Source organism: Primulina eburnea, chromosome 6, assembly GCF_022965805.1.
Source record: "Primulina eburnea isolate SZY01 chromosome 6, ASM2296580v1, whole genome shotgun sequence".
NCBI classification, from domain to species: domain Eukaryota; kingdom Viridiplantae; phylum Streptophyta; class Magnoliopsida; order Lamiales; family Gesneriaceae; genus Primulina; species Primulina eburnea.
The window spans coordinates 14483097-14627275 of record NC_133106.1 but is presented as its reverse complement, the minus strand read 5'-3'; the positions used below and the strand labels follow the sequence as shown (position 1 = coordinate 14627275).

Genomic DNA, 144179 nt, shown 5'->3' with positions numbered 1-144179 from the left:
GGTTGTTCAGTGCACTCTACAAGGAGCACCTATCTGCATGCTCGAACATCACAATGTCCCCTACCAATGAAACATGGTACTCACATCGCAGTACTAGACTCGAACTCGAGCGGCCTATATCCTTCTTAGCGGTGGCTAAATCGACTAGGAACTGTTTAGAATATACAGTATTCCAAATATGAGTTTCATGATACTCATCATATGAGCATCTCATATTCTTTCTACTATTTGTATATTCAAGGGTTTTATCTATGCAACTAGCATGAGCATACAGATAAAGATGTGCCAAAACAATAATTTCAAATATTATTAAAATAAAGATTGCTTATACATATAATTTCATTGTGAACACTCGGCCAACACTTGGCTCGACGTGCACCTACTCTAACAATCTCCCACTTGCACTAGATCCAACTACTCAAATGCTACAAACCCATTGATTCGCGATGCATCTTGAATATTGGTCTAGGTAAAGGCTTAGCTAGTGGATCAGCAACATTATCTGCGGAGCCGACTATGACAATCGTGACATCTCCTCTTTCCACGATCTCTCTGAGGATGTGGTAGTTTCTCAATATATGTTTGGACTTCTGATGAGACCTGGGCTCCTTTTCTTGAGCTATAGCTCCCGTGTTGTCGCACAACACCGGGACAGGAGCAACCCCATTAGGAATGACGCCCAACTCTTGGACGAAATTCCTTATCCAAACAGCCTCCTTTGCTGCATCTGATGCAGCAATGTATTCGACCTCTGTGCTGGAATCCGAAGTATTGTCTTGCTTGGAACTCTTCCAAGAGACAGCAGCACCATTGAGCATGAATACAAACCCAGAGGTTGACTTCGAGTCATCGATATTGCTTTGGAACCTAGAGTCGGTATAGCCTTCCAATTTCAGTTCTCCACCCCATAGACCAAGAACAATTTATTGGTCCTTCTCAACTACTTGAGGATGTATTTCACAACTTTCCAGTGTGGAAGACCAGGGTTCGATTGATATCTACTCACTACACTTAGTGCGAAAGCCACGTCAGGACGTGTAGATATCATCCCATACATGATGCTACCAACTGCATGTGCATAAGGAATGCTTGTCATCGCCTCTATCTATGCATCAGTCTTGGGAGACATAGACTTGGATAGGGATACGCCATGACACATTGGAAGATGTCCTCTCTTGGACTCATCCATCGAGTACCGCTTCACGATGGTATCAATGTATGTGGACTAGGTGAGACCAAGCAATATTCTCGATCTATCTCTATAGATCTGTATTCCCAATACAAAAGATGCCATCAATTGCGCCTTGAAGGTCAATACCTTCCCATCCGCCCCAAGTTTCCTCTTGTAAATCCATTTACACCCTATGGGAACAATTCCCTCAGGTGGATCCACGAGATTCCACAATTGGTTCGAATGCATGGAATTCATCTCAGATTCCATCGCTTCAAGCCACTTGGATGAATCGGCATCAGATAATGCTTCCTTGAAGGTCCTTGGATCACATCCATGGTTAGGCTCATCATGGCCCTCTTCAAGAAGCAGACCATACCTCATAGGTGGTCTCTAAACTTTTTCGGATCTTCTAGGAGCTTGTATCTCCTCTCTTGGCTCTTTGGGTGTGGGTTCTTCAATTGTGGGTGTCTCTCGAACCTCTTCGAGTTCTATCATCTCCCCTTTTCTATCCAATAGAAATTCTTTTTTCAAAAAGGTTGCATTCCTAGAAACAAACACCTTTGTTTCTTGGGGATGATAGAAATGATATCCAACTGAATTCCTTGGATATCCCACAAACATAAAATGGATCGACAATCCAATTTATCTCCCACTACCTGCTTCACATAAGCAGGGCACCCCCATATTCTAAGACAAGAATATTTGTGAGGCTTACCCATCCATATCTCATATGGTGTCTTATCAACTGCCTTTGATTGGACATTTAGCGGAATATCTTTCAATTTTAAGTTGTTTAGATCGTTTTCAAGTTCTCCAGTACCAATTAAACATTCATTCTTGTAAATGTTGCAAACACCTTGTTAAATAAACAAGAATATCCATCTTTATCAACATAGAAATGGAAACAATGTTTTTTCACCAAATCCGGTACAAACAAAACATCTCTTAAATTAACTAAAAATCATTGTTCATAAGCAAGTAAACATCTCCAATACCTTTGGCCGCAACTCTTGCCCCATTGCCCATCCTCAAGAAGGTCTCACCTTCTCATACTTCTTCCCATCACATGTAACTCATTGCAGAGATGTGAGCCACAACCGGTATCCAATACCCAAGAAGTAGAGGTAATTGAAATTTTTAATTCAATGTAGAACATACCGTTTCCAGAACCCTTCTGGGCAGGATATTCTCTGCAGTTACGCCTCCAATGTCCAGGCTTCTTGCAGTGATGACAAACATCACTAGTCTTGTCAGGCTTAACTAGTGTGGCTGCCACAACGGGATTCGGAGATTGCCTCAACAAGGGCACGTTCTTCTTAGGACGTTGGAAAGAACGCTTCTTTCCTTTCCCATGTGAATCAATCTTCTTACCAAATGAAGAACCAACATAGAGAACCAACTTCTCTTTCTTGATGGTTGATTCAAACGTAACAAGCATATTCACCAACTCCTCAAGGGTCGGCTCCATCTTGTTCATGTTGAAGTTCACCACAAAAGGATCAAATGAGCTAGGCAATGACAAGAGCAACACGTCGGTTGTCAACTCCGAAGGCAACAAATGTTCCATGCCAAAGAGCTTGTCCACGAGCCCAATCACCTTTAGGCCATGCTCATGGACCGAGGTCCCATCTTGCATGCGCAAAGTGATCAGCTCCTTGACGGTAGCATGCCTAAGAGGACGTGTTTGCTCTCCAAAGAGCTACTTGAGATGCAAATGAATGTCAGCAGCCTTTGCACCCTCAAAACGCCTCTGCAGCTCATCATTCATAGCCAGCATATAACACCTGGCTATCAAGTCATGGTCACACCATTCCTTGTAAGTCTGCAATTCCTCAGGAGTGCAGTCAGTCGGAGCCTCAACAGGGGGCGACTCAGTTAGTGTATATGCTACCCTTTTCGAATTCAAGACGATTTTCAGGTTTCTTAGCCAATTGAGGTAGTTAGGTCCAGTTAATACGTGTTTGTCGAGTATCGCAGATAGCGGGTTGCGAATCGAAGACATTGTCAATTTGTACTGAAAAAGTAAGAACAGACAAATGTTAATGACTATTTTAAAATATTTAGTAAGATATAATGTATGGACTTTAACTTTATAAATTTTCGCTCCCACTGTTTTGACATCTTTCACTACCCTCTAGTGAAAACAGGAAACTCCTTTCCTCAGTAAGTACTTAAGGTCCAATTAGCAAATTATGATCCCGAATAATATCAGCCAATCACAATTCCTATAAGGTAGTTTACAATTGCATCTCAATGCAACCCTCTAACTAAACTTTTGTCTCACGTTTGATTAGGACCCAATAATATGACGTCGTTCATCTTCACGTGTCAAGCCTTACCCATCAATGTTGAACCTTAATGGACGGTCGCCATGAGTTCCCCCAATAATATGAGCCGAAATTATGGAAGTTCCACGTAGTTCACATCACCATGTCAATAGATGTCACAGCTTTCTGGCACCCAGGGCCCCCCCAATAATATGAGCCGAGCCCCGAGTACGGGAAGCGTTCATCATGCACCCATTGTCGATGGAAGACATGGAAATTATAAAAAAATTTATAATTCTCCTTTTCGGGCATGATATTAATTATGGATCTTATTCAAAATGAGATTTTTTTAATTTTGAAAGGTCTCATCATTAATTTTATTTAAAAGCTCGCCTTGTTTGATCGTATGTTTGTTGGATTCATGCAACTTTGTTATTATCATAATAATAACACACATACTCATTATTTATAACATATCATGCATATATTATAAAAAGTAAACAAAACAAGGATGATCAATCGCCCCAATACTAATGTCCCGTGTGAGCTAAACACGGTCCTAGGTCCAATCCTAGCGAAATGGATGGGATGCAAATGCATCTATTACATTAGCTTCTAATAGTTACATGTCTTCAATCTTCATAATCATCATGGCCACCATCTTCCAATCTTGATCATCTACTATACTAACATTTACAAGTAAATATCCATGGCAAATAGGGATACATCTCATGGGGGTGGAAACGGGCCATAAACCAAGCTCACTTTATAAATTGATAATTATTATAATCATTCAACACAAAATATCCTAGTATACACCTAGCAAATTGGGCTTGGGCTTTTGATCATCCTTAATGCATAATATCACATATCATACATCATCAATTAATTATCACAATCATTAATTGATCCAATATTATAAATCTTGAACCAATCACTAACCGCCACGATTATAAACTAAATTAACAAAGTATACAAACACCTTTGTCTACTTTCCAATTAGTTTATTTATAACAGAAATTCTTGTAAATCACAATTTATTATAAATAATTAAAGTCCAACTTCAATTATTTATTTAATGAGAAAATATTTGCAACTTTTGTAATTTTAAACTTAAGGGCCCAAAAAATCATTTTTCACAAAAAACATTTTGGCCCATTTAAAATTCACAAATATGTTAGCCATCAAATGGCCCAACAACTCAATGCCCATGACACTTTGATATTTCAAAAGACCTTTTGAAAACCCTATTCGTCATCGCCGTCGCCGGACTCCGGCAAAATTTTTTTTTTAATTTTTCAAAGGGGGGCCGTTCGGGCAGCCCCTTGGGCTGCCCTTGCTGCCCGAAATGGGCAGCCTCTCGGGCAGCCCAAGCATTTCAAAACCGAGCCCAACAAGCCTTGGTTTTTTTGCAAAATTTTATTCTCATGAAGTTAGAAATCGATCTCAATATAATATCATGTATATGCTACACAAACTAGTACCCTTAGCTCTTCATACCATTTGAAAGAGATCGATTTTAGGTGCCCGGAAGCGCAACGGAAGTTCAAAATTTTCGATTTTCAAAGGAAAATTTCAGCCACCTCAATACTAGTGTGTATAGAAATGTAGCTATCAATCTCAAAGATTGATGTAATGGCTCCAACCAAGTTGTAAACAACTTGGCTCTTCAAAGGCAAGACAATCTACAAGCTTCCTTCCTTCAAAATTAGGCCCACCACCAACTAGGTAGATCCCCTCATATTTTGCACTAGAAAAATAGGAGGCTTTTTCAAGGAGAAGTGATTTTTTTCCTCAACCATTGAAGAAGAAAATTGAAAGAAAAATGAGGGAGAAAAGCTTGCCAAATTTCGGCCATTATGCATCAAAGAAAGGGAAAGGGAGACTTGTCTTGGTTGTGGGAAAAGCTAAAACACTTTTAGCATCCCAAGCCTTGATAATAGAAAAAATTGTCTCCCAACCTTTCACATCCCATGCATGCATTTTTATTTGATTTTTAAACAATTAAAAATCCATCGACTAAATTTAATTATCTCAAACAAATTTGAGACTAATTAAACATTACTTGAATTTACTCAAGTCACTAGTTGAATAATTATTTTACTATTGGGATCTACAAGACCCAATATGATTTAATTAATTCAACACTTGAATTAATTTAATTATTTGGACTCTACTAGGCCCACTAGTGTTTAATTAATTCAACACTTGAATCAATTTAATTTAGTCCATAATAATTTTTATTAAAATCACAATTTTCAAATACATTATTTATTTGGCCAACATTTAATTTAGGAACACTTCCTCAAATTAAAAGTTACATTCTCCTTATAGAAGTCATACTTCTATTTTTCCTTATGCTTATAAACTCCTTTATAAGCCGTTCAACATTTTGAACAATGTTAACTTCTCAATGGGATCTAGAAAGCTAGTACTTGTGTGGCCCTCAATGGTTCATTGATACAACTAGCCGTGGGTTCACATCTCCATGTGATTCGGACTAAACATGTCCTTATATGAGCATACCCCAATTGCTCCATTCTTAATTATCAACTCCTTGGCAACAAGAACGTCAGAACTCAAGTCTGATAGTACCCAACCAATCATGTTAAATGCCTATCAGCATCGCTTACATGATTCCTTAGGTATCAAATGATAGTGCCTACAAGAACCATTCAATTATGGTTAGCGTACAGTACGGTCCCTTCAACTCATATATCTCGACCGATTCGACAACCATTGGTTTATCGAGAGTTGTCAATGAATCAATACTATGTGTCATGTTGTAGTTGCATCGTTGGTGTAATCTATGAAACCCCTTTCCTAATTACCACCATACTCTGATTAGAGATTTCAACCTACATACACATGAGAACACATAGGATATCCATACCTGAAGGTAAGCGGTTAATCCCCGACTACAATGCATCTACTCCTATATGTTTCAACAGAATACCCAACCTTGCCACCTGATGACCCCATGAGAGTCGGTAAACAAGTCAAAGTGTAATTCTAGCACATAGAGTCTCAATGTTGTCTCGGGTCATAAGAACTAATGTGTACAATCATAAACTAGGACTTTTCCACTCGATAAATGAGAACCACTTGGAAAGTCCTTTATGGAGGGTTGTTCAGTGCATTCTACCAGGAGCACCTATCTGCATGCTCGGACATCACAATTTCCCCTACCAATGAAACATGGTACTCACATCACAGATACTAATCTCTAACTCGAGCGGCCTATATCCTTCTTAGCGGCGGCTTAATCGACTAGGAACTGTTTAGAATATACAGTATTCCAAATATGAGTTTCATGATACTTATCATATGAGCATCTCATATTCTTTCTACTATTTGTATATTCAAGGACTTTATCTATGCAACTAGCAGTGGTATACAGATAAAGAAGTGCCAAAATAATAATTTTAAATATTATTAAAATAAAGATCGTTTATACATAGAGTTTCATTGTGAACACTCGGCCAACACTTGTCTCGACGGGCACATACTCTAACAAGAACAAGGTTCTTGTTGGTTCTAGAATCTAAGGTAAGCTTGTGGCTTTGATTATTTCTTGGTTTTGGTGTTGAGGGAAGTATTGGGTTTGTGGATTGTATTGGTTTTATGGATTTAATGGTATGGGTTTGTGATTATGGAGATGTTAATGGTGCAATACTTGGATTATTGTTGTAGGTTGCGTACCAAGAGTATAGAATAAAGTTTCTATTGGTTGTAAGTGGAATTTCATTCCTTGTGCTCACATGATATTATATGCATGGTGTTTCAATGGTTTTAATGTGCTATTCCCTTCATTTGATTCATGTTATGTATTGGTACACTTTGTTGTATATTATGGAGGTATTTTATGTCTCAATTGTGAACAAGGGAATACTAGAGAAAAGAGTCTTTAAAGTGTTTGATTTAATGCCAAAGAGAGAGTTTAAATGATTTATTGGATTGATAGATACATAGTCAGATATTGCATGCAATTAGTTGATCAACCACCATAGGATTATATCCCTCAGAGTTGTTGATTTATATCGATGGGATATAGGTACAGAGACAGAGATACTATATAGATATAAATCAAACAGAGAAAAGGAAATACCATCTTATTGTTATATTATGCTTTGTTATTCATGTTTCAAGAGTTGATGGTATTTAATGATTTCAAAGCCATGTTTTACAGAGTATGATATATATCCATTGCTATGTAAGAGTTCCACTTGCTGAGTTTTATACTCATTTATTTCATGTGATGCAGATAAGAGCGACGAGCCGGGACGCTGATTGTGGGCCGGAGTCATATGCATATAGAGAAGGAAGGAAGATGATATTTTGATAACATTTTGGACATGATCACAAGAATGATATTTTGCATTTTGTTGTATCATTTTATTGATCATGTGCATAATTTTGACATATTGAAATGTATTTTGAATCCTTCTTCTCTTTTAAAGAAAATTTTAAATTCCGTTGTTATTATATTAAAATTGGTCAGAGGTGTCACACGTATGTTGAGCCAATTGGTATAAGGCAAATTGGGGTGGTTAGATAAGTTATAGATGTGCAACTTTCTTGTTGAGGGTGTTGCCGAATTATGAGTAGAAGTGACGTTGCGGTTTGATTTTTAGTTGCAAAGAGTATTGTTGGTTCAGTGGAGAGTGCCCCCGCACTCCTTTGTGCAGGGCACCCGCGGTATGGTCAGTGCACCCGCACTGGAAAGTCCTTTATGGAGGGTTGTTCAGTGCTCTCTACAAGGAGCACCTATCTGCATGTTCGGACATCACAATGTCCCCTACCAATGAAACATGGTACTCACATCGCAAATACTAGTCTCGAACTCGAGCGGCCTATATCCTTCTTAGCGGCGGCTGAATCGACTAGGAACTGTTTAGAATATACAGTATTCGAAATATGAGTTTCATGATACTCATCATAAGAGCATCTCATATTCTTTCTAATATTTGTATATTCAAGGGATTTATCTATGCAACTAGCATGAGTATACAGATAAAGATGTGCCAAAACAATAATTTCAAATATTATTAAAATAAATACTGCTTATACATAATGTTTCATTGTGAACACTCGGCCAACACTTGGCTCGACGTGCACCTACTCTAACAAGTACAACGGAGATCTGCACTTCTTGCCATACAAAGCTTCAAACGGTGTCATCTCGATACTCGTCTGATAGCTGTTGTTGTACGAAAATTCACAAAGTGGCAGTGAATCTTGCCAACTAGTGCTGAAATCTAGCACTACAGCTCTCAACATGTTCTCTAAAGTCTGGATAGTCCGCTCTGACTGTCCATCTGTCTGAGGATGATAGGCGGTGCTCAGGTGCAATGTCGTACCTAAAGCCTGCTGTAGACTTTGCCAGAAGTGTGAAGTGAATTGTGGATCACGATCTGATACGATAGACTTCGGCACACCATGCAATCTGACAACCATTCTAACATATATCTCAGCCATCTGGTCATGTCGGTATGTCATTCTGTATGGAATAAAACACGCTGATTTGGTTAATCTGTCAATAATGACCCAAATCGCATCACAACCCCGGGATGATCGAGGTAACTTCGTCACGAAATCCATGGAAATGTGATCCTATTTCCATTCAGGAATAGAGAAACTCTGAAGTAGACCTCCAGGTTTCTTTCTCTCGGCCTTCACCTCTTGGCAATTCAAGCACTTAGACACAAATTTGGCAATGTCTGACTTTTTCTGTTTCCACCAGAACTGTGTCTTCAAGTCATTATACATCTTTCTGCCACCAGGATGAATACTAAACCGACTACAGTGCGCTTCTGACATAATCTGTTGTTTCAATTCTGGAACATCTGGCACTACAATACGGTTATTCACATACAGAACATAATCATGTACCTGATACTCTGACTAATGCCCTGATCTGAACATATCAATCGACTTCTGCACATTCTGATCAGTTCTTTGGGCTTCCTTGATTCTTATAATTAAATCTTGCTCAACTTGAATCAAAGCAAGTCGTAGCGGTCTACTATCTGTATCAAATGTCAATCCAGATAAACAGCAATCTTCAACTAAATTCGAAACACCTATCGTCGATAAGGATAGAGCACACACATTTCAACTCAAGGCATCCGCTGCTGCATTTGACTTCCCTGGAGAGTATTTGATCTCGCAATCAAAATCTTTCAAAAAATCGAGCTATCTACGATGTCTCATGTTCAACTCTGGCTTAGAAAACAGGTACTTCAGGCTCTTGTGATCAGAGTAAATCTGAAATTTCTCGCCATGCAGATAATGACGCCAAATCTTCAATGCAAGAACAATGGACGCCAATTCAAGATCATGAATTGGGTACCGGGTCTCGTGAGTCTTCAACTGTCTCGAGGCGTATGCGATCACATGTCCTCGCTGCATAAGAACACATCCTAGCCCTCTGTGAGATACATCACAATATACAACGAAATCACCAGTACCTGAAGGAATCATCAAGACAGTTGCACTGGTAAGCCTCTTCTTCAACTCTCGGAAGCTAGACTCACAATCCTCAGACCATACAAACGGAGCATTCTTCTGTGTCAACTGGGTAATCGGCTTCGCAAAACTGGAAAAATCTTTAATGAATCGTCGATAGTACCCTGCCAGACCCATGAAACTGCGTATCTCTGGCACAGAAGTCAGTCTCAGCCAACTGATCACAGCTTCAACTTTACTCGGATCTACAGAAATACCGTCTCCAGATATGATATGACCTAAGAAGACAACCTGTTTCAACCAGAACTCACACTTGGATAGTTTAGCATATAATTGCTCATTTCTCAATGTCTGCAATACAATTCTCAAATGATCGGCATGCTCACTCATACTCTTGGAATACACCAAAATATCATCGATAAAAACGATCACAAACTCTCTAAATACCTCTGAAAGACACGGTTCATCAACCCCATAAACACTGATGGAGCATTCGTTAAACCAAAAGGCATGACAACAAATTCGTAATGTCCATACCTGGTTTGGAATGCTGTCTTCGGTATATCAACATCTCTAAGTCTCAGCTGGTGATATCCAGATCGATCTTGGAATAAACAGAGGATCCCTGGAAGTGATCAAATAAATCATCGATACAAGGCAATGGATATTTGTTCTCTACCGTCGCCTTGTTCAGTTGCCGGTAGTCGATACACAATCTATCGAACAGTCTTTCTTTCGTACAAAAGTAATGGAGCGCCCCAAGGAGACATACTCGGTCAAATGCATCCCTTGGTCAGAATATCTTCTATCTGTGCTTTCAATTCTTTCAACTCTATTGGCGCCATCCTATACGGAGCTCGAGATATGGGAACATTACCTGGCACAAGATCTATGCTGAAATCTACCTCTCGAACTGGAGGTAACCCTGGAATCTCGTCAAGAAATACATCTGCAAACTCATGTACTACTGGAAAATCTGCCAATGTCGGGCTCGATTTCTGTAGATCTACAGAATAGACAAGGAACCCCTCTGCTCCTTTCTGCAACAATCTACTCATAGTCAGAGCAGACACTAAGAGAATCCGAGATCTGGAACCCTTACCGTAGAATTTCCATTCTTCTGTAATTTCAGGTCTAAATCTGACAATCTTGTGAAAACAATATACAGTAGCTCTGTACTTAGTTAACATGTCAATCCCGACAATACAATCAAAATCAGATAAGCCAAGTACAACACAGTCTAAATCAATCTCATGCCCCTCAAACTGTAGTATACAATGTCTAACTGAAGTCACAGATATCAGACCACTTCCCAACGGAGAAGAAATAGACACTACAGTAGACAATGACTCGACAGGCAATGCATGTGTCAATGCAAAACACTCAGAAATAAATTTATGGGATGCACCTGTGTCGATCAACACATATGCAGGATAACCGCAAAGAAAACAGTTACCTGCAATCACATCGTCTGGAGCATCCTGGGACTGCTCCTCTGTCAGTGCGAACACTCGAGCCTGCTGTCTGGGAGGTTGGCTCACTATCTGGCTGCCTCTGGCTCGGGACTGAGTCTCTGTGGGTGGCAGCTGGAAGGAATGAACAGATGATGCTTGCCGCTCAGGCTGAGATACTGAACCAGATGCTCCTACACTCTGAGCTTGCTGTGCACCTCTCTGGGGACAGACTTTGGCAAAGTGTCCTGGCTATCTACAAATATTGCATCGGCCCATGACTCCCTGACACTGCTCAATGGCATGCCTGCCTCCACAAGTACTACAATAAACACCTGTATACTCTGAACTCTGGCCAGGACCTCTCTGTCGCGACCCACTGGAGCTTGACGACTGCTCACTGATCTCTTGAACTGCTTGCCTCTAACTTTCAGAAAATCTTTCTTGCCACTACTACTGCTTCCACTATCAAATCGAAAAGGAGGTGGTGTAAACTGGGAGGCGGGCTGTGGCGGTCTCTGACTCTGAACACTATAGGAAGCTCCTCTCTGTCTAATCAAGCCAGCCTCGGTTCCTTTCGCTCTGTTCAGTGCATCAGAAAAAGTGTTGGGTCGTCCCGTGTTCACCAAAGTAAAAATATCCGGGTTCAAACTGTTGATGAACTGGTCCGTGATCGCTTCGTCATTTCCTGCCACGTGTGGCGCAAATCGGAGCAAGGAAGAAAATTTGGCAACATACTTTTCTATGTTCCAGTGTCCCTGTCTCAATTTAGCAAATTCTGCCCCTTTGTTTTTTCGATAGGAGACTGGGAAGAAACACTGATAAAATTCATCTTTAAATACCTTCCAAGTAATATCGATCCCTCGATGCTCCAATGCTCTTTTCCTGGTAAGCCACCAACTCTTCGCCACTTCTTGTAATTGATGCCCAATCAGCTTCACTCTTCGTTCATCTGTATAGGCAAGAGCTTCAAACAACATCTCTATATCGTCTAGCCAGCTCTCACAATCCACTGCAGTGTCTGTGTTATTCAAAGTCGGGGGATGGAACGACTGAAACCTCTTCAATAACGTCTCCATACGTGTAGCAGTAACGTCCATCTGAGTACCTGACGTACTACCATGTTCTGGCACTTGACCTGCAGCTGGTTGTGGTATTCTTCTAGGCGGCATATCTGATTATCAACAAGATTAGTATACAATCTATACAAGCTGTCTCAGCCCTCCTATGATCATATACCTCTGATCCAGAATCGGTTCTGATTCAATCTTTACAAATACATGCTGCAATCAACTCAGATAACCATACAACATGTAATAGGAAAAGCAATAAATCATGCTAGCACATCAAAAGCAAGGAAGATGACTCGATCTACGCCGCTCATTCTATTCTATCTCAGTCTACAGAACATACTGCTCTGATACCACCTGTTGTGGGGACCCGGGCTCTAACTAAATTCTTTTGGGATTTATTGGATCTTTTCTAGAAAATGTGTGTAATGACCCGAATTCTTATTTTGAATGAAATATTAATTAAGAGATAATTAATGAGTTGTTAATTTAAGTATTATTAAGGATTAATAATTCGGGATCAAGTTGTTGGTATCCACCGACTTTTAAATGGATAACCCGACCTACTTCGGATTACATTATCTCGAGAAATCCAACTAGACCAATGAGATTCCGACACGTGGCAGATAAGATTGGTTCGGATTTTCTGAAATAGTCCGGATGCAGCCTATAAATGGAAGCCGATTCTTTTGTTTCCTTCACCGCATTCTTCAGAGAAAGTGCTAGTTTTACCATAGTTTCTAGTCAGTTTCTAGGGCACTTTGGTGTCGGGAAGTTTCGGAGCTAGTGTCGACTCGAGGAGGGTCGGTGAACTGAGATCGAGACATCATCAGCAGGCTGACGACGGACGCAGGTATAATCCTAAATCCTTAAATAGTGATTTAAGGATCATAGGGAGATCTTTGTAGCATGTTTGATCTGGTTTGTTAGTGATTTCATTATGTCGGTATTGTCTAGGTTCAGAGCTTTCTGTCAGATTGTTTTAGTGAGGTACGTGATGTACTGACTGAGATATCCAAGCGTAGTATACACACTTATATGCTGCATATTTATCTGTTGCATGATACATGTTTTACTGCTTTGGCATATTATGCATGACATATCATGTTGAGCCTGATATCTTTTGAGATATACCTCGTTTGTTGGGGCCGCTCAGCCCTATTCTGTATTGTGGACGATGGGGCATCAAGAGCTACAGTGTCTGACGGGACCCGCGGGCTCTGATGACCTGGACATTGCAGGTCCACGTCTTGATGATGAGTGTGGGAGCCAAGACATGCCTAGGGCAGATCAGAGACTACACACTCAGGCGCCTCTAGACTGAGCATGAGATTCTTGACTTGATCCTTGATATCCGAGCATATTGCATTTTGCATGCATCATATCAGTTTGTATACTCGTACATTCTCGTATTGGGCGATTGTCGCTCACGTCCTTGTTTTCATCTTGGGCACCCCATTCCACGGGGCAGGTCTTAGGTTGGACGGTTCGGACGACCAGGGCAGTGGCTAGAGCAGTTGGGTTTTCGGTGGTGATCCAGTGGAGGTTTTCTGTGGTTTATCGTTTTCTCGTTCAGGGTTATGTTTGTTATGGTTGTATTAATGTTTAAGACTGTCGTTATTGCTTTGTTTTCATTTGGGTTGTAAGATGATTAAGTATTTGGTTTCCGTTGTTTAATTGTTGGTATTAAGTTTAATGTTGTATGTTTATTAGTCTGTTTAGTAGTGGCTCGGGTAAGGGCGCTACAATGTGGGTCAAAATTTTTCTTTTAACATTAAATCAAATGTATATAAATCATACATAAGCAACAACTCTATTTCATTCAAACATAAATACATACAAGCCTTGTTCTATTTTTATAATAAAAACTAGTGTTCACTACCAACTACAATTCGTATATAGTACATGTCTAGTAAAACCACTAGTAATCTTCTGCGCCCGAAGTCACCATTCTATCAATCTATCATCCTCGTCGAGACCCAGATCATGTCCTACCTGTTTCCATGCACACATACAGACACAACAACAGCCGGAAACTCCGGTGAGAACGAATCCCAGTATAAAACATGTATACATGCATATACATAATCATAAATCATGAATATGCTATCATCATGAATAAAAGCAATAGCAATGGGTTTCATAATCTATGAAACCAAAGCAATGTAAGCATGCAACTCGAATCAATTCATATATTGACTCGACTCGAACTCTAACTCTAGGGATCTCGGTGTGAATAAGACGTCACTGTCTGTCACCTACCCTCCCAATCGAGGTAACGGTACGTCTTATTCCTAGATTTCGGTCCTGTCTGTATAGAATGTCTACAATCGGAGGAAGTCTGTGATAAAGATAAAAAATTGTACATTAATTAAATGTTTTATAATATAAATATATAGTTTTTGTTTTATTAAATGTTTAAATATTACATGTTTTATAATAAATTGTATAAAATATAAGTTGTGTGTAATTATAAGTTTTTACTATTTTTTACAGGTTCGATAAAACAAGAATAACCTTGGCGTTGCAAATGGGATTAAGATGATTCTTGGACCCGTAGAAAGTTGATTATAATATCTAAAATATTGTTGACAAGCATGAGATAAAAATCCTCTCACAATTGGGATCAAATTAAGCAACAAAGAATGTTACCAAAGGAGTGGCAGTTTTACCATGCTCTAGTATTTTGATCATATCTCTCAAATTACTCGGTCAAATATTCTGAAACAAATACCACAACTAGACAACTCAATTACCCACATGTTTCTTTTTATGTGAAGAAGCAAATTCGGAGAAGAAGATTTTCAAAAGTGATGTGTAATATAATATTAATTTCTTGGAACACCAATGAAGACTTATGTGTAAAAAATAATATTTTATTTGTGGTTGTCTCCCCAAATTTGGCTATAAATAGGGGTGCATTGTAATGTATTGAGATATCCCTCATTCTATGAACAAACCTTTGAGTTCATAATATTTCTCTCTATATTTTTCCTTTATTTCTTTATTTAAATATAATTAGCATGATAATTTCATATTCAAAGTTTTACACTTTGAATAATGAATAGCTAACTTCCTAAAGTTGAAATGAAAAGGTGAAACTCTTGGCATGATAATAAGGTTACTAAAAGGTAAGAATATATGTTTTATATTATTTAATCATTATTTATTGTTTATGTTATATTTATTTCTTTAAGTATTTTTATATCCTACTTATAAGTGGGAGTTTTGATTTATTGTTGCTATATGTTACACTAAATTCTTGTAACCATTTAAAGTGGATGCCTTGATTTATTATATATGAATATATTATAATATTAATTTCTTGGTACCATTTAAATGTTAGTTTGGTTTTACCAACCATTTAAAGTGGGAACCTTGATTTATTATATATAAATATATCATAATAATAATTTCTTGGTACCATTTAAATGTTAGTTTGGTTTTACCAACCATTTAAGTGGGAACCTTGATTTAGTGTTTACAAATATATATAGCACAATAAATACTTTACCACATTTATATGTTTTGGTATATATTATATGTAAGGCTCGAGAATTGTCAATTGGCATTGATGTGAGACTTGAAACCATGAGAATGCATGACATATAGAGTGGAATTTTTGAAGCATGGCCGAAGCCACACCGCACCCGCGGTGTTAGAGATACAGCACCCGCGGTGCATTGAGAGGAAATTAGTGAATTTGTGCGAACAGACACCGCACCCGCGGTGCTAGCAAGACCGCCCCCGCGGTGTGAGACCGCACCCGCGGTCTAGGTGCTACATTTTTGGATGAACTCGCCGTGAGCACAGCTCACCCGCGGTTTGCATGTGAAAATGCCACATTTGTTTCTCAACTTGACACATGGCATGATATATATATAGTTTGGAATGACACTTCACTCTTCATGTCTTCAGAGAGGGAAAACCGAGAGCATGCAAGAAGAACTACCATTTCCTTCAACCTAGAACTTGTGGTTTTGAATGATTTAGTGTTCCGATTTTAATTTTGAGGCTGGATTCATGATCCTTGCAACGAGGGCTATCAAAGGATGTAAGTATTGTTCAATTCCAGCCTATTTCGAAATTCATATGTTGGGGAAATTATGTTTTGAGTTGAGAAATGTGTTCTTAGTATATCAAGCATCGTAGATTCATTATCAGATTGATTTTCGGATATCGTATGCTATGGGTTCGATTTTCCAGCATGTGTGGATCGAGTAGATACAGATTTCAGTATGTATGTTGATGTTTAGATGAGATTATGAGTATTGAGGTTAATCGATTATTGTGATGTTGAGATTGAGGTATCGGTATCGAGAATTACGTCGTTACGCTGTCGAATTGTTTTGAAAACCGATTTCAGCTATGTTTATTGAGTTGTTTGAGATGTATATTGATAGAGTGCACCTTGACTATGCCATTTCAGATTTGTATTGGCTATTGTGAACTCGAGACTTCGACGACGACACCGACGATTCGGCAAGAAAGGTATAATTCATGTGGTCACGGGATTGCACAACTCGATTCAGATTTGATACGAGTTTCCTTAAATCACATACTAGATTGTTATTACATTTGATTATGTAATGCCTTGTTTATTGATTTATATTCGAGTCCTGAGATAGGAGAGATTGGCAGACTTGCCAAAACTAGACGTTTCGGTGTATCGACGCATAGGAGCAGATTTGCTATATGTGTAGACCCTCGATACAGAGTTGACCGAAGTCTAGGAATAAGACGTACCGTTGCCCCGAGTGGTTGGGTAGGTAACAGACCGTCTTATTCACACCGGGATCCCTAGATTAGAAAAGAGTCGAGTCAAGATTTAAATGTTGAATACAGATTTGTATTCTTCTACATGTTTAGATTTACATTCATGTTACTTGATTTATGCTATGCATTTGTACATGATTATGACATTGCATGCATCCATGTTTTATACTGGGATATGTTCTCACCGGAGTTATCCGGCGGTTGTCATGTCTGTATGTGTGCATGGCAACAGGTGGGGCAGGATCGGGGTCACGAGCTAGATGAGAGATGATGATAGCGTGGAGATCTCGGGCATTTCAGATTACTAGTGTTTTCTTATGAAACTTGTACTACTTATGTTTGTAGTTGTCATTTGAACACTAGTGTATGTTTGTACGAACAGACTTGTATGTACATTACGTTGTTTAATTTCTATCGAGATATGTTATGCTTTAGTAATACATTTGAATTAAAGTTAAAAGCAAAATTTTGACCCACATTTTCGAACAAAGATCCAATTAAATCCCAAAAGAATAGAGTTGGAGCCCGGGTCCCCACAACAGGTGGTATCAGAGCAGTAGGTTCTGTAGACTGAGATAGAGTAGAATGAGCGGGGTAGATCGAGTCATCTTCCTTGCTTTTGAGATGCTAACATGCTTTATTGCTTTCCCTATTATATGTTGTATCGTATCTGAATTGATTTACAGCATTTCAAGCCTGAATCAGAACCGATTCTCGATCAGAGGTTATGATCAGAGGAGGGCTGAGACAGATGATATTGATTATGTACTAATCAGTTTGATAATCAGATTTATGCCGCCTAGACGAGTGCCACAGCCAGAGCAGGGTAGCACATCAGGTGTACAGATGGATGTCACCGCTACACCGATGGAGACTTTATTGAAGAGATTCCAGTCTTTCCATCCGCCTACCCTGAAGGGCACATAGAGTGTAGTGGAGTGCGAAAGCTGGCTTGATGATATCGAGATGTTGTTTGAGTCTTTGGCATATACTGATGAGCAACGTGTGAAACTGATAGGGCATCAGATGCAGGAGGTTGCCAAGAGCTGGTGGTTGACTACGAAGAGAGCCTTGGAGCACCGAGGTATTGATATCACATGGAAAGTCTTCAAAGATGAATTCTATCAGCGCTTCTTCCCCGTCTTCTACCGAAAAGATAAAGGAGCTGAATTTGCAAATCTGAGGCAGGGACAGTGGAATATCGAGGAGTATGTTGCTAAATTTTCTGCATTGCTACGATTTGCACCGCATGTGGCCGGGAACGATGAGACAGTGGCCGATCAGTTCATCAACGGGCTGAATCCCGATGTCTTTACCTTGGTGAACACGGGCCGTCCTAGTACTTTTTCAGAGGCACTGAACCGAGCAAAGGGAGCAGAGGCTGGCTTGATCAGGCAGCGAGGGGCTTCCTACGGTGTTCAGGGGCAGAGACCGCCACAGCCTACTACCGTACAGTTTCCACCACCTTCTCCTCGTTTTGACAGCGGAGCTAGTGGTAGTGGTAAGAAGGAATTTCTGAAGGCTAAAGGCAAACAGTTTAAGAAATCTGGGAGTAGTTCATCGAGTTCGAGTGGATCTCGACAGAGAGGTCAGGGGTCAGAGTATAGTGGCGCATACTGTGGCTCGTGCGGAGGGCGACATGCGATGGAGCAGTGTCAAGGAGTTCTGGGACGCTGCAACATCTGTAGGCAACAGGGACATTTCGCCAGAGTTTGTCCCCAGAGAGGTGCACAACGATTCCAGAGCACCGGATCATCAGCACCAGCGCCACAGATGGAGAGACAGGCATCTTCTGTACACTCCTTCCATCCACCCTCTACACAGACCCAGCAGAGACCAGGAGGTAGTCAGACGGTGAGTCAGCCTCCCAGACAGCAGGCACGTGTTTTTGCCCTGACAGAGGAGCAGGCGCAGGAGGCGCCAGATGACGTCATTGCATGTAGCTGTTTTCTTTGCGGTTATCCTGCATATGTGTTGATTGACACAGGGGCATCTCATACATTCATATCTGAACATTTTGCATTGAGACATTCATTGCCTGTTGAGTCGTTGTCGACAGTAGTATCTATAACTTCTCCGTTGGGAAGTGGTTTGATATCTGTGACTACTGTTAGACACTGTATGCTTCAGTTTGAGGGGCATGAGATTGATCTTGATTGTGTAGTACTTGGTTTAGCTGATTTTGACTGTATAGTTGGTATAGACATGTTAACCAAGTACAGGGCCACTGTAGATTGTTTCCACAAGATTGTCAGATTCAGACCCGAGATGACAGACGAGTGGAAATTCTACGGCAAGGGTTCCAGATCTCGGATTCCCTTAGTATCTGCTCTGACTATGAGTAGATTGATTCAGAGAGGAGCAGAGGGCTTTCTCGTATATTCAGTAGACCTACTGAAGTCGAGCCCAGCATTGGCAGATCTGCCAGTGGTTTGCGAGTTTGCAGATGTTTTTCCTGATGAGATTCCAGGGTTGCCTCCAGTTCGAGAGGTTGATTTCAGCATTGATCTTGTGCCAGGCAGTGTTCCTATCTCGAGAGCTCCATATAGGATGGCACCGATAGAGCTGAAAGAGTTGAAAGCACAGTTGGAGGATCTTTTATCCAAGGGATATATCAGACCCAGTGTATCTCCTTGGGGTGCTCCGGTGCTTTTCGTTAGAAAGAAAGATGGTTCGATGCGACTGTGTATTGATTATAGGCAGCTGAATAAGGCAACAGTGAAGAACAAGTATCCTTTGCCTCGCATCGACGATCTGTTTGATCAGTTACAGGGATCTTCAGTATATTCGAAGATCGATTTGAGATCAGGGTATCATCAGCTCCGAGTTAGAGACGTTGATATACCGAAGACTGCATTCCGAACCAGGTATGGACATTACGAGTTTGTTGTTATGCCTTTCGGTTTGACGAATGCACCAGCGGTGTTTATGAGTTTGATGAACCGCATTTTTCAGAGATATTTAGATGATTTTGTGATTGTGTTTATTGACGACATTTTGGTGTATTGGAAAAGTTTGACTGAGCATGCAGATCATCTGAGAATTGTGCTGAAGACTTTGCGACAGGAGCGGTTGTATGCCAAACTGTCCAAGTGTGAATTCTGGCTGCGATAGGTTGTCTTCTTGGGGCATATTATATCTGGAGATGGTATTGCGGTAGATCCGAGTAAAGTTGAGGCTGTGATCAGTTGGCCGAGACCGACTTCTGTGCCTGAGATACGCAGTTTCATGGGTCTAGCCGGGTATTATCGTCGTTTTATCCGAGTTTTCTCCAGTATAGCGAAGCCTATCACCCAGTTGACACAGAAGAATATGCCATTTGTGTGGTCCGAAGATTGTGAAGCCAGTTTTGTAGAGCTGAAGAAGAGGCTGACTAGTGCGCCTGTCTTGACGATTCCTTCAGGTACAGGTGAGTTCGTGGTATATTGTGACGCATCTCACAGAGGACTAGGATGTGTTCTTATGCAGCGAGGGCACGTGATAGCGTACGCCTCTAGACAGCTGAAGCCGCACGAGACTCGTTACCCGATTCATGATCTTGAATTGGCGGCGATTGTCTTTGCACTTAAGATCTGGCGTCATTATCTGTATGGCGAGAAATTTGAGATCTATTCCGATCATAAGAGTCTGAAATATCTCTTTTCTCAGTCAGAGTTGAACATGAGGCAGCGACGATGGCTTGATCTGCTGAAAGATTTTGATTGCGAGATCAAATACCATCCAGGAAAGTCGAATGCAGCAGCAGACGCCTTGAGTCGAAAGGTATGTGCTCTTTCCTTGTCGACTGTAGGTGTATCGAATTTAGTGGAAGATTTTTGCTTGTCTGGATTGACATTTGATACAGAGAGTAGACCGTTGCAACTTGCTGCGATTCAGATTGAGCCAGATGTGATTTTGAGGATCAAAGAAGCACAAAGAACTGATCCAAGCGTGCAGAGATCGATTGATATGGTCAGAGCTGGACATATCTCAGAGTATCAGGTCAGAGATTCTGTTCTGTATGTGAATAACCGCTTAGTAGTGCCAGAGATTTCAGATTTGAGACGACAGATCATGTCGGAGGCACACTGTAGTCGGTTCAGCATTCATCCTGGTGGCAGGAAGATGTATAACGACTTGAAGACACAATTCTGGTGGAAGCAGATGAAGACAGACATTGCAGAATTTGTGTCTAAGTGCCTGAATTGCCAGCAGGTGAAGGCAGAGAGAAAGAAGCCCGGAGGTTTACTTCAGAGTTTGTCTGTTCCTGAATGGAAATGGGACCACATTTCCATGGACTTCGTGATGAAGTTACCTCGATCTTCGCGGGGCTGTGACGCAATTTGGGTAGTGATAGACAGACTGACCAAATCAGCTTGCTTTATTCCGTATAGAATGACCTATCGACACGATCAGATGGCAGAGTTGTATGTAAGAGAGGTCGTCAGATTGCACGGTGTGCCGAAGTCGATCGTATCAGATCGTGATCCACGATTCATTTCTCACTTTTGGCACAGTTTGCAGCAGGCTTTGGGTACGACTTTACACCTGAGCACTACTTATCATCCCCAGACAGACGGACAGTCCGAGCGGACTATCCAGACTCTAGAGGACATGCTGAGAGCTATAGTACTAGACTTTGGTACTAGTTGGCAGGATTCATTGCCGTTGTGTGAGTTTTCATACAACAACAGCTATCAGACGAGCATAGAGATGGCACCGTTCGAAGCTTTATATGAAAAGAAGTGCCGATCTCCGTTGTACTGGGATGATGTTTCTGAGGTACCAGAGTTGGGGCCTGATATGATTCGTGAGATAACAGAAAAAGTGAAGATCATTCAGAAACGAATGAAGACGGCACAGGATAGGCAAGCGAAGTACGCCAATATTAGACGTAGACCGTTAGTATTCGAACAGGGAGACAGAGTATTTCTGAAGATTTCACCTTTCAGAGGCGTTGTCAGATTTGGCAAGCGAGGAAAGTTGTCTCCTAGATACGTCGGTCCGTATGAGATTCTTGAGAAGATTGGCGACCGAGCTTACAGACTTGCTCTTCCTCCTTCATTATCTGGGATACATGACGTATTTCATGTATCGATGCTGCGTAGATATATGCCAGATAGTTCTCATATCATTCAGCCTGACGAAGCCGAGTTAGATCAGACTTTGAGCTATGTTGAGCGACCGATACAGATTCTTGATCGGAAAGAGAAACGGCTTAGAACCAAGACCATTCTGCTTGTGAAGGTTCAATGGAGTCGTCATGGCATCGAGGAAGCAACTTGGGAGTCGGAGTCTGAGATGAGACGGAGGCATCCCGAGCTATGCTTATGATGTGAGTCTTTCTTCCCGATTTTACTTTACAATTTTGTATATAACTGCATGAATAATTGCTTGTGAGTTCGAGGACGAACTCTTGTCTAAGAGGGGGAGAAATGTAAGGCTCGAGAATTGTCAATTGGCATTGATGTGAGACTTGAAACCATGAGAATGCATGACATATAGAGTGGAATTTTTGAAGCATGGCCGAAGCCACACCGCACCCGCGGTGTTAGAGATACAGCACCCGCGGTGCATTGAGAGGAAATTAGTGAATTTGTGCGAACAGACACCGCACCCGCGGTGCTAGCAAGACCGCCCCCGCGGTGTGAGACCGCACCCGCGGTCATGCAAGGACCGCACCCGCGGTCTAGGTGCTACATTTTTGGATGAACTCGCCGTGAGCACAGCGCACCCGCGCTCTTGAGTTGCCGCACCCGCGGTTTGCATGCGAAAATGCCACCTTTGTTTCTCAACTTGACACATGGCATGATATATATAGTTTGGAATGACACTTCACTCTTCATGTCTTCAGAGAGGGAAAACCGAGAGCATGCAAGAAGAACTACCATTTCCTTCAACCTAGAACTTGTGGTTTTGAATGATTTAGTGTTCCGATTTTAATTTTGAGGCTGGATTCATGATCCTTGCAACGAGGGCTATCAAAGGATGTAAGTATTGTTCAATTCCAGCCTATTTCGAAATTCATATGTTGGGGAAATTATGTTTTGAGTTGAGAAATGTGTTCTTAGTATATCAAGCATCGTAGATTCATTATCAGATTGATTTTCGGATATCGTATGCTATGGGTTCGATTTTCCAGCATGTGTGGATCGAGTAGATACAGATTTCAGTATGTATGTTGATGTTTAGATGAGATTATGAGTATTGAGGTTAATCGATTATTGTGATGTTGAGATTGAGGTATCGGTATCGAGAATTACGTCGTTACGCTGTCGAATTGTTTTGAAAACCGATTTCAGCTATGTTTATTGAGTTGTTTGAGATGTATATTGATAGAGTGCACCTTGACTATGCCATTTCAGATTTGTATTGGCTATTGTGAACTCGAGACTTCGACGACGACACCGACGATTCGGCAAGAAAGGTATAATTCATGTGGTCACGGGATTGCACAACTCGATTCAGATTTGATAAGAGTTTCCCTAAATCACATACTAGATTGTTATTACATTTGATTATGTAATGCCTTGTTTATTGATTTATATTCGAGTCCTGAGATAGGAGAGATTGGCAGACTTGCCAAAACTAGACGTTTCGGTGTATCGACGCATAGGAGCAGATTTGCTATATGTGTAGACCCTCGATACAGAGTTGACCGAAGTCTAGGAATAAGACGTACCGTTGCCCCGAGTGGTTGGGTAGGTAACAGACCGTCTTATTCACACCGGGATCCCTAGATTAGAAAAGAGTCGAGTCAAGATTTAAATGTTGAATACAGATTTGTATTCTTCTACATGTTTAGATTTACATTCATGTTACTTGATTTATACTATGCATTTGTACATGATTATGACATTGCATGCATCCATGTTTTATACTGGGATATGTTCTCACCGGAGTTATCCGGCTGTTGTCATGTCTGTATGTGTGCATGGCAACAGGTGGGGCAAGATCGGGGTCACGAGCTAGATGAGAGATGATGATAGCGTGGAGATCTCGGGCATTGCAGATTACTAGTGTTTTCTTATGAAACTTGTACTACTTATGTTTGTAGTTGTCATTTGAACACTAGTGTATGTTTGTACGAACAGACTTGTATGTACATTACGTTGTTTAATTTCTATCGAGATATGTTATGCTTTAGTAATACATTTGAATTAAAGTTAAAAGCAAAATTTTGACCCACATTTTCGAACAAAGATCCAATTAAATCCCAAAAGAATAGAGTTAGAGCCCGGGTCCCCACATTATATGCTTATAAGATAATAATTTATAACATAATGTAAATATGATTATTTAATATATTGGAACCATTTTATTAAGTGGATTTCAATATTGTTCGTTAATGTTAACTTTATTATAATACCAAGAGTGGATCCTTTAATCTCAACTACTTAAATTAAAATTTGAACAATTAAAATTTACCCATTAAATATTCAAACAATTAAATTAAAAAAGAAACAAAAACAAAAACAATAACAAAAAGACATTGTAGTGGACTTGTAATTACCTTAGCTTCCCTGTGGATACGATATTCAGACTCACCGAATTATACTACTTGTGTGGACAACCTGCTCTTGGGAGTGTAACAATCAAAGTCGCAACAAGTTTTTGGCGCCGTTGCCGAGGAAGTATAATTTAATTTCAAGTCTATTTAATATTGTTTATAGTTTATTTTTCTTTTTTTGAATTTTTATTGCTTTTGTGTGTTTTTTTTCCTTTTTCTTTTGCATTTACATGAGCATTTGGTCACGTACACTTAGTGGTCAACTCATTCGAAACAACCCTTTTGTTTTACAAAACATGGCGGAAGAACCCATCCAAGAAAATGAAGATGAAATTCAATCTCAACATGATCATGATAGACGAAGAACACTTAGAGATCACATGAATCCTACACGTACTAGTGCACCTTCATGTCTAGTTTTTCCCCCTGATGCATCTCATTTTAATTTTAAGCCTGTTATTATCCAACTTTTACCCAATTTTCATGGCTTAGATTCTGAAAATCCGTACATGCATTTACGAGAGTTTGAAAAAGTGTGCAACACATATAATGATCTAAATTGTAGTATGAACATCATTCGACTTAAGCTTTTTCCTTTTTTTTAAAAGATAAAGCTAAAACTTGGCTACAAAATCTTAGATCGGGATCCATTCGAACTTGGGATGAATTGCAACAACAATTTTTGAAAAAGTTTTTTCCATCTCATAGAACAAATTCTTTCAAAAGGCAAATCATCACTTTCACTAAAAAACAAGGAGAAACTTTTTATCAGTGTTGGGATAGATACAAAGAATTGCTTAATCTTTGTCCACATCATGGTTTTGAAATTTGGAGAGTTGTTTCTCAATTTTATGAGGCTTAACACCTAAAGATAGGCAAATGGTTGGATTTATGTGTAATGGAACATTTGAAGATAAAGATCCAAACGAGGCAATTGAGTATCTCGATTCATTAGCTAAAAATGCTCAAAATTGGGACACTATAGGTACAATCGAACCCTCAAACAAGATTCAATCTCCTACATCTGGTGGAGGTATGTACACTCTGAAAGATGAACATGATCTTCAAGCTAGATTTACCTCTTTGGCAAGAAAAGTTGAGGCACTTGAATTGAAAAAGAATGGTCAATTAAAATTTGTTCAAGAAATTGTGTGTCACATCTGTGATACAAGTGATCATTTTACAAAAGATTGTCCCACTTTGCCCTCTTTTAAAGAATGTCTCCATGAACAAGTCAATGTTTTGAACAATTTCAAAAGGCCAAATTTTGAACCATTTTCTCAAAATTACAATCCAGGTTGGCGAAATCATCCAAATTTTAGTTGGAGGAATGATAATGCTGCACAATTTTCACAACCACATTTTCAAAATCAACAAAATTTTCAAAATTATGCACCTTATGTTCCTCCACCTAAAAGAAATTTGGAAGATACATTGAATTCTTTCATTGCAAAGAAAGAGTCTATCAATACTCAAACTGCTCAAACCATGACAGATTTGAAAGATACTCTTGCGAAATTTGCATCTGCACTTAATGTTCATGAGAAAGGTAAATTTCCTTCACAACCTCTGCCTAATCCCAAGGATCATCATTCACAAATTGGAACTTCTGGAACTCAACCGATGGATCAGGTAAAATCTGTTATTACCCTTCGAAGTGGTAAGGTTGTGGAAAAATCCATTCTTGAACCTTGTGAAGATGATGATAAATCAACTTCAAAGGGTAAGGAAGTGGAAGCCATAACTTCCGAAGAGGAGGTTCAACAGCAGTGTCACCACCATTCCCTCATGCATTGAAAAATACAAAAAAATCAAATTTGAATTCTGATATATATGATATTTTTAAACAAGTAAAAGTTAATATTCCTTTATTAGATGCAATAAAACCGGTACCATCATATGCTAAATTTTTGAAAGACTTGTGCACTGTGAAAAGAAAATTGAATGTGAAAAAGAAAGCATTTTTATCCGAACAAGTAAATGCAATCATTCAAAATAATAATACTTTGAAATACAAAGACCCTGGTTGTCCTACTATTTCATGTATTATTGGAGAACGAAAGATTAAAAAAGCCTTGCTTGATCTTGGAGCTAGTGTTAATTTACTTCCATATTCAGTTTATCAAGAACTCAATCTAGGCGAGTTAAAATCTACTTCGGTAACACTTTTATTTGCTGATAGATCTGTTAAAGTGCCAAGAGGTATGGTAGAAGACGTGTTGGTCCAAGTTGATAACTTTGTATATCCTGTCGATTTCATAGTTTTATATACACAACCTATTGAAGCTTGTAATGCAATTCCTGTAATTCTGGGTCGTCCATTTTTAGCAACTTCTAATGCTCTTGTAAATTGCAGGAATGGAATAATGAAGTTGTCATTTGGTAACATGACCTTGGAGCTCAATGTTTTTAATCTTTGTAAGCAACCACATGACAAAGGAGATGAAAGTGAAGATGAAAATCTTATTGAAACTCTTGTGGAATAAAACATTCAAGAAGGGAGTACTCGTGATCAATTAGATATTTGTTCAATTGAAACTGTTAAAGAAAATATTGAAATTGATCTTGATGATTTTATCAGGTATCACTCGTTACCAGGATCAGAGAAAGAATTTGATGCAAAATATGAGAACAGAGACGAACCACCCATATTGGGGTTAAAACCATTGCCAGAAGAATAGAAGTATGCATTTCCTGGAGAAGATGAAACATATCCGGTGGTAATTTCTTCCAAAATAGAAAGTGATCAAGAAGGTAAATTAGTTGATATGCTTAAAAGACATAAAAATGCAATTGGTTGGACACTAAAAGATCTCAAGGGCATTAATCCACTAATTTGCACACACAAAATTCATTTAGAAGAAAATGGTAAAACATTTCAACAACCACAAAGGAGATTAAATCCACACATGAAATATGTTGTGAAAACTGAAGTTCTCAAACTACTTGATGTTGGGATTATCTACCCTATTTCTGATAGTAAGTGGGTAAGCCCAACACAAGTAGTTCCGAAAAATTCTGGCATCACAGTGATAAAAAATGAAAAAGGTGAATTGTTAACAAGTCGAGTCCCATCTAGTTGGCGGATGTGTATTGATTATAGAAAATTAAATGACGCCACTAGAAAAGATCATTTTCCATTACCATTTTTGGATCAAATTTTAGAAAGAGTAGCAGGTCATCCATACTACTGTTTTCTTGATGGATATTCAGGTTATTATCAAATTCCCATTGCACTCGAAGATCAAGATAAAACTACATTAACATGTCCTTTTGGAACATTTGCATTTAGAAGGATGCCATTTGGATTATGCAATGTCCCAGCAACATTTCAAAGATGTATGCTAAGCATTTTTTGCGACATGGTTGAAAATTGTTTGGAAATTTTCATGGATGATTTAACTGTCTTTGGGAATACATTTGATAATTGTCTTGAAAATTTGGAAAAAGTTTTAAAAAGATGCGAGGAAAAAGGTCTTATTTTAAATTGGGAAAAATGTCACTACATGATTACTTCTGGAATTGTTTTGGGACATGTCGTGTCATCTCATGGAATTGAAGTTGATAAAGCAAAAGTTGAGGTCATTGCCAATTTACCCCCTCCAAAAACCATTAAAGAAATTCGCTCATTTTCAGGACATGCTGGATTTTATAGGGGGTTTATAAAGGACTTTAGTTTAATCTCTAAACCCATTTGTAACCTCTTAACAAAAGACAGTGCATTTGAGTGGACTCAAGAATGTCAAAATGCTTTTGATAAAATCATTCGACATTTAACATCAGCTCCTATCATGCAACCTCCTGATTGGGTTTTACCATTTGAAATCATGTGCAACGCGAGTGATTATGCAGTCGGTGCAGTACTGGGTCAAAGAAGAAACGGTAAGCCATATGTGATATATTATGCAAGTAGAACTTTAAACAATGCTCAAATGAATTACTCCACAACTGAAAAAGAACTACTTGCTGTAATATTTGCATTAGATAAATTTCGTTCTTATTTGATTGGATCAACGACTATTGTGTTTACTGATCATTCTGCTATTAGATATTTGTTGACGAAACAGGATGCAAAGCCACGACTGATACGATGGATTTTGTTGCTCCAAGAATTTGACATTGTGATCAAAGATAAAAAAAGAACAGAGAATGTCGTAGCCGATCATTTATCGAGACTAGTAACAGGATCATCTTGTGAAATGACACCAATTAACGATAATTTTCCTGATGAACATCTATTTTCAGTTACTACTACACCTTGGTTTGCTAATATAGTAAATTTTCTTGTGACAGGAAAAATGCCACCGCAATGGAGTTCCCAAGATAAGAGAAAATTTTTTAATGAGGTAAAAAACTTTTATTGGGATGATCCGTATCTGTTCAAGTACTGTCCAGATCAAATTTTTCGACGTTGCATACCCGACAATGAGGTAAGTAGTGTCATTAAATTTTGTCATTCAGAAGCATGCGGAGGACATTTTTCTTCAAAGAAAACAGCTGCAAAAATCCTGCAGTGCAAATTTTATTGGCCTACTTTGTTTAAAGACACCCACGAAATCTGCAAGATCTGTGAAAATTGTCAAAAATTGGGTGAAATTTCAAAAAGAAACATGATGCCTTTAAATCCTATCATTGAAATTGAAATCTTTGACTGTTGGGGAATTGATTTTATGGGACCTTTTCCACCGTCGTTTGGATACTTGTATATTTTAGTTGCAGTTGATTATGTTTCCAAATGGATAGAGGCAATTCCATGTCGAAAAAATGATCATAAAATCGTCATCAAATTTTTGAAAGAAAATATTTTTAGTAGATTCGGAATTCCTCGAGCTATGATAAGTGATGGGGGAACTCACTTTGTTAATAAACCATTTGCTTCATTAATGAAAAAAATATGGTATTACTCACAAAGTAACTACTCCTTATCATCCTCAAACAAATGGACAAGTTGAATTAGCTAATAGGGAGATAAAGCAAATTTTGGAAAAAACTGTTAACTCAAATAGAAAATATTGGTCTCTACGACTTAATGATGCACTTTGGGCATATCGAACAGCTTTTAAAACATCATTGAATATGTCTCCCTATAGGTTGATTTATGGAAAACATTGTCATTTGCCTGTGGAATTGGAACATAAAGCTTATTGGGAGATCAAAACTTTAAATTCAAGCATGGATGATGCTAACAAATTGCGTAAATTGCAACTTAATGAACTTGATGAACTCAGAAATGACGCGTATGAGAATTCAAGGATTTATAAAGCAAAAATCAAAGCATTTCATGATAAAACAATTCTTAGAAAATCTTTTGAGATTGGTAAAAAAGTTTTGCTTTATAATTCTCGACTTCGCATATTCCCAGGAAAATTACGATCAAGATGGACAGGCCCATATGTTGTAAAGCATGTGTATCCTTATGGAGCTGTGGATATTGAAAATCCTAAAAATGGTGATGTTTTTTGTAGTAGCCCGAATTCCAAATTGGGTAATTAACGGATTAATGGTGATTAAGAAGGTTTAATGTGTAATTTTGACCGAGTCATGATCGGACGGACCGAAGATGGTTCGGAAGCACCGAAGAGTTCGGAAGGTCCGAGGTGGGTTCGGTGGATCCGATCATGAGGTGTCACGAGCAGCTGGACACGTGCATGTTCGGACGGTCCGAAGTGTATGATCGGAGGATCCGATCATGAGCTGTCAAGAGCCAATGGACACGTAGCGTTCGGACGTTCCGAAGTGGTGTTCGGAGGATCCGAACATGGCCTATAAATAGTGGTCGGATTTCCTCATTTTGACTCGCCAATTCAGAGAGTTCCGTAGCATTTCAGTCGTTTCTGACAGGTTCTAGTCTTGTTCCGAGATTTGGGCACTAGCGGGGAGCTGCTGGTCTTGTAGCAGAGCTGTGCTCTAGTTGGGAGCTAGCGGCATCAGCGGGCTAGCGACGGACGAAGGTTTGGAATTTTATCAGTATTTATCTCAGGATTATCTAGTTAAGTCTGGTAGATAAGTTTAGTGATGGTTTTCACTTGATGAATAGGCTTGGATTAGACCTGTTGTCTGGTGGTTCCAGTGGATTAGGATTGCTGTGATAGAGGTACGAAAGTACTATCCGAGATATCCTGGTTGAGTATACATTCATATATGTGTTGCATGATTATCTGTTGCATTGTTATATATCATATGATGCATGCTATTATGTCACGAGTTATGATGCATATTGCATTTCATGTTGAGCCGTATCTCCTTCGAGATAGCCTTTGCTGTTGAGCTGTATCTCTTTCGAGATAAGCTATATATCTTGGGGCCGCTCAGCCCTGTCTTGTGGACGCATGGACACCGAGAGTACACAGTGGCCGACGGGTCGGGAGGGCTTCGGTGGTCCGGGACATTTTAGGTCCACGTCTGTTCTTGTAGTGGATGCAGTGACCCAGAGGAGTACCGCGCGGCACTATCCACTTGGCGCCTCTAGACTGAGCATTTTGAGATCCTTTGTTACTCCTGTTTCTTGACTACCCTGGTATCATATCATAGCATGTGCATTTCATATAGGCTTGTATACTCATGCTTTTGTACTGGGCGTTCTTATCGCTCACGTCCTCGGTTTTGTTTATCTTGGACACCCCATTCCCATGGGGCAGGCCTCAGGTTGGATGGCTCAGGAAGAGCAGGAGGAGGACAGTGAGTAGCTGGTTGGTTTAGTTTTCAGTACTATTCTATTCGATATGATTGTACCGAATATATTTTGAGTTGTTCTGTTTTCGATTGGGTTGTATAACTACTGTCGTTGGCCATATTTCCGCTGTTATCTCTGATTATTATTAATTAAGTTAATTGCATGCTTAGTTCTTCATTAGTAGGTGATTCTGGAACGGGTCACTACATTTATGGTATCAGAGCATGCATGCGATTTTGGGATATAGATTCTGTTTTGGGATTTCCGTTGACCAATTTACTAGTTTCCCCATTCTATTGTTGTAGCAATGGCTGACCACTTTGGTGATAAGAGTAGTCAGGGAAGTGTAGGTCGTTGGGGTGACCAGGACGATCGTAGACGTCATTCTTTCCGTTTCTACTCCGATGGGTCATTCGGTGTTAGCTAAGCGTCTAGTGTTGGGTCATCTCAAGAAGAATTGTCCTCAGCTGCGAGGTGGAGCAGGATCTGGTTCTGGATCCCAGACGACTGTTCAGCAGAGGAGACAGGGTCAGGCAGTGGGTAGTTCGAATCTTCGACCTCGTGCCCAAGGTCAGGTTTTTGCGCTGAACCAGGATCAGCCTGGGATGTAATTGTTATACAGTTGTAATGAAGAATATTTGCAGTGTATTACAATGGTGTTTTATTCTCTAAGCTTGATTTCGAGGACGAAATCTTTTTAAGGGGGGGAGAATGTAGTAGCCCGAATTCCAAATTGGGTAATTAACGGATTAATGGTGATTAAGAAGGTTTAATGTGTAATTTTGACCGAGTCATGATCGGACGGACCGAAGATGGTTCGGAAGCACCGAAGAGTTCGGAAGGTCCGAGGTGGGTTCGGTGGATCCGATCATGAGGTGTCACGAGCAGCTGGACACGTGCATGTTCGGACGGTCCGAAGTGTATGATCGGAGGATCCGATCATGAGCTGTCAAGAGCCAATGGACACGTAGCGTTCGGACGTTCCGAAGTGGTGTTCGGAGGATCCGAACATGGCCTATAAATAGTGGTCGGATTTCCTCATTTTGACTCGCCAATTCAGAGAGTTCCGTAGCATTTCAGTCGTTTCTGACAGGTTCTAGTCTTGTTCCGAGATTTGGGCACTAGCGGGGAGCTGCTGGTCTTGTAGCAGAGCTGTGCTCTAGTTGGGAGCTAGCGGCATCAGCGGGCTAGCGACGGACGAAGGTTTGGAATTTTATCAGTATTTATCTCAGGATTATCTAGTTAAGTCTGGTAGATAAGTTTAGTGATGGTTTTCACTTGATGAATAGGCTTGGATTAGACCTGTTGTCTGGTGGTTCCAGTGGATTAGGATTGCTGTGATAGAGGTACGAAAGTACTATCCGAGATATCCTGGTTGAGTATACATTCATATATGTGTTGCATGATTATCTGTTGCATTGTTATATATCATATGATGCATGCTATTATGTCACGAGTTATGATGCATATTGCATTTCATGTTGAGCCGTATCTCCTTCGAGATAGCCTTTGCTGTTGAGCTGTATCTCTTTCGAGATAAGCTATATATCTTGGGGCCGCTCAGCCCTGTCTTGTGGACGCATGGACACCGAGAGTACACAGTGGCCGACGGGTCGGGAGGGCTTCGGTGGTCCGGGACATTTTAGGTCCACGTCTGTTCTTGTAGTGGATGCAGTGACCCAGAGGAGTACCGCGCGGCACTATCCACTTGGCGCCTCTAGACTGAGCATTTTGAGATCCTTTGTTACTCCTGTTTCTTGACTACCCTGGTATCATATCATAGCATGTGCATTTCATATAGGCTTGTATACTCATGCTTTTGTACTGGGCGTTCTTATCGCTCACGTCCTCGGTTTTGTTTATCTTGGACACCCCATTCCCATGGGGCAGGCCTCAGGTTGGATGGCTCAGGAAGAGCAGGAGGAGGACAGTGAGTAGCTGGTTGGTTTAGTTTTCAGTACTATTCTATTCGATATGATTGTACCGAATATATTTTGAGTTGTTCTGTTTTCGATTGGGTTGTATAACTACTGTCGTTGGCCATATTTCCGCTGTTATCTCTGATTATTATTAATTAAGTTAATTGCATGCTTAGTTCTTCATTAGTAGGTGATTCTGGAACGGGTCACTACATTTTTAAAGTGAATGGACAAAGGCTTAAACCATTTTTGGAAAATGAAATCTTTCAAGAAGAGTTTATTTCCCTTTCTGATCCTTAAATTTTTATGTTGCATTTAATTTTGTTTGTTTTTATTTCAGGTTTCCTTAATCTTTTTATTTTCCCGATTAAATGGCGGATAACGGTACTCCGTGACTCTCATAGTCGGTTAAATCAGTTTCCCACAATTGCTGATACAAAAATAAAAAAAAATCATTTCTTTTCTTTTCAAAATGGATGAAATTCTCTCAAAATTTGTAAATATTTTCCTTCTGTTTCTGAAAATGTTCTAAGAAAAATTTATGCAGGAAGGTGTGAAAGATTGAGATTGCTAATGCAAAAAGGAATTCCAGAAGATATTCGTCTTGTAATAGAAGCTAAGGTCCGATTAGGAGGAGAAGTTCCACAATCATTGCTCATTCGGTATTTGCCTGGATTAGGAAAAAGCACTTATGCGAAAAAACGAAGGGTCAAAAGTTTAGGGGTTTGTCATAAGTGTGCGAGATGGACTTGTGACAAACGATGCAGATCTTTGGGATGTGTTTCCAATAACAGAGAAGATAAAATTGATTTCATTAAGAATGGGCTGAGTAAGGAGTCTTTAGATAACATCTTATTGACTCTTGAGACGCATTCTAGTGGACATGTGCATATTGAACTTCTCCGTTTATGGAAACAATTTCAAGATGAGCGTCATAGTCTTGGGAATCTGAATAAAAAAATCATGTTTGCCAATTTATAAGAAAATTGGATGGGAAGCATATCCTCGACTCATAGAAGGCGTTGAAGCCGTTTCTGGACGTAAAACCAGAGGAAAATTGTGAGCCACAATCACACTACTGTTTATATGCATGTGTGTCATTATTGTTTTTACTATTTATTCTGTTTACAGCTGTGACCCGTAGTTTTGTCATGATAACATATTACCCCTATAAAATCTCTCATCTTTCTCTCTATATTCGCAGAAAAAAAAAAAGAAGGTAAAAACATGGCTGGATCCTCTGCACAAACATTGAAAAATATTTGTGTATTTTGTGGGTCAAGTCCTGGAAAAAATGAAGTGTTTGTAGAAGCAGCGAATAATCTTGGAAAGATATTGGCTGAGAGAAAAATTCACTTGGTATATGGGGGAGGTAATATTGGGTTAATGGGATCTGTTTCAACATCTGCTCATCTTGGAGGTAGTCAGGTTTTGGGTATTATTCCTACAGCTTTAGCTGAAGGAAATATTACAGGTGTTACGATTGGGGAAGAATTAAAAGTTTCTTCTATGTATGAAAGAATCACCAAAATGATTGAAAATTCTGATGCTTTTATCGCACTACCAGGTGGTTTTGGTACATTAGAAGAAATTTTACACACTGTTTCTTGGGCACAACTTAATATCCATAATAAACATGTGGGCTTGTTGAATATCAATAATTATTATGACTGTTTGTTGACATTTCTTGATAAAGCTGTGGAACAAAATTTCATTTATGAAAATTCACGACGGATGCTCATCTGTGCTTCGACAGCCGACCAATTAATTGATGATTTGGAAGCTTTTGTTCATAAGCCTGATCCGATGATAGAAAATATCAATTGGTCGCAATCAAGCAGTAAGAAAAAAAAGTTGGATCATTGATTCAAACGTCGTGGATTGGTTTGTGTTTGTTTCAGTTTGTTATCTTCAATAAAATTCCAGGTGATATCTCTTTCATTATGTACTCTTTATTAATAGCTATTTTGACATTAGGGACAATGTCCTATTCTGATTGGGGAGAGAACAAATTAAAAAAAAAAACAAATTTAAAAAAAAAATTTAATATTATTTTAAAATAAAACCATGTTTATTTTTTGTACCTTAGTAATTTTTGCAAAAATGTCATACTTTACATATTTGAAAGATTTAAATTAGAACATGTATTAATCTATTTAAGAATGTTTAAATTTTTATTTGAAAAAAGGTCCTTTTTAATATTCTAATCAATATAAAAATATGATTTATGAAATATTTTTGAATGATTAACCATTGTGATAAAATTAGGTATTAAAGTATAAGGCCCAAGATATACCTTATAAGAGTGCCTAAAATTTTAAACTCACACATATTTTGTGAGTGAGTGGAGAGGACTGAGAAAACAGCTTTCGAGCCTTTATTGATCATGAGAGAGACTATCTATTGTTTAGAGTTCTTATTTTGAAAAAAAAATGATATTTCCTGAAAAAAAAAAAGAGGAAAAAAAAAAGAAAGATATTGAAGATCTATGTAATTTTTAAGTTATATGCTACGACCCATATATCTCTCATAAAAAAAAAAGAGAGAGAAAATTATTGTACAAATTAAATAAATATGTGGTCAAGAAGTGTAACGTCTACTCGTTTTAAAATGCGGAAAATATATATATTTTTTTAAAAGCTCGCCATTACAAAATAACATTTAAAATAATCGTCTTTATTTTACAATAAAAATATCACAGTTTAAAATGACTGACATTAAACGTAAACGTAAAGGAGTAAAAATCGTAATAGAAAAATATAACATTTAAAAATGATCTTTTATTTGTCATTAAAAATAGTGCAGCTTAAAATAACCCAACTCGTCTAAAATCATACGTAAACATAAACGTATAAAATTCTTAAAATCATCAACTTATGAAAATATTCATCTCCTCTCAATCTCATAAATCGTAATGCGGAAAACATGTGGTCCTCGGGTCGTGTCACCTTACCAGGTCTGCCTACTCAGAGTTCGGCACCTCCAGTCTCCTCAACATTTAGCTCACCTGCATCACACACGCCTAGTGAGTCTAAAGACTCAACACGCCTGTACCAGGAATAACAAGTACATATACAGGCATATAACAGTGAAAAATATCATACTCAACATATCTTTCATGAACTTAATATATAAAAAGCTTAATGTAAACGTGTTGTGTAAAATCATAATGTCTCAAAACATGTCATCTCATGTCATCATATACATAAACATGTCGTGTAAAATCATATCGTATTAAAGAATGTCATCTCATGTCATCATATACGTAAACGTGTCATGTAAAATCATATCGTGTCAAAACATATCATCTCATGTCATCTTATATGTATACGTGTTTTTTTTAATTGAATTCAGTTCATTAGTTGTGACTTTCGTATCAGCTCTATCGTATCAGCTCTATCGATGGATCCATCTAAGTATAACCACGGTACCGGACGGCGAGGGACATCAGCGACAGCATTACCCGTCCACTGAGCCCGGGCCTCAGCTCATCATATCATGTCAATGGAAATACGATCATCGGGCTCCCTCTGGGGCCTTCTCCCGTAAACGGGCTCCCTCTGGGGCCTTTTCCCTCACGATATCTCCAATCATATCATCGTATACATATACATCGTCAGTCACAACCAACTCCCATCCTTCAAAAACATCATCATAATCACCACTTAATAAAAACATGCATATACGTAATTTTTCCTTTAAACCAAGCATGCAACGTATATTTTCATAAAATCTTAAAAATCGTGATCATGATACGTGAACATTTAAAATATCATGAATTTGTGCTCAGGGTGCTGCCAGGTCCAAAATCTCACCCCGGGTGCAAAATGACTATTTGCCCTTAGAAACCCAAAAATTATCGTTTAACCCTTAAACGTAAAATTCCACGTTTTTGACATTTTATTAATTCCATTGACCCTAACATGTCCCAAATAATTATTTAAGACTACATGAATTTTCCCATATGTTTATTTGGCCTAAATCGATAACTTTTAAATTAATCTTTAAATCTAACATCTTAATGCGCTTTATTCCTGAATTAAACCAAACCTTAGCATAAAATTCTCAAATTAAAAACTTAGACTTCTAATAATTATTTGAGCTTAAATATAATTTTCCATAATTTTATTAAGCTTAAGTCTAGTTGTTTTCAATTAATTCCTTAATTAACTTTTCGTGCGACGATTAAATCCCTGATAAATCCAAAACTCATTATTTTGATCCGAAACTTACCAAACTCCTAAAAATGTCCCAAAACATATTTATAAGCATTGCTAGATGTAAACTCGAGCTCATTTCATAACTTAACCGATTCGTTTTAAAACTTGGACCGAAGTCCCGGTTTTAACCTGAATCGACTTGAAACTTAACCAAAATTTCTCCAACTTTTTACCACACTTAATGAACATCTAAAAGTTCCTAAAACCCTCAAAACCAGACCTTTAGATGCTAAAATATTAGACCAGCAAGCTGCTGGAATTTCCAGCATGTGCTAACCCGAAAGCCTTAGTCATCATCTTTCCTTAATTCGACTCTCATGCTTAAACCGACTCGAACCGGACCCGAACCAGGACCTAGACCCAACCCTTAGACATAACTTAAGACCATGAAACACCCCTTTCAAACTCAGAACTAATGTCTGAGCCCCAAAGCAATCAAAAGCCATGACTTGCTCTACACGAACCCAAAGTGCATAGCCTCAGCTTTCTTTGTTCAGTTTCTTAGCTGCCGTTCCAGGCCATGAACTACCATAAAGAGACTCATCCTAGGAGCCTTAAACACGCACCAGAAGCCTCTAGACACTCAAGAACCGCAGCCCCTTGCCCAAGAATTCAGAAAAATCGTGAGTAACAATTATAGGATGCAAGAAAGCACATGAAAACCAAACAACTTTTATGCACAAGTTTAGATCTAAAAGTTACATGCATGAGCACAATTATCAGCGTATAAAACATGTATGATGCAGAAAAATTGATACAAAGCGTGCCTTAGATAGTTGATGAACGAAAATGAGACGGAGGAGACGCCGGATAGCCTTGGATGCAAGAACAAGCCAACAACCGTGGCCTTCAGCTGGTGTATTTATTTGAAACCGTGTACTAAAATATAAATGGGGTGTCGGCAGGTGGTGGTGGGTGATAATGGTTGTAAGGTAGCAATTATAATCTTTAATTAATTATTAATCAAATAACTAATGACCCTAAATGGTTTAATTAAAAGATTAAAAGAGTTTTAAGTCCAACGAGCTTAAAAGTTGTCTCATTAAATCCAAACACACTACCGAAAAATATTTCGTGTTGAAATTTTTTTGAAAATATTAGTCGAACCCTCAAAAGTCCCCCGATTTGATAAAATTTACGCACCATTAAAAATTAAAATCTTGCGTTTAAAAATACCCAATAAATCCCAATTTTTGAAAAATAACTTTAAAACATCTTATATTAATTAATAAAACTTAATCGTGTAATAAAAAATAATTTTCTTTAAAATTTCTCCGTCTCCGTTCTTCATTCCAGCGTGAATTGCAAATTTAAAAATCTTTAATACATGAACCTTTAAGATTTCATAAAATAAATCCTATCATGCAATAATAATACAGAAAATGCATAAAAATAATTAAACACAATTTAATAAAATAATCATGCATTTAATTCTTTAAAACAATTTAATAAAATACCTAAGAAATTTAATAACTTGCATGCATGTGGTTCACGTGGACTTTCCGATTTTCGGGACATTACAATACGTCCCGAAATTTGAAGGGGTCACGTAAACAACATGCATGCAAATTATTAAATTTCTTTGTTATTTTATTAAATTCTTTTAAAAGCATAAAATGCATATCTATTTTATTAATTTGTGTTTAATTATTTTTTATGTATTTTATGCATTACTATTGCATGATAGAATTTATTTCACGAAATTTTAAAGATATATGCATTAAAGATTTTTAAGTTTCATTTCGCGCTCGAACGAGGATCGAAGACGGGAGAATTTTCAGGAAAATTATTTTAATTACATGATTTGTTTTTAAATATTAATTTAAGATGTTTTAAAAGTAATTTTCAAGAATGGTATTTATTGGGTATTTTTACACGCACGAATGTAATTTTTAACGGTACATAAATTTTATCGAATCGGGAGACTTTTTGAAGGTTCGGCTAGTATTTTCAAAATCTTTCCAAAACGAAATATTTTTCAGGAGTGTGTTTGAATTTAATGAGCCTAATTTTAAGTTTATCGTGCTTAAAAAACCTTTTAATTTTTAATTTAAGCTCATTAGTGCATTTTAATTAACCTAAACTACCATTAAGTTAAACCTAAACCTACCCTACACCTATTACTCTCCCACCATCCGACAGCCCTTACTCCTTCATTATATAGATGGGTTCAGCTGCATTTCTTTGTTTGAAATACAGCTGGTTGTCTTGATTCCAATCCTTAGAGTATATTTCTCCAACCGACACCTCTTTATTCCAACTATCCCCACTCTCATTATTTTAATTCAGCAGCTAGCCTCCCTTCAGCAACCATCGGCCATAGCATTTTCAATTCAAGAAAATCTCGGCCATAGCAATTCCTTCAAACAAATTGTCTCCGGCGCTCGTTTTTCGATCTCCTCGCTTCTATAACATCTAAGGCACGCCATGTACTTTTATTTCTGCTTCATACATGCTATATATTTGCTGTTATGTGTGTTATGTTTATGATTTTTTTGGTATTGGCATGGCAAAGCTTTTATGCTCTTGGTTTGGCACGAAAACAGTATGTTGTTGCATACATCTCACGTTTTTGTTACTATGGTGCAAGGGGCTGTCGAATTAGGGTCATAAGGGGCTGAACATGTTGAGGATCGAGATGACTATAAGCTGGAGTCGAGACGTTGAGAGCTGGGTGTAGGCCGAGGGTTGCTTTACCCATGGTTCGGTTTTGGAGAGGCAGCGTGTGTAGGGCGAAGCCAGCGGTGCAAGGACCGATTCAAGCCACGTACCAGGCCCTGCTGTGTCTGAACCGTGGCTTAGAGGGGGGCCGTAAGCTGCTGGACACGCCTTTAGAACAGCTGGAGTCGCGATCTTCTTGGTGGTGAGGGAGCCGAGAGTTGAGGTTTGAGGCGTTGTGTTGGTTGTGTTAGAGTAGATGCCCTGCAAGCCAACGGTTGGCTAGGGAATTTATTGACTCAAGTGAAATAAACAATCTTTATTTGAATATAATTTAACTTTTAATGGTTTCGTAATACTTTATCTGTATACCAATGCAAGCAGCATAGATAAAGTCCTTGATTATGCTTTAATACAAATGAATCGTAATTCGATATTGAAACTCATTTGTAAACACTGCATATTCTAAATTCGTTCCTAGTCGATTCAGCCGCCTAAAACATGGATAAAGGTCGCTTGAGCTTGAGACTAGCATCTGTGATGTTGTGTACTACGTTTCTTGGTAAGGGCATAGAGATGTCCAAACATACAGATGGGTAGTCATATGATGATTATACCGAACAACCCTCCCTCGGACTTTCCAAGTGGTTATCATTCATCGAGAGGATAAGTCCGTGGTTATGATTGTACACCATTAGTCCTTACGACCCGGGACAACACTGAGGCTCTATATGCTAGGGCTGTGCTTTGAATCGTTTACCGGCTCCAGGAGAGTCATCAGGTGGCGAGGTTGGGTATAGTTGCGACACATATAGGAGCCAGTGCATTGTAGTCGGGGATTCACCGCTCACCTACGGGTGTGGATATCCTATGTGATCTAATGAAATAATAGTGCATGGAATCTCTGGCCAGAGTATGAGATGTACATTAGAGAAGAAGTTCTCAAATAGTACACGCGATGCCACTATTATAGTTATCACATAGTTATCGAATTAATATGCAACCCTCGATGAACCAATGGTTGCAGATTCGATCGCGATATATGAGATGAAGGGACCGTACTGTACGTTAATCATAATCGACTGGATCTTGCAGGCACTATCAGTGATACCTAGGGGATCATGGGGCGATGCTACTAGACGCTCTTACCATGATCCGATGGGTGCAATCAGAAATGAGTTCTGACATTCTTGATCAAGGTGTTGATGAAAAGAATGGGGCTAACTAGGGTAAGCCCGAATAAAGGATTATGTCCTGAATCACAAAGAGTTGTGAACCCACGGCTAGCTGTATCCCTGAACCATTGAGGGTCACACAAGCACTGGATCGTTTGTTCCCGTTGAGAGAATAAATTCAAGGAGTTGAATTTATATTATGATATAGTAAATTCAAGGAGTTGAATTTATGATAAATAAATTTTGAGAAAAATAAATTCAAGGAGTTGAATTTATGAGATAGTAAATTCAAGGAGTTGAATTTATGAATTTATAAAATTTGGAGAGAATAAATTCAAAGAGTTGAATTTATAAAATTTGATAATTTAATTTATTAAACTCAAATGTTGGGTTTATTAAATATTAAATTTTGGAGGTAATAAAATTCAAGGAGTTGAATTTACAATTTGTAATAGCCGAGCCCGGTGTACGGTACGATTTAAGTTTCGTTTGTTATTTGGGTTATGTTATTAGATGTTTAGAGTTGTGTTTTGGGCTATAGTATTATTGGTTTTTATTTTATTGAGGTGTTAGTTGGTGTTGATTGTTCGTTTCAGCGTTTCGGATCGATTTTAGTTGATTTAGTACTGTTCATTGCCGTGGCTTGAGTGCACCCGCGCTCTTAGAGGAGTGCCCCCGCGGTGTACTGTTCATCATTTTGGAATTTGAAGGCCGTGGCATCACCGCACCCGCGGCAGTGCAAGGACCGCACCCGCGGTGAGACCGCACCCGCTGTGAGACCGCACCCGCGGTATTAGCAGCACCGCACCTGCGGTGTTCGTGCATGGGATTTATTTTGGTTGGCCGAAGGCATAGCGCACCCGCGGTGCGTGTGTGACCGCACCCGCGGTGTAAGTATGGGCGAGTTATCTAGCTACTTTTTGGAGTTGTTGGCCATATCTTATCCTATCCTATCTACCTTTTTCGAGATTTCCTCTCATCTACCAAGGGTTTTCCTCCATTTCTTTTGCTTCCTACCTTTGATTCTTGGAGTTATTTGGATTTCCGACTTGAGATCGACGTTCTCCGTGGTATAAGGAAGCTTAGGTAAGTTTTTGGTGCGATTCTACCATTGTTTTTGGAGATGAGTTGTTATAGGGTGTTGTTATTGTTGGTTTAATGGGATATTTGACTTGTATTTTTGGATATAGAGTTGATTTTGGTGTTGTTTATGGATTATTGTTGTAGGTGGTGTACCAAGAGTATAGTTTGAAGGTGTTCTATTGGTTGTAAGTGGAATTTCATCCTTTTGCTCACATGATGTTATATGTATTGAGTTTTAAAGATTTTAAAGTGATATTCCCTTCAATTGATTCATTGTTACGTATTGATTTCATTGATTATCTATTGGAGGCATTGTATGTCTCACTATTGTTAAAAAGGGAATACAAAAGATAGAGATTGCGAAACGACGGCTTTAAATGCTATTCAGAGTTCAAATGTTTTATTGGATTGATTTATCATAGTCAGAGCATTGCATGCAATTAGATGATCATCGACCATAGGCTTTTATCCCTCACAGTTATCGATTTATATCGATGGGATATTTGCAACCACAGTCAGAGATACTATTGATATCAATCCAACCAGAGAAAAGAGAAATACCATCGTATTGCTAACTATTGCTATTGCTATTGCTACAGTTATTGCTATATTATTCATGTTTCAGAGTTGATGGTATTTATGATTTCAAAGTCATGTTTTACAGAGTATATTGTATCATTGCTATGTTAGAGTTCCACTTGCTGAGATTTATTCTCATTTCAGTTATTTTCATGTGATGCAGATAAGAGTGACCGACTAGGACAGTGATCGTGGATGGGAGTCATATGCATACACCGTTGGAAGGAAGATTGTTTTGCATCATTTTGGGACATGATCATAAGAATGATTGTTTTGTATTTTGTATGTCATTTGAATGATCATGTGATTATTTTGTAAACATTTTTATGAAATGTATTTTGAAACTCCTTCCATATTTTAAAAGAAAATTTTATTTCCGCTGTATTTTTAATGTTACGGGTCAGGGTGTCACATTTAGTGGTATCAGAGCGGTGTTCTTCGGACCAATGCATATGACTTCGTCTACTCTCATCTGTCCGGGTATGTTTTCTTGCATCTATCCATTGTTATATATTGATTGGTGTCTTGTGAGCAATTGTAGAGTATGCCTCCTAAGCGTAAGGCGACCGAGGGTGAGGATAGTTCTTCCTCGAGAGTTGTCGACGAGTTCGGCAAGTTGCTTAAGGAGAAGGCTAAGGTGCATAGCGAGCAGATTCAGCAGCTCATTCGTATGCAAGGTACTGGACAGGGTAGAGGCCAAGGTAGAGTTCCAGTAGCACAGGCTGTTGGCACTGATGCCGTCTTTTCTGCTTTCAAGAGAATGGATCCACCGGAATTCGCAGGTAGCACCGATCCTCTAGTTGCTGTCGAGTGGGTCAAGGATTTAGAGGCGATCTTCGATCATCTCCAGTACGAGGACAAAGACAGGATCAGCTGTGCCGTATTCATGTTGGTTAAGGCTGCTCGCATTTGGTGGAATGCGACCAAAGTTGGAGTTGATGTTGCGACATTGAAGTGGCCAGAGTTCACTGACCTGTTCTATGACAATTATTTCCCCGATGCACTTCGAGCGAGGAAGGTTACGAAGTTCTTGGAGCTTCGTCAGGGGAGCTTAGATGTTGGTGAGTACATTCTGAAGTTTGAGGAGGGTTACTTGTTTGCTCCGTACATTGCTTCCAATGACAAAGATAAAGGCGCTCATTTCATTCGAGGCCTTAGAGTTGAGATTCGTCGTGATATCAACATGTCCAAGGCCGTGACTTTCAAGGAGATTGTGTCCAAAGCTTTGTTGGCCGAGCAGGATGAGAAGGACATCACCAGAGAGAGGCAGGAGAGGCACCAAGCTGTTGTTCAGAGAGGCCAGGATTCTAATCAGAGGGGCAGGGATCGTTTCAAGGGCAAGGGCAAGATGGAGTCGAGTCCTAGAACACCACCAGTTCCAGTTGATCCCGAGAAGCCACTTTGTCCTAAGTGTGGCAAGCATCATCGAGGAGAGTGCAGACTTGGCACTCATACTTGTTATCGTTGTGGCATGGCAGGCCACGTTGCCAGAAATTGTCCACGAGGAGCTAGCCAAGGGAAGGTGCAGGGTCGTATCTTTTCGATGACCAAGGAAGGTATTAATCATGATTCTTCATTGATCTCTAGTACTATTTTGATTTCAGGCAGAGTAGCTACGACTTTGATAGATACTGGTGCTACTCATTCTATTATGTCTGATTTGTTTTTTAGATCGTTGGGTATAGTTCCTTCTGTTCTTCCCCTCCAGCTTAGTGTTGTTTTGCCTTCGGGGGACGTGTTGTGCCCGACGTCGATTGTGTTTGCGTGCCCTGTTCATATTGAGGAGCGAGTTGTCTTCGCTGATTTGATTGTTATTCCTATGGTTGCTTTCGATGTTATTCTTGGCATGGATTGGCTTTCGACTTACCGTGCAGTTATCGATTGTGTTGCTAAGAAGGTGACTTTTGCAGATGATGGCCAGGGAGGAGTTCTCGCCAGCTCAGGTACTTCGCTGGTCCTTCCTTTTATTTCTTGTCTTGAGGCTGAGAGATTGCTGGGTAGAGGTTGCGATGGGTTTCTTGCTTCTATTGTGGATATGGATAGACTGATTAAGTTGAATATAGATGATATTGATGTTGTGAGGGAGTTTGCTGATGTGTTTGAGGATGATGTTCCGGGTTTGCCGCCGGACAGAGATGTTGAGTTCGTTATCGATTTAGCTCCAGGTACGGTTCCTATCTCTAAGGCTCCGTACAGGATGGCCCCAATGAGATGAAGGAGTTGAAGACTCAGTTGCAGGATCTTTTAGACAAGGGTTTTATTCGTCCGAGTTCTTCGCCTTGGGGAGCTCCGGTTCTGTTTGTCAAGAAGAAGGATGGATCTTTGCGGCTGTGTATCGACTACAGGGAGCTTAACAAAGTGACTGTCAAGAACAAGTATCCGTTGCCACGGATAGATGATTTGTTTGATCAGCTCCATGGTGCCACTGTGTTCTCGAAGATTGATCTTCGGTCTGGCTACTATCAGTTGAAGGTTAGGGAGTCTGATGTCCCTAAGAAGGCTTTCAGGACCAGGTATGGTCACTTTGAGTTTCTGGTTATGTCTTTTGGTCTAACCAATGCCCCTTCAGTCTTCATGGACCTGATGAACCGTGTGTTCAAGCCTTATCTGGATAGCTTCGTTATTGTCTTTATCGACGATATTCTGATCTATTCCAAGACCAGAGAGCCTCATGCAGAGCATCTTAGAGTGGTTCTTCAATTGCTGAGAGAGAAGAGGCTGTTCGCCAAGTTGAAGAAGTGTGAGTTTTGGCTAGGCCATGTTGTTTCGAGGGATGGCATTGCTGTTGATCCGTTGAAGATAGAGGCGATTCAGAATTGGCCTATTCCTACCACTGTCTCTGAGGTACGCAGTTTCCTTGGTTTGGCAGGTTACTATCGTCGTTTCATTTCAGATTTCTCCAAGATTGCCCTGCCATTGTCCAATCTGACGAGGAAGACTGTGAAGTTCGAGTGGTCCATCGATTGCCAGAGTGCATTTCAGGAGTTGAAGGATAGATTGACGACAGCTCCTGTTCTTTCATTGCCCAGTGGTTCTGAGGATTTTGTTGTCTATACCGATGCGTCGAAGAGAGGCCTTGGTGCAGTGCTGATGCAGCGAGGTAAGGTCATTGCCTATGCTTCTCGCCAGTTGAAAGACTATGAGAGGAATTATCCGACGCACGATTTGGAGCTAGCAGCTGTGGTTTTCGCCCTGAAGATTTGGAGACATTACTTGTATGGCGAAAAGTGTGAGATCTTCACAGACCACAAGAGTTTGAAGTATCTGTTTTCTCAGAAAGAGCTCAATATGCGGCAGAGGAGGTGGTTAGAGCTCGTCAAGGATTATGATGTGTCGATCAGTTATCACCCAGGGAAGGCGAACGTTGTGGCTGATGCTTTGAGCCGTAAGTCGAGTGCTTCATTGAGTTCTTTGATTCAGAGACCATTGTTGATGGATTTGCAGAGAGAGGAGATTGATCTGGTGATTCCAGGTACCATTGCTCGTCTTTCAGCGTTGGTTATTCGATCTACTTTGACGGACAGGATCCGTAGAGAGCAGGCGACTGATGTGCAGTTGCTAGAGTTGAGAGCTAGAGCTGAAGAGAGGGGTAATTCAGAGTTTGGTTTGAATGGTGATGGTTTGGTGACTTTCAGAGGCCGTATTTGTGTTCCTGTTGGCGATGATATTCGGCGAGATGTCTTGACAGAGGCTCATACCGCACCTTATTCGATTCATCCAGGCAGTACGAAGATGTATCAGGATCTTCGTCGACTCTACTGGTGGCCAGGTATGAAGAAAGATATTGCTTTGTTCATTTCTCAGTGCCTTACTTGTCAGCAGGTGAAGATTGAGCACCAGAGACCTGCTGGGACATTGCTATCTTTGCCGATCCCTCAGTGGAAGTGGGAGCATATTACGATGGATTTCGTGACTGGTCTTCCCAGAGTGCAGAAAGGTTATAATTCCATTTGGGTCATTGTTGATAGGTTGACCAAGTCGGCGCACTTTCTCCCAGTCAAGACGACGTACTCCATGAAGCAGTATGCCGAGGATTACATTGCAGAGATTGTTAGACTTCATGGTGTGCCTGTGTCGATTGTGTCTGATCGTGACCCCAGGTTTACCTCCGAGTTTTGGAAGAGTTTGCACAGAGCTATGGGTTCGCGGTTAGCGTTCAGTACAGCTTATCACCCTCAGAGCGACGGTCAGTCAGAGAGGGTCATTCAGATTCTTGAGGATATGCTCAGAGCTTGTACTATTGATTATTCTGGTATCTGGGATTCTAAATTGCCTCTTGTGGAGTTCACGTACAACAATAGCTACCAGGCGTCGATTGGCATGGCACCGTATGAGGCACTTTATGGCAGGAAGTGCAGATCGCCTTTGTTTTGGGATGAATTTGGAGAGAGGAAGATGTTGGGACCAGAGTTGGTCCAGCAGACGGCTGATGTTGTTGCTGTGATACGAGAGAGGATGAAGACTGCTCAGTCCAGACAGAAGAACCATGCAGATGTTCGTCGTAGGCCTTTGCAGTTCGAGGTTGGCGATCACGTGTTCTTGAAGATTGCACCTCTCAAGGGTGTGATGAGATTTGGCAAGAAGGGCAAGTTAAGTCCGAGATTTATTGGTCCTTTTGAGATCTTGGACAAAGTTGGTGACAGAGCCTACAGATTAGCCCTACCGCCCGATCTTGACAGAGTCCACAATGTTTTTCATGTATCGATGCTCAAGAAGTATATTGCAGATCCTTCCCATGTTCTTCGCCACGAGCCATTGGACTTGACGCCGAGTTTGACGTACCAAGAGATTCCGATTCAGATTTTGGATCGCACAGTTAGAGTTCTGAGGAACAAAGAGATCGGCATCGTTAAAGTCCTTTGGAGGAACCATTTGATCGAAGAGGCTACGTGGGAACCAAAGGATGAGATGAGAGAGAAGTATCCTGAGTTGTTCGTGCAGTGACGTCAATTTCGCGGACGAAATTCCTCTAAGGAGGGGAGATTGTAATAGCCGAGCCCGGTGTACGGTACGATTTAAGTTTCGTTTGTTATTTGGGTTATGTGATTAGATGTTTAGAGTTGTGTTTTGGGCTATAGTATTATTGGTTATTATTTTATTGAGGTGTTAGTTGGTGTTGATTGTTCGTTTCAGCGTTTCGGATTGATTTTAGTTGATTTAGTACTGTTCATTGCCGTGGCTTGAGTGCACCCGCGCTCTTAGAGGAGTGCCCCCGCGGTGTACTGTTCATCATTTTGGAATTTGAAGGCCGTGGCATCACCGCACCCGCGGCAGTGCAAGGACCGCACCCGCGGTATTAGCAGCACCGCACCCGCGGTGTTCGTGCATGGGATTTATTTTGGTTGGCCGAAGGCATAGCGCACCCGCGGTGCTTGTGTGACCGCACCCGCGGTGTAAGTATGGGCGAGTTATCTAGCTACTTTTTGGAGTTGTTGGCCATATCTTACCCTATCCTATCTACCTTTTTCGAGATTTCCTCTCATCTACCAAGGGTTTTCCTCCATTTCTTTTGCTTCCTACCTTTGATTCTTGGAGTTATTTGGATTTCCGACTTGAGATCGACGTTCTCCGTGGTATAAGGAAGCTTAGGTAAGTTTTTGGTGCGATTCTAGCATGGTTTTTGGAGATGAGTTGTTATAGGGTGTTGTTATTGTTGGTTTAATGGGATATTTGACTTGTATTTTTGGATATAGAGTTGATTTTGGTGTTGTTTATGGATTATTGTTGTAGGTGGTGTACCAAGAGTATAGTTTGAAGGTGTTCTATTGGTTGTAAGTGGAATTTCATCCTTTTGCTCACATGATGTTATATGTATTGAGTTTTAAAGATTTTAAAGTGATATTCCCTTCAATTGATTCATTGTTACGTATTAATTTCATTGATTATCTATTGGAGGCATTGTATGTCTCACTATTGTTAAAAAGGGACTACAAAAGATAGAGATTGCGAAACGACGGCTTTAAATGCTATTCAGAGTTCAAATGTTTTATTGGATTGATTTATCATAGTCAGAGCATTGCATGCAATTAGATGATCATCGACCATAGGCTTTTATCCCTCACAGTTATCGATTTATATCGATGGGATATTTGCAACCACAGTCAGAGATACTATTGATATCAATCCAACCAGAGAAAAGAGAAATACCATCGTATTGCTAACTATTGCTATTGCTATTGCTACAGTTATTGCTATATTATTCATGTTTCAGAGTTGATGGTATTTATGATTTCAAAGTCATGTTTTACAGAGTATATTGTATCATTGCTATGTTAGAGTTCCACTTGCTGAGATTTATTCTCATTTCAGTTATTTTCATGTGATGCAGATAAGAGTGACCGACCAGGACAGTGATCGTGGATGGGAGTCATATGCATACACCGTTGGAAGGAAGATTGTTTTGCATAATTTTGGGACATGATCATAAGAATGATTGTTTTGTATTTTGTATGTCATTTGAATGATCATGTGATTATTTTGTAAACATTTTTATGAAATGTATTTTGAAACTCCTTCCATATTTTAAAAAGGAAAATTTTATTTCCGCTGCGTATTTTTAATGTTATGGGTCAGGGTGTCACACAATTTATATAATAAATTCAAATGTTGAATTTATAATTAATTTAATTTATTAAACTCAAAAGTTGAGTTTATTAATTATTAAATTAAATATAATGAGAATATGTTTAATGGGCTTGTAGGAGTACAAGTCCAACATATTAAATAATTAAAGTTATTAATGGACTTTGATTAATTAATTAAACTAGTTGGACTAGCCCAATTAATTAATCAAGCTCATTATGGTTAATTATTGAATTTAGGTCAAGATTATTGTTTTTAAGAGAAAAATAGAGATTGACCTAGCCTCCAAGTCTTCCACCTTTTTGGTGATTCACGTGAGTTTCAAGAAAACTCCTCCCAAAATTTTGGCCAACTTTTCAATAAAAGAGAGTTGAGCCGTCTCTCGATTTTAATCTCCAACGATGAAACTTCTTCCAAATATTCTAGTGCTATTTGGAAGAGGAACAAATCTTCTAGTCGTGGACCTAATTAGAAGAATCGAAGAAAGTTCGTAGGGATTCATCAAGAGCTAATCCGTTCATACCGGATTAGTTGGAGCCAAGTGATTTAATTCACAAAGGTATACTTTTAAATATCCTATGCATGTTTAAATTTGTTAAATCATACGAACGTCCAAAGCAAAATTATTTTGTTTTTCAAAATAAAATAAAAATTTTAAAACTTCCGCTGCGTTTGGGCGTATAGAAAACCAGATCCAACAGTGGTATCAGAGCCAGGTTTTCTGAATCGTATGGTTTTAAATCATATTGAATAATTTATTCTAACCACACAAGAAAATTTTTCAGAAAAAATTGATGCACCATAAAATTTTATTTTTTCCAGATTTTCGAAAAAAAAAAAAAATTTAAATCTGCCCGGAATTGTTCCAGGCAGTCCGTGCGCGCAGGGTCGCGCACGGCAGCGCGCGCAGGCGTCCGACGCCTGCGCGCACGGCGGCGCGCCTGTGCGCGTTCTGCGCGCACAGGGCAGTCGCCGCTACCCAAAACGTTCGGGCAGCGGGGCGGGCAGCGCGGGCGGCTGCCCGAGAGTGTCTCGAGAACCGCGCTGAATAATGGGCTTGAATTGTTTGGGCCTAGGGTGCGATTTTTTGATTTTTCAAATTTTGGGCAAAATTGATATTTTTGAAAATTGGTTCAATTTTTATTTTGGAAAATTAATTTTTGAAAAATTAATAATTTTCTTGTGAAATAAATAATTGGAATATGATTTTAATTATTTATGGTAAAAATAAGTTTTTACAAGAAATCAATTATTATTGATTTAATTGGAGTTTATTTAATTTATTAAATTCTTTAATAATTGTGGTGGTTAGTAATATAATTATTAGATATATGATTTATCAATTAATTACATTGTTTAATTAAATTGATGTTAATATTTGATATTAAATGCATGAAGGATGATCGAGAGCCTTGACCAATGTGTTAGGTGTATGTCAGGATATTTTACTCTTTTATTCGTTTTTTTTTAATATTTGATATTATTAAAGTGGGCCTGGTTTATGGCCCGTTCCCACCCCATGAGATGTATCCCTTATGTGCCATGGCTATTTAAATGTAATATTAGAAATAGTGGGAGATCAAGACTGGAAGATGGTGGGTCCGATGATCAAGACGAAGACATGTAAAATATTGGAAGCTCTTGTAATAGTTGCATTTGCATCCCTGCATTCACCTAGGTTGGACCTGGATCCATGTATGGCTCACATGGATCTAATAGTGTTGGCGATCGATCATCCTTATTTATTGTTGAATGTCATATTATGATATATATGCGATATATAGTAGTATGCATGTATGTATATTATTAGATAATATAGTTGCATGAATCCGGCAAACATACAAACTCGTGGCACGTGATTTTTAAATTAAATTGATGAGACAATTTTAAAATTAAAATCCCTCATTTTAAATATGATTCAAAATTTATATCAAACCGAATAAGTAAAAATTAAAAGAGTTTAATTTTTCCTTGCCTTCCATCAACCGTAGTTGCATGTTGATCGCTACCCGCGGACAGTGTCTGGCTCATATTATTGGGGAAGCCTGTACGCCGGAAAGCTGTGACTTCCACCGGACATGTGATGTGAATTGAGTGGAACTCCCATGACTTCGGCTCATATTATTGGTGTAATAGCCGAGCCCGGTGTACGGTACGATTTAAGTTTCGTATGTTATTTGGGTTATGTGATTAGATGTTTAGAGTTGTGTTTTGGACTATAGTATTATTGGTTATTATTTTATTGAGGTGTTAGTTGGTGTTGATTGTTCGTTTCAGCGTTTCGGATCGATTTTAGTTGATTTAGTACTGTTCATTGCCGTGGCTTGAGTGCACCCGCGCTCTTAGAGGAGTGCCCCCGCGGTGTACTATTCATCATTTTGGAATTTGAAGGCCGTGGCATCACCGCACCCGCGGCAATGCAAGGACCGCACCCGCGGTGTGCACCGCACCCGCGGTAATTGTAGCACCGCACCCGCGGTCATCGTGCATGGGAATTATTTTGGTTGGCCGAAGGCATAGCGCACCCGCGGTGCTTGTGTGACCGCACCTGCGGTGTAAGTATGGGCGAGTTATCTAGCTACTTTTTGGAGTTGTTGGCCATATCTTATCCTATCCTATCTACCTTTTTCGAGATTTACTCTCATCTACCAAGGGTTTTCCTCCATTTCTTTTGCTTCCTACCTTTGATTCTTGGAGTTATTTGGATTTCCGACTTGAGATCGACGTTCTCCGTGGTATAAGGAAGCTTAGGTAAGTTTTTGGTGCGATTCTATCATGGTTTTTGGAGATGAGTTGTTATAGGTTGATGTATTGGTTGGTTCTATGGATTATTTAACTTGTATTTTTGGATATAGAGTTGATTTTGGTGTTGTTTATGGATTATTGTTGTAGGTGGTGTACCAAGAGCTAAGTTTGAGGTGTTCTATTGGTTTGTAAGTGGAATTTCATCCCTTGTGCTCACATGATATTATATGTATTGTGTTTTAAAGGTTTCAAAGTGTTATTCCCTTCCATTGATCCATTGTTATGTATTGATTTCATTGATTATCTATTGGAGGCATTGTATGTCTCACTATTGTTAAAAAGGGAATACAAAAGATAGAGATTTCGAAACGACGGCTTTAAATGCTATTCAGAGTTCAAATGTTTTATTGGATTGATTTATCATAGTCAGAGCATTGCATGCAATTAGATGATCATCGACGTTAGGGTTTTATCCCTCACAGTTATCGATTTATATCAATGTGATATTTGCAACCACAGACAGAGATACTATTGATATCAATCCAACCAGAGAAAAGAGAATACCATCTTATTGCTATCTTATTGATATGCTATTGCTACAGTTATTGCTACAGTATTCATGTTTCAGAGTTGATGGTATTTATGATTTCAAAGTCATGATTTACAGAGTATATTGTATCATTGCTATGTTAGAGTTCCACTTGCTGAGATTTATTCTCATTTCAGTTATTTTCATGTGATGCAGATAAGAGTGACCGACCAGGACAGTGATCGTGGATGGGGGTCATATGCATACACCGTTGGAAGGAAGATTATTTTGTATCATTTTGGGACATGATCATAAGAATGATTATTTTGTATTTTGTATATCATTTGAATGATCATGTATTTATTTTGTAAACATTTTTATGAAATGTATTTTGAAACTCCTTCCATATTTTAAAAAGGAAAATTTTATTTCCGCTGCGTATTTTTAATGTTACGGGTCAGGGTGTCACATTTAGTGGTATCAGAGCGGTGTTCTTCGGACCAATGCATATGACTTCGTCTACTTTCAACTGTCCGGGTATGTTTTCTTGCATCTATCCATTGTTATATATTGATTGGTGTCTTGTGAGCAATTGTAGAGTATGCCTCCTAAGCGTAAGGCGGCAGAGGGTGAGGATAGTTTTTCCTCGAGAGTTGTCGACGAGTTCGACAAGTTGCTTAAGGAGCAGGCTAAAGTGCATAGCGATCAGATTCAGCAGTTGCTCTGATTGCAAGGAGCAGGACAGGGTCGAGGCCAAGTGAGAGGTCAGGTTGCACAGGCTGTTGGCACTGATGCCGTCTTTTCTGCTTTCAAGAGAATGGATCCACCGGAATTCGCAGGTAGCACCGATCCTCTAGTTGCTGTCGAGTGGGTCAAGGCTTTAGAGGCGATCTTCGATCATCTCCAGTACGAGGACAAAGACAGGATCAGCTGTGCCGTATTCATGTTGGTTAAGGCTGCTCGCATTTGGTGGAATGCGACCAAAGTTGGAGTTGATGTTGCGACATTGAAGTGGCCAGAGTTCACTGACCTGTTCTATGACAATTATTTCCCCGATGCACTTCGAGCGAGGAAGGTTACGAAGTTCTTGGAGCTTCGTCAGGGGAGCTTAGATGTTGGTGAGTACATTCTGAAGTTTGAGGAGGGTTACTTGTTTGCTCCGTACATTGCTTCCAATGACAAAGATAAAGGCGCTCATTTCATTCGAGGCCTTAGAGTTGAGATTCGTCGTGATATCAACATGTCCAAGGCCGTGACTTTCAAGGAGATTGTGTCCAAAGCTTTGTTGGCCGAGCAGGATGAGAATGACATCACCAGAGAGAGGCAGGAGAGGCACCAAGCTGTTGTTCAGAGAGGCCAGGGTTCTGATCAGAGAGGCAGGGATCGTTTCAAGGGCAAGGGCAAGATGGAGTCGAGTCCTAGACCACCACCAGTTCTAGTTGATCCCGAGAAGCCACTTTGTCCTAAGTGTGGCAAGCATCATCGAGGAGAGTGCAGACTTGGCACTCATACTCGTTATCGTTGTGGCACGGCAGGCCACGTTGCCAGAAATTGTCCACGAGGAGCTAGCCAAGGGAAGGTGCAGGGTCGTATCTTTTCGATGACCAAGGAAGATGATGGCCAGGGAGGAGTTCTCGCCAGCTCAGGTACTTCGCTGGTCCTTCCTTTTATTTCTTGTCTTGAGGCTGAGAGATTGCTGGGTAGAGGTTGCGATGGGTTTCTTGCTTCTATTGTGGATGTGGATAGACTGATTAAGTTTAATATTGATGATATTGATGTTGTGAGGGAGTTTACTGATGTGTTTGACGATGATGTTCCGGGTTTGCCGCCGGATAGTGATGTTGAGTTCGTTATCGATTTAGCTCCAGGTACGGTTCCTATCTCTAAGGCTCCGTACAGGATGGCCCCTACTGAGATGAAGGAGTTGAAGACTCAGTTGCAGGATCTTCTAGACAAGGGTTTTATTCGTCCGAGTTCTTCGCCTTGGGGAGCTCCGGTTCTTTTTGTTAAGAAGAAGGATGGTTCTTTGCGTCTGTGTATCGACTACAGGGAGCTTAATAAAGTGACTGTCAAGAACAAGTATCCGTTGCCACGGATAGATGATTTGTTTGATCAGCTCCATGGTGCCACTGTGTTCTCGAAGATTGATCTTCGGTCTGGCTACTATCAGTTGAAGGTTAGGGAGTCTGATGTCCCTAAGACGGCTTTCAGGACCAGGTATGGTCATTTTGAGTTTCTCGTAATGTCTTTTGGTCTGACGAATGCCCCTTCAGTCTTCATGGACCTGATGAACCATGTGTTCAAGCCCTATCTGGATAGCTTCGTCATTGTCTTCATTGATGATATCTTGATCTATTCCAAGACCAGAGAGCTTCATGCAGAGCATTTCAGAGTGGTTCTTCAGTTGTTGCGAGAGAAGAGGTTGTTTGCCAAGTTGAAGAAGTGTGAGTTTTGGCTGGATCAGATTTCTTTTCTAGGCCATGTTGTTTCGAGGGATGGCATTGCTGTTGATCCATTGAAGATAGAGGCGATTCAGAATTGGCCTATTCCTACTACTGTCTCTGAGGTACGCAGTTTCCTTGGTTTGGCGGGTTACTATCGTCGTTTCATTTCAGATTTCTCCAAGATTGCCCTGCCATTGTCCAATCTGACGAGGAAGACTGTGAAGTTCGAGTGGTCCATCGATTGCCAGAGTGCATTCCAGGAGTTGAAGGATAGATTGACGACAGCTCCGGTTCTTTCATTGCCCAGTGGTTCTGAGGATTTTGTTGTCTATACCGATGCGTCGAAGAGAGGCCTTGGTGCAGTTCTGATGCAGCGAGGTAAGGTCATTGCCTATGCTTCTCGCCAGTTGAAGGATTACGAGAGGAATTATCCGACGCACGATTTGGAGCTAGCAGCTGTGGTTTTCGCCCTGAAGATTTGGAGACATTATCTGTATGGCGAAAAGTGTGAGATCTTCACAGACCACAAGAGTTTGAAGTATCTGTTTTCTTAGAAAGAGCTCAATATGCGGCAGAGGAGGTGGTTAGAGCTTGTCAAGGATTATGATGTGTCGATCAGTTATCACCCAGGGAAGGCGAACGTTGTGGCTGATGCTTTGAGCCGCAAGTCGAGTGCTTCATTGAGTTCTTTGATTCAGAGGCCATTGTTGATGGATTTACAGAGAGAGGAGATTGATCTGGTGATTCCAGGTACCATTGCTCGTCTTTCAGCGTTGGTTATTCGATCTACTTTGACGGACAGGATCCGTAGAGAGCAGGCGACTGATGTGCAGTTGCTAGAGTTGAGAGCTAGAGCTGAGGAGAGGGGTAACTCAGAGTTTGGTTCGAGTGGTGATGGTTTGGTGACTTTCAGAGGCCGTATTTGTGTTCCTATTAGCGATGATATTCGACGAGACATTCTGACAGAGGCTCATACCGCACCTTATTCGATTCATCCAGGCAGTACGAAGATGTATCAGGATCTTCGTCGACTCTACTGTTGGCCAGGTATGAAGAAAGATATTGCTTTGTTCATTTCTCAGTGCCTTACTTGTCAGTAGGAGAAGATTGAGCACCAGAGACCTGCTGGGACAATGCTATCTTTGTCGATTCCTCAGTGGAAGTGAGAGCATATTACGATGGATTTCGTGACTGGTCTTCCCAGAGTGCAGAAAGGTTATAATTCCATTTGGGTCATCGTTGATCGATTGACCAAGTCAGCGCACTTTCTCCCAGTCAAGACGACGTACTCCATGAACCAGTATGCCGAGGATTATATTGCAGAGATTGTTAGACTTCATGGTGTGCCTGTGTCGATTGTGTCTGATCGTGACCCCAGATTTACCTCCGAGTTTTGGAAGAGTTTGCACAGAGCTATGGGTTCGCGGTTAGCGTTCAGTACAGCTTATCACCCTCAGAGCGACGGTCAGTCAGAGAGGGTCATTCAGATTCTTGAGGATATGCTCAGAGCTTGTACTATTGATTATTCTGGTAGCTGGGATTCTAAATTGCCACTTGTGGAGTTCACGTACAACAATAGCTACCAGGCGTCGATTGGCATGGCACCGTATGAGGCACTTTACGGCAGGAAGTGCAGATCCCCTTTGTTTTGGGATGAGGTTGGAGAGAGGAAGATGTTGGGACCAGAGTTGGTCCAGCAGACGGCCGATGTTGTTGCCGTGATACGTGAGAGGATGAAGACTGCTCAGTCGAGGCAGAAGAGCTATGCAGATGTTCGTCGTAGACCTTTACAGTTCGAGGTTGGCGATCATGTATTTCTGAAGATTGCACCTCTCAAGGGTGTGATGAGATTTGGCAAGAAGGGTAAGTTGAGTCCGAGATTTATTGGCCCTTTTGAGATCTTGGACAGAGTTGGTGACAGAGCCTACAGATTAGCCCTACCGCCCGATCTTGACAGAGTCCACAATGTTTTTCATGTATCGATGCTCAGGAAGTATATTGCAGATCCTTCCCATGTTCTTCGCCACGAGCCATTGGACTTGACGCCGTGATGTGAACGTGGCCGGGCATGGTGTTCAAATGATTGATAAGCAAGGGAGAAGGGCTCGTGATGCATGGGAGCACGTTGGAAAGCCGAAGGAACATTATTAAAGCATTATTTTGAAGAACCGAGGCTGCACGGACCCAAGCACGGACCCGTACACAGGGTCCGTGTCCATTACACTTGAGGAAGAGAAATCCCGAGCCTACACGGACCCGAGCACGGACCTGTACACGGGGTCCGTGTCTACTACTTTCGAGACATGAAAATTACAGTGCCTACACGGACCCCCTTCCGGACCTCTACACGGGGTCCGTGTCCTTTACGTTTGGACGAGATTTATTTTCCTATTTTAGTGTTTTAATTATTTTAGCAAGTAGATTTGATATCTTTTATATTTAGGGTTTTGTTACCTATATATAAGCTAGAATACCACAAACAATTTAACTGTTGTTCATTATTGATTGAGTTTTATAAAAACTTCTTTGAGAGTTCTCTCAAACACAAGCTTAAGTTTCGTTATAACTTTTGCGTTGTTTCAAATCAAACTTATCAAAAGATTTATCTTTTGTGGCGTTTGTCGATCGATCTTCACGAGGGTTGCCAAGGGCAGGTTCTTTGGAGGTTCTCTTGAGCGCGATTGTTCCTATCGTTAATATTTGTTGCTAAATCGTTCGCGATTTAGAGGTGAATATTACACAATTACTTGTCTCAAAGATCGGGAAAACAACACGGGTCTTAATACTGTAATTGAATAGAGGGTGCGATTTATTACAATCGTGTTTGCTATTTATTCGTATCAAGATTCACGCAATTTGGTATCAGAGCTCAAGGTTTTTGATTCAAGTAAGAGTATCCATTCAATTCTTCGTAGGATTTTCAATACCGATTTTCGTGTAGCGGTTTCTACGGATTTGTTAAAAAAAAAAAAAAAAAAAATATCGCGATTTACTGTTTATCGCCGGAAAATACTGTTCATCGTCGACACTATTCATCGCCGACACTATTCATCCGAAAGTTACTATTCATCGCCGGCCGTACTGTTGACGGAGGAATTTACTGTTCACGATCGGGTACTGTTTTCGTCAAAATTTACTGTTCACGATCGGGTACTGTTCACGTCTGGTACTGTTCATCTGCCGTTTTTACTGTTTATCGACGGAACTATTCATCCGACAGGGTACTATTCATTACCGGAGTTACTATTCATTACCGGAGTTACTATTCACGCCGGAATTACTGTTCACGGTACTATTTACCCGAAAAAAAAAAAAAAAAAATTGGCATCGGGTGTTTGTTGGGATTTTAGCGCTTATATTTCAGCGTTAAGTTTGTCCTTGTCATTTAGTCGCATTCTAGTCAGTTTTCAAAGTTGCTTATCCTGGTGTGATCTAAGTGAGTCGAATTTCAGGCGTCACAGGATTGATCTCATAAGTTTGATACGTGGAAGCCACGAGACTTAAGCGCCCCTTGAGAATTCTCACTTGAGTGAAAATATTTGAGTGGAGTGAATTTTTCATTGGAGTGAAGTGTGAGGTTTTGTGGTGAGGGAAAAAGACGAGTGCGAGTGAATTTTCATTGGAGTGACTAGTGAGAATTTGTGGTGAGGAAACTTTATTCTTTATTGTTTTATACTAACCTTTTTCTTGCAGGTATAATGATTGACGGACGTCAATTTAAAACGATGTTAGGAGGGTTGGATAGAAGGTGGGAGAAGGAGTTTAAGCCTCAACAAAAAAAATATCGGAGGTGTGAAGAAGAGGAGATGTATGATGTGCATATTGATGAGAATAGGCGAGGTAGTAGAGTTGGAGGAGATACGTTGTTGAACATGGATCGTTATAGGAGATTTGATGAGGATAAGGGGTATAGAAGCCGAGAAGGGTATAGACTGAGTGGTACGAAGATGACAATTCCATTTTTCAGTGGGGAAGCCGATCCAAAGGTGTACCTTGAGTGGGAAGAGAGAATGGAGTGTGTATTTGAGAGACGGAAGGATTATACCGAAGCAATGAAGGTAAGACGAGCTTGCAGTGAGTTTACCGACTGTGCTAGTACTTGGTGGGATAAGTTAGTAACACGTAGGAGACGATGTGGGGATGACCCTATAGTTACGTGGGATGAGATGAAAAGGGTGATGAGGAAACAATTTGTTCCAAATCACAATAATAGGAGAGGTGGTAGGAGAGATGAGCATGGCTTGTATGATGATTCATGGGCATCCACTTGGAGGGCGAGTTTGGAAGAGAACCACTGCGGTAGGCCAAAGAAGGAGTCAAGACGTGAAGCTAGCAAATATGAATATCAAGGTACATTTAAAAATTCAAATTCTAGTACTTGTGATATTATATGTTGTTGGTGTTTAGAGTTTGGGCATTATATCACCCAATGTCCAAAGGAGGAGATGACTGTAGTAAAACCGCCAATTGATGTCAAATCTAAAGTGGGGGTTGAGATAATTGAGAAGGTTGGTACTCCACTAACTTCTGACTTGAGTATTGAGTGTTGTGCTGTGGAGGGTGAGTTATTAGATGATGTGCAAGTTGTTTCTTTTGCTCCGCTGTCTACGAATGTCATTTGTATTGACGAATCAATTTGTTATGAGTTGAGAGAAAAAGAAAATGAGATGGTCGAAAAAAAGAGTGATAAAAAAAGTGAGATGGCCCTCGATGAAAAAAAAGAGTTGTGTGAAAAAGAGGCCAAAGAAAAAGAAAAAGAAAAAGAAAAGAAATATAATTTGAAGGCCCAAAAGAGTGAAAAGAGTGAGGATGAGAGTTGTTTAATTTTTATAAATCTCTTCAAGTACCTTTGTACAAAGATGAGATTTATATACCTAGTGACGATATAGCCGGTTCAATCCCGAGCATTGTTATTTCTCATTTGCAGGGTTATGATGAAGTTGTGATGAGGAGACGAGCAAATGTGGGAGGTGTAAAAATGCAATGGGATGATCCATTTGGTGTTGAGAGCAATCACCGTGAGGTAAGCATAGTTGCCAACGCAACAACCTTGAGGTATGACTTTCGTTCTTATCTTATTTCATTGTTGTGTTGTATTCAAGAGTTTGGTGAGAGAGTTGAGAGTGGGATGTCTAAATGGTCTAACGGTGAATTAACCTTTGTCCCTAGGAGTCATAGATTGGAGAATGATGAAATATTGAATAGATCAAATCTAAATGTTAGTGATTGTGATTTTTCAAAAGTTGTCAAATTGATGAGTTTTTGTTATGACAATGAATTGTATGCATTATGTTCAAATCTTTGTGATGAGTTAAATGTTTACATGGGTAGTACGCCTAGTGTGTTCTATTTGCATGATTCCTACTTGTTTGGTGAAGACTTTGGGAAGAGCATGAATGAATGTAAGAATTTTTATGTGCATAATGAGTACAATTTTAAGGAGAATAAATTCTTCATTCTATATTCATTGCATGGGTTATGTACTAGTGATGCATATAGTGGTGTTTTTATCTTTGATAAAATGCATGATTATATGTGTTGGTTGCATATGAAGAGGTATGTTGAGTGGGATTGTGAGGCATGCATTGCATATAAGAGATTGACATTTTGCCTAGATTCTTATATCGTGCATGAACTATGTCTTATTCCTAGTGACCTATGGTCGTACACGTGTATGGATATCATTTGTGTGTTGACTAGGTCTAAGAAGGGGAGAAATCTGATTTTTGTGATACTTAATAATATCTTGTTGATGTTATTTGGTGTCATTTGTTATTTAATGTTTGGTAAAGCTGACGAGTTTATAGGAAAGACAACGCTGATGTTGGAGTTTCCAGTGTTAATGGAGCGAGCTAACCATAGCGCCTACGAACTTAAATTGAAAGGTAAACATGTTGATAATTTGATTAATTTTATTACTAACTTGCTTCGTTTTTGTGCAGTGGGGCAAGATTTGAGGACAAATCTTTTTGAAGAAGGGGAGTATGATGTGAACGTGGCCGGGCATGGTGTTCAAATGATTGATAAGCAAGGGAGAAGGGCTCGTGATGCATGGGAGCACGTTGGAAAGCCGAAGGAACATTATTCAAGCATTATTTTGAAGAACCGAGGCTGCACGGACCCAAGCACGGACCCGTACACAGGGTCCGTGTCCATTACACTTGAGGAAGAGAAATCCCGAGCCTACACGGACCCGAGCACGGACCTGTACACGGGGTCCGTGTCTACTACTTTCGAGACATGAAAATTACAGTGCCTACACGGACCCCCTTCCGGACCTCTACACGGGGTCCGTGTCCTTTACGTTTGGACGAGATTTATTTTCCTATTTTAGTGTTTTAATTATTTTAGCAAGTAGATTTGATATCTTTTATATTTAGGGTTTTGTTACCTATATATAGGCTAGAATACCACAAACAATTTAACTGTTGTTCATTATTGATTGAGTTTTATAAAAACTTCTTTGATAGTTCTCTCAAACACAAGCTTAAGTTTCGTTATAACTTTTGCGTTGTATCAAATCAAACTTATCAAAAGATTTATCTTTTGTGGCGTTTGTCGATCGATCTTCACGAGGGTTGCCAAGGGCAGGTTCTTTGGAGGTTCTCTTGAGCGCGATTGTTCCTATCGTTAATATTTGTTGCTAAATCGTTCGTGATTTAGAGGTGAATATTACACAATTACTTGTCTCAAAGATCGGGAAAACAACACGGGTCTTAATACTGTAATTGAATAGAGGGTGCGATTTATTACAATCGTGTTTGCTATTTATTCGTATCAAGATTCACGTCACGCCGAATTTGACGTACCAAGAGATTCCGATTCAGATTTTGGATCGCACAGTTAGAGTATTGAGGAACAAAGAGATCGGCATCGTTAAAGTCCTTTGGAGGAACCATTTGATCGAGGAGGCCACGTGGGAACCAGAGGATGAGATGAGAGAGAAGTATCCTGAGTTGTTCGTGCAGTGACGTCAATTTCGCGGACGAAATTCCTCTAAGGAGGGGAGATTGTAATAGCCGAGCCCGGTGTACGGTACGATTTAAGTTTCGTATGTTATTTGGGTTATGTGATTAGATGTTTAGAGTTGTGTTTTGGGCTATAGTATTATTGGTTATTATTTTATTGAGGTGTTAGTTGGTGTTGATTGTTCGTTTCAGCGTTTCGGATCGATTTTAGTTGATTTAGTACTATTCATTGCCGTGGCTTGAGTGCACCCGCGCTCTTAGAGGAGTGCCCCCGCGGTGTACTATTCATCATTTTGGAATTTGAAGGCCGTGGCATCACCGCACCCGCGGCAGTGCAAGGACCGCACCCGCGGTGTGCACCGCACCCGCGGTAATTGTAGCACCGCACCCGCGGTCATCGTGCATGGGAATTATTTTGGTTGGCCGAAGGCATAGCGCACCCGCGGTGTAAGTATGGGCGAGTTATCTAGCTACTTTTTGGAGTTGTTGGCCATATCTTATCCTATCCTATCTACCTTTTTCGAGATTTCCTCTCATCTACCAAGGGTTTTCCTCCATTTCTTTTGCTTCCTACCTTTGATTCTTGGAGTTATTTGGATTTCCGACTTGAGATCGACGTTCTCCGTGGTATAAGGAAGCTTAGGTAAGTTTTTGGTGCGATTCTATCATGGTTTTTGGAGATGAGTTGTTATAGGTTGATGTATTGGTTGGTTCTATGGATTATTTAACTTGTATTTTTGGATATAGAGTTGATTTTGGTGTTGTTTATGGATTATTGTTGTAGGTGGTGTACCAAGAGCTAAGTTTGAGGTGTTCTATTGGTTTGTAAGTGGAATTTCATCCCTTATGCTCACATGATATTATATGTATTGTGTTTTAAAGGTTTCAAAGTGTTATTCCCTTCCATTGATCCATTGTTATGTATTGATTTCATTGATTATCTATTGGAGGCATTGTATGTCTCACTATTGTTAAAAAGGAAATACAAAAGATAGAGATTTCGAAACGATGGCTTTAAATGCTATTCAGAGTTCAAATGTTTTATTGGATTGATTTATCATAGTCAGAGCATTGCATGCAATTAGATGATCATCGACCATAGGCTTTTATCCCTCACAGTTATCGATTTATATCGATGGGATATTTGCAACCACAGACAGAGATACTATTGATATCAATCCAACAAGAGAAAAGAGAATACCATCTTATTGCTATCTTATTGATATGCTATTGCTACAGTTATTGCTACAGTATTCATGTTTCAGAGTTGATGGTATTTATGATTTCAAAGTCATGATTTACAGAGTATATTGTATCATTGCTATGTTAAAGTTCCACTTGCTGAGATTTATTCTCATTTCAGTTATTTTCATGTGATGCAGATAAGAGTGACCGACCAGGACAGTGATCGTGGATGGGGGTCATATGCATACACCGTTGGAAGGAAGATTATTTTGTATCATTTTGGGACATGATCATAAGAATGATTATTTTGTATTTTGTATATCATTTGAATGATCATGTATTTATTTTGTAAACATTTTTATGAAATGTATTTTGAAACTCCTTCCATATATTAAAAAGGAAAATTTTATTTCCGCTGCGTATTTTTAATGTTACGGGTCAGGGTGTCACAATTGGGGGAACTCATGGCGACCGTCCACTACAATTCAACATTGATGGGTCGGTTTGACACGCGAAAATAAACGACGTCATATTATTGGGTCCTTATTAAACGTGAGGCAAAACACGCGGAGGTTGCATAGGGATGCAATTGGATTCTACCTTTTAGAAATTATAATTGGCTGATATTATTCGGGATTATAATTGGCTAATTGGACTCTACGTGCCCACTAAAGAAATACGATTTCTCTTTTTCATCAGAGGGTGGTGGAATTGTCAAAATAGTGGGAGTGAGATTCATAAAATAAAAATCCATATTTTATATCTTAAAATTATTTTAAAATAATCAGCAACCATTATTCTGTTTTCCGTATCAGTATATTTTCGATTTCGTCACGTAATCAATTTTTATTATTAACAAGCTAATCAAATCTAATTTTCAAGACTGGTTGAGAAAATTGTTCTGAATTCAGAGAAAATAGCATACACACTAATGTCAGTCTTGTTGAACTGACAAAACATGCAAGATGGTAGGACCATAGTATGCAAGCTAAAGTGTAACATGCTCGCTTTTATGTCAAATGAACTGTAGGGACAGTTTGAGGAAATGTTGAATGCTGCTGACATTCGAATGCATGTGCATGAGTTGCATGGTGCATGAAACTAGTACGTTCATGCACACCACTTTCAAAGAGCTCGTGACTACACATATGCAAGATGGGGCTTTGGCTCATGAGCGTAGTGTACGTATGATTGTGCTTATTGAGAATGTGGTGGGCCTGGAATATGTGATTCCTAATGAGTTACTAGAGAACATCAATTTGTTGTGTTTCTGTTCCTCATTTGACGGGGGTTATGGTGAACTTTAATTTGAATAAGACAAATGATAGCCTTGAAGAGCTAGTCAATACGCTTATAACTTATGAGATCACCATAAAACAAGTAATTGTTGTTTTTCTAATGAGCCTCTCGTCAGACGAAAAATAGCCCACAAGGTAAGGGAAAGAAATGTTCTGTCCCTGACAAGAAAAACAAACCCAATAAGAAGTAAACTCTGAAAGACACTTAAAAGGCCTACAAAGCCCGATAATTTAGAACATATTTATTTCACTGCAAGAAGTCCGGACATAAGAAATTATATGCGCCAGAAATGTTATGGAAATGATAAGTGATGTCCAAGTAAACATGATTTCAACAAAAACCAAAAGAAAGTTAGATAATCCAAATCTCACACAAATATGGCACGCTAGACTAGGTCATAGTTCCCAAAGAAGGATACACAAACTAGTGGGAGAAGACATGTTTGACTCGTCAGACATAAATTCTCTACCTGCTTGTAAATCCTGTCTAAAAGGAAAAAATGACTAAGACTCCATTCGATGGAAACGTGGAACGCGTGCATGGTCTACTGGATTTGATCCACACAGACGTTTGTGGCCTGCTAAGTGTTAGCACAAAATATGGGCGATCCTACTTCGTTATCCTTACTGATGACCTTTCTAGGTATGGATATGTTTATGTTTATGAAACACAAATCTGAAGCATTTGAAAGGTTCAAAGAATTCAGATCTGAAGTAGAAAACCAGCTAGAAAGAAGTATTAAGGCATTTCGATATGATCGAAGTCGAGAATACTTAAGTGCTGAATTTTTGGGTTATCTAAAAGAGAATGTGATTCTCTTACAGTGGACTCCACCAGCAACACCACAATTGAATGGTGTTTCTGAACATTGTAAGCGAACCTTGTTGGACATGGTTCGATCAATGATGAGATTCACTGAATTGCCTACATCGTTTTGGGGCTTTGCGCTTGAAACTGCGGCAATGTTGTTGAATAATGTCTATACTAAAGCAGTGGATAAAACACCATATGAGATATGGATGGGTAAAACTCCCGAATATTCTTACATGAGAATATGGGAATGTCCTGCTTACGTGAAGCAGACAGTGGGAGACAAATTGGATAGTAGATCCACTTTGTGCTACTTTGTAGGATATCCAAAGAATTTTGTTGGATATTATTTCTATCATCCCAATGAAGCAAAATGTTTGTTTCGAGAAATGCCACCTTTTTGGAAAGGAAATTTCTATTAGATAGAAAATGCAAGATGATAGAACTTGAAGAAATTCAAGGTACTTCCACAACTATAGTAGTTGAACCTAATCCCCAACAACCAGTAGTTGAAGTACAAGCTCCTAGAAGGTCTGATAGGGTTATTAGACCACCTGCAAGACATACGCTCTTCATGAACAAAGCCACGATGAGCATTGTGTTGGATGTGATCCAATGCATTTCAAAGAAGCAATATCTGATACTGATTCAACCAAATGGCTTGAAGCCATGCAGTCAGAAATGGACTCTATGTATTCAAACCAAGTCTGGACATTGGTGGATCAACCTGAGGGAATCGTTCCTATAGGGTGCAAATGGATCTACAAAAGAAAGCTTGGGGCGAATGGGAAGGTAGTGACCTTCAAAGCAAGGCTGGTTACAAAAGGTTATAATCAAAGACAAGGAGTTGACTATGAGGGAACTTTTTCACCAGTTACTATGATTAAGTCCATTAGAATACTACTAGCCATAGCATCATGGTATGACTATGAGATTTGGCAAATGGATGTAAAGACTGCATTCCTCAATGAAGACATCAAAAAGGAAATTTATATGTCTCAACCTGAGGGATACACATCAGTAGAAAGTGAGCATAAGGTATGAAAACTTAAGAGATTAATATATGGTCTTAAGCAGGAGTCAAGGAGTTGGAACCTCAGATTTGATAGCAATATCAAAGAGTTTGGTTTTGCTAAGAATCCTGAGGAACCGTGCGTGTATAAGAAGGTTAGTGGGAGTGTAGTGACATTCCTAATACTTTATGTTGATGATCTGCTCATTGGGAATGATGTATGATTATTGCAATCAACTAAAGTATGGTTGGCCTGTAAATTCTCCATGAAAGACATGGGTGAAGCATCCTACGTATTGAGAATACAAATCTATAGAGATAGATCAAAGAGGATGCTCGGACTCATCCAAGCCACCTATATCGAAACCATTATAAAACGTTTCTCTATGGAAGAGTCCAAGAGAGGATACTTACCAATGTGTCATGGTATTACTCTATCTAAAGCTATGTGTCCCAATACTGATGAAGAGATAGAGATGATGACACGTATTCCATACGCGTCTACCATTGGTAGTATCATGTATGGTATGATATCGACACGTCATGATGTTGCTTACGCTCTAAGTGTTACAAGCAGATATCAGGCGAACCCTGGTCCAATGCATTGGAAGGCCGCGAAAGATATTCTTAAGTACTTGAGAAGGACTAAGAATTTGTTCATGGTTTATGGGGGTGGAGAATTGAAATTGGAAGGCTACACTGATTCTAGCTTCCAAATGTTACGTAGATGATTCGAAATCGACCTCTGGCTTTGTATTCATGCTATATGGTGCGGCTGTCTCTTGGAAAGGTTCCAAGAGAGACACCGTTGCGGATTCCACCATTGAAGCTGAATACATTGTTGCATCTGATGCAGCCAAAGAGGCAGTTTGGATGAGGAATTTTGTCCAAGTGTTAGACGTTATTCCTAATGGAGTTGATCCAGTCCCGTCGTACTGCGACAACACTGGTGCCATTGCGCAAGCAAAGGAACCAAGGTCTCATCAGCGATCCAAACATGTACTGAGGAAGTTCCATATCATACGAGAGATTGTGGGAAGAGGAGACATCAGTCGAAAGACTCCCCTCTACAGATAATGTTACTGATCCACTTACATAGCCCTTGCCAGGACCATTGTTCCAGAAGCATCGCGAAACAATGGGATTAAAGTTGAGGGTAGTTGGCTCTAGGGCAAGTGGGAGATTGTTAGAGTAGATGCCCTGCAAGCCAACGGTTGGCTAGGGAATTTATTGACTCAAGTGAAATAAACAATCTTTATTTTAATATAATTTAACTTTTAATGGTTTCGTAATACTTTATCTGTATACCCATGCAAGCAGCATAGATAAAGTCCTTGATTATGCTTTAATACAAATGAATCGTAATTCGATGTTGAAACTCATTTGTAAACACTGCATATTCTAAATTCGTTCCTAGTCGAATCAGCCGCCTAAAACATGGATAAAGGTCGCTTGAGCTTGAGACTAGCATCTGTGATGTTGTGTACTGCGTTTCTTGGTAAGGGCATAGAGATTTCCAAACATACAGATGGGTAGTCATATGATGATTATACCGAACAACCCTCCCTCGGACTTTCCAAGTGGTTATCATTCATCGAGAGGATAAGTCCGTGGTTATGATTGTACACCATTAGTCCTTACGACCCGGGACAACACTGAGGCTCTATATGCTAGGGCTGTGCTTTGACTCGTTTACCGGCTCCAGGAGAGTCATCAGGTGGCGAGGTTGGGTACAGTTGCGACACATATAGGAGCCAGTGCATTGTAGTCGGGGATTCACCGCTCACCTACGGGTGTGGATATCCTATGTGATCTAATGAAATAATAGTGCATGGAATCTCTGGCCAGAGTATGAGATGTACATTAGAGAAGGAGTTCTCAAATAGTACACGCGATGCCACTATTATAGTTATCACATAGTTATCGAATTAATATGCAACCCTCGATGAACCAATGGTTGCAGATTCGATCGGGATATATGAGAAGAAGGGACCGTACTGTACGTTAATCATAATCGACTGGTTCTTGCAGGCACTATCAGTGATACCTAAGGGATCATGGGGCGATGCTACTAGACGCTCTTACCATGATCCGATGGGTGCAATCAGAAATGAGTTCTGACATTCTTGATCAAGGTGTTGATGAAAAGAATGGGGCTAACTAGGGTAAGCCCGAATAAAGGATTATGTCCTGAATCACAAAGAGTTGTGAACCCACGGCTAGCTGTATCCCTGAACCATTGAGGGTCACACAAGCACTGGATCGTTTGTTCCCGTTGAGAGAATAAATTCAAGGAGTTGAATTTATATTATGATATAGTAAATTCAAGGAGTTGAATTTATGATAAATAAATTTTGAGAAAAATAAATTCAAGGAGTTGAATTTATGAGATAGTAAATTCAAGGAGTTGAATTTATGAATTTATAAAATTTGGAGAGAATAAATTCAAAGAGTTGAATTTATAAAATTTGATAATTTAATTTATTAAACTCAAATGTTGGGTTTATTAAATATTAAATTTTGGAGGTAATAAAATTCAAGGAGTTGAATTTACAATTTATATAATAAATTCAAATGTTGAATTTATAATTAATTTAATTTATTAAACTCAAAAGTTGAGTTTATTAATTATTAAATTAAATATAATGAGAATATGTTTAATGGGCTTGTAGGAGTACAAGTCCAACATATTAAATAATTAAAGTTATTAATGGACTTTGATTAATTAATTAAACTAGTTGGACTAGCCCAATTAATTAATCAAGCTCATTAAGGTTAATTATTGAATTTAGGTCAAGATTATTGTTTTTAAGAGAAAAATAGAGATTGACCTAGCCTCCAAGTCTTCCACCTTTTTGGTGATTCACGTGAGTTTCAAGAAAACTCCTCCCAAAATTTTGGCCAACTTTTCAAGAAAAGAGAGTTGAGCCGTCTCTCGATTTTAATCTCCAACGATGAAACTTCTTCCAAATATTCTAGTGCTATTTGGAAGAGGAACAAATCTTCTAGTCGTGGACCTAATTAGAAGAATCGAAGAAAGTTCGTAGGGATTCATCAAGAGCTAATCCGTTCATACCGGATTAGTTGGAGCCAAGTGATTTAATTCACAAAGGTATACTTTTAAACATCCTATGCATGTTTAAATTTGTTAAATCATACGAACGTCCAAAGCAAAATTATTTTGTTTTTCAAAATAAAATAAAAATTTTAAAACTTCCGCTGCGTTTGGGCGTATAGAAAACCAGATCCAACAGTGGTATCAGAGCCAGGTTTTCAGAATCGTATGGTTTTAAATCATATTGAATAATTTATTCTAACCACACAAGAAAATTTTTCAGAAAAAATTGATGCACCATAAAATTTTATTTTTTCCAGATTTTCGAAAATTTCTACTGGCCATCAACTGCGGGTGCACTCTTTCTTGGACTGCGGGTGCAGTGTGGCTACTGTAAAAATGTCCCAACTCTCTGTCCATCAACCGCGGGTGCGGTAGCTTACTTAGCGCGGGTGCGGTCTTCATTCCTTGCCATATTCCATAATCTCATCTCACTTAGTGCCTCTCATTACATGTCATGCATACTCATATCTTTGAATATCACATAAATGAAGACTAATAAATCTAGTACCTCTCATTACAGGTCATGCATTCTCATATTTTCGAATATCACATCAATGAAGACTAATAAATCTCAAGCCTTACACTTCTTCTATATATATTCATTGTTATTGGTTGATATGTATTATGTGAGCACATTGTAGGAGTAGATGCTTCCTAAGAGAAAGGCTTCAGAGGTGAGGATAGTTCTTCCTCGAGAGTAGTCGAAGAGTTCGGCAAGTTATTGAAAGAACAAGCGAAGGTCCACAGTGAGCAGATCCAACAGTTGCTACATTAGCAAGGAACAGGTCAAGGTAGAATTCAAGTGAGAGGCCAAGTGGCACAAGCAGTTGGTACTGATGGAATCTTTACTGCTTTCAAGAGGATGGAGCCACCGGAATTTGCAGGAAGCACTGATCCATTGGTGGCGGTAGAGTGGATCAAAGCTCTTGAGGCGATTTTCGATCATCTCAACTATGAAGACAAGGACATAATCAGTTGTGCAGTGTTCATGTTAGTCAAAGCTGCACGCATTTGGTGGAATGTTACCAAGGTTAGTATTGATGTTCCGGCATTGAAGTGGCAAGAGTTCACTGATATTTTCTATGACAAGTACTTCCCAGATGCACTTCGAGCTCGTAAGGTGACTGAGTTTTTAGAGCTTCGTCAAGGAGGTATGAATGTTGACGAGTACATTCTGAAGTTCAAGGAGGGCTGTCTGTTTGCCCCGTACATTGCCTCCAATGACAAAGACAAGGGTGCTCATTTCCTTAGAGGCCTTAGAGCAGAGATCTGTGGGGACCCGGATGCTAATCATTTTCTTAATCATCGTTGGGATTTAATTATCAGTTCTGATAAACAGGGTCTAAAAATTTTTTCTTTTTAAAATGCATCTGCGGAAGGTAATGGAATCTAAATAATATACATCTCTGTATAAAAACTACATTTCAATATAAAAGTCCAATATTGTACAAACTAGGTCTAAGGTTCAGTTACTAAATTCAAGTAATAAAACCAAGTCTACAATAAGTCCGGAATCACCACGCTAACTCGTCTTCTCTCATCATCTTCTTGACCCCGATCCAGCCCCACCTGTTGTCATGTACACATACAAAACAAGACAACAGCCGGATAACTCCGGTGAGAATAAATCTCAGTACAAAACATGGTAAGCATGTATAGAAACAATATAAATCATAAAACATGCTATCATAAACATATTCAAAAGTAATAGGTTTCATAATCTATGAAATCAAATCAAAATAAGCATGCAACTCAAATCAGATAAACATGCAATTTAAATCAAATCATATAAACATGCTATCATAACTGAAAGCAATAAACATGGGTTTCATAGTCTATGAAACCACATCTATAAATATATGCAGTTCTAGTCAAATCATGTCTAGACTCAACTCAACTATAACTCTAGGGATCCCGGTGTGAATAAGACGTCAATGGATGTCACCTACCCTCCCACTCGGGGTGACTATACGTCTTATTCCTAGACTTCGGTCTGAGCTGTATCAACGACTGCAATAGGAGTCAGGGCTGCTCCTAAGCTGAGATACACCGAACATCTAGATATGTGACAATGGCTGTCAACGACTCTACTATCTCAAATGCAATGTATAACAATCTGTAAACAAAGCATGCTCATTTCCAAAAGATTTGAATATAAAGCCTATAAACAAATCATAATCATATCAGAAGACAAACAATAATCAAGTATGTGATTTTATTGGGAAACTCAAATGAGATCTGATTTGAGTTGTATCTTCCCAGATATCACATGAATTATACCTTTGTCGTTCCTATCTGACGAAGACGATGATCTGTATTCAACTCTGTCCATATCAATCTGAAATGACAATATTGAATACGCTGTATCAGTAAATAACTCAATACACAATCTGTTCTGAACAATACTCAAATCAGTATACAATCGGATCAATATCTGAACAAGATATAATCAATTCATGTCATCGACATTACAATACAATCTGAGTAATTACTGAGTCTGATCAATCTCAATCAATACTGAATCTGATCAATATAACTCAACTGATGTTTCGACGGCATACCAATACAATCTGAATAACCCCGTCAAGCTAAACATCACAAATATAATACTGGAACTCATAATCTGTATCCATACAATTCATAATCTGAATACTAACACAATTCTGATATAGAATCTTAGTCAATATCTTTCACAAATCATAACAACTACAGAAATAGTCTGTTCTTTAATCTGTCTTCAATTCTACAATGTCTACGGTAGTAGAAACACCATATTTGAATCACATGCAATTCTAGCAACATCATATTCTCAAAACATCTCAAAACGTAACAAAACTTACGTCCTTATGTAGCTCGTGTCACGAGGAACTCAGAACTGAAGTCAAATTTGAATTCTGATGGACAGATCTTCCACAATCGCAAGTTTAAAAGGCGTAAGGAATTTTCTCTCAAAGCCTCGACCTCCTTTTCTGCAATTCTGAGGGAAAACGTGTCATTCCTCTGTATATATACTGCATGCACTTCATCAAACGTGGCATCATTTTTCATGCGACACGCATGACCGCGGGTGCGGTGCTTCCATGAGTGCGGGTGCGCTCATGCTTCGGCATTATCTTCCTTTTCTGACTTTTGACGACCGCGGGTGCGCTAAATACAAGACCGCGGGTGCGGTGTCACTACCGCAGGTGCGGTCCTGTTAGCACCGCGGGTGCGGTCTGGCCATTTCCAAAAACACCAACTTACTGTCCATGCACCACGGGTGCAATCATGTCTGGCACCGCGGGTGCGGTGATGCTTCGACCTTTCTTGCAAAAATCTAAAATTGCATGACCGCGGGCGCGGGTGCGGTCTTGCAAAACCTATTTTCTCATGTCTTTTCTTCCCTCATTGCATGTCATGCATTCTCATATCTTCCGAGTCTCACGTTAATGAAGATTGATAATCTTGGTTTATCAATTCCATAATTCTTGGGCCTTACATTTCTCCCCCTCTTTGATCTGAGTTCGTCCTCGAACTCATAAACAATTACTTCAGAGATATCCGAGGAAATGCATAATAGAGTTAAATCAAAACTCAAATATCTGATTCCAATTTGGAATAAGAATTCATTAAGCATAATGTCATAATACTTCTCAAGTCCTTCTGACAGAATCAATCTTGCATTATTGGCTATACAACGTCCGTATAAACCAATCTACAGCTCATCACATATCCATATCATCAGCTGTTATCAAATCTGTTTATCTCAAGCAAAGACATATACCATCTTCAGCTTCAAGTACCAATCATCATCATCCGACGTTGGTTTCTTACGTCTGTCCATTCTGACAATCTTCATCTTCTTTCTACTTTCCTCAAAAGAAATCTGTAGTATTCACTGTATACTGTCTTGTCTATAACTATCTCATTACCCATCTGATAAGCTGGTAGCTATTATCACGCAGTGATAATAAGTCAAATCAATTAGTGCTAATATCCAGCACTCTATAACTCTACCAAAATCTTCCAATATCTGGATACAATATTCTGCCAGTCTGTCAATCTGTAAAACAATCTCAAAGAGAGTTCATAATATATTCTGTCACGAATACAAACTCAAGCAAAATCACAATTTGACATAATCTACTGTGGCATTCCGATCTTTCTAACCACTTTTCTGACATCAATCTGTGCCATTTGGTCATGTTTGTACATCATCTTGTACAAACTGATAGATATAGATTGAACAATCTGTCAATCACAATCATATCATATTTCAATCTGGAGAAAATGACGGTAATTTCATTACGAAAGCCATAGAAATGTACTCTCATTTCTATTTAGAACTATACAATTCTGTTTCCTTCTGTCTTTTCTGTTAGCAATTCAAACATATCAGTATAATTTCTGCCAACATTTCTGTACAAATTCTGTCACGACTGACCTAATCTGTCTATATCATACCTGTCTGTTCGAATCTCATACATTCTCAGTCAGCAAAATGAACACTTAATCCACTACAATGCATTTCTGACACTATCTGTAATTTCAGATTCAAAGTATTCGGTATAAACAAATCAGTTAATAATAAAATGTAAAGAAAACTACCTACCTGGTATTCGGCTCTGATTATAAATATCAATTCTGTTATACAACTCTGAAACATTCTGATATCATGACACAATCAGTCTAATATAAAACACAAAATCACATATCTGTTTCTCTGACCGATACTCTGCTCTATTATCGAAATACTGTTCTGACAACCTGATCACGTTTCTGACCTGCTGAATTCTCGAATTCATTTTTGATACAAGCTGAACTGTATATACTCTCAACGGTTCATAAAATCTGTACTAATAGTGATTCAGAATAATCATAATCTATACTAATCTAGTAAATATATAGGATTGTAAGTTCTAACAATACTATTGATTCTGACAAATCAATCAGATCTTCATGTTATTTTGATCAACTGCTATAAATCATCTGCAACTATAATATGTTCCCCAAACAATACAATCTGTATAAAATACTGATCTAGAAGCAATAATTCTCAAGCAGTTCAAAACACAATCATATCAGATAATCTGTCAACGCATATAATATCAATCTCTGACAATTCTGACATTTCTGACTTTTTGATCTTTCTGATATCGGTATCTGATCAGTCACTGATCACAATATCAACTGTCTCAAAATCAATCAGTATACTAACATCAGATATCATCTATTCTGAATACAATCTGTTTCAAACAAAATACATATCTGAACAATTTCTGTATACAAGACTCATAATTCTCAGAATATTTAATATGATCTTTCAAATATTCTTTCAATTCATTTTGTATCATTCTGTATAGTCAATACCATTCTGTACTAGATCTACTATACCAACAATACCTGATCTTAATTCAATTCTGAAATTTATCTTCCTGATATAATATCATTCTAAAATTTTATCTAGGCAAACATCCGCCAATTTGTATAATATTGACCAATCTGTCAATACTAAACTCGATTTCAGTGGATCTACTGAATACATAAGGATGCAATCTGCTCCTTTCTGTATTAATCGAGTCACATACAATACAGATATCAAAGGAATTCTATGTATAGAATCCTTATCGTGGTATCTCCACTGATCAGTTATCTCTGGTCTGAATCTTACCATTTCTGGAAAAATTCTACAATATGTCTGTACTTGTTCAGCATATTTATATCAATAATGTAATCAAATCATAAAACACAAGTACATCAGAATCTAACTAGATCTCATTCTTATCTTACTGGAATAGGTCACAGAAATCTCTGATATCAACATTTTCCTCAACAAGCTAGGAAATCAATACTACAGTACAATTAGACCCAACAGATACAGCATATCTCCATGCAACTCAGTCAAAGTTATTCTTTAACAAATGCATTAGTATATATCAATACATATGCAATAGAATCATAAAGAATAGTACCTGTTATGGATTCTGGGTCTATTTCTCAATTGAACGTTGTTCCCTAAGATCTTCGGGACCGTCGCTGGGGACAAACTTTAGCAAAGTGTCCCGGCTGTCTGCAGATATGACAACTACCAGTCACTCTCTGGCATTGCTCGGTGGGATGCCTCCCTCCGCAACTCCTGCAATACACTTCAGTATGGCTTGGACCAGAAACGCTAGAGCTAGATGAACCACCTCCCATCTTCTTGAATGGCTTCTCCCGAGCTTTCAACAAATCTTGCTTTTCACTCGTACTGCCTCGATCAAATCGAAGAGGGGATTGCTGTGTCTGGGGTTGCTTCACACACAACCTCCCTAGCTGTCTAATCAGACTCGCCTCAGCTCTCTTTGCTCTACTCAGGATGTCAGCAAAATGGTAAGGTCGCTGCAAATTCATCAATGCAACTACCTCTGAATTAAATCCTCTGATGAACTGATTCACTACAGCTTCATCATTCCCAGCTAAATGAGAAACAAAACGCAATAAAGTAGAGAATTTCGCAGAATATTCATCAATATTCAATTGGCCTTGTCTCAAATTCTCAAATTCTGCTCTTTTGTCCTCCCGTATGAAACTGGGAAAAATCTTTGATAGAATTCAGCTTTGAAGACTTCCCATGTGTTCACAATACCACGTTGTGCTAATACTCCGTTAATTGTAATCCACCAACTTCTGGCAACCTCTCGTAACTGGTGGAATACCAGTTTAACTTTCTGTTCATCTGTACAATCAAGGAAATCAAACAATATTTCTATGTCATCCAACCAGTTCTGGCAGTCTTCAGATGTCTCGATACCACTCAAAATAGGCGGCTGGAATAACTGTAATTCTACCAACTTTATTTCTATCTGAGTTTCTGATGCATCTATCTGTTCAGACGAAGTACTATCCTTTTCTGGAATTCTCCGAGGCGGTATATCTGAATATCAAACAAATTAGTACACAATCTATACAATCTGTCTCAGCCCTCCTCTGATCATATACCTCTGATCCAGACTCGGTTCTGATTCAGGCTTAACAATTACATGCTGCAATCAACTCAGATAACAAACAACATGTAATAGGGAAAGCAATAAATCATGCTAGCACACATCATGCCCGTCAACATTGACATAAATCTCATGCTAGCAATCACATGCAAGAAAGAGAATTCAATCTACCCTCTCATTCTCTTCTATCTCAGTCTAAAGGATCTATCAATTCTGACTATCTCAATCTAAAGGATCTATCGCTCTGATACCACCTGTTGTGGGGACCCGGACGCTAATCATTTTCTTAATCATCGTTGTGATTTAATTATCAGTTCTGATAAACAGGGTCTAAAAATTTTTTCTTTTTAAAATGCATCTGCGGAAGGTAATGGAATCAAAATAATATACATCTCTGTATAAAAACTACATTTCAATATAAAAGTCCAATATTGTACAAACTAGGTCTAAGGTTCAGTTACTAAATTCAAGTAATAAAACCAAGTCTACAATAAGTCTGGAATCACCACGCTAACTCGTCTTCTCTCATCATCTTCTTGACCCCGATCCAGCCCCACCTGTTGTCATGCACACATACAAAACAAGACAACAGCCGGATAACTCCGGTGAGAATAAATCCCAGTATAAAACATGGTAAGCATGTATAGAAACAATCTAAATCATAAAACATGCTATCATAAACATATTCAAAAGTAATAGGTTTCATAATTTATGAAATCAAATCAAAATAAGCATGCAACTCAAATCAGATAAACATGAAATTTAAATCAAATCATATAAACATGCTATCATAACTGAAAGCAATAAACATGGGTTTCATAGTCTATGAAACCACATCTATAAATACATGCAGTTCTAGTCAAATCATGTCTAGACTCGACTCAACTATAACTCTAGGGATCCCGGTGTGAATAAGACGTCAATGGCTGTCACCTACCCTCCAGCTCGGGGTGACTGTACGTCTTATTCCTAGACTTCGGTCTGAGCTGTATCAACGACTGCAATAGGAGTCAGGGCTGCTCCTAAGCTGAGATACACCGAACATCTAGATATGTGACAATGGCTGTCAACGACTCTCCTATCTCAAATGCAATGTATAACAATCTGTAAACAAAGCATGCTCATTTCCAAAAGATTAGAATATAAAGCCTATAAACAAATCATAATCATATCAGAAGACAAACTGTAATGCCCGGTTACTCGTACAAATGATTAGTAATACGTTTATGTCATTATTAGATAGCTAATTAGCTCATTATGTTTTTCATATTGATTGATGTATTGATATTGAGATTGAACATGACTTTTATATTGTTTATGGTGCATTGAGAATGAATATGTGTTAAAATAGTGATAGTAAGAGGTGTACATAGAAATAGTGTAATAAAAGTTGTAGGAAATGAGATATAGATATGGTAGTTCGTACGGGTTTTAGCATAATTATTTGAATATTGATCCAAATTGAGTGAGGCCATAACCATTAGAAAGCTAAGATATAATGCTACAACTTTCAAGTTTTGAGTTTTGTCCAAATCATTGTGGAAGACAAGCCAAAAGCGCCCCCGAGTGTGTCGTGTATACCATCATTCCTTCACTGACACATGTTAGGAGAATGGGCATAACCTTTTACTCAGACCTCCAAATGACCTGAAATTTGGGGAGCTTAAAGCCAAGACATAGGGCTACAACTTTGTTGTTTACGACTTTTCCTGATTATGAAGGGAAGAGCCGTTTCTGGAGCGATTTCTGATGAATCAGTGTGCAGAGCCGAAACTGGCTCGCCCTAGCGGTAAAAAATGTCCGCCCTAGCAAGCCTGTGCAGAAATAAAATGTATGGGGCCGAAACTTTCTCGCCCTAGCGGTCAAAAATGTCCGCCCTAACGAACCTGTGCAGAAATAAAATGTGTAGGACCGAGATTTACTCGCCCTAGCGGTAAAAAGCGTCCGCCCTAGCGAACCTGCTGTATAAAAAGATAAGTATCGACTTTCTAAACCATTTCCATCAGCTTCCTTCCTTTCTTCTTCAGCAAAACACGAAGAAAATCAAGAAAACTTCCTCCCAAAGCTCCCTTCTTCCTTTCCTTCAACATTTTGAAGATAGATCTTAGTTCTCCATCACTAGAACATCATAGAGGTGTAAGTTTTCTTCTTTTTTAGTTATCCTACATGTATAGGAGTGATTTTCAGCTAGTTTATACAATAGTGACTGAATTATTGGTATATTTGACAGTATAGGAGCGTGAAACACCGTCTCAAACCAGTGTTATTAAGCTTGGACGGTAAGTTGGCATGTTCTTGAAGTAATACATGAGTAATATTATGAATTTCAAATGCATCTCATTTTCTATTGATATATGTACATTGTTAGTATGTTTATTGATGAAAACATAGCACCATATTCCATTGTTATGTATTAAATATGTAAGGAACTCATGAATATTGATGATGGGTGCTATGTCATGAACAAGAACATGAACATGAAAAGAAAAGGATTGATTTACATGATATAGAGCTTGTTGACATCATGGGTGGTTTTAAGTCCACCAAAGCTATTGGCCAATATATGTTCATGGGGCGTGGGGATGCCAAAGGTTGCTCCCTGACGTCCAACACAGTAGTAGCTATATAATAAAGCAAGTACGGTAGTACAGGTCAACTAATGAGGCTCAAGTACAAAAATGAACATTGAATATATGCTACGGTATGACATGTTTTTAAGATTCATTGTTGATCTCGACTTGATATGTATGTTCCTTCGATGCATATTGATACGTACAAGTGCCAACTTATTGAGTTTATAAACTCACGTAGCTCATGTATTACAGGATCAGGTAGTGAAGATGCGTAGGATGCCGGTTCGCCAATGGATGCTAGTGACGTGCCTCACCTCGACAAGAACCGGGCTTCTTATTGTATAGCTTCCGCATATGTATTATAATGAATTGAATGTCAGGGTTTGAAACAAGTTTTTCAATGTTTATGTCTAGGGGTATGATGGTACAGAATATGTTTGTGTGTAAGAATACGATTATATATATATGGGTTGATGTTGTTGCTTGAGTTGAGTTTGTGTCTATGTATATATGAATGTTGTTGCTTGGTTTGGGCTTATACAAAATATAGGGACATCATGCCAAAATTTTTACAAACCGTCAAAGTGATGCCCCCTTGTTTGATTTGATTCATAATATAGTTATATCATTCAAACCTTATTTTGATTATGGTAATTATGCTAAGTATAGAGTAAGGGTGTTACACAAACAATAATCAAGTATGTGATTTTATTGGGAAACTCAAATGAGATCTGATTTGAGTTGTATCTTCCCAGATATCACATGAATTATACCTTTGTCGTCCCTATCTGACGGAGACGATGATCTGTATTCAACTCTGTCCATATCAATCTGAAATGACAATATTGAATACGCTGTATCAGTAAATAACTCAATACACAATCTGTTCTGATCAATACTCAAATCAGTATTCAATCGGATCAATATCTGAACAAGATACAATCTAATTCATGTCATCGACATTACAATACAATCTGAGTAATTACTGAGTCTGATCAATCTCAATCAATAGTGAATCTGATCAATATAACTCAACTGATGTTTCGACGACATATCAATACAATCTGAATAACCCCGTCAAGCTAAACATCACAAATATTATACTGGAACTCATAATCTGTATCCATACAATTCATAATCTGAATACTAACACAATTCTGATATAGAATCTTAGTCAATATCTTTCACAAATCATAACAACTACAGAAACAGTCTGTTCTTTAATCTGTCTTCAATTCTACAATGTCTACGGTAGTAGAAACACCATATCTGAACCACATGCAATTCTAGCAACATCATATTCTCAAAACATCTCAAAACGTAACAAAACTTACGTCCTTATGTAGCTCGTGTCACGAGGAACTCAGAACTGAAGTCGAATTTGAATTCTGATGGACAGATCTTCCACAATCGCAAGTTTAAAAGGCGTAAGGAATTTTCTCTCAAAGCCTCGACCTCCTTTTCTGCAATTCTGAGGGAAAACGTGTCATTCCTCTGTATATATACTGCATGCACTTCATCAAACGTGGCATCATTTTTCATGCGACATGCATGACCGCGGGTGCGGTGCTTCCAGGAGCGCGGGTGCGCTCATGCTTCGGCATTATCTTCCTTTTCTGACTTTTGACAACCGCGGTGCCCGCGGTCTGGCCATTTCCAAAAACACCAACTTACTGTCCATGCACCGCGGGTGCAATCATGTCTGGCACCGCGGGTGCGGTGATGCTTCGACCTTTCTTGCAAAATTCCAAAATTACATGACCGCGGGTGCACTCCTGTTCTGGGCGCGGGTGCGGTCTTGCAAACCCTATTTTCTCATGTCTTTTCTTCCCTCATTGCATGTCATGCATTCTCATATCTTCCGAGTCTCACGTTAATGAAGATTGATAATCTTGGTTTATCAATTTCATAATTCTTGGGCCTTACAAGATCAGAACGGACATCAATATGTCGAAGGCGGTAACTGTAACACCTCTTACTCTGATCTCTTAAAATAACAGCGAAATTTAAAAATTTTACTCTTATAGGAAGGAATGATTTAAACTTCTCTTGACATAAACACATTTTCAATATTTACAACCAAAAGTATATATATATACATGATCAATCAAATGATGCAACAAAAGACAAAACATCATTTTAATGATCATGCCAAACTGCTAGCAAAATACTCTTCTTCCTTCCCTCTCTTATGCATATGACATCGGCTCCAATCAACATCCTGGTCCGTCACTCTTATCTGCATCACATGAATAACTGAAATGAGTATAATACTCAACAAGTGGAACTCTTATATAGCAATGATACATAGCATACTCTGAAAACAAGGCTTTGAAATCAATAAATACCATCAACTCTAGAAACATGAATAACATAGCAATAACATAACAATAAGATGGTATTTCTCTTTTCTCTGTTGGATTGATATCTATATAGTATCTATGTCTCTGTACCTATATCCCATCGATATAAATCGATAACTCTGAGGGATATAAGCCTATGGTCGTTGATCAACTAATTGCATGCAATCTCTGACTATGTATCTATCAATCCATAAAACATTTGAACTCTCTCTTGGGCATTTTATCAAACACTTTGCATACTCTTTCTCTTGTATTCCCTTTTTCACAATTGAGACATAAAATGCATCCAATATATATAACAAGTGTATCAATACATAATCATGAATCAAATGAAGGGAATATCACATTAAAAACATTGAAATACCATACATATATTATCATGTGAGCACAATAAATGAGATTCCACTTACAACCAACAAGAACACCTTCAATCTAAACCCTTGGTTGAATTCATACAACAATAAACCATATATAATACCATCAATATCTCAATAATAAAAAACCCATATCAATTAATCCATAAACCAACACCATCAAAAAACCCATATCATCTCCAACACCAAAAACTAAGAATAAACTAGACCAAAAGCTTACCTTAGCTTCCTTGAACCCAAAACTAGCTTGATCTCACTTCAATAATCCAACAAAATGCTTGAATCAAAGGAAGGAAATGAAAGGAAAAAGAACCCTAGCTTCCTTGCTCTGAAGAAACCGAAAGAATGGGAAATAAATGAGAGAAAAGTGAAGTCTCCACCTATTTTATACCTTAAAACACCAAAAACACGACTTTATTGTTCACAGACCGCGGGTACGCTAGCCCATGCACCGCGGGTGCGCTATGCCTTCGACAACTCATCCAAAAATTTGAAACAGTAGACCGCGGGTGCGCTCGCCACTCTGCGCACAGCTGCTCCAAAGATCGCCTCCGAAACGCCTCTTCCCATCATAATTTCGAAAAATGGTAAACTACAAAGTTGTAGCTCTATGTCTTTTCTTGAACCTTTCAAAATTTCAGATCATTTGCATGTCTGAGTAAAAAGTTATGCTAAATCTCCCAACATGTGTCACTGGAGCAACGTCGAAACACACAACACACTTCGGGGCACTTTTGGCTTACCTTCCACAATGATTTGAACAAAACTAAAAATAAGAAAGTTATACCTTTATGTATTATCTAACCACTCCAATTGGCCTCATACCAATTGGCTCAACCTACGAATTATCATGAATTTAATCGTAATGACACTACAATCAAACTACACAACATCGATCATCAACAATACTATAAATCATAAATCGCAATCCTTAACATCAAAACTATACATAAACTTACCCAAATAGCCAATAATCATACGAAATCTTAAACCATACCGTTCACCCGGCTTGGCTATTACAATCTCCCCTCCTTAGAGAAATTTCGTCCTCGAAATTGACGTCACTGCACAAACAACTCAGGATACTTCTCTTTCATCCCATCCTCTGGTTCCCACGTGGCTTCTTCAATCAAATGATTCGTCCAAAGGACTTTAACAATTTCGATCTCTTTGTTTCTCAATACTTTAAATTTGCGATCCAGAATCTGGATTAGAATCTCTTGATAAGTCAAATTCGGCGTCAAATCCAATGGCTCGTGGTGAAGAACATGGGAAGGATTCGCAATGTACTTCCTGAGCATAGATACATGAAAAACATTGTGAACTCTGTCAAGATCTGGAGGTAGGGCTAACCTGTAAGCTCGATCACCCACTCTATCCAAGATCTCAAATGGGCCAATAAATCTCGGACTCAACTTTCCCTTCTTGCCAAACCGCATCACACCCTTGAGAGGTGCAATCTTCAAGAACATCAGCATAACTCTTCTGTCTCGACTGTGTTGTCTTCATCCTCTCCCGAATAACAGCAACAACATCAGCTGTCTGTTGGACCAACTCTGGACCCAACATCTTCCTCTCACCAATCTCATCCCAATACAAGGGAGATCTACATTTTCGGCCATAAAGCGCTTCATATGGTGCCATGCCGATCGTCGCTTGGTAACTGTTATTGTACGTGAACTCAACTAAAGACAATTTGGAATCCCAACTACCTGGATAGTCTATTGTACAAGCTCTGAGCATATCCTCTAAAATCTGAATAACTCTCTCTGATTGACCGTCGCTCTTGGGATGATATGCTTTACTAAATGCTAACCGTGAACCCATAGCTCTGAACAAACTCTTCCAAAACTCTGAATAAATCTAGAGTCACAATCAGACACAATCGACATAGGAACACCATGAAGTCTAACAATCTCTGCTATGTACTCTTTGGCATACTGGTTCATGGAATACGTCGTCTTGACTGGGAAAAAATGCGTTGACTTGGTCAATCGATCAACAATAACCCAAATAGAGTTGAAACCTTTCTGCGTCCTGGGAAGACCAGTCACAAAATCCATCGTAATATGCTCCCATTTCCATTGAGGAATCGTTAATGACAACAATGTCCCAGCATGTCTCTGATGCTCAATCTTCATCTGCTGACAAGTTAGGCACTGAGAAATAAACATGACAATATCTTTCTTCATACCTGGCCACCAATAGAATCTACGAAGATCATGATACATCTTGGTACTACCTAGATGTATCGAGTATGGCGCAGTATGTGCTTCTGTTAAAATATCTCGCCGAATATCATCACCCGTAGGAATGCATATACGGTCTCTGATTGTTATCAAACCTTCTCTATTAATCACAAACTCTGAATTACCCCTCTCTTATGCTCTAGCTCTCATCTCTGATAACTGTACATAATTGGCTTGCTCTCTACGGATTCTGTCCGTCAATGTAGCCCGAATAACAAACGCTGAAAAGCAAGCAATGGTTCCCGGTACTACTAAAGCTATCTCCTCTCGTTGCAAGTCCAACAACAATGGATTCTGAATCATAGAACTCAAAGAAGAACTTGACTTACGACTCAAAGCATCCGCTACAACATTTGCCTTCCCTGGGTGGTAACAAATCGTCACATCATAATCTTTGACAAGCTCTAACCACCGTCTCTGCCGCATATTGAGCTCTTTCTGGGAAATAAATACTTTAAACTCTTGTAATCCGTGAAAATTTCACACTTTTCGCCATATAAATAATGTCTCCAGATTTTCAAGGCAAAAACCACAGCTGCTAGCTCCAGCTCATGCGTAGGATAATTCTTCTCATACTCTTTCAACTGACGAGAAGCATAGGCTATAAACTTTCCATGTTGCATCAGCACTGCACCAAGACCCTTCTTCGACGCATCGGTATAAACAACAAAGTCCTCTGTACCACTGGGCAATGCAAGTACCGGAGCTGTCGTCAACTTATCTTTCAACTCTTGGAATCCACTCTGGCATTCATTGGACCACTCAAACTTCATAGTTTTCCCCGTCAAATTGGTTAACGGCAGGGCAATCTTGGAAAAATCTGAAATAAAGCGACAATAATAACCCGCCAAACCAAGAAAACTGTGTACCTCTGATGCAGTGGTAGGAATAGGCCACTTCTGTATCGCCTCAATCTTTACTGGATCAACCGCTATACCATCCTTCGAAACCACATGGCCTAAGAAAGAAATCTGCTCCAACCAGAACTCACACTTCTTCAACTTAGCATACAACCTCTTTTCTCTCAACAACTGAAGAACAACTCTGAGGTGTTCTGAGTGAAGCTCTCTGGTCTTGGAATAGATCAATAGGTCATCAATAAAAACAATGACAAAACTATCCAAATGCGGCTTGAACACCCGATTCATCAGGTCCATAAAGACTGAAGGAGCATTGGTCAGACCAAAAGACATCACAAGAAATTCATAATGACCGTACCTGGTCCGAAATGCCGTCTTAGGGATATCAGACTCTCTAACCTTCAACTGATAATAGCCAGATCGCAGATCGACCATCGAAAACACAGTAGCCCCCTGCAGCTGATCAAACAAATCATCTATCCGTGGCAACGGATATTTATTCTTGATAGTCACTTTGTTGATCTCTTTGTAGTCGATGCAAAGCCGCAAGGACCCATCTTTCTTCTTGACCAAAAGAACCGGAGCTCCCCAAGGCGAAGAACTCGGTTGAATAAAACCTTTATCCAAAAGAACTTGCAACTGCGTCTTCAACTCCTTCATCTCTGTAGGGGCCATTCTATACGGAGCCTTAGAAATAGGAACCGTACCTGGAACTAGATCAATCACAAACTCTACATCTCTGTCCGACGGCAAACCCAGCACATCATCCTCAAATACATCAGAGAACTCTCTCACAACATCAATATCATCAATATTCAATTTAACCATTCTATCCACATCAACAATCAAAGCCAGAAACCCATCACAACCTCTAAACAGCAACTTCTTAGCCTCAAGACACGAAATAAAAGGAAGAACACGAAGTACCTGCACTGGCAAGCATACCTTCCTTATTTGCATCATCTGCAAATTTTACCGTCTTGGCAACGCAATCAAACACTGCACGGTAAGTTGATAGCCAATCCATGCCAAGTACAATATCAAACGCAACCATCGGAATAACAATCAAATCAGCATAAACCACCCGCTCATCGATTTGAACAGAACATGAATACACAATAGACGTCGGGCACAACACATCTCCTGAAGGCAATACAACATTAAACTGGAGGGGAATAACAGAAGGAACTATACCCACAGATCTCAAAAATAATTCAGACATAAAAGAATGAGTAGCACCTGTATCTATCAATGTCGTAGCTACTCTGCCTGAAATTAAAATAGTATTAGAGATCATAGAAGAATCAAGATTTATACATTCCTTCGTCATGGTGAAGATGCGACCCTGCACCTTCTCTTTACCCGATCCTCTCGGACAATCCTTGGCAATATGGCCTGCAGTGCCACATCGGTAACAAGTATAAGAACCAAACATGCACTCACCTCTATGAGGCCTATTGCACTTTGGACACAATGGCTTCTCTGGATCAAATGGAATTGCTGGTACTTTAAAACTCGGTTCCATCTTGCCTTTCCCTTTGAATCTATCTTTTCCTCTTTGGCTTGAACCTTGACTTCTCTGAGCCATAGCCTGCTGCCTCGCCTGTCTCTCTCTTGCAATATCTTTCTCATCTTGCTCGGCTAACAGTGCTTTAGCCACTATCTCTTTGAATGTTACCGCCTTCGACATATTAATGTCCCTTCTGATCTCTGCTCGAATTCCTCTAATGAAATGAGCACATTTGTCTTTGTCATTGGAGGCAATATATGGGGCAAACAGACAGCCCACTCGAACTTCAGAATGTACTCACCAACATTCAAATCTCCTTGGCGAAGCTCTGAAAATTCAGTCACCTTCCTAGCTCAAAGTGCATCTGGAAAGTACTTGTCATAGAAGAGATCAGTGAACTCTTGCCACTTCATTGCCGGAACATCAACACCTACTTTGGTAGCATTCCACCAAATACGTGCAGCCTTGACTAGCATAAACACTGCACAACCAACTCTGTCCTTGTCTTCATAGTTGAGATGATCAAATATCGCCTCAAGTGCTTTGATCCACTCTACAATCACCTATGGATCAGTGCTTCCTGCAAACTCAGGCGGATCCATTCTCTTGAAAGCAATAAAGATGCCATCAGTTCCCACTGCCTGAGCCACTTGGCCTCTACCCTGTCCTCTACCTTGGCCTGTACCTTGCATACGTAGCAAATGTTGGATCTGCTCACTATGGACCTTGGCTTGCTCTTTCAACAACTTGCCGAACTCATCGACAACTCTAGAGGAAGAACTATCCTCACCCTCTACGGCTTTCCTCTTAGGAGGCATAACTCCTACAATGTGCTCACATTATACATATCAACCAATAACAATGAATAGATGAACAAGAAGACATACCCGGACCGTTGAAAGTAGACGAAGTCATATGCATTGTTCCGAAGAACCGTGCTCTGATACCACTAAATGTAACACCTCTTACTCTGATCTCTTAAAATAACAGTGGTATTTAAAAATTTTACTCTTATAGGAAGGAATGATTTAAAACTTCTCTTGACATAAACACATTTTCAATATTTACAACCAAAAGTATATATATACATGATCAATCAAATGATGCAACAAAAGACAAAACATCATTTTAATGATCATGCCAAAGTGCTAGCAAAATACTCTTCTTCCTTCCCTCTCTTATGCATATGACATCGGCTCCAATCAACATCCTGGTCCGTCACTCTTATCTGCATCACATGAATAACTGAAATGAGTATAAAACTCAGCAAGTGGAACTCTTATATAGAAATGATACATAGCATACTCTGAAAACAAAGCTTTGAAATCAATAAATACCATCAACTCTAGAAACATGAATAACATAGCAATAACATAACAATAAGATGATATTTCTCTTTTGTCTGTTGGATTGATATCTATATAGTATCTCTGTCTCTGTACCTATATCCCATCGATATAAATCGATAACTCTGAGGGATATAAGCCTATGGTCGTTGATCAACTAATTGCATGCAATCTCTGACTATGTATCTATCAATCCATAAAACATTTGAACTCTCTCTTGGGCATTTTATCAAACACTTTGCATACTCTTTCTCTTGTATTCCCTTTTTCACAATTGAGACATAAAATGCCTCCAATATATATAACAAGTGTATCAATACATAATCATGAATCAAATGAAGGGAATAGAACATTAAAACCATTGAAATACTATACATATATTATCATGTGAGCACAATAAATGAGATTCCACTTACAACCAACAAGAACCCCATCAATCTAAACCCTTGGTTGAATTCCTACAACAATAAACCATATATAATACCATCAATATCTCAATAATCAAAAACCCATATCAATTAATCCATAAACCAACACCATCAACAAACCCATATCATCTCCAACACCAAAAACTAAGCATAAACTAGACCAAAATCTTACCTTAGCTTCCTTGAACCCAAAACTATCTTGATCTCACTTCAATAATCCAACAAAATGCTTGAATCAAAGGAAGGAAATGAAAGGAAAAGGAACCCTAGCTTCCTTGCTCTGAAGAAACCGAGAGAATGGGAAAGAAGTGAGAGAAAAGTGAAGTCTCCACCTATTTTATACCTTAAAACACCAAAAACACGACTTTATTGTTCACATACCGTGGGTACGCTAGCCCATGCACCGCGGGTGCGCTATGCCTTCGGCAACTCATCCAAAAATTTGAAACAGTAGACCGCGGGTGTGGTCATCTTTTGGAGCGCGGGTGCGCTCGCTACTCTGCGCACAGCTGCTCCAAAGATCTCCTCCGAAACGCCTCTTCCCGTCATAATTTGGAAAAATGGTAAACTAAAAAGTTGTAGCTCTATGTCTTTTATTGAACCTTTCAAAATTTCAGATCATTTGCAGGTCTGAGTAAAATGTTATGCTAAATCTCCCAACATGTGTCACTGTAGGAACGTCGAAACACACGACACACTCCAGGGCACTTTTGGCATACCTTCCACAATGATTTGAACAAAACTCAAAATAAGAAAGTTATACCTCTATGTCTTATCTAACCACTCCAATTGGCCTCATACCAATTGTCTCAACCTACGAATTATCACGAATTTAATCGTAATGACACTACAATCAAACTACACAACATCTATCATCAACAATACTATAAATAATAAATCGCCATCCTTAACATCAAAACTATACTTAAACTTACCCAAATAGCCAATAATCATACGAAATCTTAAACCATACCGTTCACCAGGCTTGGCTATTACAGTAACATTCAAAGAAATTGTTGCTAAAGCATTGTTGGCCGAGCAAGATGAGAAGGACATTGCTAGAGAGAGACAGGCGAGGCAGCAGGCTATTGCTCTGAGGGGCCAAGGTTCGAGTAAAAGATGATAAGGCAATTTCAAAGGGAAAGGCAAGATAGAGTCGAGCCCGAAAGTACCAGCAGTTCCATTTGATCCTGGGAAGCCGTTGTGTCCCAAGTGCGGTAGGAATCATCGGGGAGAGTGCAGATTTGGTACTCATACTTGTTATCGATGTGTCACTGCAGGCCATATTGCCAAAGACTGTCCAAGAGGAGCGAGTAAAGAGAAGGTGCAGGGTCGCATCTTCACCATGACGAAGGAAGGTATAAACCATGATTCTTCTGTGATCTCTAGCACTATTTTAATTTCGGGCAGAGTAGCTACGACATTGATTGATACAGGTGATACTCATTCTTTTATGTCTGAACTATTTTTGAGGTTTTTGAGCATAGTTCCTTCTGTTCTTCCCCTCCAGTTCAATGTTGTTTTGCCTTCTGGGGATGTGTTGTGCCCGACATCTATTGTGTATGCGTGCTCTGGTCAAATTGTTGAGCGAGTGGTTTATGCCGATTTGATTGTTATTCCGATGGTTGCATTTGATATTATACTTGGCATGGATGGGCTATCAACCTATCTTGCAATGATTGATTGCGTTGCTAAGACAGTGAAATTTGCAGATGATGGCAATAGGGAAGGTATGCTCGCCAGTGCAGGTACTTCGTTGGTCCTTCCTTTTATTTCGTGTCTTGAGGCTAAGAAGTTGTTGTGTAGAGGTTGTGATGGGTTTTTGGCTTCGATTGTTGATGTGGATAGAATGGTTAAGTTGAATATTGATGATATTGATGTTGTGAGAAGTTCCCTGATGTTTTTGAGGATGATGTTCCGGGTTTACCGTCGGACAGAGATGTGGAGTTTATGATTGAGTTAGTTCCAGGTACGGTTCCTATTTCCAAGGCTCCGTATAGAATGGCCCCTAAAGAGATGAAAGAGTTGAAGACACAGTTGCAAGATCTTTTGGATAAAGGTTTTATTCGGCCGAGTTCTTCGCCTTGGGGAGCTCCGGTCTTTGTCAAGAAGAAAGATGGGACTTTGCGGCTGTGTATTGATTAGTTGATCTATCAAGAATAAATATATGTTGCCCCGGATAGACAATCTTTTTGATCAACTGCATGGGCCTTCCGTTTTTTCGAAGATTGATCTGCGATCTGGCTATTATCAGTTGAAGGTTAGGGAGTTTGATATCCCTAAGACGGCATTTCGGACCAGGTACGGTCATTATGAATTTCTTGTGATGTCATTCGGTATGACTAATGCTCCTTCAGTCTTCATGGATCTTATGAACCGAGTGTTCAAGCCGTATTTGGATAGCTTAGTCATTGTTTTCATCGATGAAATTTTGATTTATTCCAAGACCAGAGAGATTCATGCAGAGCATCTCCGAGTTGTTCTTCAGTTGTTGAGAGAGGAGAGGTTGTATGCTAAGTTGAAGAAATGTGATTTCTGGTTGGAGCAGATTTCTTTCTTAGGCCATGTTGTCTCGAAGGATGGTATAGCTGTTGATCCAGTGAAAATTGAGGCGGTTCAAAAATGGCCTATTCCTACCACTGTATTGGAGGTACGCAGTTTTCTTGGTTTGGCGGGTTATTATAGTCGTTTCATTGCAGACTTTTATAAGATTGCCCTGCCGTTAACCAATCTGACGAGGAAGACTGTGAAGTTCGAGTGGTCCATTGATTGCCAGAGTGGATTCCAAGAGTTGAAAGATAAGTTGACGACAGCTCTTGTACTTGAATTGCCTAGTGGTTCAGAGGACTTTGTTGTTTACACTGATGCGTCGAAGAAAATGTCTTGGAGCAATGCTGATGCAACGTGGGAAAGTTATAGCTTATGCTTCTCGCCAGTTGAAGGACTATGAGAAGAATTATCCTACGCATGATCTAGAGCTGGCAGTTGTGGTTTTCGCCCTGAAAACCTGAGACATTACTTATATGGCGAAAAGTGTGAAATTTTCACGGACCACAAGAGTTTGAAGTATTTGTTTTCTCAGAAAGAACTCAATATGCGACAGAGACGGTGGTTAGAGCTTGTCAAAGATTAAGATGTGACGATTAGTTACCACCCTGGAAAAGCGAATGTTGTGGCAGATGCATTGAGCCGTAAGTCGAGTTCTTCTTTGAGCTCGATGATTCAGCAGCCATTGTTGTTAGATTTGGAGCGAGAGGAGATAGCCTTTGTAGTACCAGGAAGCATTGCTCGCTTTTCAGCGTTGATCATCCAGGATACATTGACGGATAGGATCCGTAGAGAGCAAGCCATTGATTCAGAGTCGATAGAGATGAGAGCCAGAGCAGAGAAGAGAGGTAATTCAGAGTTTGGGTTGAATGGAGATGGTTTGATGATATTCAGAGGCCGTATTTTTCTTCCTACTTGTGATGATATTCGGCGAGACGTCTTAATAGAGGCACATACCGCGCCATACTCGATACATCCAGGCAGCACGAAGATGTATCAGGATCTTTGTAGACTCTATTAGTGGCCAGATATGAAGAAAGATATTGCCATGTTTATTTCTCAATGCCTAACTTGTCAGCAGGTGAAGATCGAGCACCAGAGACCTGCTGGGACATTGTTGTCATTGTCGATTCCTCAATGGAAATGGGTGAAAGGGATTGATTTTAGCTGCACGAATGCGCAACGGAAGGTACAAAATTTTGATTTTACAAAAAAATTCGAGCACCTTAAGTACTAGTGTGTAACATATACAAAAACACAAAAATGACATTCATAGTGTGTTTAGAAATTACCTATCAATCTTAAAAGATTGATGTTGGCTCCAACTTAGTTGATATACAACTAAGCTCTTCAATGGCAAGACAATCTTCAAGCTTCCCTTTGAGCCCACCTTGCTCATATATTAAGCCCACCACCAACTAGCTATAACCACTCTAATTTTGCACTAGAAAAATTACAGCATTTTTCTTTGAGCAGTATATTGCTTTTTCAACCAAAATGAAGAGAAAACTTTTGAGAGAATTGTGTGAAAGATATCGGCCAATTGAGTTATTGAATGGGGGGAGGGAGACTAGCCTTGATAGTGTAAAAAGTTGTTGTTGGCATGTGTGACTCATGTCTTGAATATTAAGAAAGTTGTCTCCCAACTCTTCACCTCCCCATGCATGCTATTTATTTGATTTTTAACAATTAAAAATCCATGAACTTATTTTAATTATCTCAAACATATTTGAGACTAATTAAACATTACTTGAATTCACTCAAGTCACTAGTTGAATAATTATTTTACTATTGGGCTCTACAAGACCCAATATGATTTAATTAATTCAACACTTGAATTAATTTAATTATTTCGACTCTACTAGGCCCACTAGTGTTAAATTAATTCAACACTTGAATTAATTTAATTTAGTCCATAATAATTTTTATGAAAATCACAATTTTAAAATAAATTATTTATTTGACCAATTTTTAATTTAGGAACACTTCCACAAATTAAAAGTTACATTTCCCTCATAGAAGTCTTACTTCTAATTTTCCTTACGCTTATAAACTCATTTATAAGCCGTTCAACACTTTGAACAATTTTAACTTCTCAATGGGATCTAGAAAGCTAGTACTTGTGAGGCCCTCAATGGTTCATTGATACAACTAGCCGTGGGTTCACATCTCCATGTGATTCGGACTAAACATGTCCTTATATGAGCATACCCCAATTGCACCATTCTTAATTATCAACTCCTTGATAACAAGAACGTCAGAACTCAAGTCTGTTAGTACCCAACCAATCAAGTTAAACGCCTAGCAGCATCGGTTACATGATTACCTAGGTATCAAATGATAGTGCCTGCAGGAACCATTCAATTATGGTTAGCGTATAGTACGCTCCCTTCAACTCATATATCCCGACCGATTCGACAACCATTGGTTTATCGAGAGTTGTCAATGAATCGATACTATGTGTCATGTCGTAGTTGCATCGATGGTGTAATCTATTAAACCCCTTTCAGAATTACCACCATACTCTGATCAGAGATTTCAACCTACATACACATGAGAACACATAGGATGTAATAGCCAAGCTTGGTGAACGGTACGGTTTAAATTTCGTATGATTATTGATTTTTGGTTAAGTTTTAGTATAGTTGTGATGTTAAGAGTTGTGATTATGGGTTATAGTATTGTTGGTAATAATTGTTTTGTGGCATTGTTGTTATTAGTTGGCGGTAGTTGTATTGTATCAGCGTTTCGATTCGATTTTAGTTGAAAAAGAGTTTGTTTTGGCCGAGACCAGACCGCACCCGCGGTATTTTGAGCAGCGCACCCACGGTCGTTATTGCAGCATTTTTGATGGATTTCCAAACAGACACCGCACACGCCGTGTAACGGTTACCGCACCCGCGGTGGAGGTACCGCACCCACGGTAAGTTTTATACCGCACTCGCGGTCGTCATTTTCAGATTTTTGGTTTAGTTGCCGAGGGCACACCGCACCCGTTGTGCATGAATAGTGAAAGCGTGTTTTTCGGTTTTAAGTGATTATAAGGAATGAGTTGGTTCACTTTTTTCCCCATTTCTTCCAATCTTCTCGATTTTTTTAGCAAGGGAGAGCTAGGGTTCCATTTTCTTTCAATTACTTTCTTTGATCTAAGCCTGTTGTTGGTGATTTGTGGTGATATTAAGATTATTTTGGGATCAAGGAAGCTAAGGTAAGCTTTTGGTATGATTTATTCTTGGTTTGGTGTTGGGAGAATTGTTGGGTTTGTTGATTGTGTTGGTATTTTGGATTAAATGGTTTGACTGTTGGATTATTGGGTTATTGATGGTGTTATATATGGTTTATTGTTGTAGGAATTCAACCAAGAGATTAGTTGGAGGTGTTCTTGTTGGTTGTAAGTGGAATCTAATTTATTGTGCTCACATGACAATATATGTATGGTATTTCAATGCCTTTAATGTGTTATTCCCTTCATTGATTCATGATTATATATTGATACACTTTGTTGTATATATTGGATGCATTTTATGTCTCAATTGTGTTAAAGGGAATACAAGAGATTAAAGTCTTCAAAGTGTTTGATGAAATGCCAAAGAGAGAATTTAAATGATTATTTTTTTTGGATTGATAGATACATAGTTAGAGATTGCATGCAATTAGTTGATCAACGACCACCATAGGCTTATATCCCTCAAAGTTATCGACTTATATCGATGGGATATAGGTACAGAGACAGAGATACTATATAGATATAAATCCAACAGAGAAAAGAGAAATACCATCTTATTGTTATGTTGCTATGTTATTCTTAATTCAAGAGTTGATGGTATTTATTGATTTCAAAGCTATGTTTTCAGAGTATGCTATGTACATTGCTATGTAAGAGTTCCACTTGCTGAGTTTTATACTCATTTCAGTTATTTCATGTGATGCAGATAAGAGCGACGGGGCGAGACGTTGATTGGGGCCGGAGTCATATGTATATAGTTGGAAGGAAGAAGGCCATTTTCAAACATTTTGGACATGATCCTAGAAATGATATTTTGTATTTTGTTATATCATTTGAATGATCATGTATTTACTTTTTATTGTAAATGTTTTATGGTAGTTGATTTTTGAATCCTTCTTTCCTTCAAGAAATTTTTTTTTTCCGCTGTTATTTTATTAAAACCGGTCAGAGGTGTCACATTTAGTGGTATCAGAGCACTGTTCTTCGAACCAATGCATATGACTTCGTCTGCTTTCAATTGTCCGGGTATGTCTTTTTCTACATCTATTCATTGTTATATATTGATTTGTATTGTGTGAGCACATTGTAGGAGTTATGCCTCGTAAGAGGAAAGCCGTAGAGGGTGAGGATAGTTCTTCCTCTAGAGTTGTCGATGAGTTCGGCAAGTTGTTGAAAGAGCAAGCCAAGGTCCATAGTGAGCAGATCCAGCAGTTGCTACGTATGCAAAGTACAGGCCAAGGTAGAGGACAGGGTAGAGGCCAAGTGGCATAAGCGATTGGTACCGATCGGATCTTTACTGCTTTCAAGAGGATGGATCCGCATGAATTTTCAGGAAGCACTGATCCGTTGATGGCCGTAGAATGGATCAAGGAACTCGAGGCTATTTTCTATCTTCTCAACTATGAAGACAAGGACATAATCAGTTGTGCAGTGTTCATGTTAGTCAAAGCTGCACGTATTTGGTGGAATGCTACCAAGTTTAGCGTTGACATTCCAGCATTGAATTGGCAAGAGTTCACTGATCTGTTTTATGACAAGTACTTCCCAGACGCACTTCGAGCTAGGTGAAAGGGGATCGGTTACGGTGACCGAAGCGCAACGGAAGTTTAAAAATCGAATTTTTCATAAAAAATTTCGGCCACCTTGATTTTGTGTGTAGCAAATACAACAAAACACAAAAATTACATTCATAGTGTGTTTAGAATTTTACATATCAATCACAAGGATTGATGTATGGCTCCAACTAAGGTGTAAACACCTTAGCTCTTCAATGGTCGAAACTATCTTCAAGCTTCCTTTGAGCACTCCTTGCTCAACTATTAAGCCCACCAACAACTAGGTAGATCCTCTCTTAATTTGCACTAGAAAACTAAGAGGATTTTTCAATGAGAATTATTTTCTTTCCTCAACACTTGAAGAACAAAAATGGAGAAAAACTTGGAGAGACAACTCTCAAGAATTCGGCCAAGGTATTTTCAAAAATGGGGGAAGGGAGACTTGTCTTGGACTTGCAAAAACCAAAAAGCAAAAATACCTTTTTGTATGCCATGCCTTGATAACCCAAAAAGTAGTCTCCAACCCTTCACCTTCTATGCATGCAATATTATATGGTTTTTTACAAATTAAAAACCCATGGACTTAATTTAATTATCTCAAAAATTTTTGAGATTAATTAAACATTACTTGAATTTACTCAAGTCCACTAGTTAAATAATTTATTTAAATTGAGCTCTACAAGACTCAATATGATTTAATTAATTCAACATTTGAATTAATTTAATTATTTGGACTCTACTAGGTCCACTAGTGTTTAATTAATTCAACACTTGAATTAATTTATTTTAGTCCACAATAATGTTTATGAAAATCACAATTTTCAAATACATTATTCACTTGGCCAACTTTTAATTTAGGAACACTTTCATAAATTAAAATTTACATTTCTCTCATAGAAGTCATACTTTTAATTTTTCTTTACGCTTATAACCTCCTTTATAAGCCGTTCAACACATTGAACTATTTCTCTTCTCAACGGGATCTAGAAAGCTAGTACTTGTGTGGCCCTCAATGGTTCATTGATACAACTAGCCGTGGGTTCACATCTCCATGTGATTCGGACTAAACATGTCCTTATATGAGCATACCCCAATTGCTCCATTCTTACTTATCAACACCTTGATAACAAGAACGTCAGAACTCAAGTCTGATAGTACCCAACCAATCATGTTAAATGCCTAGCAGCATCGCTTACATGATTTCCTAGGTATCAAATGATAGTGCCTGCAAGAACCATTCAATTATGATTAGCGTACAGTACGGTCCCTTCAACTCATATATCCCGACCGATTCGAAAACCATTGGTTTATCGAGAGTTGTCAATGAATTGATACAATGTGTCATGTTGTAGTTGCATCGATGGTGTAATCTATGAAACCCCTTTCATAATTACCACCATACTCTGATCAGAGATTTCAACCTATATACACATGATAACACATAGGATATCCATACCCGAAGATAAGCCGTGAATCCTCGACTACAATGCATCGACTCCTATATGTTTCGACAGAACACCCAACCTTGCCACCTGATGACCCCATGAGAGTCGGTAAACAAGTAAAAGTGTAATTCTAGCACATAGAGTCTCAATGTTGTCCCGGGTCATAAGGACTAATGGTGTACAACCATAAACTAGGACGTTTCCACTCGATAAGTGAGAACCACTTGGAAAGTCCTTTATGGAGGGTTGTTCAATGCACTCTACCAGGAGCACCTATCTGCATGCTCGGACATCACAATGTCCCCTACCAATGAAACATGGTACTCACATCGCAGATACTAGTCTCGAACTCTAGCGGCCTATATCCTTCTTAGTGGCGGCTGAATCGACTAGGAACTGTTTAGAATATACAGTATTCCAAATATGAGTTTCATGATACTCATCATATGAACATCTCATATTCTTTCTATTATTTGTATATTCAAGGTCTTTATCTATGCAACTAGCATGGGTATACAGATAAAGATTTGCCAAAACAATAATTTCAAATATTATTAAAATAAAGATTGCTTATATATAGAGTTTCATTGTGAACACTCGGTCAACACTTGGCTCGACGGGCACCTACTCTAACACTTGGAAGGTGACTGAGTTCTTGGAGATTCGACAGGGAGGTATGAATGTTGATGAGTATATTCTGAAGTTTGAGGAGGGCTGTCTGTTTGCCCCGTATATTGCTTCCAATGACAAAGATAAAGGTGCTCATTTCATTCGAGGCCTTCGAGCAGAAATCAGAAGGGATATACACATGTCGAAGGCTGTGACATTCAAAGATATCGTGGCTAAGGCTTTTTTGGTCAAGCAAGATGAGAAAGACATTGCCAGAGAGAGACAAGCGAGACAACAGGCCATTGCTCAGAGAGGCCAGGGTTCAAGTCAAAGAGGAAAGGATCGTTTCAAGGGGAAAGGTAAGATAGAGTCGAGTCCTAAACCACCGGCAGTTCCATTTGATCTTGAGAAGCCTTTGTGTCCCAAGTGCAGTCGACGTCATCGGGGAGAGTGCAGATTTGGTACTCATGCTTGCTATCGATGTGGCACTGCAGGCCATATTGTCAAAGATTGTCCAAGAGGAGCGAGTAAAGAGAAGGTGCAAGGTCGCATCTTTACAATGACTAAGGAAGGTATAAACCATGATTCTTCTGTGATCTCTAGCACTATTTTAATTTCAGTCAGAGTAGCTACGACATTGATTGATACAGGTTCTACTCATTCTTTTATATCTGAACTATTTTTGAGATCTTTGGGTTTAGTTCCTTCTGTTCTTCCCCTCTAGTTTAATGTTGTTTTGCCTTCGGAAGATGCTTCACCCAAGTCCTGCATTGAGAACTTACTCGCTAACCATATCTTAGTTGATTGCAACATCCCTACATCATTCCCAATGAGTAGAATGTCATCAACATAAAGCACAAGGAATGTCACAGCGCTCCCACTGACCTTCTTATACACACAGGGTTCCTCAGGATTCTTAGCAAAACCAAACTCTTTGATTGTACTATCGAATCTAAGGTTCCAACTCCTAGATGACTGCTTTAGTCAACAAATAGATCTCTGAAGTTTGCATACCATATGCTCACTTCCGACAGATGTAAAACCTTCGGGTTGAGACATGTAAATCTCTTCCTTAATATGCCCATTAAGAAGGGCTGTCTTGACATCCATATGCCATATCTCATAGTCATACCATGCAGCTATAGCTAGCAATATCCTTATGGACTTGAACATTGAAACTGGAGAAAAGGTTTATTCAAAGTCAACTCCTTGTCTTTGAGTATATCCTTTTGCCACCAATCGCGCCTTGAAGGTCAATACCTTCCCATCCGCCCCAAGTTTCCTCTTGTAAATCCATTTACACCCTATGGGAACAATTCCCTCAGGTGGATCCACGAGATTCCACACTTGGTTCGAATGCATGGAATTCATCTCAGATTCCATTGCTTCAAGCCACTTGGATGACTCGGCATCAGATAATGCTTCTTTGAAGGTCCTTGGATCACATCTATGGATAGGCTCATCATGGCCCTCTTCAAGAAGCAGACCATACCTCATAGGTGGTCTCGAGACTCTCTCGAATCTTCTAGGAGCTTGTATCTCCTCTCTTGGCTCTTCGGGAGTGGATTCTATAATGGTGGGTGTCTCTTGAACCTCTTCGAGTTCTATCATCTCGCCTTTTCTATCCAATAGAAATTCCTTTTCCAAAAAGGTTGCATTCCTAGAAACAAACACCTTTGTTTCTTTGGGATGATAGAAGTAGTATCCAACCGAATTCTTTGGATATCCCACAAAGTAACATAAAATGGATCGACTATCCAATTTATCTCCCACTACCTGCTTCACATAAGCAGGGCACCCCAATATTCTAAGATAAGAATATTTAGGTGGCTTACCCATCCATATCTCATATGGTGTCTTGTCAACTGCCTTTGAATGGACATTGTTCAACAATAGTGCCGCTTTTTCTCAAGCGCATATCCCCAAAAAGATGGCGGCAACTCCGTGAACCCCATCATAGACCGAACCATGTCCATCAAAGTCCGGTTACGACGTTCCGAAACACCATTCAACTGCGGTGTAACAGGTGGAGTCCACTGCGAGAGAATCCCATTTTCCCTAAGATACTCTTGGAACTCGGCACTCAAGTATCACCACCTCGATCCGATCGAAGTGTCTTGATGCTTCGCCCCAATTACTTTCTACTTCACTTCTGAAATCTTTGAACCTTTCAAAGGCTTCAGACTTGTATGTCATCAAATACACATACCCATACCTCGAAAAGTCATCGGTAAAGGTGATGAAGTAGGCATGTCCATGCTTAGTGGTGATGCTAAGCGGACCGCAAACATCGTTATGCATCAAATCCAATAAACCTTTGGCTCGCTCCACATGGCCCTTAAAGGGAATCTTGATCATCTTTCCTTTTAGACAGGATTCACAAGTCGTGAAAGCATTAATATCAGACATATCAAACATGCCAACTCCCACTAGATTTTTCATCCTTCATAGGGAAATATGTCCTAATCGAGCATGCCATAATTGTGCCGAATTTAGAGTATCTTGTTTGCGCTTGTTTGTTATTGTTATAGCTTGGACATTGTTAAGTGGAATATCTTTTAATTTTAAGGTGTAGAGATCGTTTTCAAGTTCTCCGTTACCAATTAAACATTCGTTCTTGTAAATGTTGCAAACACCTTTGCTATATAAACAAGAAAATCCATCTTTATCAAGCACAGAAATGGAAATATTGTTTTTCACCAAGTCTGGAACAAACAAAACATCTCTTAAAATCAACTTAAAATCATTGTTCAACAATAAGTAAACATCTCCCACAGCCTTGGCAGCAACCCTTGCTCCATTGCCCATCCTCAAGAAGGTCTCACCTTCCCTGAGCCTCATACTTCTTCCCAACAGCTGCAAATCATTACAGAGATGTGAGCCACAGCCGGTATCCAATACCCAAGAAGTAGAATTAATTGAAATGTTTATATCAATATAGAACATACCGTTTCCAGAACTCTTCTGGGCAAGATATTCCCTGCAGTTACGCTTCCAATGTCCAGACCTCTTGCAGTAATGCCAAATATCAACAGTCTTGTCAGCCTTCACTGGTGTGGCTGCCACAACGAGATCCGGAGCCTGCCTCTTCAAGGGCACGTTCTTCTTGGGACGTTGGAAAGAACGCTTCTTTCCCTTCCCAGGTGGACCGGTCTTCGTACCAGATGAAGAGCCCACATAAAGAACCGGCTTCTCTTTCTTGATAGTGGACTCAAAAGTCACAAGCATACTCACCAACTTCTCAAGGGGTGGCTCCATCTTGTTCATGTTGAAGTTCACCAAAAAAAGATCAAATGAGCTAGGCAATGACGACAACAACATGTCGGTGGTCAACTCCGAAGGCAATATCAAATCCATGCCAACCAGCTTGTCCACGAGCCCAATCATCTTTAGGCCATGCTCATGGTCCCAGGCCCCATCTCGCATGCGTAAAGTGATCAGCTCCTTGACGGTAGCATGCCTAAGAGGACGTCTTTGCTCTCCAAAGAGCTCCTTGAGGTGAAAATGAATGTCAGCAGCACTCTTTGCACCCTCAAAATGCCTCTGCAGCTCATCATTCATAGAAACCTGCATATAACACTTGGCCTTCAAGTCATGGTCTGTAAGGCCCGAGAAATTAATCCGGTTAATCTGAAAAGATTTGGAAATGATTATTATAATCATTGATGATAATTGATATGATTATAAACGGAACAGATCAGATCGGGAGAGCCGGAAAATAATTCACATTTTGTGTGAAGAGTAGGATTGGCGCACATGCGCGACTTGCATGCGCGTACATGCGCGGAACATCCAGTAGCATCGGCGCACATGCGCGAGATAAGGTGCGCATATGCGCAACCCGTCCAGATGAAAGGGATCGTTTTAAGGTGTTCGAAATCGCAACGGAAGCACAAAATATTTTACATCTCATGAAAACCAAAATTTTGCAAGAAGATTTTTCAAAAATCGAACACCTTGTACTAGTGTGCAAGCATATACAAAAATCTCAACTTTCATGCATAGGGTGTTGAGAAAATATACCTATCAACCTCTTGAGGTTGATGAATGGCACCAACTAAAGTGTAAACACTTTAGCTCTTGAAAGGAATGACAATCTACAAGCTCTCCTCTTTCCTTCAAAATAAGGCCCACCACCAACTAGGTAGATCCCCTCAAATTTTGCACTAGAAAAATTTGAGGATTTTTCAATGAGAAGTGTGTTGTTTCTCCAACAATTGAAGAACCAAAATTGAGAGAAATGTGTGTTGTTATTTTCGGCCAAGTGAGGGGGGAGGAGAGAAGGTGGGAAGACTTGTCTTGGTTGTGGGAAAAGTGAAAAAGTTGTCTTGCATGCCATACAATATTTTAATCAAAAATAATCCACACCCCTTCACCTCCCAAGCATGCAAACCCTAGTGGGCTTGTAACTTTTACAAGGCCCATGGACTTTTTTAATTGTCTCAAACATATTTGAGCCCAATTAGACTTTACTTGATTTTACTCAAGCCCACTAGTTAAATAATTATTTCCAATTGGGCTCTACAAGGCCCAATGTTATTTAATTAATTCAACACTTGAATTAATTTAATTATTTGGACTCTACTAGGTCCACTAGTGTTTAATTAATTCAACACTTGAATTAATTTAATTTAGTCCATAATAATGTTTATGAAAATCACAATTTTCAAATACATTAGTCACTTGGCCAAATTTTAATTTAGGAACACTTCCATTAATTAAAATTTATATTTCTCTCATAGAAGTCATACTTCTATTTTTCTTTACGCTTATAAACTCATTTATAAGCCGTTCAACACATTGAACAATTTTAACTTCTCAACGGGATCTAGAAAGCTAGCACTTGTGTGGCCCTCAATGGTTCATTGATACAACTAGCCGTGGGTTCACATCTCCATGTGATCCGGACTAAACATGTCCTTATACGAGCATACCCCAATTGCTCCATTCTTACTTATCAACTCCTTGATAACAAGAACGTCAGAACTCAAGTCTGATAGTATCCAACCAATCATGTTAAACGCCTAGCAGCATCGCTTACATGATTCCCTAGGTATCAAATGATAGTGCCTGCAAGAACCATTCAATTATGGTAGCGTACAGTACGGTCCATTCAACTCATATATCCCGATCGATTCGACAACCATTGGTTTACCAAGAGTTGTCAATGAATCGATACTATGTGTCATGTTGTAGTTTGCATCGATGGTGTCATCTATGAAACTCCTTTCATAATTACCACCATACTCTGATCAGAGATTTCAACCTACATACACATATAGGTAAGCGGTTGAATTATGTGTATGGAGGTTGAAATCTCTGATCAGAGTATGGTGGTAATTATGAAAGGAGTTCATAGATGATCAGAGATTTCAAACCTACATACACATAATTACCACCATACTCTGATCAGAGATTCAACCTTTCATAATTACCACCATACCTCCATACCCGAAGGTAAGCGGTGAATCCCCGACTACAATGCATCGACTCCTATATGTTTCGACAGAACACCCAACCTTGCCACCTAATGACCCCATGAGAGTCGGTAAACAAGTCAAAGTGTAATTCTAGCACATAGAGTCTCAATGTTGTCCCGGGTCATAAGGACTAATGGTGTACGACCATAAACTAGGACTTTTCCACTCGATAAGTGAGAACCACTTGGAAAGTCCTTTTATGGAGGGTTGTTCAGTGCATTCTCTACAAGGAGCACCTATCTGCATGTTCGGACATCACAATGTCCCCTACCAATGAAACATGGTACTCACATCGCAGATACTAGTCTCTAACTCGAGCGGCCTATATCCTTCTTAGTGGCGGCTGAATCGACTAGGAACCGTTTAGAATATACAGTATTACAAATCTGAGTTTCAGGATACTCATCATATGAGCATCTTATATTCTTTCTACTAATTGTATATTCAAGGTCTTTATCTATGCAACTAGCATGGGTATACAGATAAAGATTTGCCAAAACAATAATTTCAAATATTATTAAAATAAAGACTGTTTATACATAGAGTTTAATCATGAACCCTCGGCCAACACTTGGCTCGACGGGCACCTACTCTAACAATCTCCTACTTGCACTAGAGCCAACTACCCATATGCTTCAAACCCATCGATTCGCGATGCTTCTCGAATAATGGTCCAGGTAAAGGCTTAGTTAGCGGATCAACAACATTATCTGCGGAGCCGATTTTGTCAATCGTGACATCTCCTCTTTCCACGATCTCTCTGAGGATGTGGTACTTTCTCAATACGTGTTTGGTCTTCTGATGAGACCTTGGCTCCTTTGCTTGAGCAATGGCTCCCGTGTTGTCACAAAACACCGGGACAAGAGCAACTCCATTAGGAATGACGCCCAACTCTTGGACGAATTTCCTTATCCAAACAGCCTCCTTTGCAGCAGCTGATGCAGCAATATATTCTGCCTCAGTGGTGGAATCCGCAGTACTTTCTTGTTTGGAACTCTTCCAAGAGACAGCAGCACCATTGAGCATGAATATGAATCCAGAGGTTGACTTCGAGTCATCGACATCGCTTTGGAAGCTAGAGTCGGTATAGCCTTCCAACTTCAGTTCTCCACCCCCATAGACCAAGAACAATTTATTGGTCCTTCTCATAGACTTGGATAGGGACACGCCATGACACATTGGTAGATGTCCTCTCTTGGACTCATCCATCGAGAACCGCTTCACGATGGTATCAATGTATGTGGACTGGGTGAGACCAAGCAGTCTTTTTGATCTATCTCTATAGATCTGTATTCCCAATACAAAAGATGCTTCACCCAAGTCCTGCATCGAGAACTTACTCGCTAACCATATCTTAGTTGATTGCAACATTCCTACATCATTCCCAATGAGTAGAATGTCATCAACATACAACACCAGGAATGTCACAGCACTCCCACTGACCTTCTTATATACACAGGGTTCCTCAGGATTCTTAGCAAAACCAAACTCTTTGATTGTACTATCGAATCTTAAGTTCCAACTCCTAGATGCCTGCTTTAGACCATAAATAGATCATTGAAGTTTGCATACCATATGCTCACTTCCGATAGATGTAAACCCTTCGGGTTGAGACATGTAAATCTCTTCCTTAATATCCTCATTAAGAAAGTTTGTCTTAACATCCATCTGCCATATCTCATAGTCATACCATGCAGCTATGGCTAGCAAAATCCTTATGGACTTGAACATTGCAACTGGAGAAAAGGTTTCCTCAAAGTCAACTCCTTGTCTTTGAGTATATCCTTTTGCTACCAATCGCGCCTTGAAGGTCAATACCTTCGCATCAGCCCCAAGTTTCCTCTTGTAAATCCTTTTACACCCTATGGGAACAATTCCCTCAGGTGTATCCAAGAGATTCCACACTTGGTTCGAATGCATGGAATTCATTTCAGATTCCATCGCTTCAAGCCACTTGGATGAATCGGCATCAGATAACGCTTCCTTGAAGGTCCTTGGATCACATTCAAGGTTAGGCTCATCATGGCCCTCTTCAAGAAGCAGACCATACCTCATAGGTGGTCTCGAGACTCTCTCGGATCTTCTAGGAGCTTGTATCTCCTCCCTTGGCTCTTCGGGTGTGGGTTCTACAATTTTGGGTGTCTCTCGAACCTCTTCGAGTTCTATCATCTCGCCTACTCTATTTAATAGAAATTCATTTTCTAAAAAGGTTGCATTCCTAGAAACAAACACCTTTGTTTCTTGGGGATGATAGAAGTAGTATCCAACCGAATTCTTTGGATATCCCACATAGTAACATAAAATGGATCGACTATCCAATTTATCTCCTACTACCTGCTTCACATAAGCAGGGCACCCCCATATTCTAAGATAAGAATATTTGGGTGGCTTACCCATCCATATCTCATATGGTGTCTTGTCAACTGCCTTTGTATGGACATTGTTCAACAACATTGCCGCTGTCTCAAGCGCATATCCCCAAAAGGATGGCGGCAACTCCGTGAACCCCATCATAGACCGAACCATGTCCATCAAAGTCCGGTTACGAAGCTCCGAAACACCATTCAACTGTGGTGTAGTGGGCGGAGTCCACTGCGAGAGAATCCCATTCTCCCTAAGATACTCTTGGAACTCGGCACTCAATTACTCACCACCTCGATCCGATCGAAGTGTCTGGATGCTTCGTCCCAATTGCTTCTCTACTTCACTTCTGAATTCTTTGAACCTTTCAAAGGCTTCAGACTTGTATTTCATCAAATACAAATACCAATACCTTGAAAAGTCATCGGTAAAGGTGATGAAGTAGGCATGTCCATGCTTAGTGGTGATGCTAAGCGGAGACCGCACACATCGGTATGGATCAAATCCAATAACCCTTTGGCTCGCTCCACATGGCCCTTAAAGGAAATCTTGGTCATCTTCCCTTTTAGACAGGATTCACAAGTCGTGAGAGCATTAATATCACACATATCAAACATGCCTACTCCCACTAACTTGTTCATCCTTCTTAGGGAAATATGTCCTAATCGAGCATGCCATAATTGTGCCGAATTTAGAGTATCCTGTTTTCGCTTGTTTGTTGTTGTTATTGCTTGGACATTGTTAAGTGGAATATCTTTCGATTTTAAGGTGTAGAGATCGTTTTCAAGTTCTCCAGTACCAATTAAACATTCATTCTTGTAAATATTGCAAACACCTTTGCTAAATAAACAAGAAAATCCATCTTTGTCAAACATAGAAATGGAAATAATGTTCTTCACCAAATCTGGTACAAACAAAACATCTCTTAAACACAACTTAAAATCATTGTTCAAAAGTAAACAAACATCTCCAACAGCTTTGGCAGCAACTCTTGCCCCCATTGCCCATCCTCAAGAATGTCTCACCTTCCCGGAGCCTCCTACTTCTTCCCATCACCTGCAAATCATTACAGAGATGTGAGCCACAGCCGGTATCAAATACCCAAGAAATAGAGTTAATTGAAATGTTTACTTCGATATAGAACATACCGTTTCCAGAACTCTTCTGAGCAAGATATTCCCTGCAGTTACGCCTCCAATGTCCAGGCTTCTTGCAGTGATGACAGATGTCAACAGTCTTATCAGCCTTCACTGGTGTGGCTGCCACAGCGGGACTCGGAGTCTGCCTCTTCAAGGGCACGCTCTTCTTGGGGCGCTGGAAAGAACGCTTCTTTCCCTTCCCAGGTAGACCGGTCTTCGAACCAGATGAAGAGCCCACATAAATAACCGGCTTCACTTTCTTGATGGTGGACTCAAAGGTCACAAGCATGTTCACCAACTCCTCAAGGGTTGGCTCCATCTTGGTCATACTGAAATTCACCACAAAAGGATCAAACGAGCTATGCAGGGACAACAGCAACACGTCGGTGGTCAACTCCGAAGGCAAGATCAAATCCATGCCAACGAGCTTGTCCACGAGCCCAATCAACTTTAGGCCATGCTCATGGACCGAGGCCCCATCTCGCATGCGTAAAGTGATGAGCTCCTTGACTATGGCATGCCTAAGAGGCCGAGTCTGCTCGCCAAAGAGCTCCTTGAGGTGCATATGAATGTCAGCAGCATTCTCTGCATCCTCAAAACGCCTCTGCAGCTCATCGTTCATAGAAGCCTGCATATAACACCTAGCCTTCAAGTCATGGTCACACCAATCCTTGTAGGTCTGCAATTCCTCAGGAGTGCAGCTAGTCGGAGACTCAGCAGGGGGCGACTCAGTCAGTGTATATGCAATCTTTTCCGAGTTCAAAACGATCTTTAGATTTCTTAGCCAAGTGATATAGTTAGGTCCGGTTAGAACGTGTTTTTCGAGTATGGCAGAAAGCGGATTGCGAATTGAAGACATTGTCAAATTTTGTACTGAAAAGTAAAACAGATAAATGTTAATGACTATTTTAAAATATTTAATAAGATATAAAGTTTGGACTTTAACTTTATAAATTTTCGCTCCCACTGTTTTGACATTTTCACTACCCTCTAGTGAAAACGGGAAACTCCTTTCCTCAGTAGGTACGTAAGATCCAATTAGCGAATTATGATCCCGAATAATATAAGCCAATCATAATTCCTAAAAGGTAGTTTCCAATTGCATCGCCATGCAACCCTCTACGTAAACTTTTGTCTCACGTTTGATCAGGACCCAATAATATGATGTCGTTCATCTTTACGTGTCAAGCCTAACCCATCGATATTGAATCTTAATGGACGGTCGCCATGAGTTCCCTCAATAATATGAGCCGAAATCATGGGAGTTCCACGTAGTTCACATCACCATGTCAATGGATGTCACAGCTTTCCGGCACCCAAAGCTCCCCCAATAATATGAGCCGAGCCCCGAGTACGGGTAGCGTTCATCATGCACCCATTGTCGATGGAAGACAAGGAAATTATAAACAAATTTATAATTCCCCTTTTCGGACTTGATATTAATTTTGAATCTTATTCAAAATGAGGGTTTTTAATTTTGAAAGGTCTCATCATTAATTTTATTTTAAAAACTCGCCATGTTTGATCGTATGTTTGCCGGATTCATGCAACTTTGTTATTATCATAATAATAACACACATACTCATTATTTATAACATATCATGCATATATTATAAACAGTAAACAAACAAGGATGATCAATCGCCCCAAAACTAATGGCCCGTGTGAGCTAAACACGGGCCTAGGTCCAATCCTAGGGTAAATGCACGGGATACAATGCAACTATTACATTAACTTCCAATATTTACTTGTCTTCGATCTTCATAATCATCATGGCCACCATCTTCCAATCTTGATCATCCACTATACTAATATTTACAAATAAATATCCATGGCAAATAGGGATACATCTCATGGGGGTGGGAACGGGCCATAAACCAAGCCCACTTTATAAATTGATAATTATTACAATCATTCAACTCAAAATATCCTAGCATACACCTAGCAAATTGGGCTTGGGCTTTTGATCATCCTTCATGCATAATATCACATATCATACACCATCAATTAATTATCACAATAATTAATTGATCCAATATTATATATCTTGAACCAATCACTAACCGCCACGATTATAAACTAAATTAACAAAGTATACAAACACCTTGGTCTACTTTCCAATTAATTTATTTATAACCGAATTTCTTATAAACCACAATTTACAATAAATAATTAAAATCCAACTTCAATTATTTATTTTATGAGAAAAATTTGCAACTTTTGTAATTTTAAACTTAAGGGCCCAAAAACTTATTTTTCACCAAAAACATTTTGGCCCATTTAAAATTCACAAATATGTTAGCCATCCAATGGCCCAACAACTCAAGGCCTACGATGCTTTGATAATTCAAAACACTTTTGGAAACCCTAGTCGTCATCGCCGTAGCCGGAGCTCCGTCGCCGGATTCCGGCAACAAAATTTTTTTTTTAAATTTTTGAAGGGGCTGTTCGGGCAGCCCCTCGGGCTGCCCTAGCTGCCCGAAATGGGCAGCAAGTTGCTGTCCGAATTGTGCCCCGAAATGCCTTGATTTTTGTTGCAAATTTTTATCTCAATCGGTTAGAAATCGCCCTCAATACAATATTATGTATATGCTACACAAAAACTAGTACCCTTAGCTCATGATACCACTTGAAAGGGATCGTTTTAAGGTGTTCGAAATCGCAACGGAAGCACAAAATATTTTACATCTCATGAAAACCGAAATTTTGCAAGAAGATTTTTCAAAAACGAACACCATGTACTAGTGTGCTAGCATATACAAAAATCTCAATTTTCATGCATAGGGTGTTGAGAAAATATACCTATCAACCTCTTGAGGTTGATGAATGGCACCAACTAAAGTGTAAACACTTTATCTCTTGAAAGTAATGGCAATCTACAAGCTCTCCTCTTTCCTTCAAAATAAGGCCCACCACCAACTAGGTAGATCCCCTCAAATTTTGCACTAGAAAAATTTGAGGATTTTTCAATGAGAAGTGTGTTGTTTCTCCAACAATTGAAGAACCAAAATTGAGAGAAATGTGTGTTGTTATTTTCGGCCAAGTGAGGGGGGAGGAGAGAAGGGGGGAAGACTTGTCTTGGTTGTGGGAAAAGTGAAAAAGTTGTCTTGCATGCCATACAATATTTTAATCAAAAATAATCCACACCCCTTCACCTCTCAAGCATGCAAACCCTAGTGGGCTTGTAATTTTTACAAGGCCCATGGACTTTTTTAATTGTCTCAAACATATTTGAGCCCAATTGGACTTTACTTGATTTTACTCAAGCCCACTAGTTAAATAATTATTTCTAATTGGGCTCTACAAGGCCCAATGTTATTTAATTAATTCAACGCTTGAATTAATTTAATTATTTGGACTATACTAGGTCCACTAGTGTTTAATTAATTCAACACTTGAATTAATTTAATTTAGTCCATAATAATGTTTATGAAAATCACAATTTTCAAATACATTAGTCACTTGGCCAAATTTTAATTTAGGAACACTTCCATTAATTAAAATTTATATTTCTCTCATAGAAGTCATAAATATATTTTTCTTTACGCTTATAAACTCATTTATAAGCCGTTCAACACATTGAACAATTTTAACTTCTCAACGGGATCTAGAAAGCTAGCACTTCTGTGGCCCTCAATGGTTCATTGATACAACTAGCTGTGGGTTCACATCTCCATGTGATTCGGACTAAACATGTCCTTATACGAGCATACCCCAATTGCTCCATTCTTACTTATCAACTTCTTGATAACAAGAACGTCATAACTCAAGTCTGATAGTACCCAACCAATCACGTTAAACGCCTAGCAGCATCGCTTACATGATTCCCTAGGTATCAAATGATAGTGCCTGCAAGAACCATTCAATTATGGTTAGCGTATAGTACGGTCCCTTCAACTCATATATCCTGACCGATTCGACAACCATTGGTTTACCGAGAGTTGTCAATGAATCGATACTATGTGTCATGTTGTAGTTGCATCGATGGTGTAATCTATGAAACCCCTTTCATAATTACCACCATACTCTGATCAGAGATTTCAACCTACATACACATGATAACACATAGGATATCCATACCCGAAGGTAAGCGGTGAATCCCCGACTACAATGCATCGACTCCTAAATGTTTCGACAGAACACCCAACCTTGCCACCTGATGACCCCATGAGAGTCGGTAAACAAGTCAAAGTGTAATTCTAGCACATAGAGTCTCAATGTTGTCCCGGGTCATAAGGACTAATGGTGTACAACCATAAACTAGGACTTTTCCACTCGATAAGTGAGAACCACTTGGAAAATCCTTTTATGGAGGGTTGTTCAGTGCACTCTCGACAAGGAGCACCTATCTGCATGTTCGGACATCACAATGTCCCCTACCAATGAAACATGGTACTCACATCGCAGATACTAGTCTCTAACTCGAGCGGCCTATATCCTTCTTAGTGCCGGCTGAATCGACTAGGAACCGTTTAGAATATACAGTATTACAAATATGAGTTTCATGATACTCATCATATAAGCATCTCTTATTCTTTCTACTATTTGTATACTCAAGGTCTTTATCTATGCAACTAGCATGTGTATACAGATAAAGATTTGCCAAAACAATAATTTCAAATATTATTAAAATAAAGACTGTTTTTACATAGAGTTTAATCATGAACCCTCGGCCAACACTTGGCTCGACGGGCACCTACTCTAACACCAGAATGATCGGCGCATATGCACGACATAAATGGCGCACATGCACGGGTTTGGCAGAATGATTGGCGCATATGCGCGAGAAGACAAAATGCTTGTTTTTATAACTGGCGCATACGCGCGACTTTGTGCGCGTATATATGCGCGCAATGTGCAGAATATACACGATGCCACTTGCCTTGCATGCACGAGATGGATATATATATATATATACATAAATATATATATATATATATATATATATATATCAGCCATTCCTCCCTCAGCAAGAAAGAAAAAGGGAAATGTGAAAGGAAAAAGGAAATTGAGGGAAGATTTGGAGATTGTGAACGATCCGTTGGTCTGATTTTGAATCCGACTTCAGTATTGAGTTCCTATCGATGCAGGCTACAACTGGACGTAAGTTTTATTACGTTTAGACAAGATTTGAATTTATGATATTGTCAGAATTGAATATGAATCATATATGATGTTTCTGCTACCGCATATATGGTATAATTGAAGTCAGATCAAAGAACAGACTGTTTATGAAATTTTTATGAATTTCAGAGTTGATTTAGTTGAGATTCGATTTCAGAGTTGTGTTATTATTCAGATTATGAATTGTAAGGGTATTGATTATGAGTTCTAGTATTATATTTGTGATGTTGAGATTGACGGGGTTATTCAGATTTTATTGTTATTTCGTCGAAACATCAGTAGATTAATATTGATCAGATTCAGTATTGTTTGAGATTGATCAGATTCAGTAAAGATTTCGATTGTATCGTGATATCATTGATATGAATTAGATTGTACCATGTTCAGATATGGATCAGATTATATACTGATTTGAGTATTGATCAGAACAGGTCTCGAATTGAGTTATATACTGATATGGTATTTATATAATTGTCATTATCTGATTTGGATATGGACAGATTGGGATACGAGACTTCGTCGTCATCAGATCGCGAAGAGAAAGGTATAAATTGATGTTTATTGGGAGATCGACTTGAGTTAGATTCTACTCGAGTTTCCCTAAACCACATACTTGTATGGTATTGTTTTTATACCTTTATGTTTTAATGATTATGTTTATTCTACTGAGATATGAAGTAGAAAGCAGAGAGCTATTGAATAAGAGTCACTGACACAGAGGCCAAACTATGACAGAGACGTCACTGACCCATAGCACATTGTCAGACTAGGCATAGTCTTGGTAGATACTCCAAGACACCGGACGTTTGGTCATATCGATGTGATTATGAGTAGAGCCGCTCTTATCATAGATATTCGATATAGTGAGTGCAAAGTCCGTAAATCGGAACGTATCAATTTCAACCACCGCGAACGTAAGAGATAGGTGGGAGATTTGTTATATTTCTATTCACCGGGATCCCTAGATTAGAATGAGAGATGAGTCGAGTCTTAGATATTGAGACTAGATTTGAATTACAGACCTGTATTGAGTTATGTTTCGTAGATTACGATTCATTTTTTATTTACAGATTAATATTGGTACATGTTGTTTGATTTTGATACATGTGCAAAGATATAATTCATGCTTTTATGTTAATTCAGTTAATTTCATGTATACATTGTGTATACTGGGATTTATTATCACCGAAGTTATCCTGCTGTTGTCTTGTTTGTATGTGTGCATGACAACATGTGGGACAAGATCGGGGTCAAGAAGATGATGAGAGAAGACGAGTTAGAGTGGTGATTCCAGACTTATTGTAGACTTGGTTTAATACTTGAAATTTAGTAGTTAAACCTTAGATTAGTTTGAATGAGTATTGTACATTATTTTACTTTTATACTGAGATGTATATTAGATTGAGGCCATTACCTTCTGCACTTGCATTTTAAAAAGAAAAATTTTTGACCATGTTTATCTTAATCGATAATTAAATCTCAAAGATGATTAAGAAAATGATTAGCGTCCGGGTCCCCACAACAGGTGGTATCAGAGCGATAGATCCTTTAGACTGAGATACAAGAGAATGAGCGGGGTAGATTGAGTTTTCTTCCCTTGCATGTGATTGCTAGAATGAGATTTATTTTAATGTTGACTTACATTGTGTGTGCTAGCATGAGATTATGTTTCACTGCTCTGAAATACATGTTATCTAATTATCTGATTTGAATTGGTAATATGTATTATTGAGTATGAATCAGATGTGATTCTTGATCAGCAGTAAGATGATCAAAGAAAGATTGGAACAGATTAGTAGTACTGGGTTACTAATGGTTTTGTTAATCAGATATACCTCCCCGGAGAATTCCAGAAAGGGGTAGTACTTCGACTGAACAGATAGCTATATCAGTGACTCAGATGGAAATACAGTCTAAGAGGTTTCAGTCATTTCAACCGCCGATTCTACAGGGTACTGAGATGCCGGTAGATTGTGAGAATTGGCTTGAAGACTTAGAAATGTTATTCGAATATCTTTAGTTTACAGATGATTGTAGAATTCAGTTGATTATGCATCAGTTACAGGAAGCTGCAAGAAGTTGGTGGCTGGTAACCAAAGAAGCCCTAGAACAGCGCAGTTCACTAATTACGTGGAAAATTTTTAAGATTGAATTCTATCAACGATTTTTCCCCGTATCATACAGACAAGACAAAAGTGCAGAGTTTTCAGATTTGAGACAGGGTCACTTGAGTATTGATGAGTATGTGGCTCAGTTCTTTACCTTGTTACGTTTTGTCCCTCATGTGGCTAGAAATGATGAAGCTATATCTAGTCAGTTCATTCAGGGAATGAATCCGGAGATACGTACATTGGTGAATGTGAAACGATCGATTAATTTTGCTGATACCTTGAACAGAGCAAAAAAAGCAGAAACGATTCTAATAGGACAAAAGGGAGCAGCATGTGATCCCCCAGCACCTAATTCACGACAACTGCCTTCCAGAGTTGAGATTGGCAGTAGCAGTGGTGGAAAGAAAGAACAGATGAAAATTCAGAAGAAACAGTCTAAGAAGTTGGGAAGTGAACCGAGTGGTTCATCTAGCTCCAGTGTTTCCGGCCCGAGTTATACTGGCGTATATTGCAGAGCTTGTGGAGGAAGATATCCTACAGAGCAATGCCAGGGAGTGACTGGCATTTGCAATATCTGCAAACAGCGGGGACACTTTGCTAGAGTTTGTCCACAGAGAGGTTCCCGAAGATTTAAGGGAGCAGAATCATCTGGTGGCAGTGATCGAGGAACAGACCCAGGGCACACTTGATGATATAGTGACAGGTATTGATCTTTTATGAGTATGATGCATATGTATTGATTTATATACTAATGCATTTTCTACGATTATCTTTGACTGAGTTGCATTGATATATGATGTACCTGTTGGGTTTGTACTTACTGTAGTATTGATGTCTTTACCTTCTGGGAAAGAAAGATTGATATCAGAGATTTTTGTAAAATATTGTATACTACAGTAAGATGAGAACGAGATTGAGTTAGATTATGATGTACTTGTGTTTCTGATTTGATTGCATTATTGATATTAATATGCTAAACAAGTACAGAACTATTATAGATTCTTTTCATGAGAGTATAAGATTCAGACCAGATATGGCTGATGAGTAGAGATTTCACGGTAAGGATTCTAGATTTAGAATTCCTTTGATATTTGTATTATCTATGACTCGACTGATACAGAAAGGAACAGATGGTATCCTTATGTATACAGTAGACGTACTGAAATCGAGCTTAGCATTGGCAGATTTGCCAGTGATGTACAAGCTGGCCGATGTTTGCCCAGATATGATTTTAGATTTGTTTTGTATCAGAAAGATAAATTTCAGAATTGAATTAATATCAAGTACTGGTTGTTGTTTTAGAATTCAGTACAGAAGGATATGGAATGTACAGAATGAAAAAAAAAATTGAAAGATTAGTAGAAGAATATCGACCAGGAGTTACATCTGATTTAGTGTTTCTCTATGGCATGTTTCAGTATAATCAGACATACTCTGTTGATTTCATGCTCGTTATATCTATGATATGGGATATATTTGCAGCATCTGATTGACTGAATCGAATATCTGAAAATTGTATTATTCTGAGAACTGTGATTATTGTATACAGAAATTATTCAGATATGAATCCTGCTTGAAACAGATTGTATTCAGAGTATGCGTTATCTGAAATTAGTATACCCATTGATTTTGACACAGTTGAGATTGTGATCAGTGGCTGAGAATGATACCGATATCAGAAAGATCAGAAAGATAAGAAATTTCAGAATGTCAGAAATGTCAGAAACTTATTTTTGGTCTGAATTGACAGATTATCATATACGATTGTTGTTTTGTGTATGCCTGAGTATTGTTATATTTCTACAGCCGTATTTGATACAGATCATTATGAACCGTTGAGATTATTTACAGTTCAAACCGAATCAGAATTAAATTCGAGAATTACAGCAGTTTAGAAATTCAATCAGAATGTTCAGAACTTGAATTCGATAATCAGAGCAGAGCATCGATCAGAGTAGTAGATATGTGATTTTTACTGTATGAGAATGATTATTGTGTGATGCCAAATGTTTCAGAATTGTACAACAGAATTTGATATTGATAATCAGAACCGAATACCAGGTAGGTATTTTTCTTTAATTTATATTATTAACTGATTTTTTGTATCAAATAGTTCGAATCTGAATTGACAGATGGTGTCAGAAACTCACAGTAGTGGATTCAGTTTTCTCTGTAGTAACAGAAAGTGTATGATAATTCGTACAGACAATTTTGATATAGACAGATTAAATCAGTTATGGCAGAATTTATGCTGAAATGTTGGCAGAATTTGTACTGAAATGTCTGAATCGCCAATAAAAGAAGATAGAAAGATAGAGATCAGAAGATTTATTACAGAATTTGTATATTTCTGACTAGACATGGGGAGTATAATTCGATGAATTTCGTAATAAGACCATTATAATACTTTCTAGATTGTGATATGATATGATTGTGATTGACAGATTGTTCAATCTATATCTATTAGTTTGTACAAGATGACGTACAAACATGACCAGATTACACAGATCGATGTCAGAGAAGTGGTCAGAGTAATCAGAATGCCACGGTAGATTATATCAGATTGTGATTTTACTTGATTTTGTACTTGTGGCAGAATATGCCATAAGTTTTCTTATATATGCTCCACCGACTGACAGATAGTGTGGGGACCCGGGCTCTAATTCTTTTCTTTGGGATTAAAAAGGATCATTAATATAAAAAGTGGGTCAAATTTTTCTTTTTACATTAACTCAAATGGAAGCTAACATAAGAAGTCTCTATGTTATTCAACAACATAATATACAAACATAAAATACAAATATGTCTGGTTCCAAACCATATTCGACAACTAGTAATTAAATACAGTACATGCCAAAAGTACAACTACTAGTTCTTCTGCTATGCCCGAGATCACCACGCTATGTCCATCTCTCATCCTCTGCGTGACCCAGATCCTGCCCCACCTGTTGTTATGCACACATACAGACATAACAACAGCCGGAAAACCGGTGAGAACAAATCCCAGTATAAACATGTATACATGCATATAATCAATTAAACATGAAACATGCTATCATGAATGACCTCATATGCACATGCAATGCAATGCGAATCAAACCATGTCTGGACTCGACTCGACTAGAACTCTAGGGATCCCGGTGTGAATAAGACGTCACTACCTACCCTCCAATCGGGGTAATGTACGTCTCATTCCTAGACTTCGGTCTGAGCTGTATCAACGGCGGCAATAAGAGTAATACCTACTCCTATGCTGAGATACACCGAAACGTCTAGCTATTTGACAATGCCTGTCAAAGACTCTCCTATCTTAGATGCAATGAATATCAATATGTAAACAACGTATAATCATATTCATATCTGAATATCACACTGATCATACATGCTTGAATACAATTCTGAAATCAAAGCATAAACATGTTAAAAGATTGAATATAATGCTATACACAATTCATAAACATGTTACAATATATCTAATAATACTAGTATGTGATTTTGGTTGGGAAACTCAAATAATATCTTATTTGAGTTACATCTCCCCAAACGAAACATGACTTATACCTTTTTTTGTTACACCTTTATCGATGTCGAGGTCTCGATGTCGAGTGAGGTAAGATGAATCTGAAATGGAATGTTGATACACAATTTATCAATTACTAATCCAAATCAACACCTATCCACTCTCAATACTTGATCTTGATACAATTTGACGGCATAACGACGTAATTCTCGACACCGGTCAAATCAATACAACATAATCAACACAAAACTATATCCTCAATTCATAATCATCACAATATCCAAGTCAAGATCTCAAAATCTGCATATACTTCATTCTATACATGCTGAAAATCGTAATAATAGCATACAATATCCGTTCTTCGATCCGATTGTATTTCTACGGTGTCAATAACTACAAGAACACATTCTAAAGCTTAAACCATAATTCTCCCAACATATATATTTCAAAACATGCTGGAATTGAAGAAAACTTACATCACCTTGTAGCTAATAAAGAGAGGAGTTCAAAACCGAAGTCGGATTTAATTTTGGATTGCTAAATCTTGCAAAATCACAATTTGAAAGTGAAAAGAAAGTTGAAAGCTTTTCTTCCCTCTGAAATCTCGAACCCTTCTGCTGCAATTGAGAAGAAATCGAGGCAAATCATATATATACTTTGCATGTTTCGAACACATGGCTTTTTCTTTGCAATACACGTCTCGCGCATATGCGCGGCATTACTCGCGCATATGCGCCGAACCTACTGTCTCGGCAGATTTAGCACTCGCGCATATGCGCCACTAAACTCGCGCATATGCGCCAATGGTTCTGGACGCTCCGCGCATATGCGCCACTACTCTCGCGCATATGCGCCAAGGCTGCTGTACATGTCGCGCATATGCGCCACTCTTTCCGCGCATATGCGCCAATGCTACTGGAATTCTCATGCATATGCGCGCATTCCTTCGCGCATATGCGCCATAGCTTCGGCCTTACTTATTCTTTTGACTATCTTTCACATCTTTATTATACATTTCCCTTTCTTTTCTAGTCCAATGAAATACATCTACAATTATCTTAATTATCAACAAATCCATCTGATTATGATAACTAAATCTTCGAGCCTTACAGATAGTCAGAGGGTACTATCCAGATATTGGAAGATATTCCGGAAGCTGCAGTGCTGGATACTAGCACTGATTGATATGACATATGGTCGCTGGATAATTGTATTCAGATTATCAGATGGATAGTGAGATAGTTACAGATGATATATTGTACAGTGAGTATTGCCGATTTCCTTGGTATGAGGATAATATCTCGGAGATACCTGAGATAGGATCTGATACGGTCAAAGATATAATAAAGAAAATGTAGCAAATTCAGAAGAGACTGAAGATAGCTCAGACCAGACAGACATAATATACCAACGTCGGATGGTGACGATTGGTATTCGAGACTGAAGACTTAATATATCCTTGACACGGGATAAACAGATTTGATAGCAGCTGATGGTAATGATTTGCTATGAGCTATGGTTTGGTATATACGGATGTTGTATAACCAGTATTGCGAGATTGACTTTATCAGAGCTATTTTTAGAAATAGCATCTAATATAAGATTGAGATTTCAGAACAGATTCATTGAGATGAGTTATAATTTAAACTCTGTATACATTTCTTCTGATATATCTGAATTGATTACTTGCGACTTCGAGGACGAACTCAGATCTAAGAGGGGGAGAAATGTAAGGCCCGAGAAATTAATCCGGTTAATCTGAAAAAATTTGGAAATGATTATTATAATCATGGATGATAATTGATATGATTATAAGCGGAACAGATCAGATAGGGAGAGCAGGAAAAGAATTCACATTTTGTGTGAAGAGTAGGATTGGCGCACGTGCGCGACATGCAAGCGCGCACATGCGCGGAACATCCAGTAGCATCAGCGCACATGCGCAAGATAAGGTGCGCATATGCGCGACCCGTCCAGAATGATCGGCGCATATGCACGACATAAATGGCGCACATGCGCGGGTTTGGCAGAATGATTGGCGCATATGCGCGGAATGATTGGCGCATATGCGCGAGAAGACAAAATGCTAGTTTTTATAACTGGCGCATATGCGCGACTTTGTGCGCGCACAACGTGCAGAATATACACGATGCCACTTGCCTTGCATGCACGAGATGGATGTATAAATATATATATATATATATATATCAGCCATTCCTCCCTCAGCAAGAAAGAAAAAGGGAAACGAGAAAGGAAAAAGGAAATTGAGGGAAAATTTGGAGATTGTGAACGATCCGTTCGTCTGATTTTGAATCCGACTTCAGTACTGAGTTCCTATCGACGCAGGCTACAACCGGACGTAAGTTTTATTACGTTTAGACAAAATTTGAATTTATGATATTGTCAGAATTGAATATGATTCAGATATGGTGTTTCTGCTACCGTAGATATGGTATAATTGAAGTCAGATTAAAGAACAGACTTTTTATGAAATTGTTATGAATTTCCGAGTTGATTTAGTTGAGATTCGATATCAGAGTTGTGCTATTATCTTTTACTATTTATTAAAGTTAAGCATATTAGAGTAACTAAATGGTGTCTTGGTCTGTTTTTGAATCTACCTAAATTACCCTCACTCCACCTCTCCACGTTTTTTCCAGTTCCAATCAGATTATTTCTTCTCTCCCAAACGAGACACTGAAACTTCATTCTACTTTCTTCATTTTTAGATATATTTCTTTGACAAAATCATCTCAAATTCCAGGTCTCGCCTCCGTTTCTTCCCTTCCGAGCCCACTTCATCTGCACTCCACCTCTCCACGCTTTTTGAAGTTCCAATCAGATTATTTCTTCCCTCCCAAGTGCCAAACGAGACATTTACTCTATAATTGAGGGGTTGAGTTGGAAAGGGTCGAATCGCATAATTGTCCCCGTTTTTCATTCATTTTTCTCCGCCATCACAACCGTTAGAAATCCGCCATCTCCCCGCTCAGCGTAAAATTTATATAGAATCAGTGCTTTTCATCATTACTGGTTAATCTCGACTGATTGATTTTCTTATATTCCTGAATCTTTGGGTTATTTTTGAGGGTTTTTCGAAGACATGGCGCTTTGCGCTAAAGGTGACATTTTTTATGATTTTGCAGAAATTTTGTGATGTATATTTATTTTTATTGACAAATTTTTGTAATTTTCACGCGCCTTTGCTAGAACTCTTTGGATTATAGTTATTGTGGATGCAACTGTGTAAATGAAGATATGAATGGTTGTGATTGGAGAAGTTGATGGGAAATTTCAGTTATATTTTTTTAATGAAAATACGGGGTTTTAGTTTTCTAATTGCGATAATGATGTATCCAAGTTATGCAGGGAGCCTATTTATGGAGTGTAATTCAGCACAATGTAGCAATTGGATGTTTTTTGAAAGTTTCTGTTTTTGTTTATATTTCATTTTCGGAAAGCAATTATTTAGGTTTTCTTTAATAACTTTTAGTATAAAGAAGGAACAATGGGATAATGTGTCCGAGTTGACTAGATTGAAACCAGTAGAAAAGTTGAAGCTGTGTGCAAAAGTAAGAGAAAGTTGTTTGGTCTACTAGGCTGAGAAAGACCGAGCATACGGGAAGAATTTTATGTATTTCAGTTGTGCAATTCTTGGTTTAGGGTCACCGAGTAAAAAAGATGGATTTATTTGCTTTTACCATTCTCTTATTTGTTTGTTTGCGCTGTAGTTTTCTTTTAAGCATTTCAAACCTATAGAAGACCCGAAATAATTCAGACATTATAAATGATATTTTGGGGATTGTAGCCGAAAGCTAAGCTCTAAAGAGGGAAAGACTGTATAGCAAGTGTGATTTATGAACCGTTAAGCATTTCAAATTCCAGGTCTCGCCTCCGCCTCTTCCCTTCCAAAACTACTTCATCTGCCCACGACTGCCGCTGCAACACCCTACGGTTACTTTAATTTTGATCGAATTAAGTGGTCTTATCGGCCTTAAACCTGAAATTATTGAAGATATATGGGTAAATGTTGGATTTATGTTTTCAAACTAAGCTTAAACCTGAAACATATAGTTGTACCCTGTAGTTGTAGGAACAGAGAATCTGAAGGTGAGGGCAGAAATTACAATGGTTGTGAGCATAGGAAATTGTTCGGTGGTTATTAACTTGCTCGATTTAAGTGATAAGTTATCATAAACTTGCAAAGTTTAAACTCTATATTGTCTCTTTGATTTTAGCATTGTACTACTCTTTTGTGATTACAACTTTGTTCAATCTGAACACAACATATAATACTTTCATAAATATTAATTTATTTTCCATTTGTTTCGAAGAATCAGGATGTGTAAAAATATTACTTTAAAGTTCAATCACAGTTGAGAACCTGAACAGTATAAAACTATAAATTCCTAGATATCATGCAATTACTTTTGTTTCTAATACCGATTAATTTTTTGTTTTGTGTATTTGTGTGTGCATTGAAGATGGACAAGGAAAACGAGGACTGTTTTAAAGATTAAGAATTCCAGCAAGTCTCATGTTGCATTTATGGTATTTTTGTTGTTGTTTTTGGTGATTTTGTTATCTCTTTTGAATTAACATTTCCCATAGTATCATATTTTTTATGTTTTTCAACTTTATATATGCAGATAGGGTAAACCTTCAGTCATTTCATCCAGATTTTGTGTTACATAATTAGATATCCACCAATAAATGCAAGTCAAAGCCTTGGAGCATTTTGTTATAGTATGTGTCAAGTGAGCGAATTTGTGACTTGGGTTTTGTTAACTCTTATGTAAAAATAATCTTTATTTTATTAATATTTTATGGTTATATCCAATTGTGACATTTACTTTATCTTTATACAGATGCAAGCTATATACATAAATCTTTTGAATATATAATAGGTCTCATGAGGTTTATCTCGAAACGTAAGATCGTGAAACTCATTAAGAAGTGATCATTTGATGATGCATTTCAAACAACCGTATTTTGTTAAATTAATAAATCAATATGGAATTACTGTATATTTTTAAAATATTCTTTATGGTCTCATTTTATATATTCGTGATATTATAAAATCATGACATTAAAACATTTTGTGCTTTGCGAAATTTTTCTATTATAGGAGTAGGATCCAAATATATGAATGATGAATTACTTTGATTGAAAAATTTGACAAAACACAAAAGGTTTTAGTGTCATGATGTTGTAATATCATGAATGTTTAATATATTAACATCATATATTCATGACACACGCAACGCGTGTGCCTCGGTGACTAGTTCAGATTATGAATTGTAAGGGTATTGATTATGAGTTCTAGTATTATATTTGTGATGTTGAAATTGACGGGGTTATTCAGATTTTATTGTTATTCCGTCGAAACATCAGTAGATTAATATTGATCAGATTCAGTATTGATTGAGATTGATCAGATTCAGTAATGATTTCGATTGTATCGTGATATCATTGATATGAATTAGATTGGACCATGTTCAGATATGGATCAGATTATATACTGATTTGAGTATTGATCAGAACAGGTCTCGAATTGAGTTATATACTAATATGGTATTTATATAATTGTCATTATCAGATTTGGATATGGACAGATTGGGATACGAGACTTCGTCGTCATCAGATCGCGAAGAGAAAGGTATAAATTGATGTTTATTGGGAGATCGACTTGTGTTAGATTCTACTCGAGTTTCCGTAAACCACATACTTGTATGGTATTGTTTTTATACCTTTATGTTTTAATGATTATTTTTATTCTACTGAGATATGAAGTAGAAAGTAGAGAGCTATTGAATAAGAGTCACTGACAGACGGGCCAGACTATGACAGAGACGTCACTGACCCATTGCACATTGTCAGACTAGGCATAGTCTTGGTAGATACTCCAAGACACAGGACGTTTGGTCATATCGATGTGATTATGAGTAGAGCCGCTCTTATCATAGATATTCGATATAGCGAGGGCCAAGTCCGTAAATAGGAACGAATCAATTTCAACCACCGCGAACGTAAGAGATAGGTGAGAGATTTGTTACATTCCTATTCACCGGGATCCCTAGATTAGAATCAGAGATGAGTCGAGTCTTAGATATTGAGACTAGATTTGAATTACAGACCTGTATTGAGTTATGTTTCGTAGATTACGATTCATGTTTTATTTACAGATTAATATTGGTACATGTTGTTTGATTTTGATACATGTGCAAAGATATAATTCATGCTTTTATGTTAATTCAATTATTTGCATGTATACATTGTTTATACTGGGATTTATTCTCACCGGAGTTATCCGGCTGTTGTCTTGTTTGTATGTGTGCATGACAACAGGTGGGACAAGATCGGGGTCAAGAAGATGATGAGAGAAGACGAGTTAGAGTGGTGATTCTGGACTTATTGTAGACTTGGTTTAATACTTGAAATTTAGTAGTTAAACCTTAGATTAGTTTGAATGAGTATTGTACATTATTGTACTTTTATACTGAGATGTATATTAGATTGATGCCATTACCTTCCGCACTTGCATTTTAAAAAGAAAAATTTTTGACCATGTTTATCTTAATCGATAATTAAATCCCAAAGATGATTGAGAAAATGATTAGCGTTCGGGTCCCCACATGGTCACACCAATCCTTGTAGGTCTGCAATTCCTCAGGAGTGCAGTCAGTCGGAGCCTTATCAGGGTGCGACTCAGTCAGTGTATATGCAATCTTTTCCGAGTTCAAGACGATTTTCAGAATTCTTAGCCAAGTGAGGTAATTAGGTCAGGTTAATACGTGTTTTTCGAGTATGGCAGAAAGCGGATTGAGAATGGAAGACATTGTCAAATAGTACTGAAAAGTAAACAGAAAATGTTAATGACTATTTTAAAATATTTAGTAAGATATAAAGTATGGACTTTTACTTTATAAATTTTGCTCCCACTGTTTTGACATTTTCACTACCCTCTAGTGAAAACAAGAAACTCCATTCCTCAGTAGGTACGTAAGGTCCAATTAGCGAATTATGATCCCGAATAATATCAGCCAATCACAATTCCTAAAAGGTAGTTTCCAATTGCATCTCAATGCAACCCTCTACGTAAACTTTTGTCTCACGTTTGATTAGGACCCAATAATATGACATCGTTCATCTTCACGTGTCAAGCCTTACCCATCGATGTTGAACCTTAATGGACGATCGCCATGAGTTCCCCCAATAATACGAGCCGAAATCATGAGAGTTCCACGTAGTTCACATCACCATGTCAATGGATGTCACAGCTTTCCGGCACCCAGGGCCGCCCCAATAATATGAGACGAGCCCCGAGTACGGGTGGCGTTCAACATGCACCCATTGTCGATGGAAGACATGAAAATTATAAAAAAATTATAATTCCTCTTTTCGGGCTTGATATTAATTTTGAATCTTATTCAGAATGAGTGTTTTTAATTTTGAAAGGTCTCATCATTAATTTTATTTAAAAGCTTGCCATGTTTGATCGTATGTTTGCCGGATTCATGCAACTTTGTTATTATCATAATAATAACGCACATACTCATTATTTATAACATATCATGCATATATTATTAACAGTAAAAAATACAAGGATGATCAATCGCCCCAATACTAATGGCCCGTGTGAGCTAAACACGGGCCTAGGTCCAATCCTAGGGAAATGCACGGGATGCAAATGCAATTATTACATAAGCTTCCAATATTTACATGTCTTCGATCTTCATAATCATCATGGCCACCATCTTCCAATCTTGATCATCCACTATACTAATATTTACAAATAAATATCTATGGCAAATAAGGATACATCTCATGGTGCTGGGAACGGGCCATAAACCAAGCCCACTTGAAATTTGATAATTATTACAATCATTCAACACAAAATAGCCTAGCATACACCTAGCAAATTGGGCTTGAGATTTTGATCATACTTCATGCATAATATCACATATCATACACCATCAATTAATTATCACAATAATTAATTGATCCGATATTATATATCTTGAACCAATCACTAACCGCCACGATTATAAACTAAATTAACAAAGTATACAAACACCTTTGTCTACTTCTAATTAATTTATTTACAACCGAATTTCTTGTAAATCACCATTTACTATAAATAAATTAAAGTCTAACTTCAATTATTTATTTTATGAGAAAATATTTGCAACATTTGTAAATTTAAACTTAAGGGCCCAAAAAATCATTTTTCACCAAAAACATTTTGGCCCATTTAGTTTCACAAATATGTTGCCATCTAATGGCCCAACAACATCAAGGCCCATGACACTTTGATATTTCAAAAAAAATTTTGAAAACCCTAGTCGTCATCGCCGTCGCCGGAGCTCCGTCGCCGGATTCCGACCAACATGCAAAAAAATTTTTTTATTAAAAGATGGGGCTGTTCGGGCGGCCACTCGGGCTGCCTTTGCTGCCCGTTTCGGCCAGCCCCTTGGGCAGCCCAAGCTTAATGGAAATGTATTTTGAATTCTTCCTCCCTTCAAGTAAAAATTTTAAATTCCGCTGTTATTTTATAAAATGGGTCAGAGGTGGCACATTTAGTGGTATCAGAGCCAGGTTCTTCGGACCAATGCATATGACTTCGTCTACTTTCAACTGTCTGGGTATGTTTTCTTTGCATCTATCCATTGTTATTTATTGATATGTCTTTTGTGAGCACATTGTAGAGTATGCCTCCTAAGAGGAAAGCTGTAGAGGGTGAGGATAGTTCTTCCTCGAGAGTTGTCGACGAGTTCGGCAAGTTGCTTTAAGAGCAGGCCAAAGTCCATAGTTAGCAGATTCAGCATCTGCTTCGATTGCAAGGAACAGGTCAGGGTAGAGGCCAAGTGAGAGGCCAAGTAGCTCAGGCAGTTGGCACTGATGCCGTCTTTTCTGCTTTTAAGTGGATGGATCCGCCAGAGTATGCAGGGAGCACTGATCCGTTAGTTGCTGTAGAGTGGATCAAAGCTCTTGAAGCTATCTTCGATCATCTCCAGTACGAAGACAAAGACAGGATCAGCTGTGCAGTATTCATGTTGGTTAAAGCTGCTCGCATTTGGTGGAATGTGACCAAAGTTGGAGTCGATGTTTCAGCTCTGAAGTGGACAAAGTTCACTGATTTGTTCTACGACAAGTATTTCCCGACGCACTCCGAGCTAGGAAGGTAACAGAGTTTCTGGAGCTTCGACAGGGGAGCATGAACGTTGATGAGTACATTCTCAAGTTTGAGGAGGGTTGTTTATTTTCTCCGTATATTGCTTCAAACGACAAGGACAAAGGTGCTCATTTCATTCGAGGCCTTAGAGCAGAGATTCGGAGAGAGATCAACATGTCCAAGGCCGTGACATTCAAAGAGATCGTGTCTAAGGCGTTGTTGGCTGAACAAGACGAGAAGGATATAGCCAGAGAGAGGCAGGAGAGGCATCAAGCTATTGTTCAGAGAGGCCAGGGCTCGAATCAGAGAGGCAAGGATCGTTTCAAAGGGAAGGGCAAGATCGAATCGAGTCCTAGACCACCGCCAGTTCCAGTTGATCCTGAGAAGCCGCTGTGTCCTAAATGCAGCAGACATCATCGTGGAGAGTGCAGATTTGGCACTCATACTTGTTACCGTTGTGGCACGGCTGGCCATATTGCTAAAGATTGTCCAAGGGGAGCGAGCAAGGATAAGGTGCAGGGTCACATCTTTACGATGACCAAGGAAGGTATAAACCATGATTCTTCTGTGATCTCTAGCACTATTTTAATTTTAGGCAGAGTAGCTACGGCTTTGATTGATACAGGTGCTACTCATTCTTTTATGTCTGAATTGTTTTTGAGATCTTTGGGTATAGTTCCTTCTGTTCTTCCCCTCCAGTTCAATGTTGTTTTTCCTTCGGGGGATGTGTTGTGCCCGACGTCGATTGTGTATGCGTGCCATGTTCGTATTGAGGAGCGAGTTGTTTTTGCTGATTTGATTGTTATCCCTATGGTTGCCTTTGATGTTATACTTGGCATGGATTGGCTATCGAACTATCGTGCAGTGATTGATTGCGTTGCTAAGACGGTGACTTTTGCAGATGATGGCAATAGGGAAGGTATGCTCGCCAGTGCAGGTACTTCGCTGGTCCTTCCTTTTATTTCTTGTCTTGAGGCTGAGAAGTTGCTGTGTGGAGGTTGTGATGTATTTCTGGCATCGATTGTGGATGTGGATAGAATGATTAAGTTGAATATAGATGATATCGACGGGGTGAGGGAGTTTGCTGATGTGTTTGAGGATGATGTGCCGGGTTTGCCGCCGGATAGGGATGTTGAGTTTGTGATTGATCTAGCTCCAGGTACGGTTCCTATTTCTAAGGCTCCGTACAGAATGGCCCCTACCGAGATGAAGGAGTTGAAGACGCAGTTGCAGGATCTATTGGACAAGGGTTTTATTCGACTGAGTTCTTCGCCTTGGGGAGCTCCGGTTCTTTTCGTCAAGAAGAAAGATGGGTCGTTGCAGCTGTGTATTGATTATAGGGAGCTCAACAAAGTGACTGTCAAGAATAAATATCCGTTGCCACAGATAGACGATTTATTTGACCAACTTCAGGGTGCTACTGTATTTTCGAAGATTGATCTTCGGTCTGGCTACTATCAGTTGAAGGTTAGGGAGTCTGATATCCCTAAGACAGCGTTCCGTACCAAGTATGGTCACTATGAGTTTCTTGTGATGTCTTTTGGTCTGACCAATGCTTCTTCAGTTTTCATGGACCTGATGAACCGTGTGTTCAAGCCCTATTTGGATAGTATCGTCATTGTCTTCATCGACGACATCTTGATATATTCCAAGACCAGAGAGCTTCATGCAGAACATCTTAGAGTGGTTCTTCAGTTGTTGAGAGAGAAGAGACTGTATGCCAAGTTGAAGAAGTGTGAATTTTGGTTGGATCAGATTTCTTTCTTAGGCCATGTCGTTTCGAAAGATGGTATAGCTGTTGATCCAGTGAAGATAGAGGCGATTCAGAAGTGGCCTATTCCTACTACTGTATCAGAGGTACGCAGTTTCCTTGGTTTGGCGGGTTATTATCGCCGTTTTATTTCAGATTTCTCCAAGATTGCCCTGCCATTAACCAATCTGACGAGGAAGACTGTGAAGTTCGAGTGGTCCAATGATTGCCAGAGTGCATTTCAAGAGTTGAAGGATAAGTTGACGACAGCTCCTGTTCTTTCATTGCCCAGTGGTTCAGAGGATTTTGTTGTGTATACCGATGCATCGAAGAAAGGCCTTGGTGCAGTGTTGATGCAGCGTGGTAAGGTTATCGCCTATGCTTCTCGCCAGTTGAAAGACTATGAGAAGAATTATCCGACGCATGATTTGGAGCTAGCAGCTGTGGTTTTCTCCCTGAAGATATGGAGACACTACTTATATGGCGAAAAGTGTGAGATTTTCACGGACCACAAGAGTTTGAAGTATCTGTTTTCCCAGAAAGAGCTCAATATGGGGCAGAGGAGGTGGTTAGAGCTTGTCAAAGATTATGATGTGACGATTAGTTACCACCCAGGGAAGGCGAACGTTGTGGCTGATGCTTTGAGCCGTAAGTCGAGTTCTTCTTTGAGTTCTTTGATTCAGAGACCTTTGCTGATGGACTTGCAAAGAGAGGAGATTTCTTTGGTAGTTCCGGGGACCATTGCTCGCTTTTCAGCGTTGGTTATTCGGGCTACATTGACGGATAGGATCCGTAGAGAGCAGACTGATGATGTTCAGTTGTCAAAGTTGAGAGCTAGAGCTGAGGAGAGGGGTAACTCAGAGTTTGCGTTGAATGGTGATGGTTTGGTGACTTTCAGAAGCCGTATTTGTGTTCATGTTGGTGATGATATTCGGCGAGACGTCTTGACAGAGGCTCATACCGCGCCATATTCGATACATCCAGGCAGCACCAAGATGTATCAGGATCTTCGTCGACTTTACTGGTGGCCAGGTATGAAGAAATATATTGCCGTATTTATCTCTCAGTGCCTAACTTGTCAGCAGGTGAAGATTGAGCACCAGAGACCTGCTGGGACATTGCTATCTTTGCCGATTCCTCAGTGGAAGTGGAAGCATATTGAAAGAGGATCGGTTACGGTGACCGGAAGCGCAACGGAAGTTCAAAAAATCGAATTTTACATACAATATTTCGGCCACCATGTTCTTTGTGTAGCAAATACAATAAAACACAAAAATGACATTCATAGTGTGTTTAGAAATGTACCTATCAACATTAAAAGATTGATGATGGCTCCAACTTAGTTGATATACAACTAAGCTCTTCGATGGCAAGACAATCTTCAAGCTTCCTTTGAGCCCACCTTGCTCAAATATTAAGCCCACCACCAACTAGCTAGAACCACTCTAATTTTGCACTAGAAAAATTAGAGCATTTTTCAAAGAGAAGTATTTTTCATTCCTCAACACTTGAAGAAGAAAAAATGGAGAAAAATTTTGGAGAGAAAAGAGTGTTTCTTCAACCATTGAAGAAAGAAAAATGTGAGAGAGAAAATGAATAGTATTTTCGGCACTATTCATCCTAGGAGAGAAGGAGAGACATTTTTTTGGTTGTGGGAAAAGTTAAAGTAAAAAGGTTGCATGCCAAGCCTAGGTTATACAAAAAGTTGTCTCCCAACCTTTCACCTCCCATGCATGCATATTATATGGTTTTTAACAAATTAAAAACCATGGACTAAATTTAATTATCTCAAAGATATTTGAGACTAATTAAACATTACTTGAATTTACCCAAGTCCCACTAGTTAAATAATTAATTTAAATTGAGCTCTACAAGACTCAATATAATTTAATTAATTCAACACTTGAATTAATTTAATTATTTGGACTCTACTAGGTCCACTAGTGTTTAATTAATTCAACACTTGAATTAATTTAATTTAGTCCATAATAATGTTTATGAAAATCACAATTTTCAAATACATTATTCAATTGGCCAACTTTTAATTTAAGAACACTTCCATAAAATAAAATTTACATTTCTCTCATAGAAGTCATACTTCTATTTTTCTTTACACTTATAAACTCATTTATAAGTCGTTCAACACATTGAACTAGTTTCTCCTTTATAGAAGTCATATTTCTAATTTTTCCTTACGCTTATAAACTCCTTTATAAGCCGTTCAACACATTGAACTATTTTTACTTCTCAACGGGATCTAGAAAGCTAGTACTTGTGTGGCCCTCAATGGTTCACTGATACAACTAGCCGTGGGTTCACATCTCCATGTGATTCGGACTAAACATGTCCTTATATGAGCATACCCCAATTGCTCAATTCTTACTTATCAACACTTTGATAACAAGAACGTCAGAACTCAATTCTGATAGTACCCAACCAATCATGTTAAACGCCTAGCAGCATCGCTTACATGATTCCCTAGGTATCAAATGATAGTGCCTGCAAGAACCATTCAATTATGGTTAGCGTACAGTACGGTCCCTTCAACTCATATATCCCGATCGATTCGAAACCATTGGTTTATCGAGAGTTGTCAATGAATCAATACTATGTGTCATGTCGTAGTTGCATCAATGGTGTAATCTATGAAACCCCTTTCATAATTACCACCATACTCTGATCAGAGATTTCAACCTACATACACATGATGATAACACATAAGATATCCATACCCGAAGGTAAGCGTTGAATCCCCGACTACAATGCATCGACTCCTATATGTTTCGACATGACACCCAACCTTGCCACCTGATAACCCCATAAGAGTCGGTAAACAAGTCAAAGTGAAATGCTAGCACATAGAGTCTCAATGTTGTCCCGGGTCATAAGGACTAATGGTGTACAACCATAAACTAGGACGTTTCCACTCGATAAGTGAGAACCAATTGGAAATTCCTTTAATGGAGGGTTGTTCAGTGCACTCTACCAGGAGCACCTATCTGCATGCTCGGACATCACAATGTCCCCTACCAATGAAACATGGTACTCACATCGCAGATACTAGTCTCTAACTCGAGCGACTTATATCCTTCTTAGTGGCGGCTGAATCGACTAGGAACCCTTTAGAATATACAGTATTACAAATATGAGTTTCATGATACTCATCATATGAGCATCTCATATTCTTTCTACTATTTGTATATTCAAGGGCTTTATCTATGCAACTAGCATGGGTATACAGATAAAGATGTGCCAAAATAATAATATCAAATATTACTAAAATAAAGATTGCTTATACATAGAGTTTCATTGTGAACACTCGGCCAACACTTGGCTCGACGGGCACCTACTCTAACACATATTACGATGGATTTCATGACTGGTCTTCCCAAGACGCAGAAAGGTTTTAACTCCATTTGGGTTATCGTTGATCGGTTGACCAAGTCAGCGCACTTTCTTCCAGTCAAGACGACGTACTCTATGAATCAGTATGCCGAAGAGTACGTAGCAGAGATCGTTAGACTTCATGGTGGTCCTGTGTCGATCGTGTCTGATCGTGACCCTAGATTTATTTCAGAGTTTTGGAAGAGTTTGCACAGAGCTATGGGTTGACGGTTAGCATTCAGTACAGCTTATCACCCCCAGAGCGACGGTCAATCAGAGAGAGTTATTCAGATTCTTGAGGATATGCTCAGAGCTTGTACTATCGATTATCCTGGTAGCTGGGATTCCAAATTGCCTCTTGTTGAGTTCACGTACAATAACAGTTATCAAGCGACAATTGGCAGGGCACCGTATGAAGCACTTTATGGCAGGAAGTGTAGATCTCCCTTGTATTGGGATGAGGTTGGTGAGAGGAAGATGTTGGGACCAGAGTTGGTCCAACAGACAGCCGATGATGTTTCTGTTATCCGTGAGAGGATGAAGACTGCGCAGTCGAGACAGAAGAGCTATGCAGATGTTCGTCGTAGGCCTTTACAGTTTGATGTTGGCGATCACGTGTTTCTGAAGATAGCACCTCTCAAGGGTGTGATGCGGTTTGGCAAGAAGGGCAAGTTGAGTCCGAGATTTATTGGCCCCTTTGAGATCTTGGACAGAGTTGGTGATCGAGCCTACAAGTTAGCCCTACCGCCAGATCTTGACAGAGTCCATAATATTTTTCACGTATCGATGCTCAGGAAATATATTGCGAATCCTTCCCATGTTCTTCGCCACGAGCCATTGGACTTGACGCCGAATTTGACGTACCAAGAGATTCCGGTTCAGATTCTGGACCGCAAAGTTAAAGTTTTCAGGAACAAAGAGATCGGCATCGTTAAAGTTCTTTCGAGGAACCATTTGATCGAAGAGGCCACGTGGGAACCAGAGGATGAGATAAGAGAGAAGTATCCTGAGTTGTTCGTGCAGTGACGTCAATTTCGAGGACGAAATTCCTCTAAGGAGGGGAGATTGTAATAGCCGAGCCTGGTGAACGGTACGGTTTAACTTTTCGTATGTTATGGATTTATTGATTAAGTTTAAGTATAGTTTGGATGTTAAGAGTTTCGATTTAGGATTTATAGTAAGGTTGGTTATAGATGATGTGTGGTGCAGTTGTAGCGGCGTTACGATTAAATTCATGATAATTCGTATGTTGAGCCAATTGGTATGAGGCCAATTGGAGTGATTAGATAAGACATAAAGGTGTAACTTTCTTATTTTGAGTTTTGTTCAAATCATTGTGGAAGATAAGCCAAAAGAGCCCCGAAGTGTGTCGTGTGTTTCGTCGTTCCTCAAGTGACACATGTTGGGAGAATGGGCATAACTTTTTACTCAGACCTCCAAATGATCTGAACTTTTGAGAGATTCAAGATAAGACATAGAGCTACAACTTTGTAGTTTACCACTTTTTCTAATTCGGAGGGGAAGAGGGGTTTCTGAAGCGATCTTTAGCGTGGCAGTGCACAGAGTGGCGCCCGAGCGGTAATGTTTGGCCGCCCGAGCGCCACCACTTCTGGACATTTGGGTTTCGGGCAGAATCATTGGCGCCCGAGCGGTAATTTTCGACCGCCCGAGCGCCGGGCACAGTACAAAAGCGTGTTTTGGGTGAAATTAGGCTTTTTAACCGATTGGGACACTCATTTCTCTCATTTCCCTTCTCTTCTTTTCTCTCCTCCAACGTTTCCAAGTTGGGTTCTTCATTTTCTTTTTATCCTTTCTTTCAATCAAGCAATTAATCTTCAATCCCGAGTTAGAACAAGGTTCTTTTGGAGTTTAAAGGGCTAATGTAAGCTTTTGGTTTGGTTATTTCTTGGTTTTGATGTTGGAGATGATATGGGTTTGGTGATGGTGTTGATTTTATGGGTTTATTTGTATTGTTGTCTGATTATTGAGATGTTGATGGTGTTATATATGATTTATTGTGTAGGTTGTGTACCAAGGGTTTATATTGAAGGTGTTCTTGTTGGTTGTAAGTGGAATCTAGTTCTTGTGCTCACATGATAGTATATGTATTGTGTTTCAATGGTTTTAACATGTTATTCCCTTCCATTTGATTCATATTATGTATTGATATACTTGTTGGTATATTAGAGGCAATTGAATGTCTCAATTGTGTAAAAAGGGAATACAAGAGAATAGTGTATTCAAAGTGTTTGATAAAATGCCAAAGAGAGATTTCAAATGATTTATGGATTGATAGATACATAGCCAGAGATTGCATGCAATTAGTTGATCAACGACCATAGGCTTATATCCCTCAGAGTTATCGATTTATATCGATGGGATATAGGTACAGAGCCAGAGATACTATATAGATATCAATCCAACAGAGAAAAGAGAAATACCATCTCATTGTTATATTATTGCTATGTTATTCATGATTCAGAGTTGATGGTATTTAATGTTTTTAAAGCCTTGTTTTACAGAGTATGCTATATACATTGCTATGTAAGAGTTCCACTTGCTGAGTTTTATACTCATTTCAGTTATTTCATGTGATGCAGATAAGAGTGATGGACCAGGACGTTGATTGGAGCCGATGTCATATGCATATAGAGATGGAAGGAAGTGGAAGATTATTTTGTTATACATGATCAAAATGATATTTTGTATTTTGATGCAACACTTTTTGGATCATTTATATTCTTTTGATGGTATATATATATTGGAAATGTATTTTGAATTCTTCCTCCCTTCAAGTAAAAATTTTAAATTCCGCTGTTATTTTATAAAATGGGTCAGAGGTGTCACAATACGACTCGAATCAGATTTGATTTGAGTTTCCCAACAAAATCACATACTAGATTTATTAATATTTATATCTTTTGATATGTTTCGATTTGTTTATAGATTATATTCAAATCTCTTGATATGATAATGTTGTGTTTATAGATTATATTCAAATCTCCTGATATGATAATGTTGTGTTTATAGATTTATATTCAAGCATTGAGATAGGAGAGTCATTGACAGATTTGTCAATCTTGACGTTCGGTGTATCGACGCATGGGAGCAGACTTCCTCCGATTGTAGACATTCGATACAGACACGACCGAAGTCTAGGAATAAGACGTACAGTTACTCCGATTGGGAGGGTAGGTAACAGACAGTGACGTCTTATTCACCCCGGGATCCCTAGAGTAGAGTCGAGTTGAGTCAAGACATGATTTGATTTGAACTACATGCTAATATGGATTGGTTTCATAGACTATGGAACCCCTTTATTATTGTTTTCATGCATGATTCATGATTTTATGTTAGCATGTATACATGTTTTATACAGGGATTTGTTCTCACCGGAGTTTCCGGCTGTTGTTATGTCTGTATGTGTGCATAACAACAGGTGGGGCAGGATCTGGGTCACGATAGAGATGAGTTCGAGATAGCGTGGTGACTACGGGCGCAGAAGATGACTAGTGGTTTGTGTCAGACCTGGACTACGTGTATTTTGGTATTGTATATTAAACACTAGTTTGGAGTGATATGTTAGAACAAGACTCGTTTATTATGTTTGTACATTATGTATGATGTAAATTAATAAAGAAAGATTATGCTTAGTAATAACATTTGATTTAATGTTAAAAAGCAAAAAAATTTGACCCACATTTTCTCACAGATCCATTTAATCCCAGATAGAATTTGATTTAGAGCCCGGGTCCCCACAACAGGTGGTATCAGAGCCAGTAGGTTCTGTAGACTGAGATAGAATAGAATGAGCGGGGTAGATCGAGTCATCTTCCTTGCTTATATCATGATAGCACATATTATGATTTATTGCTTTCCCTATTATGTGTTGTATTGTATCTGAATTGATTTACAACATATAATTGACAAGACTTAATCAGAACGGATTCTGGATCAGCGGTATATGATCAGAGGAGGGCTGAGACAGCTTGTATAGACTGTGTACTAACCTGTTTGATAACCAGATATGCCGCCTAGAAGGATACCGCAACTAGCTGCAGGACAAGTGCCAGAACAGGGGACTACGTCAGGTACTCAGATGGACGTAACCGCTACTCCCATGGAGACTCTGTTGAAGCGGTTTCAGTCGTTCCGACCCCCGACTTTGAAAGGCACTGAGAATACAGCGGATTGTGAGAGCTAGTTAGACGACATAGAGATGCTGTTCGAATCACTTGCCTATTCAGACGAACGGAGGGTAAAGCTGATTGGTCATCAATTGCAAGAAGTAGCCAAGAGTTGGTGGCTGACTGCAAAACGAGCCCTAGAACATCGAGGTATTGACATTACTTGGAAAGTTTTTAAAGATGAATTTTATCAACGTTTTTTTCCAGTATCATACCGGAAGGACAAACGGGCAGAGTTCGCCAATTTGAGACAGGGCCAGTGGACATAGAGGAGTATGTCGCCAAATTCTCGTCCTTGCTTCGATTTGCACCACATGTAGCAGGGAATGACGAGACAGTTGCCGATCAATTCATAAACGGTTTGAATCCGGATATCTTAACCCTAGTGAACACGGGGCGACCTAACACCTTCTCTGAGGCGCTGAATCGAGCGAAGGGAGCAGAGGCTGGCTTGATTAGGCAGCGAGGAGCTTCCTATAGTGTTTCGGGTCAGAGACCGACGCCACCGCCCGCTGCACAATTTCCACCACCTCCTCCTCGATATGATAGTGGAAGCAGTAGTGGCAAGAAGGATTTTCTGAAAGCCAAGGGTAAGCAGTTTAAGAGAGCCGGGAGCAGTTCGTCGAGCTCTAGTGGATCCCGACAGAGAGGTCAGGGTAAGAGTTCAGAATACAGGGGTGTTTATTGCAGTTCGTGTGGTGGTAGGCATGCCAATGACCAGTGCCAGGAAGTGATGGGCAGATGTAACTATTGCAGACAGCCGGGGCACTTCGCCAGAGTTTGTCCCCAAAAAGGTGCCAAGAGATTTCAGAGTGCAGCGTCATCAGCTTCAGTAGCTCAGCCCGAGAGGCAAGCTTCGTCTGTCCATTCTTTCCAGCCCATGACTACACAGTCCCAGCCTAGAGCCAGAGGTGGCCAGACAGTGAGCCAACCTCCCCGACAACAGGCTCAGGTGTTTGCATTGACAGAGGAGCAGGCACAGGATGCGCCGGATGACGTGATTGCAGGTAACTGTTTTCTTTGCGGTTATCCTGCATATGTGTTGATAGATACAGGTGCATCACATACCTTCATTTCTGAACATTTTGCATTTAGACATGCATTGCCTGTCGAGTCAATGTCTGCTGTAGTGTCTATTTCTTCTCCGTTGGGTAGTGGTCTTATATCTGTGACTTCAGTTCGACATTGTATACTACAGTTTGAGGGGCATGAAATTGATTTAGATTGTGTTGTACTTGGTCTATCTGATTTTGATTGCATTGTCGGGATTGACATGTTGACTAAGTACAGAGTTACCGTAGATTGTTTCCACAAGATCGTCAAATTCAGACCTGAGATGACAGAGGAGTGGAAATTCTATGGTAAGGGTTCCAGATCTCGGATTCCCTTGGTATCTGCTCTGACTATGAGTAGATTGTTGCAGAAAGGAGCAGAAGGTTTCCTTGTTTATGCTGTAGATTTATAGTAATCGAGCCCGGCATTGGCAGATTTTCCAGTAGTACGGGAGTTTGCAGATGTATTCCCAGATGAGATTCCAGGGTTACCCCCAGCCCGAGAGGTAGATTTTAGCATTGACCTTATTCCAGGTACCGTCTCTATTTCGAAAGCTCCGTATAGGATGGCACCGATAGAACTGAAAGAATTGAAAGCACAACTAGCAGATCTTCTAGCCAAGGGATATATCAGACCTAGTGTATCTCCTTTAGGCGCTCCAGTGCTATTTGTGCGAAAGAAAGACGGTTCAATGAGATTGTTGTTGCGACTTTGATTGTTTCACTCCCAAGAGCAGGTTGTCCACACAAGTAGTATAATTCGGTGAGTCCGAATATCGTATCCACAAGGAAGCTAAGGTAATTACAAGTCCACTACAATGTCTTTTTGTTATTGTTTTTGTTTTTGTTTCTTTTTTAATATAAATTGTTTGAATATTTAATGGGTAAATTTTAATTGTTCAAATTTTAATTTAAGTATTTGAGATTAAAGGATTCACTCTTGATATTATAATAAAGTTAACATTAACGAACAATATTGAAATCCATTTAATAAAATGGTTCCAATATATTAAATAATCATATTTATACTATGTTATAAATTATTATCTTATAAGCATATAATATATACCAAAACTTATAAATGTGGTCAAGTATTTATTGTGATATATATATTTGTAAACACTAAATCAAGGTTCCCACTTAAATGGTTGGTAAAACCAAACTAACATTTAAATGGTACCAAGAAATTAATATTATGATATATTTATATATAGTAAATCAAGGTTCCCACTTTAAATGGTTGGTAAAACCAAACTAACATTTAAATGGTACCAAGAAATTAATATTATAATATATTCATATATAATAAATCAAGGCATCCACTTTAAATGGTTCTAAGAATTTAGTGTAACATATATCAACAATAAATCAAAACTCCCACTTATAAGTAGGATATAAAAATACTTAAAGAAATAAATATAACATAAACAATAAATAATGATTAAATAATATAAAACATAGATTCTTACCTTTTAGTCACCTTATTATCATGGCAAGAGTTTCACCTTTTCATCTCAACTTTAGGAAGTTAGCTATTCATTATTCAAAGTGTAAAACTTTGAATATGAAATTATCATGCTAATTATATTTTAATGAAGAAATGAAGGAAAAATATAGAGAGAAATATTATGAACTCAAAGGTTTGTTCATAGAATGAGGGATATCTCAATACATTACAATGCACCCCTATTTATAGCCAAATTTGGGGAGACAACCACAAATAAAATATTATTTTTTACACATAAGTCTTCATTGGTGTTCCAAGAAGTTAATATTATATTACACATTACTTTTGAAAATCTTCTTCTCCGAATTTGCTTCTTCACATAAAAAGAAACACGTGGATAATTGAGTTGTCTAGTTGTGGTATTTTTTTCAGAATATTTTACCAAGTAATTTGAGAGATATGGTCAAAATACTAGAGCATGGTAAAACTGCCACTCCTTTGGTAACTTTCTTTGTTGCTTAATTTGATCCCAATTGTGAGAGGAATTTTATCTCATGCTTGTCAACAATATTGTAGATATTATAATCAACTTTCTACATGTCCAAGAATCATCTTAATCCCATTTGCAACGCCAAGGTTATTCTTGTTTTATCGAACCTGTAAAAAATAGTAAAAACTTATAATTACACACAACTTATATTTTATACAATTTATTATAAAACATGTAATATTTAAACATTTAATAAAACAAAAACTATATATTTATATTATAAAACAATGTACAATTTTTTATCTTTATCACACACCCCAACCAGCTTATTGCTAGTCTCTTGCAATTTAAGCGTTAATAGCAATACAAAATATATTGATTAATTTAAATAGAAATGTAATCAAAACTATCTAAGTGTTAAAATTAAATTTGAAAACTGTCAAAGTTATATCAAGATCATCATAATTATAATTTGTGAAATAATTTGAGATGATCAATTCAAAACTTATTTCAGGTAGTTAAATGTATACGACCTTTAGAAATTCCTAGTAAGAGTCTCAACTCCAAATCCTCACAGGTTAATAAATGTTTCAAATTTATGGCAACGATTTCTCTCATGGAGTTGGAATACAGATAAATGCTCAAGGAAATAGTTTACAGAATGCAGACAGACAAACGAGCCAAACTAATCAAAAGATAGAAAATCCATTGATTCAAAATCTAGTTGTTCTTATTATATAATTTTTTTTTTCCTGATAAATTTTATTATTATTATTTTTTCATAACATCATGGAATCAGACTAAGTTTATGCTTCTTGACCACATATTTATTTAATTTGTACAATAATTTTCTCTCTGTCTTTTTTTTATGAGAGATATATGGGTCGTAGCATATAACTTAAAAATTACATAGATCTTCAATATCTTTCTTTTTTTTTTTCCTTTTTTTTTTCAGGAAATATCATTTTTTTTTTCAAAATAAGAACTCAAGATCTAAACAATAGATAGTCTTTCTCATGATCAATAAAGGCTCGAAAGCTGTTTTCTCAGTCCTCTCCACTCACTCACAAAATATGTGTGAGTTTAAAATTTTAGGCACTCTTATAAGGTATATCTTGGGCCATATACTTTAATATCTAATTTTATCACAATGGTTAATCACTCAAAAAGATTTCATAAATCATATTTTTATATTGATCAGAATATTAAAAATGACCTTTTTTCAAATAAAAATTTAAACATTCTTAAATAGATTAATACATGTTCTAATTTAAATCTTTCAAATATGTAAAGTATGACATTTTTGCAAAATTTACTAAGGTACAAATAATAAACATGGTTTTATTTTAAAATAATATTTAATTTTTTTTTAAATTTGTTTTTTTTTAAATTTGTTCTCCCCCAATCAGAATATGACATTGTCCCTAATGTCAAAATAGCTATTAATAAAGAGTACATAATGAAAGAGATATCACCTGGAATTTTATTGAAGTTAACAAACTGAAACAAACACAAACCAATCCACGACGTTTGAATCAATGATCCAACTTCCTTTTCTTATTGCTTGATTGCGACCAATTGATATTTTCTATCATCGGATCAGGCTTATGAACAAAAGCTTCCAAATCATCAATTAATTGGTCGGCAGTCGAAGCACAGATGAGCATCCATCGTGAATTTTCTGAAATGAAATTCTGTTCCACAGCTTTATCAAGAAATGTCAACAAACTGTCATAATAATTATTGATATTCAACAAGCCCACGGGTTTATTATGGATATTAAGTTGTGCCCAAGAAACAGTGTGAAAAATTTCTTCTAATGTACCAAAACCACCTGGTAGTGCGATAAAAGCATCAGAATTTTCAATCATTTTGGTGATTCTTTCATACATAGAAGAAACTTTTAATTCTTCCCCAATCGTAACACCTGTAATATTTCCTTCAGCTAAAGCTGTATGAATAATACCCAAAACCTGACTACCTCCAAGATGAGCAGATGTTGAAACAGATCACATTAACCCAATATTACCTCCCCCATGTACCAAGTGAATTTTTCTCTCAGCCAATATCTTTCCAAAATTATTCGCTGCTTCTACAAACACTTCATTTTTTCCAGGACTCGACCCACAAAATACACAAATATTTTTCAATGTTTGTGCAGAGGATCCAGCCATGTTTTTACTTTCTTTTTTTTCTGCAAAAATAGAGAGAAAGATGAGAGATTTTATAGGGGTAATATGTTATCATGACAAAACTACGGGTCACAGCTGTAAACAGAATAAATAGTAAAAACAATAATGACACACATGCATATAAACAGTAGTGTGATTGTGGCTCACAATTTTCCTCTGGTTTTACGTCCAGAAACGGCTTCAACGCCTTCTATGAATCGAGGATATGCTTCCCATCCAATTTTCTTATAAATTGGCAAACATGGTTTTTTTTATTCAGATTCCCAAGACTATGACGCTCATCTTGAAATTGTTTCCATAAACGGAGAAGTTCAATATGCACATGTCCACTAGAATGCGTCTCAAGAGTCAATAAGATGTTATCTAAAGACTCCTTACTCAGCCCATTCTTAATGAAATCAATTTTATCTTCTCTGTTATTGGAAACACATCCCAAAGATCTGCATCGTTTGTCACAAGTCCATCTCGCACACTTATGACAAACCCCTAAACTTTTGGCCCTTCGTTTTTTCGCATAAGTGCTTTTTCCTAATCCAGGCAAATACCGAATGAGCAATGATTGTGGAACTTCTCCTCCTAATCGGACCTTAGCTTCTATTGCAAGACGAATATCTTCTGGAATTCGTTTTTGAATTAGCAATCTCAATATTTCACACCTTCCTGCATAAATTTTTCTTAGAACATTTTCAGAAACAGAGGGAAAATATTTACAAATTTTTGAGAGAATTTCATCCATTTTGAAAAGAAAAGAAATGATTTTTTTTATTTTTGTATCAGCAATTGTGGGAAACTGATTTAACCGACTATGAAAGTCACGGAGTACCGTTATCCGCCATTTAACCGGGAAAATAAAAAGATTAAGGAAACCTGAAATAAAAACAAACAAAATTAAAGGCAACATAAAAATTTAAGGATCAGAAAGGGAAATAAACTCTTCTTGAAAGATTTCATTTTCCAAAAATGGTTTAAGCCTTTGTCCATTCACTTTAAAAACATCACCATTTTTAGGATTTTCAATATCCACAGCTCCATAAGGATACACATGATTTACAACATATGGGCCTGTCCATCTTGATCGTAATTTTCCTTGGAATATGTGAAGTCGAGAATTATAAAGCAAAACTTTTTTACCAATCTCAAAAGATTTTCTAAGAATTTTTTTATCATGAAATGATTTGATTTTTGCTTTATAAATCCTTGAATTCTCATACGCGTCATTTCTGAGTTCATCAAGTTCATTAAGTTGCAATTTACGCAATTTGTTGGCATCATCCAAGCTTGAATTTAAAGTTTTGATCGCCCAATAAGCTTTATGTTCCAATTCCACAGGCAAATGACAATGTTTTCCATAAATCAACCTATAGGGAGATATATTCAATGATGTTTTAAAAGCTGTTCGATATGCCCAAAGTGCATCATTAAGTCGCAGAGACCAATCTTTTCTATTTGAGTTAACAGTTTTTTCCAAAATTTGCTTTATCTCCCTATTAGCTAATTCAACTTGTCTATTTGTTTGAGGATGATAAGGAGTAGTTACTTTGTGAGTAATACCATATATTTTCATTAATGAAGCAAATGGTTTATTAACAATGTGAGTTCCCCCATCACTTATCATAGCTCGAGGAATTACGAATCTACTAAAAATATTTTCTTTCAAAAATTTGATGACGATTTTATGATCATTTGTTCGACGTGGAATTGCCTCTATCCATTTGGAAACATAATCAACTGCAACTAAAATATACAAGTATCCAAACGACGGTGGAAAAGGTCCCATAAAATCAATTCCCCAACAGTCAAAGATTTCAATTTCAATGATAGGATTTAAAGGCATCATGTTTCTGTTTGAAATTGCACCCAATTTTTGACAATTTTCACATATCTTGCAGATTTCGTGGGTGTCTTTAAACAAAGTGGGCCAATAAAATCCACACTGCAGGATTTTTGCAGCTGTTTTCTTTGAAGAAAAATGTCCTCCGCATGCTTATGAATGACAAAATTTAATGACACTACTTACCTCATTGTCGGGTATGCAACGTCGAAAAATTTGATCTGGACAGTACTTGAACGGATACGGATCATCCCAATAAAAGTTTTTTACCTCATTCAAAAATTTTCTCTTATCTTGGGGAACTCCATTGCGGTGGCATTTTTCCTGTCACAAGAAAATTTACTATATTAGCAAACCAAAGTGTAGTAGTAACTGAAAATAGATGTTCATCAGGAAAATTATCGTTAATTGGTGTCATTTCACAAGATGATCCTGTTACTAGTCTCGATAAATGATCGGCTACGACATTCTCGGTTCCTTTTTTTTCTTTGATCACAATGTCAAATTCTTGGAGCAACAAAATCCATCGTATCAGTCGTGGCTTTGCATCCTGTTTCGTCAACAAATATCTAATAGCAGAATGATTAGTAAACACAATAGTTGTTGATCCAATCAAATAAGAACGAAATTTATCTAATGCAAATATTACAGCAAGTAGTTCTTTTTCAGTTGTGGAGTAATTCATTTGAGCATTGTTTAAAGTTCAACTTGCATAATATATCACATAAGGCTTACCGTTTCTTCTTTGACCCAGTACTGCACCGACTGCATAATCACTCGCGTCGCACATGATTTCAAATGGTAAAGACCAATCAGGAGGTTGCATGATAGGAGCTGATGTTAAATGTCGAATGATTTCATCAAAAGCATTTTGACATTCTTGAGTCCACTCAAATGCACTGTCTTTTGTTAAGAGGTTACAAATGGGTTTAGAGATTAAACTAAAGTCCTTTATAAACCTCCTATAAAATCCAGCATGTCCCAAAAATGAGCGAATTTCTTTAATGGTTTTTGGAGGGGGTAAATTGGCAATGACATCAACTTTTGCTTTATGAACTTCAATTCCATGAGATGACACGACATGTCCCAAAACAATTCCAGAAGTAATCATGTAGTGACATTTTTCCCAATTTAAAATAAGACCTTTTTGCTTGCATCTTTTTAAAACTTTTTCCAAATTTTCAAGACAAT

General features: G+C 38.8%; 2 long non-coding RNA genes across 4 annotated transcripts; one reads left to right on the top strand and one right to left on the bottom strand.

The window, feature by feature from the left end:
- Positions 1-36065: 36065 nt before the first annotated feature.
- On the bottom strand, positions 36066-96017 carry LOC140833341 (uncharacterized). Its single transcript, XR_012118421.1, has 2 exons — positions 95847-96017; positions 36066-36294 (listed from the first exon to the last, which is right to left on the bottom strand). It is a non-coding gene; the product is annotated as an uncharacterized lncRNA (long non-coding RNA).
- Positions 96018-120029: 24012 nt separating this feature from the next.
- LOC140833340 (uncharacterized) lies at positions 120030-122779 on the top strand. 3 transcript variants are annotated; one of them, XR_012118420.1, is made up of 4 exons: positions 120030-120602; positions 121289-121434; positions 121965-122031; positions 122130-122779. It is a non-coding gene; the product is annotated as an uncharacterized lncRNA (long non-coding RNA). The 3 variants fall into 3 exon arrangements; XR_012118419.1 differs by having other exon boundaries at positions 120032-120602; positions 121366-121434; XR_012118418.1 differs by lacking the exon at positions 121289-121434 and having other exon boundaries at positions 120036-120602.
- Positions 122780-144179: the final 21400 nt, after the last annotated feature.